Source organism: Salvia hispanica, chromosome 6, assembly GCF_023119035.1.
Source record: "Salvia hispanica cultivar TCC Black 2014 chromosome 6, UniMelb_Shisp_WGS_1.0, whole genome shotgun sequence".
In the NCBI taxonomy this organism is placed as follows: Eukaryota; Viridiplantae; Streptophyta; class Magnoliopsida; order Lamiales; family Lamiaceae; genus Salvia; species Salvia hispanica.
The window spans coordinates 3,307,199-3,435,723 of record NC_062970.1 but is presented as its reverse complement, the minus strand read 5'-3'; the positions used below and the strand labels follow the sequence as shown (position 1 = coordinate 3,435,723).

The following is a 128,525-nucleotide window of genomic DNA, read 5'->3' as shown; positions in this document are numbered from 1 at the left end:
ACACGTCAGTAAATGAGAAAATATTGCATTGCACCATCTATAAAAATTTTGGGGTTGTTTAGCTAAGCTAAGCATATTTAAAAGAATTTATAAATAAGCTTCTAAGATGTTACATTGGCTTTTAAATGTAATAAGACCTTATTAAATTGTGAAATTGTTTATAATCTTGGAATAAATTGGGATTTAAAGGTAGTTCAAAAGCTGTACTATATTGGTATAATTGAGCCGTATTTGCCGTCGACGGTCGACCAATTATATAAGGATCAAGATTTAGGATTATCGACGTGGGTAGGGGCTGGACCAATTAAATAATACACCTACTTTTCCTAGTAGCTACATATTTTATTCAAATAATCCAAGTTCTTTTTATGTTTGAAGGATTCGATTAATATCTCCTCTTTTAGAAGTCCAATTCTTTTTCTTGATAAATCCTTCTGTCAAGAGCCTAATTCATCTATAAATAGAGTAAAATGAGAGAAATTGAGTGAAGGAGATGAGAGATGAGAGATGAGAGATGAGAAATGAAGCACGATTTGCGGCTTTTGCAGAGAGAGAGAGTGTATGGAGGCGCCGAAATGAAGTCGACCGATTGGAGGAAATGAGAGTTTCTCTTCTCTGATTTTGGGCCTTTTATTAAACAGGGAATTATTATTGGGCCAACTAATTTATAAGTTAATAAAAAAGGGGAAAAATGTTTTGGGCTGTTATTATTCATGCTGGGCCAAGATAAAATAACGTGAGTGTTGGGCCGATGGAGATAGGAAGCTCGGGCGGCCATGAAAAAGAATCAATCGAAGGATGAAGACGACGTTTTAAAATCATGGAAAATTTCAAAATTTTCTAAGGAAAATTCACTTAGGATACATGCATTGCTTAATTTTTTTTTACTTAAAGCCTAATTTAGTGTTTTTTTCTTTCAAAAAGATGTTGATTTTTGCACGCTATCCGCAAACGGAGCGGAAGGAGAGATTGAGAATTGAAGCAAACGAGATGGACTTTCTTTTTAAATATACAAACTATGTCCTAAGTATGTTTTAACTTGAAATAAATGTAGAGTATATTTATCATGACATATTTTTGTTTCTATGGCTTATAACTGTAATGTTCTAAGAGCTTATTAAATTGTGAAAGTGTTTATATAGTTCAGCTTATAAGCTAGAGAATGAATTGTAGTACAAAATTATTGTTTACAGGGTAAGGGCTGTAAAAAAAATTGGGATTTAGAATTTGTTCAAATGAAAGATGGAGCCATATATATTGGCGTGGACCATCACTTTAATGAAATTAATTGATTGCTTGAATTTTAAGATTGCGGATTTTATATAAATTAGACCGAATAGTGGTTGTATACTTGTACACAATTCAACCACATCTATGGACTTTGAATACTTAGGTAGAAAATTGGACGGAACCACACTCTTATATTTCTTGCCTTTGAATTTTTTTACTACTAATTTTTCCCCCCTCTGTCCCACCGTAGGTGCCTGGAATCTGGATGTTACATTTTTTTTCCAACTTTTCATGTATTTTTGAAAAATGGTAGAAATAGTTAGAGTGAAAAGAATGTAAAACAAGTCGATATTCTTTTAGATTTCATATCAAATATTCAAATGTATTTTTGAAGGGGTTTATCTAAACTATTAACACTAATGTTTTTATAATAAAGTATCATAATAAAGTACGGACTATTACATACTAGGGTGAATAGACTATCAAGGAAGTATTTTCTAGGCATATAAAAGCAAAATTAATTATATTAATTGAAAAAGAATAAACAAAACTCTAACTATTACCGTTATCGAGTGAATATTAAGTTATATACGTAGAAAGGAAACCATCAATAGAACTTCCTCTAGTCTGAAATTACGATCTCATCTAATCCTCTATGTAGGGTACAAATAACAAGTTGGTAATGAGTTATAAGTGTATAATATATTGAAAGTTTACCTACACATAAAATATATAGGCACTTTTTTACTTATATTTAAAATCTGTGGTTGATAAAGTATTCCTAGTGTCCATTTGGATACATCAAATGATACGGCCTTCTATTTCTATCTACCACAAAATTCTCAACTCCAGTGCGCATCTTTTATTATATAATTTCTTTTTTTCCTATAACAAATCAGTCCCAATTATTGATTATTATTAGCCTTAGGTCTATTGAGTCTTCTCTTTCGATTGTAATGGTCAATTTAAGATACATTGTTAAGAGATGATATAGAATCATAAGTAATAAAGTTGAAAGTTTATCTTTGTAATTGTAACTTATTCGGCTCAATTTATGTAAATGGGCTTGCATCGTTATTGGGCTATTCTTATTTACCCAATTTAATAAAAAAGTGAATTTGTATGAAAAATCAGATTTTAGATCCGAAAGAATATACTACTAGTATGTTTTTACTTAAAAAAATTATTGATCACATTTCCAGTTATTATAAACTCTTTCTTTATCCATAAACCCTTGAATACATAATTAGCCTAAATTTATTAATATTTTCTAAATACACCTTGCATCTTTAAAACAATCATTACTACATATATCTATATAATTTTATGTAGTTATGTTTAAATCTGACTCCGTGTATTGTTATGCAATGTTGACTCTGATGAATTTTGGGAGGGTGAATAACTCCTGTTGCAATATTGAATTGCTCCATTTGGTTTGATGCCAAAAGGATCTGATAAAAAACTATTCCATTCATTTCAGATTAGAAGGATAATGTTGTTAAAAAAAATTAATCTCTCACGGCATGGCAGCACATGTAGTAGTACTAAACATGTGACAAGAAAACAAGATTTTTTTCCCTTCTAAACGAAACAACATCGAATCTAAAATATTATTCCACAATACTAATCCATATCGAACTTTAAATCACCAAACGAAAATGTCTAAAAGGAAAATGCAGGAAATATTAAATATGGTAGTACTACTACTATAAAAATAAGGATCATGGTGCAATAATTTAAAACTGAATGAGCACAATCAATAAATTAGGATAATCGATAAGGATTTGATGTCTCGATTTTATCCACTTGGTCTATACATTCGAGTGAGGTACAGAATATATATACATTTACATCTACAAACAAATCTTACCCATAAAACTATTACACGCAAACTCACCCACAGACAACCTCTCTCTCCTTTTCACTCCCGAGTCTCCCTCTTTGGATCAGCCCCTCTCTCTCTATATCTATATCTGCATCCACACACACCAGAGCTCGGTGTACTCACATAGCCAACAAATCCCATTTTCTATCGGATCTTAGAATTTTTTTTATTTTTAATTTAAATCAACGATCCGGTTTGTACCAAATCGAGCTCCTCCCGTTTGCATCGCTGCTTCGGCAATGACGAGGAGGTGCTCGCATTGCAGCCACAACGGCCACAATTCCCGCACGTGCCCGAATCGAGGGGTGAAGCTGTTCGGAGTCCGATTGATCGATGGCTCGATTCGGAAGAGCGCGAGTATGGGCAACTTGACCCATTACATGGGCGGCGGCGGGAGTGGAAGTGGAAGCGCCACGCCGCTAAGCGGCGCTGCTCTTGACTCTCCGGCGGACACGCCCGACCACCCCTCTGCTGGCTCCGCCGCCGCCGAGGGCTACGCGTCTGAAGACTTCGTCGCTGGGTCTTCCTCCAGCCGCGAGAGGAAGAAAGGTTTCATTTTTAATGTTTATTTTAGTTATTGAAGTTTGATTCTATTCGGTTTGGTGATTTTGCTGTTGTAATTTGTGTGTGGATCTGACTGATTTGGGGATTTACTATTGATTTTGGATAAAATTGAAAATCGAGGTTACTGCCAGAAATGGATGATGTGTTGTTGTAATCGATCGTTTTGGATGTTTTTGTAAGCGTATGGTTTTAGTGTAGGCTGTTGGAGAGTTTGGATAAGGGTTGGTTGGTGTAAGATTGAATTTCCTCTTTGTTGGTATATTTGAGGAAAACGGAAAAGGATGCTTGGGGTACCTAATTTGCATCTATCCATGTTAATTTGCTGATTTGTATATGCAATTTTGGGTGTTTCTGTTGCATGTGCTTTCATATAACATGTCTGTTGATCAATCCGATTGTGTGCTTCTGCTGTGCTATTATTAGGCTATTTAGGTTTCTGAATTCAACTGTTTGGTTGCGCCCCGGGGAGAATGGTTTGGGAATCTGAACTAAAGTGGCTGTTTTTGTCATCATCTAACGTGATTTTTGCTTACGTTTAGGAACTAATTGCGCTCTCGTGTATACGTATGGTATCTGTGTGGGTTTGGATTATGTGGAAACTTGCGAAGTGCTTGAAAAAGACTGAAATAGGCGGAGAAAATATAATAATGACTAGTTTTTTCATGTTCTTTTTTCTTACATTTCTATAGAGAATTGAATAAGATGATGTGTTGTGCGATTGTCGTACATATGACGTTGTTAGGCTTGGTAAGTGTGATTATTGGTGGGGAAAACACTCTGGTTTTTCTGGTAAGCACGGTACGACATATTCGTTATTCGTTAAATTTCACTGTCTTAACCGTTCCTGCAAATCCGTGGCTATTTTAACCTGCAAATCCGTGTCTATTTTGAGTGTCCATGATGGCTGCTTCAAATAAGGAAAAAAACATAGATGCTGAAAATGATTATATGCAGAACTAAGGTTGTCAAAATCTCTGTAAAAACAGCGGTCGAGTCACATGATTAGAAGTTGCAAGTTTGATGCTTATACTCTCAAAAGAGATGGCAACTGGGCAATGCAGGTGAGGTTTTTAGGGTTGGGGTTTCAAAGAGATGCTGAATTCGGGCTATGTCCATGATCAAATTTCAGTTTGGAAGTGTTTAACACTAGTTATTGCCATTCAAGAAGTTTGTTCTATTTAAAAATTCCACCATTATGCTTTGCTCATTGCTTTTCTAAATGGTCTTTTCCTTTTCCTTTGCCTTTTGTATTTCAGTTGACATTTATTGAGTGTGAATTTACTTCAATGTAATTGTATTTTTATTTTCCAGGAGTGCCATGGACAGAAGACGAACATAAGTTATTTCTGCTTGGCTTGCAAAAGCTCGGCAAAGGTGATTGGCGTGGCATTGCACGGAACTATGTTATGACTAGAACTCCTACTCAGGTTGCTAGCCATGCCCAAAAGTACTTCATCAGACAAAGTAATATGTCTAGGAGGAAAAGACGCTCAAGCCTATTTGATATTGTTGTCGATGAAGTAAGCCTCCTTCTTTCTTAGCTCTATGTGTATATTTACAAATTTAGTAAGTCCTCATTGACATTTAGCTATCTGCAAAACAAGATGTATGCCTATGGAACAGATGGCTCCACTTATCCGAAAAAATTATCGATCTGATTAGATAGACCATTTCGAGCTCTGCAAAAAGCCATCAATGATTGTGGATAAATATTTCTCAATGAAATGTGCTTGGACAAATACACACATAGTAGGGCTAGTTTTGTGGTTGAATTATGCTGTTAAGGTTTATAAAGTTTTGGGCAACTTATAAACTTGTTGCAACATATCTTTCAATTAGGAAGCAGCCGATAATACTCTGGTGTCAAGGGATTTTCTCCCCGTGAACCCTTCTCAAGCTGAGACACAAAGCAGCACTCCAGCAGCAGCACCTACTGCTATGGATGAAGAATGTGAGTCCCTGGAATCTGCAAACTCCAACGACGGGGACACTGCTCTGACAAACCTGGAGGGCTCCCAATATCCTTACCCCGTCATGTATCCTGCTTATGTTGCTCCACTCTTCCCGGCACCCATCCAGTTTTGGCCAGGATACACTACCGAGCCTATCAAAGCCGAAACCCATGAAGTGGTGAAGCCGACTGCTGTCCATTCGAAGAGCCCCATCAACGTCGACGAGCTCGTCGGCATGTCCAGTCTGAGCTTAGGAGAATCCATCGGCGATGGTGGCCCGTCAGCCCTCTCGCTTAAACTCGTCGAAGGCTCAACGAGGCCGTCTGCGTTTCAGGCAAATCCAGCTTCTGGCACTTCAGGCATGAACTCTAATAGTCACAATCCAATCCATGCCCTCTAGAATGGTGAAAAAAGAACATGTTGATTGTGAAGTGGGATCACTTTGAAGGTCTCTTTGTTAATAGAAGAAGATGATAGTGTTTAGAGTGGTTTGGTTAAGTTATAATTTTATTTGTTAGGTTGTCATAATAAGTGTGTTTTAGGAAGGATTAACTCAGCCTCAACTTTGTAGACACCAGAAGACTTGTTTTTCAAATTATTGAATCTTTCACAGCTTCTGATTGTCTTAGCTTGGAACATAAATGTGCATAATTATAATGTGTTAAATGTATTTGATATGTAAAGATTTGAGTTTTGTCTACAAATAAAAGAGAAAAATGTTGCTTTGTGCAGAAGGAGAATAGTCAAAAAAATGCTTTGGAAAGACATGTTTCAATATGAACAATACGTATGGTGTGGGTTTGATTATAAAAGTTGACTAATTCATTGCGTTTGGATGAGGTCAAATTGAATTTGAGGTAATCCAAATCCCACCTATTTGTAGTTTCATTTACTTATTTTTGGGTCCATGAAAATCCAAATCGCACCAAAGTTTGAGCTACTTAAATTTGACTTTCATATTGTGTAGTCGCGGTCATATAATCTGATAAGAGTAATGGAGTAAAGATGATTGATGATGGATCGAGCAAAAGAACATAGAAGAAACAAACTCTACTCTAAATAGGTAATGATATGTTTGCTTAAATGCAAATTATGAAATAAAACAATAGGCGCTTTAATAAGAATTTAATATACTCCACTGGCTATTTCATCGGTTTGCGATTACACACGTCCCATTTTAGAATTTTGGGTCGTCTTTTACTTGTATCATTTCACTTTTACAATAATATAGTATATGGTAAGAGCATACGCAACGTTGCTAAAATTTTACTGCCGCATGTGTAGTTGTTAAGCATAGAGCTGCGACGGGCAACCCATGTGCCAGCTCCGCGATGATGCAAGAAGAGTGAGCCAATTGTGGCTCGTCCAATTTTTTCGAATTTATTGATTTAAAAATTGGAGCGGGCGGACCACAAAAACTTAAAGTGATCCACTCAATCTCCTATCCAGTTAATCATCAGTCCGAACACGATTACTCTTCGGAGAATGTTTTGGAAAAATATCTTTGATTGCTGTAACGAGATATGGGTTGAAGGCGCTATCAAGCATACTAGTTGTATGCTTCGAGCCCACTTCGAGAGGGTCAGTCCATAAATCTCGAAGTTCTAGACTATCTACAATAATATTGAAGCCAAATGCATGATCAAGTCTAGCCAAACGAATATACTTCAAGATGCACAAAACATCTTCCGAGAATATATTACCCAAGGACATGAGGAAATCAGGTATTGCTGACTTAGATGAAGGTGTGACACTGCAAGAAATGAGGGAAGATATCGAAAGTGCTTCTCAAGATGCCCTCTTCAAGTACTACCAATGATGGTGGCTTGCTAACTTTGTTCATTGGTGGCTTGCTAACTCTGTTTTATCAATGCCATGACCTGAGACTTGTCTAGCCTCAACGAGGAGCATATCGAGGAACAGAAGATGTTTATTGCTACCCGAAGGTCCAATTATCCATTTTTTTAGTATATAATTTTTGTGTCTTAATATACATGTCATGATTAATCAGAATTGTAAATAACATAGAAAAAATAATAAATATGATACTGAAAATGGAGATAATCATTTGATTGCTAAATGTATGTCACTTTTAATTAATGCATTTCAATAAAACTTTGATTTATAATCAGCTAAAATCACGTATGATACACAAAAATATATATAAAAAATGCATTTCTATTACTCCATTTTGTAAAAGAACTTGCGGTAAGAGGATCGATCTTTGTCCAAGCGTGGAACAACTTTAAATTCTTGGGTCTGTTGTATACCATCATTCGAGGTGCCTACAAATGAACATGAGAATAGTCACCAAGCCTACCGATGGATACCCTTGACCTAATAAAAAAAATACTCCGTCCATTTCCTAAAAATAAGAAATTTGAAAACGACGCAAATTTTAATGCAAAATTGATAAAGTAAGAGAGAAAAAGTAGTGAAATTAGTGTTAGTTGCGATGTCCATTTTCTAAAATGAAGAGTTCTTATTTTTATGAAAAACACTAAAAAGGAAATAATTTCTATTTTTAAAAAATAGAAGGAATATGAAATTTGGTCAAATTATTACTTAAATTTCGTAAATTTCAAATATAATAACTTTTATATTTTTTAATTATCTTATTGATTTGAATTTTGGTAAAATTATGTGTATAATTGAAGAAAATTGGTAAATTGAATAAAATAATTGAGTTAAGACAAGTATGTACGTAATTAAACAAAAAAGAACAATTATAAAAAATTAGCATAAGGTTAGGGCGTAAAATTGAGCTCCTTATGATTTTAAACCCTGCCACTGGGTTTCTCCTCTCTCTCTTTCAGTTGCAGTAGTAGACTGTGGGAGAATTCCTATTACCTGTGCTAATTACCTCCTTCAATTTCTTGCTGCTTTCAAACCCTCTCAACTAATGGTTGGTCGGAAGTTCGACGAACCCACCGCATCTCGCACCCAGGTATCCGTATTTCCCGTATTCATTTCATTCTGCTTCTGAATTTGCTTGCGAATTATGTCGTTTTTTTGTTGTTGCTATTTTGCTCTTGTTGGAGGTTGCTTTGATACTATTTGCTTTGATTTTAGAAGGCGTTAGTTCGTTTGGCGTCGATTGATCCAATCGATTTGTGCAATGAGGCTAAAGTAGAGCGGTGTAGGGCAACTAGGGATTTGAGAAGCTGCGGCCGCAATGTACAAAGGATTCTTAACCCCTGCGGCCATGCTGCTTTGTGCGACGAATGCAGTCAAAGATGTGAGGTTTGCCCCATTTGTCGAATGTCCCTGCCAAAGGGGGGAAATGAGCTTCCCCTTCGCCTTTATTACGAATGTATTGAGGCAGGTCTTATTTCTAAGAGGTTTGATGATAGATTGAGAGATAAAGAGGATACTGCGAATCAACTTGTTGCTGATGTTCAACGCTTGTATTCGCTCTTCGATGTCACCTTGGAGAACAACCTAGTTTCCTTGATTTGCCATTGTATCCTTCAGTGTTATATATGTGTTTTTTTCCATTGTTGTATGTGTATCCTCTTTTGTGCAAGGGCTTCATTTCTGCCTCCTCCCATCAATATCACTGAAACTAACTTTTGCCGTAGATTTCCTTCAGGATGTGCTTTTACTCGCTTCTGTACACGCTGTAGCATAATTTTTCTGGAAGTATTATCTTTAAGGGCTTTGCAAACAAAAGTTTTCCATGTTCATTTTATCATGGATACAAACAATTTAGGATTTGTAAGTAGTTGAGGTGTTTTGAATTGTTATTTGTTACTCCATGTCTCCATTCTCTAAAGCCATAGCACTATATCACATTGGATGGACCCAAGGTTTAAGAACATTGTTGGTAGATGAAGTGTGATTTTTTTTGGTAAATACGGTGTTTAGAAGGTTGAAATATAAAGAAGAGTGTGGGGACATGTTCTGAAAAGGAAAGCTCTATACTTCTGGGAGACACCATATATTAATCGTGCTATAGTTTTTTGGGATGAATGGAGTATTTGACAGTTGAAGAAAAGTGGTTTGATGATTATCTTTTATCTGTGCCTTAGTTTTTTTTCGTTCCATGTTTCTCCTTAATAGAAGCATACAGATATTACAGATGTATGCATGGATGAAAGTGCTGTATCAAGTGATCCTGTCACTGCACTTTTGCTTGACGAGAAGGTTGTCAAAGACTGGTGCAGGCGGACTTTCGAAAGTATTTTGAAGGAACTCAATGCAATATGTATCCTAAAGTTTATCTATTTACAAATTATGACAGATGCTACAAGTACTAGTGAACCTTAACATTCATAATAGATAGTCAAACAGCATCAGAGATGAAAAATCATTTAAGTTCTCTCCTGAAAATTTCTTCAAAGCTAGCAGGCATGTCAAATGTTCTTGAAGTGTTGGAGTCTTCATTCAGAGGCTCTATTTCAGTCATGCTTCAGGACCTTAATCATCTTCAAGAGAGTATATTGAAGACAAAACAGGTAAAAGTTCAAAGTTTCCTGATTTGTCAGCTCTATATTTTCTAGTTATTGTTTTATGTATCCATAAGAATCTGTTTAGAAGATTATATGTATATTAGTGTCAATACAGTATAGAAAGTCACGGGCATAGATATTTCTGTTGCATCTTGTCTGGTTTCTTGGCCATTTTGTTAATTGTATACCTAAATTTTCACAATGGTTTGTAATACCAAGGCTGTTTATGTTTGCTTTAATACTTGTGCTACACAGCTAAATTTCTTTAACAAACTATTTTCTGAATAAACCTAACAAGATGCATGATTCTGTGTGATTTAAGATTTTTAATTTTGAATGCCGGTCTTGCTGAATCATGTCTTCCAGTCTTCCTAACTGAGATTTTAACAATAATTGCCTGTATCAATTTACAGCACTTGGAGATCATGGCTTGGTGCATTAGACATCAATTTTTGGAAAATGTGAGATTTAGATTTTCTGATTTTGCATCATGGAGTTCATCTGTTCGTGAAAGGAAATCTGCAGCAATTTACCGAGCATGGCCTGATTCAGTTGCTGGTATCTTGGGGTCTGGTGAACAAAGTACGTCTAGCCTCTTTATTGAAGATGCACTTTCAAACCTTGAGACGGATGAAGGATACGGTCAACAAGGTGAAGGGGAATTAGCAATTTCATCATTGCTGGCTAGTGTGGGAAATTTAGTTTTTCAATCCAAGTTACAGGGATTGGCAGGATGCTACCCTTTTGAAAGTCTCCGAGTTGCTGTCGACTTGCTCTTTCTACAAGGAAATTCTAGTTTGGTGGTTGCCAAGCAAGCTATTGTATCCTATTAAATTCAATCCAGCTTGTTTAAATCATTCCTCAGTTATAAATTACTTTTTGCACGAAGTGAAAAATTGAAGACAACTTCATTAGATTTCTCTTTATTTCACATAAGTACACTTGTGGCATTCCTTAACCTGTTTTGCAGTTCTTATATTTTCTCTTTGATCGGCACTGGACAATCCCTGAAGATAAGTGGAGAGACATTGTTGATGATTTTGCCGTCACATTTTGTATAACCAGGCACTCATTGCTGGAATCTTTTGTCTTCTATCTTTTGGATGACCACACTGATGAAGCTTTAGAGGTAGACAGTTATCTTAAAAGTCTCTTTAGGTTTTATTATTTTCTCTAGTCAGCTACTGAAATGGAGTATGTAGGAAGACCTGAATTACCTGATGATGTTTCACCATCAGAACAGTTGAGGCAATATTGTGGATGAATGTGCTATTTTTTGTGGTTTGTGCTGAATATGTTTGAATGTGTGTCTGCCATTTCTATCATGTTCTTTTCTGGTTCTGTCATTCGTTGTTTTTGACTATATGCTTGTTGTCCTTCAAGCAATTATCTGCTAGTTTGAATATTTTGCTTTGGTTCTCATGTTTAGAATGACCATTGTATAACAGTGACCCTATGGCTTTTACTTACCTGATTATCACTTTTTTAGCATGTACCACAGTACTAAATTTACTGAGCGCATCATAGAAATAATTTGTTTTTATATGTACCTTGTTTGAAAAGAAAGAACAGTGAAGAAAAGATATAAATATGGTAGACCTTTGATGTCAATCATTGTAGCTAGAAAGCATGTTATTTGTGAAATACAAGAAGCATTGGCTAGTATTACCATTAAACAGTTCTGTTGCCCCTCGAAAATCGAAATAATAAAAGCATTTCCTAGGCCAAACATTTAGTTACATAAAAATTTGCAAGCAAAACAATTTTTAGTTTAAGAGCTTTATCAATTCAAGGTCTAAAAGTAGCTAACCTAAATGATACTAAAAACTAGTATAAATTTAGAAACTGAACGTTTAAACCCATAAGTTACAGACTCAAAAGACCATATATTCTATATTAATTTGCAATGGGAATGCTTAATTATTTATCTATTTAATTTATTAAAGAACACATTATCATAGTATTTTTTTCAAAACTACATGGTAGTCTTAGACTGACAGTTTCAACAGCTGGGGGCTTAAACTCATAGTTTTCATCTTTCAAGTTCTAGATTGATTCCTAACCTATCCATTGGATCCTAAATGATGAAATGCCTAGTTGAAGTAGATTTCTGTGGCTGATATTTTCACAATCACTGTGCTTCATGTTTGTGTCTTTTGCTACTTTGATATATTCACGTTTTACTAATTGTTTTCACAACTTGTATTTCTAGGAAGCATGCCGTCTCCTTCCTGAAATTGCAGGCCCACATATCCATCCTAAGGTTGCACAGGCACTGTTAGAGAGACAGAATCCTGATGCAGCTCTAATGGTACTGAGGTGGTCAGGGCGAGATGGGGGAGCAACGTTAGTTTCAGTTGGCGAAGCTGTCACTGCTGTTCGGGTCCGGGTAGAGTGTGGACTTCTGACTGAGGCATTCATGTACCAGAGGATGATTTGTACGAAAGTCAAGGATAAGAAACTGAAAGATGCTTATGATGAAGCAAATGAACAGCTTAACAATTGGCTAATGTGGTTGGAGATTTTGGTCTCTGAGATTTGCTGCCTTTGCATTAAAAGGAACTTAGTGGATCGAATGATTGAGTTGCCTTGGAATGCCGACGAGGAGAGATATCTTCATAAATGCATGTTTGATGTAGCACAAAATGACCCTACATCAACCATGGGAAGCCTTCTTGTGGTTTTCCATCTACAGGTACTTGTGCTTGTTTATCGTTGACTTTGTAGTTGCAGTTTCTATTAGTCTCTGTTAGCTTATCTTGGTAATTATATCGGCAGCAGTCACCATTAAAAGACAACAGAGTAGTTTCTACAGAATCAAAACTTCCAGTGTTTTGATCTTTGCATTCTATCGTTCATTATTCCTATCCTTACTTGTGATTGATAATACCAGTAGTTCTTACTGAGTATCCATAAAACCTATGCTCAACTCATTATATAAGGAGTCCTCCTTGGTTTCAGTACTTGAAAATTTATTCTGAAAAAGCCTATGTTTACTAAGTCTGTATTTTAATTTCTTGTACATGAGGCACGACCTATCCATCAATTAGTTATTTATTTGTTTGACACTCTCCGCATTGAAAAGTTTGATATGAGAGTTTAAAACAGTTAAGTCATCAGGTATATGGCATGGTTTCTCCAGTCTCAGACCTGCACACATCTCTGTGGAGCTGTGGGGCAATCTAAAATCATTCAAAAATGATTGTCATAAGAGTCTTACCTTCTACCTAATATATTTTCACTTTCCTTTAGCTGACGTTCCTTTTGCTCATTAGTTAACTTTGTAATGTTCTCTAGAATAATTGGTGCATAAGATAATAAATTAAGGCTTAAAGCAATTTACATAGAAAATCCCGATGATGAAAGAAGAGTTTGATAGTATTATATATGCACCTAGATGACCCACCCTTAGAATCTGTCTTAGACCAATGTCTGGTACTGATGGTGAACAGGAAGAAAAGTGATTTAGTCGTTTCCTTCTAACCACCAGTCTTGTTTTGCATCTGAATAAAGGTGGTGTATTTTCTTTATTTGGCATGGCAAAATATTCAAAAGAAAGGGGTGGCACTCCTGATTTAAAATTTAAAATTCTCTTGCTACTCCCTGTTTGAAGGGATTGAAAATAATACTGCAATGGCTTTGCCCAACCTCCTGGAGAATGCTTCTACCTCTATTCCCTCTACTTTTCTGTTAAGTCCATACCTTAAATGCAGTGCTCCAGTTACCTTCCAATCAAACAGTTACTTCTTTATGCTCTTTTTTTCTTAAATATAATGTTAAATGTTTTACAACATAGTCATCTGGTATTCGGATTATTTTTAAAATAACACAATCTGTTTGGAGTTTTGGATTGGAATTCTGATTGCCATGATGCTTTGCCGCAAGCTGAGCTGAGAAAGTATGGTTTATTTGGCACTGAGAAGCTAGTTGAAACATTCCAAAATGGCGTAAGGCTGAAGCAAAATCAAACTAAATCATGTTGAATCGTGTTGATTTATAGATTTGAAGTTAGTAGTCAAATATAGTGCAATTGCATTTCCCTTGCCTGTTTTGAACAAGTAATGTATTGAGTTATGCTATAAGGGACAAGGCTTTTAGTTCTTTTTTTTATAAAAATAAGTTTCCTGTATCAATTAAGATAAGTTTGACTTACGCATTTCATGGGTTGAATGCTTATATCTTCAATAATCTATTCTCAAGCCATGTTGATGTTTTAACTATGATAGTCTTCATTTGGAGGTTAAAGATTAAAACATGGGATTGATGCTCAACATAAAGATAGTTTAGGAAAATGTTAAAAGATGAAGGCCAAAATAGAGTTTTTGCTAAGAAAATAAAGGAAGATTCAGGCGCTACTCCTGCGCTGTCTAGGTGGGTGCTTTGTCTGCCAGGAAGGGCAGCTAGGCCCCTCACTCCCCTAGCCTGCATTTAGAAACATTGATTGCATGGTTTATTTTCCAAAGAATTATGTTCATTGGTTTGTGTTCATTAGTTTATTCAGTCATTAGATCTTGAGTGTCGAAGACTCTTATTGGGTCTATTTCCGATCTTTTCCTGCCATTATGAAGTCTTTTCATGAAGTAATTAACAATCACTCATGAGTTTCATTATTACATGTTGCAGAGATATCGATATGTTGAAGCCTACCAAGTGCACTCTAAACTTCAGACTTTGGAGGAAGATTTCATCTCAAAGCATCAGAATGAAGAAATGGCTTACAAAATAAAATTATTGAATCATTGGAGGAAGACATTGGTTGTAAGTTCTCTTTATTATATAACTCCTTTAATAGTACAAAATGATATCTGTTGTAGCAGAAAAAAAACTGCAATTGGTTTACTTGAACAGAAATGCTCCATTGCTCCATCACATGTCATGGAATTTATTTGGAAACAGATAATCAGCTAGGACTGGTATCTGATTGATAACTGAAGGTTTCTAGAACTTTTTTTTATCTGTCTTTTGGTTATGATATGCCAAATAGTCAATTTGCTACTACTTCTGATTGATGTAGAGGTTAATAATCACCAAGAACCTTTCACAATTATTATAAATATTAAATTACTAAATATTGTAAAAGGTGGTACTGGTAGGTACTATGTAGTTAGATGGTAGACTTAGTGCCTGATAGGAGCCTAGTCAGGGTTAGATGCAGCATAAACATTGTTAAGCACGGCCTTGCCTTCTCAGGAGACACTGGGGGCATTCTATGGCATTGATTTTACTTTTATGGATCTATCTCAACCTTTAACATAGTCTGGTTAATAGCAGATTTAGAACAATAGAAGAAAAGATTCCTATAATTGGTTTGCATAATCCATCGATTTCTAGATGTGGTTTGACTATATCTGCTTATTTTGACCTGGATTATTACCTACTTAAACCTATGCTTCTGCTCGGACAAAATGATGAAAAGAGTCGCATTACCAAATATTAGAAGCACTGTTTTAGGTTAAAATGCTTACATGAAAATTAAAAAATGTGATCTCTAAAAACAGTTATTAGTGAACCATTTCCAAGAATTCATAATCTATACATACTTACCTAGATTCAACAAACTTTGAGATGTCCATCCATCTCATATTTGGATCTCAGAGAACATATCTTAGTTAGGCTAACAATATTTGCTGGGTAGGATAGGTGGCTTCAACTCTCAAGTCTGTTTCATTTTATTATTTTTATTAATTCTCACAATAGCTCGTCTATTCTGATGGAGCAGCATTTTTTCCTGTTTCATACTCGTTCACCTCTTATCATATGCTTCTCCCTTTGGTCTTGCGCGTGTCCAATAGCTTACACAGGTGGAACTGGAAAGTTGTCCCCATGGACTCGGTGGTTGTATTATTGTTTTCCAATTCTCAATGTAACCATTTTTTGCTTTCCCTTTGCAGGACCAAAGTGTTGATTTGTTGCCGGATGTCCTCCAGCAGCAACTAAAAGATGGAAAGTTGCCTGAAGCTGGGGTGTTTAACGGCGACCAGAATATTCCACCAAAACCGAAACCTCCAACAGTGCCGGAACCAATCTTAGGCAATTTGTTGTTTAAACTTCCCCAGCAATGGGAGACCAATGGCTTTGTACATCATCAGCCTTAATCAGAATTGCAAACTTTGTCTAATATCGGTATGCAAATTCCTCTTGTATTCTTTGCTCTTGTTACCGAGACTTTCGCGAAGAGACCATGTCGACACTCTGACTGCAGTTTTGTATGGGATTTAACATTTTGAAGATGTTAATCATGTCTGCAACACTTGACATTTCTGATGTTACTATATTTTCTCTCTTTTTTATTGGTGTCTGCAACTCTCAATACACTACCGTATTGTAGACATTTGGTTAAGTGGCCCAAATATTGAAAGACCCAAAAATCAAATTTCAAGAGTTAATGATAATAGTATTTGGCCCATTACTTCAATACCACTTCTTACACCACAAAGTAATCAGTCATAAAAATGTAATCGAGCATGTCACTTAACCCTTGTGCAATTTAAATTCCGACTTTAGAAATAAAATTCACATAGGGACATGGTTCCATCACACATCATACACAATACACAATTAACTTTCATGAAGCTATATAATGAACTCAAAATAATAAATCATTTCAAGATAGGCTATAGATTCTCTACAATTTTAAACAATAAAATCAGTAACTTCCATGAAACTATATAATAATTATTTCAGGAAAGAAAAATAACAGCACAAATTTCATTCCAAATCATCATAAAAAATAAGAAAGAATCAAGAAAAGTACAGAAAAAAATATTAAAGGTGGATAGCCTCTCATCATTTGGACAAGGAAATCATTAGGTAGTTCGAAGCAATCATAATATTCTCATAAAAACGATAATGACCCACTAATTAAATTAATATGCTCCTATATACTCATGTTAATCATTCCCACAATCATACCTATAATATAATACTACATATATTATATACTACTTTAAATTGCATATACAACATTACACATATTTTCATGGATCTGAAAGGAGAATCAGAATATTTTAAGTCAAGTATAATAATAATAATAATAATAATAATAATATAGACAAATAATACTAGTTGGATTATATAAGGGCAAAATAGTCAAGAAAAAGAGTTGGGAACATTGCACGTGGTAAGCAACCTAAAGTTGTGAAGAAATGATTAATGAAGTAATTAAAGGTGGGATTTGAAGTAAAGATTGTGTAGTTAGGTTGTCAATAATAAAATCACATGGGCCAGCTATGCACTGCACATGGCCCAAATATCTGTAGGCCCGGCCCGAATTTCACACGAATGTGGAACAAAAGCTGGCCCACTCAAAATCCGAATCCTTCTTTCCTGGTGATACCCTCCACATGCTACACCCACGTGTGCCTCGTTGACTGGTCTCATTTTCTTGTAATATATTTGAAGGAAAATGGTGAAAATATAATTATTTTTCATATCTTGTTTTGAAAAATAGATAATTGAGTTGGTGTGCGAATCAATATTATGAGACGTTTTGGTTTGATAAAGTTTATTTTATGTCCTAAAAATATGAGATAAAAGGATTTTAACACTGCATTTAAATTATACTACCACATTTTGTTAAGTACCAACTAGTTATATAATACTATGAATTACTTTTGAATGGCTTTGCTAAAGATGAGAAGATTCGAACTACTACGAAGTTATTTGTCCATAAGATTTCTAACTTGCAAAATGAGTTGAGTAATTATATAGTTTCTACAATTGAAAGGCTAATTGGCCGTTAACTCATATACTAGAATTAAATCTTGATTTTTCCATAAACTATAATATTGATGACAAAATATAGGAACTTTGATAATTTTGATATATTCTTTGAATTTAAACCCACCATGTCAAAACCGATCTAATACCAATACTTAGTTCAGTCGTATAATTAAAATTAAGTATACGATTGCTAGCAAGAGTTACAAAAAAATACTCCATACGATCGATCGAAGCCACAAAAGTAATTATATATATAATGCTCAAAAGTTAAAAAGTACATTTGCATCATACTTTTGAGCACCATTGTATGTCTTTGACTATAAATTCTCAACAAATTAGCCTTGATTTTTTTTTTATTCATTTAGTAAACTATAATTAAGATTTATTTGGTTCAGTTTTCATTCTCTTCGTTTCTGTTTTCATATTCAAACACATCTTAGAATCATTGAAACACAAGAACAATTTATTCTAATAATTACATCTCGTGCAATTAATTATATGAGGCAGCTGCAACATCATATTGTAATTTAGATCACCATTCATCTTAGACTCGAATTATAATTACGTTATCCATTTTAAAAGTTGCAAATTTATACCCAACTTAGTTGCAATTAATTAGGACGAACGTCCAACTTTTCCGATTATAGAGAATCGTAAATAATTCAGCAAAAATTAAAGTCTATTCAAATTATTTTCATCCCAACTCTATTGAGCCGTGAACATTATTTAGATTCAATGTGATTTTTTTAATGATTTGAATTACAACTACCTAGAAGGGCAAAATAGGAAAATGATAATGAGATTTGGAGCATTGACCGGCTCATGATATGAGGAATGTGGGTTTGACCAGATGTGCACGTGTGGGTACACGTATGCTACACGTGTGCCATGCTGTAGTTGGGCTGTTGCTGGTGGAGCCCACTTAGGATGCACATGACTCTTAATAATGTTGTTTCCAACTTGTTATTCTTAATTAAATTGAGATTAACTACCCCTAACTGCATATGATTAGCCATTATTGTCTCTCAATTTAATTAATCTCATTATTTAAATAATTATTGTATGAACGAACTGTACTTGAGGCTCGATTTATGGAATCTTCACACTTCTTCATAAATAATTACATTATTTACTAGAGTGAACTACACAAATGGTACCTGGACTATGGGTTTATCTCGCCCATAATCCCTGGACTTTAAAAATATCGCCAGTAGTCCCTGGACTAAGGGTTTATCTCGAAATTGGTCCTTTTGGCTTTTTTGGTACGAAAATACCCTTTGATATTATTTTGGGGGGTTTGGGCAATTTGGTCTTTTTACACTTTTAACATTTTAAATCTGATATTATTTTAGTAGTGTACTAACTTTGATATTATTTCAAAATTATCATTCTTATTCCATTTTGTTATCCTTCACTGAATTTGTTTTTTTAATTTCAATATTAGATTTAAGTTTACAAAATTTTAAATTTTATTTTTTAAATATCAATAAATTTTTTTAATTATAAAAATTATTAAATAGAAAAAATTAAAATTAATAGTTATAATCAATATTTGATAGTGTATAGTACTATGTAATCAATAAGGTATGACAACGCCTTAGTTTTAATCAATATTTAAATAGCTTTAATCATAAATAGATTATATAACACAATTTATTCTGAAATAAATATGCATCTATTACTTCTTCAATTCAATTGAATATTATATTAAATAACAAAAATTAATAGTTTTAATCAATATTTATAGTGTCCATGAATTAATAGTTTTCATTAAAAAATTTATTGATATTTAAAAATCTAAATATTAAATTTAATTTTATAAAATTAAATCTAATATTGAAATAAAAAAAAATTCAGTGAAGGATAATAAAATGAAAGAAGAATGATAATTTTGAAATAATATCAAAGTTAGTAAATAACTAAAATAATATCAGATTTAAAATGTTAAAAGTGTAAAAAGACCAAATTGCTCAAACCCCCCAAAATAATATCAAAGGGTATTTTCGTACCAAAAAAAGCCAAAATGACCAATTTCGAGATAAACCCTTAATCCAGGGACTACTGGCGATATTTTTAAAGTCCAGGGACTATGGGCGAGATAAACCCATAGTCCAGGAACCATTTGTGTAGTTCACTCTATTTACTAATGGTGATTAAATGTAACAACTACAACCTCAGGTGCATTATATATATATGTATTAGTTTATGCCAAAACCACTATAATTAACAGTACCCATCATTAGACACGCTTTCTCAATCAATTTTCAAAATGCACATATATTTTATAGTAATTTATTTGTATGGTTTAGATTTCTTTTTAGTTATTTATAATTGATCACATTTGAATTGAATTGATATAACTTAGTCAATATCTCTTGTTTGAATTGAATTGATATAGCTTGCAAGTTATTCTTAATTAATAGTAATTTACAAAGAGCAAATAATAATCGGACTTACTTTAGACATATATAGTAAGTTAATCACAACCCTAATTCATTTTAAAAGTAAAACATAAAATTACAATATAAAAAGATTTAATTCTTGACCGACTTCCTAAATCGTAAATAGTAAAAGAATCGAGATGTTAACAATAAATCTATGTGACCAAATTTTGTACAACCAAATTCTTATTTATTTGACAAAAAAATAGGTTTATTTATGAATTTAATTAAAATATTAGATACATATATAGTACATGCAAAGTGCATAATATTGTGGTTATATATTTATGATTTTTTTATAATTTTTTTATTTTTTTAGAATTATATATGTAATTAGTGCCTACTTTAATTCAAATTTTAAAAATAATAGAAAGAAAATTCAAATATAAATATAAAAAATGAGGTTAAACGCTAATAAGTCTTTTTAACTTATCCACTTACTATATTTATAATTTTAATATATAATTAATACATCAAATTATTAATATAACTTTATAACCTTAATACAAATTGCTCTTTTAAACACCTCAAAAATTGGATTACCAAACTAAATACAAAGCTTATCTTAATGATTTGACGTAATGAGGTAACCAGTCGTGGCAAAATGACGAAATTGACCTTAAACGCATGTGACTAGGTTTTCTGTCTAGTTCTTAAAATCAGTTAGATTACTGTTTTTAAGGAATTTAAGTTTTAAAAATGATGCATGTTGTGCCTTTGGGAAGCCTACATAGGTATTATAATGATGCATGCTCAATATATATAATTGAAACCTAAGCAACATGCAATAAAATAATAGGGTTGCAATGATTATTGACATGAAGCAATTGTTTAAAGTAAAATATTTGAAAGCTTGTAGTAGTTGTCAAATTCTATTAGTATTTCCATACTACATATATTCTGATATATTTATATATTCACCCACTAATATATAGTATCTCTTCTCCTCTTATTTTATTTTATTATTTGAGATATTTTACTAGCATGTGGGTTTCCCACCAATTTCTTTATAATAATATTAAATTTTACTATTATTCTTTATTAAAGAGGACTTGCAATTGCAAATAAGAATGAAAAGTTGATAGATACCCTTGAACAAAAAAGAATGAAACTGAAAGCCGATTTATAATTTACAAATGCAAAGAATGATTGGAATCCATTGAATATTAGTTACAATTCAATGCCATCTTTCTTTCTCTCAAGTTATTTTTAGTAAGCCATTTTATGATTTATAATTGAATAATAGTACTTCAAAGACGATATCCTTGTCTCTTACTTATTTAAGAGGGTTGAAATGCTGCGTTTAATTGGGTTATCACATGTTGTGGCTCTCATATAATTGTTGTTATTATTTTGATATGACTATTATCGGAAATAATTAAATAAGTCCTTTCTTATTTTGTTGTCCCAATCATGGGTATATATAAGTGGTGAACCATCATATAAATTTATTCTAGAACTAATTTTATCATCTTTATATACATAACAAAATAAAAATGAGTATGACCCCACTTCATGTATCAACTTTCCAAAGCCATAGTGATGTTGTTCTGATCACCAATAATAAAGTGTCGGAATGAATTGAAAAGAAATAAATTAAAATAAAAGAATAGTCACATATATATATAGTGAATTATTGTTGACAACGATCGATACTTTTGTTCTCTGCAATTAACTTCTTTATCTTCTTTTTTTCAGAAGGAATTCTTTATCTTCTTAGTTGTGTCAATTATTTAAGCTTTATCATTCAATCAACAGATAGAAAGTAATGAGTGGATGAATAACTTTCAAACAAGAAAAATAAATTATGAAAGAATTGATGAGTATTTTATTATTGACAATAATGTTGCGGCTAGCTAGAGGTCTCATCACTATTATTCCAAATAATATTTTGGGATGTTAGAAAGAATCTGATGATATTGATCTTTCCAGCTTAGGCAACATCGATACATATATTCTTTAGTTTATCTGAATAAATCTTAATTTAATATTATATAGGATCATATTATAATGCTCTACACCATAATGTGACGACCTAGCTACGTAAACTAGTTACTACTTAATTAATTAAAAATTATACTATTCAATACTATATCGATTTCAATACTAATGTAACCATTTAAATCTTGACAGATAGGTTTTTGCGAAAAATTGGAGAAGTCTTATGACATACTTATATATAACTAACTTGATTGGGTAAAAAACATTCACCCACAAATATAAATTTTCAACAATCATGACATATATATATGGTATCCATTCTATATAACTAAGTAACTATAATAATGAATAATTAAATAGCAACCCTAATAAATGTGAATAGATGGAAAGATGGTGGTGGGATTAAATAGAGTTGAACATGATGATAATGAAAACTCATCTTACATATCTATCACTTCATTTTATTTGAAGGAGGAATTAATTATAGAATAAGGACGAAAGAGAAGGGCATGTGAAGATGGTAGGGATGCACTTATTAAGATGTGGAATTTGATGAGCAATCAAATCAAAGGAATTAGGGGTGAGCACGTTATATATATAATAATAATAACAATAATATTGATTGAATTTTTCATAAATATTAGTAGTAGTAAAAAATGATCCAAATTTTTTTTACAAAAACTTCTTAAATATTTTAATACTTTTTTTTTTCTCTAGTTTACTCTCTATAAATGAACACATTAAAAAAATTTATAGAAAATGTTGTAGTGTAAATAGAGTGGGTTTAATTGAAAGGCAAAAATGAAGATATTGATGATAGATAGAGTGAGGATGAGGTGGGAGTGGGGCCAGGTTCACACGCAGATCACGTGGGGGGGAGCCTCGTACAGCATCCAAGCGGGTAGTTGTCGGATACGGAATGTGGATGCATAATTGGGGAACACGTGGGACAGCTAGCACGCGCCCACACTCAATCATCACCCAACATCTTGTCGGACCACTTGTGTTATTATTATTATTATTATTATGGGGACATATTATTGGGGCATCCATTCCACAATCATTTTCTTCATCACCAATCATCCTAACTTTCCGGAATTTACAATTTTTTGTTTCGACAAATATTCAAAATTTAAGAGTAACATAGTACTCTTCCATCCGTTCCACGATATGAATATGCATGTTTAGTTAGAAATCGATTTTAATACACAATTGATAAATGATTAAATATTATTAATAGAGAATGAGTCACATTTCAATAAAGTGAAAAAAATTTCTAATACTTCCTCCATTTCTTAAAATTTGGCACCATTTGACCTGACACGAGTTTTAAGAAATGTAATAAAAAGTGAGTTGAAAAAGTTAGTGACATGCGAATCCTATTTTTATATATTACTACTAGTTGTAAAATAAAATGTGAGTGAGAATGAGTTAGTGGAATGTGGGGTCTACTACAAAAAATAGTAAAAATGAAAAATGACAAATTTTTAGGAACGGACGAAAAAGAAAATAAATGACAAATTTTCAGGTACGGAGAGAGTATAAAAATATACATGCTTTTGTGAAATGGAGTAAAAAAGAAAGAATGTACATTCTTATAAAACAGAAAATAAGAAATAAAGTACTAAAAGATTTAAGTTAGTATTCCCCCATTTTATAAAACACCTCACACTCGTGGAACAGAGATTTACTAACTTATTCACGCATGTAGTACCTATATTCAAACTATTCAATGCATATGTATATATTAATGGCGAGTTAATATAAAAAGAAAATAAAAAATCGACATCTACATTAAAATTGGATTAAAATTGCAACAGTAGTGACAATAATGGAACAAGGAATAATGCCCCTATAATCACGAAATTAGTAGGGCCGAGTTGGCAAAATCATAATCCTTTGATATTGTTAACACGCCCCACCATATATATAGCCAATCAAAGAGTAAAAGGTTAAACCACAAAGATCTTTACATCTAAGTAAGAAAACAGAAACAGTTAAAAAAAATTAATCATATATTTCAAGTCTTGCAATTATAATGTTTTCTTTATTTGTGGTTCTTCAATTTCATTTACATATAATACCTTAATTTCATACTATTAGATTTTAGCATCATTACAAAGGGATAAATTGTTGAAAAATTTATAAATATTTTGATTTGGATCCGAAAACCCACCTGAAATATAATGATTCATGCTAATGTATATTCTGAAACTCATATGTTAGGAAGATTTTTGTTTGTCAGATTTCAGAATAAACCTACATGAAGATATCATGTTGGAAGAAAGCTTAAGATATCAAATATGGCTTGTTTTAGCTAACGAGGAACCTACTTGTGTATACGATAAAGGTCAAGATAATCTCGTGTTGCATATTAGGTTTGTTTCGTTTTCATATCACACGATAATTTGATGTGCAATTTGTGTTTGTATATTAAATTATTTATATATATATAGGTTTGTGTTAAAATGACAACCCTTCTTAAATTGACACCGTAACACCGCTTATACAGCAATATTATAAACGCTACACAGCAATATTACAAACACTACACAACAATGTATAGATTGTTGTATAGTGTGTCGGATATTGCTGTTCAAGAAAAATTGTTGTTTAAAGACTAGCACATTGCTGCCCGTCTTTTTCCAGATTTTTTTTGCCACGTGGCAGCTTATTATTCGTCCACGTGTACAACTGATTAGCTAGAAATGATGGTATGGTGTTATTTTAAGGAGTGGTGGCACCCTAACATGCCCCTATATATATATATTTATTACCATTATATATATAAATTTATTTCCTAATTAGGACTTGAATTTAAAGCGGAATGTTGACATGTCTCGTACCAGTACAACTGTAATCATACCATTTCTGTAAATCGTGGTTTTATTTTGTCTGAGTTGACACGATAATAACATGACATGTACTCCCTCCGTCCCAGAAAGATTGTCCCAGTTCATCATCTGTACTCATTTTGCAAAAATAATAATAAATAGGTAAAGTTGAAAGAGAGTAAAACAAAAGAAAGAATAATGTAGGTAAGACTATTCTCTATATTATTCTCTCTTTTACTTTACTTTCTCTCTATTTTAACTATTTATTATTATTTTTGCAAAACGAGTGTGAAAAAGGAAATGAGACAATCTTTTTGGGACGGAGGGAATACAAATTTTGAACAATAACGGGAAAGATCTCAGTCTCTCTGACGGTTAACATCTCATGGCCAAATAAAACTCTTTAATACACTTTCTATTAGTAACAAAATAACACAATGGCCATGCTAGTTCCATTCAAATAATTGCAGGTGGATTTTGTGAATGCCAATATGCATCTTCACATCACATTAGTAAGGAATTCAAATCAAATATGATATGATAAATCTGGAAGTTGGCATGCAAAAGTAAATCTGATTTTATAATTAAAAAGTGAAGATATTCTGTAGTAGAATAGTAGATTTTGTAGTAGAAATATGAAGATTTAAATCTTCTACAACACTTAACACCATCTTATTAACAACAATCACAAATCAACTCCACCAAGTTGTCTTAAAAGCAAAAGAAAAATGCCTCCATTATTAAAACATCAACATTGGGAATACTTTACCGATTGAGTAGCATTTGTAGTTGAAAATGTGTCTAAAATTTTTAGTATTATCATAACAACCCATCCATAAATATATTATTACCATTTCATACATCCAACAAAAAAATAATTTTTCAATAATGGATGAGAATAAAACCAAACATAGAAAATGACCATTTTATCATATGGAGTACTTCCCAAACCCAAAAAGAAATTTCATTATTTGAATGGTTCCAACTCCATTAATTAGTTACAAATCGAGTAGATGAATACTCTAATTTTGATAAGTAAAGTCGACCAAAATGCCATTATGCATTAATTTGTGTTTTCCCGTAGATGCCATCGACACCTACTAACAATTTCATTTCATGTAGGACATATGTTGCACAATAAAATGGAAATATACAATCACAATTATATATGCAAACAAAACATATGCTGTTATAAACAGAAATTATTGTTAGTTTGGGGGTCATAATCAATCTTTAATATAAAGATATGACGTGTATGTTTCTACTATTAATCTCTCTTTCAGTGTATCTTGAAGAGATTATTTTGATCTAAAAAATTATTTCTTGAAAATCCTCTAAGCAAGTACTCTGAAATTTTACCCATATAGTTTCTCGTACAATCATAAATAATTACTGCCAGAAAAAGAAGTCCATAGTCGATTTTTCTACCAAAATTAAAATATTTCTGAGGTTCATAGTCGATTTCATTTCAAATTTCCAATTTTTCAAACGAGTGAGACCAAAATACAAGAAATGCAATGTGCAGTTAATAATAATTGGCATCTAAAGCTATGCGTGAAGTCATTTTTGACTGATTCATTATTATCTTAGCCCCATAAAATCTACACCTAATGTATGGTCGCAATTTTGATAACTAATTAAAAAATCACGGTGTTTGAATTTATTCTCAAATACCCCGTGTTGAAAAAATACGATTGTTTGCATGTAATACATTATGAAGCTGTTTGGTTTGCAAGATTAAATCTCATGATTGATTAAATGTGTACCCTATTATGTTTGGTCTATGAAATTGAATCTCACACATTAATCCTAGATAAATAATTATGTGATAATTAAGTCATAGCCATCCTTTCCAACTAAAATAACCTCACAACTTAGGTGGCGTTCGGTTGTCATGACTAATAATCATGAGACTATCCATCTAGGATTAAGTTGTGGGATTATTTTAGTTGGAGGGGGGGCTATGATTAATTATCATGAGACTATCCATCTATGAATGAGTTGAGAGGGTTAATCTTATGAACCAAACATGATACATATTTAATCATGAGATTTAGTCTTGCCAACCGAACACCCTCTTAATCTAGAAGAATTATCATATGATAATTAGTTGTGATAACCGAACGACAACATATATTTATGTTTTTCATCCAAACAATAATATTTTCTTTATGAATAGATAACATTGTTTAATTAATTGCCGGTGACATTCACATATAATATTACCAACTTTTACCATAAAATTTCAGTATTAAATAATTAAGTACAATTCAAAATTTTATCGTACTAGTACACTAGTTTAATCAAAATTTATGATTATTTTCGGCAAAATTTGGGCAAAGAAAAAAAAAATCCCATGATTGATGAGATAACGAGGGCGTCCCACTTCAGTCCCCGGTCAATGTGGTCGGTCTCCACCAATCATAACTCTCTATCTCTCTATCTCTACTTTATATCTCTCTCACACACACAGACACACGCACACGCACGCACGCGCAAGCTCATACATAAATTATTGTATAATCCACACCTCTTTCTTTCTATATATAACACCACTTTCACCCTTGCATCTCAGCAAAGCCATTCTTTGTGAACAAAGCACTTGCTTTTTCCCTTTCCCAATTCATCCGATCAAGCGATTCAGAAAATGATGGTTCAGAAAGATCAAGAGCTGGGGTTGAGTTTGAGTCTCAGTTACCCTGCGCAAAAGAGGCCAGTTGTTTCTACTGCAACTCCACTCCACCTCAATCTCATGCCATCTTCATCTTCTCCCTCTCCTTTCACCATCAACACTAACAACAATTGCTGGACTCAAGCCTTCACTTCTTCAGGTTTGTTTCATCTCCAGCTTTTTGCTTTTTCAGCTTTATCCTGAAAAGGGCAAAATAGGAAAAAAGATGGAAAAAAAGAGAATACTGCTTTTTTTTTTTTTAATTCATTTTTTTGTTAAAAAAAAAAAAAAAAAAAAAAAAAAAAACTCAGATCCGATTACTGATACATGCAGATCGGAGAGGTGAGGAGACGAGATCGTTTTTGAAGGGAATCGACGTGAACTGCCTGCCGGAGACGGCGGAGGAGGCGGCGGCGGAGGAGGAGGAAGGCGGAGTCTCCTCCCCAAACAGCACCATCTCCAGCCTCAGCGGCAAGCGCAGCGAGCGCGAAGATCACGACGGTTTCTCCCGCGGAATCAGCGACGAAGAGGACGCCGAGAACGCCAGGAAGAAGCTCCGCCTCTCCAAGGATCAATCCGCCGTTCTCGAGGAAAGCTTCAAAGAGCACAGCACGCTCAATCCAGTAAGTTCAAATTTCCATCGATTTGCCCCCTTTTTTGACCTAATTGATGAATTAAGCTGACATATCGACGATTGCTTGCATTTACAGAAGCAAAAAATGGCTCTGGCGAAGAGATTAGGGCTCAGGCCGAGGCAGGTCGAGGTCTGGTTTCAAAACAGAAGAGCAAGGTCAGTTCCGATCAATTTTTCCCCCTTTTTCAGAATTGCAACGTTAAATTCAAAGGCATCGAGATCTGATGGTGATTTATGCAGGACGAAATTGAAGCAAACAGAGGTGGATTGCGAATTTCTAAAGAGATGCTGCGAGAATTTGACAGAGGAAAACAGGAGGCTGCAGAAGGAGGTGCAAGAGCTGCGAGCGCTGAAGCTATCTCCGCAGCTCTACATGCAGATGACGCCGCCAACAACTCTCACAATGTGCCCTTCCTGCGAGAGAGTGGCGCTGCCCTCCGCCGCCGATCCCGTCGCCGTCGCTCAGCCGCGGCCGATTCCGTTCAATCCGTGGCCGGCTGCCCCTCGCTGCAGGCCTTTCGATGCTATGCAATCTAGATCGTGATTTATTCATATATTTTTTTGGAGTTTAGTAGATTCATCTTTTTAGTACTGATTTTGCTTGTTCTTCTTTTTTTCTTGAGATTATTAATCTTTGGATGTAAATTGGCTTCAGATGATTAAATTTTAGTGGAATAGAGTTGAGAATTATGAAAGTTTTCAGTTTTGAACCAAAACAACAATTCAATGGGGAAAAATATATGATTCTTTTATATCAACTTTGGTATTTTTGTGACATGAAGATGCAGAGAAGAAAAAGAAGAGTTTTGAGAAGTTGTTGTTTATCAATTACTCGATTTATCCACTGATTTTTATATGGCATTTTGTATAAGAATATGAAATGGTGTGAAATGATGATGGAATTACTCTTGTTACATAATGAAAGTAATGGAAGTCACTCAATAGAGACTGCTGGTCAAACAGTTGGTGATAGAACATGCCTTAAATGATGATAATCGATTGCTTTTGTTATTTCATTGTCTAATCAATTGTCCTCATATGACTTATATCATTTCAAAGTTGATAACGTCGATTTTGTAAGTTATTCATATTTAATTTTATGTAACAACCTAAAATTATTATTTATTGATGCACCAATAATATCTTGTGTTCCAATCGTCTATCATCAATTCTCTTGAAAGTTAACTAGCAAATTTCTTTGTTTCTTTCTTTCACATGGGTGCCATAAACTACAATTACAAGTTGCAAATAATGAAGGATGACATGCATACTTTGTTCAAGAGCAAGAAAAAATACATGAACTTGCCATTACGAGCCGTCTCAGTTATGCCGTATGAGATTAAACTCCCTCAATAAATACAAACGTGAAGGGAGCATCTGATTGAACCCGTCGAAATCGCCATATCATCTCCTCTATTACGATGTTTCTTGTTTTTCAGAATAAAGTTTTATTCATTCTCAATGGCAAACAACGCAGTATCTTTTAAATTAATTGCATCGAACTTTAATAAAACCTTTATTCTTAAACGGTCGCTTGTTTTGCCCATCGTGTAGAAAAATATATCATGACATCCATGACTACTTTCTATTGGATCGTGAATATCTCGTATAAAATCGCCCTACGAGATTTGGTCCACGTCCTAATGACCGTTTTTATGTATCATTAACCCATCTATATACATAAAAAATTAAAAATAGTTTAATACGGAAAAAATTCAAATACGTGCATGCGACACGGAAAATGGGCACAATTATATTGGACATGGTCGTGCGCTTATGAACCTTAATGTGTCACGGACCCTAAAATTAATCGTGCCCTTATGCAAACTATGCCCTAAACCCTAAAATGAACTGTGTAACTATGATTTGATTGGACACAACACAAGTATATAAATCCAATACTATATGCTATGCTAAATGCATATACACTTTTCAGAAACTAATAATCACAAATATAACATGCTTGGATTAAATAATGAAATTGTACCATCAAGAAATAAGAACATTTGTAACTGTGTTACTTTAACATGCATTAATTTAAAAAATTTCATAATGTTATTTGGTATGTTTATCCCAAAATAGAAATGATAGTCATAAGATGGGAGTTAAAAAATTAAAGTTGTTGCCCATACAAGTTAAAGGGGGAGTTATGGTGGGCCCGCGTTCACAAACCAAGCCCACTTTTCTTAAGGAAAGCGGTCCAACCCAATAAGGAATTGCACAACACAAATGATGAAAAATGCAACTGAAAGTGAATTCAATTATTTCCCCTCATATTCATGGAAATGGAGAAGAGAGCATCCTTCTAACATCAGACCAGCTGACCAGGTCCACAGTTGAGCACACCCAACATGTTTAAAAGCAGACCACACATACTTTGGTTCGATTATTTTGACTTTCGAATCGGATTATTATCTCTTTTTTTTCCAAAATTCAGATTTTCAGTTAAGTTTGGATTGGATTTTAAAATTAGAATTATATTTAAATATATAATACATACTCCATAAAGTTTTATTTGAATACTAAAATTCTTACTCAAAAAAGATTTTTTTTTGGGTCGACCACGTGTGTATCGAACCCGCCTTTGGCGGAATCCGACTAATCCTGCTCGACCAGGTTTGCGGATGAAGACCGAAAGTCTCCCAGCAGGTGGCGGGTTTCTTACATGTACTACTCCCTATATATGGAGTTTATTTTTTATTATTTGGTGAAATTTTTTGGACTTTTCCGTTCGATCCTAAATCACTCAGTGAAACTTTTAGACGGGCACGAATTAGGCAAAAACCCGATACGAAATCCGGATGCTTGTTGCTCATCCTCCTCATAAGTCATAGCCACGCAATTCCAAGAGATTTGTATTGAAGATGATAAACTGCTTAATTAAGCACATGACATTTTACAAGGCAACTCAATAAAATTCAAGTGCACGAGCAGTATATATACCATCGTGTAAAAATATTTGGTTAATCAAACACTACTTAAATAGAACACAAATTAAGTATGAAGCCACCATTTTTACATAGCAGTAGTAGTATTCTTCCCGGCACGCTGCGCCGCCGATCTTCTGATCGTCTCTATCCTCTGCCGCCGTATCTGCTCCCGGAACTTCGCTATAAACTCGTCCGCCTTCTTATCGACATCGGGCCCACTCTCCTCTTCCCCATTGCTCGTCGAGATTCCTTCATCAGATCTCATCATCTCGGCTTCACTCAATTCCTCACTAGGAACGCTCCTCGCGCTCCGTTCCAACACCTTCTCGCCCGAGCCTAAGCCGGTTTTGGCGTTGCCGATGCTCGAATTCGACTTCATCAGCACCGACTTCCTAAGAAACGCCGGCGAAGGCGGAGGCGGGGGAGCCGGTGGGGGAGGTACGAAGCTCTTCTTCCTCACCGCCGCATCTTCGCCCCTCTTTGATTCAGATTCATGTAAGAGAGGTGACGACGACGACGATGATGACGACGATGAATTAGGGTTTCCCCTAAATGATCTTGACTGATCACTCCTCTTCAAATTCAATGAAGGAGAAGTGATCTCTTCATCACCACTCTCTTTCATCTTCATCCTCCCCGACCTCGACTGCCATGGAATAGGCGATCGGAGCACCACCTTCTCCTCCTCCTCCTCCTCCTCCGCCTCTCCAGCTCTTGAATTAGGGTTGGGAAGGGGGTGGTTCAAGCTTCTAACGGGAAGAAGGAGAGGCTTCTGGCTGATCTGTGAAACGGCGTCGTTTTGCTCCTCCACTACAACTACTGGCTCGCCTCTCTGATACTGAGAATTCAATGCTTGAAACTTGTTCTCCTCGATCACGGCTTGGGGTTCGGATTCGGACTCGGATTCATCGTCGAAAACGGATGAAACTTGCAGCAGCTTGGACAAATACAGCTGTGCATTATCAATCTTGTGGTTGTCTTTGTGAGGCTCGACATCGTTTTTCTTGCTGAACAGCCCGTAAGAAACGGCGATGCCCACGAAAATGAGCTGCAGAAGCTCCCAGCTTGTTGAGTGGAAGGTTTGGTTGAAGAAATCAGGAGCCAGAGAAGGGAAAAGTGGGACCAAAACTAGGAGAAGTGTGACAAGGGCAGCCTTGTATAGAAAAAACTTACTTTGTTTTTCATGATCAGATTGGTTAGAGGGTGTTTTGGTTTGGGTTTTGGGAGCTGCATCTGCCATGGATGATTTGGTGAACAAGTCTAGTTTTTGCAGATTGAAGATAGGAAAGAAGAAGAAGAAAAAGAAAGAAGGAGGAGAAGAAGGAGAAGGTGAAGGTGATAGACAGGAAGTCTTAGGCACTAAGGAAAAGTGTGGGAAAGTGGAAGGAGTGATGAGGAAAAGTTTTTGGGGTGTGAGATTGTTTCAAGCTATGCTTTACTCTTTTTTTGCCATTTTCATGATTTTACACTGATGCCCCCACACCCTCCTTGTTTCTGGAAGGCTGAGAATCTTTATAATTCCCTATTAATTAATGGATTGGTTTGAATTCAAAACCATTAATTGGACTCTCTATTGACTCAGTGTTCAATGTTCATCTTTATTTGATGATACAATTTGTGTTTTGTGTGATCTTAGGGTGGTGTTGTGGACCATTCTTACCATTTCTCAGTCCAAGTGTGAAGGAGATCAACTAAAAGCATTTTGTGTATAAAAAGTTGTTTTTAGATTAAGACAAGAGAATGAAGAAAGGGCATTAGTGGAAATGGGAGAAATGAATAAGGTAGGTTGCGTGGATTCTTCTTTTGGACTGCGTACGCTAGCTTCTGATTTTGGGATTAAAAATGCTGAATAGTCACCTTTGTCCCACTTGAGTTATCCTTTTCTTCTTCACCACATTCCTCTATTTTTCAGTTTCATACAAATTTAAGATGCCCTCAAAAGCCACATTCCTCAATTTTTGAGTTTGACACAAAGATGCCCTCAAAGCGTGTGTGTGTGTAAATTTGACAAGGACCAAAATTAAGTGATCCCATCAAGAAATTTTTGTCTATTAGACCATAATAGTATTGGATAATACTCCCTCCGTCCCAGATAATTCGGGGCACTTTGACCGGGCACGGGTTTTAAGAATTGTAATGAAAAGTTGGTTGAAAAAGTTAGTGGAATGTGAGTCCTACTTTTATATATTAGTTTTATAATAAAATGTGAGTAGAAATGAATTAGTGGAATATGGGGTCCACTACCAAAAATGGTAAAAATGAAGTGGGACAAATTATATGGGACGGACCGAAATGGAAAATTGGGACGAATTATCTGGGACGGAGGGAGTGGTAGTTTGTAATGAAATTGGTTAATAGAGTAGTATTTTGTCACAAATTCTCAACGGTTTTTAAAAACAGTCCTTAGATAAGAAATCTATTAGGACAACAATTTTCAATCTATATATTAACAAACTCATATCAGTACAACTGCAACGCTGAATTTTATTCCTTTTAATCTTAACAACATGCATTCAAAGAATGCAAGTTCACATACAAAACAAGCCAGCAGAATACTCAGGCATGCTAAGAATTGAGAAGTATGCAGTGTGCAACTTCTATACTTAATGGTTTCTTTCAACATCAATACACTGTGATTGATCAAATCTTTGCTCAAATGTCCTACGCTGCATCCTGTAAATAAGGGATGACGTGCTTCTTCATGTCGGCTGTGGAGATTCCAAGGTGATTTCCGGGCACCTTGATGAACTTAACCCTTCCGGCCTCATCTAGCGTTTTCAAACCAATCCAATCCTCCGAATAAAGCTTAGTCTGTGCAGTGAAATCCAAGAAAAAAGTTTAAGTTTAATGTGCATGATGTAGATTGAGACAAATATAACAAGATAAAGGGCTGAGATTGAAGATTCCAAGAATGGAGAATTGAGGATTTTTGCAAATGAATTCATAGAAGTTTGGCAATATTCTTACAAACTTTACCTTGGTGGTTTTGGACATTACTGGTTTTCCTACACAAGCCATCAACCTCTCAAACATAAATTACTAAAGAAGATTTTTTGAATCATCAAAATTTTACATTTACTTTGAAATCATATCTAGCACAAAATAAAGAATCCTTAAGAAACAAAGTTTCTCAAAAAGTTACCTTCTGTGGCGACAAAACCGGATTGAAAGTTCCATCTGGATAGTATCCGAACCAAGAGGTCTCCTTCGGTATTAAAACAGTTTCTTGTTCAAACTGCTCTCACAGGGGCAGAGCGAAGGGTATCAGTCTATCAGATATAGCGCGACAAGTCAAATAAACAAAACCGTCTAGATTCAAAAATGTGTAAATGTTTAAGATACCATGATCAGGACAAGGTTTTGCAGGCTCGTAAACCGTTGTTTGTAAGTGGCATTTCTCGCTTCAGGGATCTCATTGTTGAGCTTGGGCAGAAAACTACATTTATCTAAGTAGGCAGGAATATTCTGAGAAAATAAGAAGATAAGCAGTTAATAATGCATACTTAATTAAGTTTTTTTTCTCTGATTTCCTTGAAATATGAATGCAAAGAAACTCACATTTGGCAGCTTAAGATAGCCACTAGGAGCCAAGTGTGCCTACAAATTCACATATTATTACACACTATGTTTGGTACGAAAAGGAAGGAAAACCAAAGTTGGAAAGTATACTTGGACGTAGTCAGTGTAGATCCCCGATTTGATTATGTTGTCCGCGATAATGCAAAATGTGCCGTTCTGGGAAAACAAAGCAGTGTGAGACAGATATCAAACTGATATATATATAAGGCCATAGGCAAAGAACAGCCCTAAAAGAAAGACATGTACATAACTAGTTTCAAGATTTTAGGGATGATCATGAACGTATAACATTTGACAAATCTATCTCAAGAAGATTCACTCTGACTGAGCATCAATACAGTTAGCCCAAAGAAGCTTAAGACTTACACCGCAGAGAGGAACTGAAGCAGTGCCAGCATGAGGTCCTCCAAGGGAGATAAAATTCTTGACCTGTCACACAAAATCAGACTTATAGTTCCAAATATAATTGTAATAAAGCCAGAATACACATGTAGCTTGATTCCGTTCGGCCCTTACTGGTGGTCCTCCATCACAAAGCTGCACAATACCTCGCCCGATCAAGTTACCCTGTATGCACAACCAAGAAAGTTATCAGTCTATGTCGTTTATTTGGCCGGGACTTCAACTATGGCATGATAAATCATCCTACTTTAGGGTGTAGTGGAGTTGATGGACCATCTTAAGTATCTTAATCATCACATGTATCAGACATATTAGTATATTTCTTAGGAAGTCACCTGGGATAGACCAACGATGTTGTAACCGTCTTTCAGTTCATTCATTTGCTTGACCTGACGTTCAGTTCAGAGTCATCATCACTGAGCTCACCACTCACTACTAATTAGCAATTGAGAATGCAAAAGAGCTTTGTTACCAACCTTATTACATGCAATTTCTGTCTGCAAGTCAAATAGAAGAACAAATTTGAATCAAAATTAGACCATAAATAAGAAGCATGGACAAAACACAAGATTGCACTGTCTTCTCCTTTACCTGTTCACTAAGTGTCTTAAACCAAGAATCCCATGTTCCATCTCCAATTTCTCTACAGAAAAAAGGATATATAAGTCATTTTACAAACTTCAATATGATAACCAAGCTATACACATCTAAGGTGTACATGGTTGAGTTCATCAATCTAAATTTAGTGCTCAATTCTGCTCTCAATGGACGGATTAATTCTGAGCTTGTTTAACCATCTTATCCTTCAAATACTCGATCCTATCACTCAAAGTAAACGCCCCCTTAACGATGCTTACAAGAATTTCTCCAATCCTACTATTATGAGACATGAATCAAGCAAAAGGACAAAGGAAAAACATGTGAAATCCTTACAAGCAGAATCCTTTTGATTTCGACAGCTCGGTTAGCTGGTCTGTTATGTTCTTCACTCCTTTGTTGGCACACTGATCTGCAATACCTACCTCACCAACAACAACAACAAAAACCCATAAATACGAGTACACCATTAATGATGAAAAGAACAAAGGGAGACAAACAAAATATTTTACCATGGAGTAGGATGAAAGGAAGAGAGACAGAGACATGGATGAGAGTGGAGGCAAAGAAACAGAGGATCAAGCCAGAGGACCTCATTTTCTTGAATGGATTAAGATAAATTTTGCGGCCCCTCCTTTTCCAAGACCTTTTGCGGGAAATACAGTTGGGATATTGGATTCGTGAGCCAATTTATAGTTGAGTTTGTTGCCGCAAGCCAATCGGCGTTGTCCATAATTTATGACACATTTATTGTGCTTACTTGTTTATTCTCTTCAGAATCTGCTATTCCCATACTCTAATAATTACTTCTATAAATTCTTTAATTGTAAAATTCCCCATGTAGATTGTACTAGTATTCTACTACTCCAATATACTCCTACAATAAAAGTGTTTTAAAATTTAATAAATTTAAAAATGAAGTTGCTACTCAAAAAAATAACAAGTTTATACATCCTATCAGAGAGGGGTTGTGTAGGATCTGAGTTTATGAAATAACAATGATATTCTTTCCTTTCTTTTTCTAATTAAATTCTATTACATCTTATGTCATTCTTTCTTTTCTTACTAATCCATATTAGTATCTTATTACTTACTAAAATAAATCCTTAATACTTATAAGATCTAAACTTTTGTCTCTTTAGTTAAAAGTATATTTTATAGTATGTTTTACTTATCTTAAAATATTTAATTTTGGTGATCCATATTGCCTCTTATTTTATGACTATCAAATTGAATATTCAAAACAATTTATGATAACTAAACTTCTACTAGAATTTTATGCATGTTTTTTTTTTGTACTTTTATTTCGTATTTAAAATCAAGTTTTTTTATATTTTATACTCCAGTACGTATTATTTAATTAAAGTAGTTGATTATTTATATAAGTAAAATTTGGTCTGCACTAGGTAATGACAAATGTATGCTCTTGATAATCTTAATTTGCAGACTAGCAAGATAAGTACAATGTTTATAAGACAGTATTATTATTATCAATACACATAGTTATCCTAAATCAACAAAAGGATCTAATTTTTTTCTCAGGGTAGGATGAAAAATGCTACGACCACCACCCCGATTGGCAAAATTGTCAGGAGAAGAAGAAGACGGTAAACGACATCGTCTTGTGATTTTTTAAAACATGTTTTGCAAAATTGCAATTTTACCCCTCGTTAAACCGAAAACACCGTTGTTTACTTCTACTATTTCGCCTCCTCCAAAATTTACCTCGGATCTGGCACTTATCCTAACAAGTAACAACCCTTACTAGATTGAATTGGACACACACCAAACTGTCATTTCCAGTATAAAGAAACATACACTGATACACCCCACACCTATTTCAAAACTAGTGAAAAAAAAACAATGAAATAGAGAAAAAGTTGTATATTCACAAGGTTAACACATGATATTCTCCCAGTAAATTGACACTCTCCACTTGTCTCTCTTCATTTTCTTTGCTGCCATGTTTTGCATACAACACCTTCCCAGCCATCAACACCACAGCCATCATGCTTATTACTGCAATAATCACTGCAACACAAAAGGATTAATATTCTATTCAAAATAGCTCAAACACAAATATTTTGCTCATTTTTTCACTCTTTTCACATGTTTAGAGGGTGGAAAATTTATCCTACATATTAAGTGACAAAAAGTTCAGCATTCTAACTCATATTTACTTTTGTTTTAATTCCATTTCTGGACAATACAATCGTAGTGACATTTTCCCTTTTTTCTACCATAAAAAAAAATTAAATAGAGACCATTGAAATGTGATCAAAATATTCTACTTTTTTAAGTGTTTTCTTCTCACAATAAATTTGCAATCAAAGAGAAAATGCACCCTAAACCAATAACATACAAGAGATACTAGCACCCACCTAAATAAATGTCTTTTTTCTCAAAAAGTTATTCAACGATAAAGATTACCCAAATAAGAAACTTTATCTTAGAAATTGGAAATGAGTAAGACGCAAATCTGAAATACATCTTCGATTAAGTGAAGACGCAAATCTGAGACACATCTTTGTTTAAGTGAAGACGTAAATATGACTTGCATCTTATAGGGAAGAGTTGCAAGACGCTAGCTAATTCTACTAACGTCTTTTCTTCCAAAATTAATTTCTGCTTTGGAAAGTCTTTGTAGTTGTTTCTTTCTTAAGAGGCCAAGACCATAAGCTTAGTTTAGGGGGTTGGATGTATTGACCATTGACCCCGGAAAAGGACATCGGTAGGCCATGAATAGTCGGTCATCGTACTGTAAAAATTGGATAGGTTCGAGTTATAGTCATTTGATTAGGCTCTTTAAAAATGTTGAAACTAAGTTTTTCAGCTGACCTTAATCGTATGTGGTGGGCCGGAGCGGATCTCCAAATCCATTTTTCTTACACCATTTCTAATACATCTCTCACAACTTAATAAAATAATCTAATACATGTAAGTGATGGTTAAGTGATAGTGAGGTTATTTTATTAAGTTGTGAGTGTGGATTAGGAATGAAGTAGGAAAAGTGGATTAGGAACATGTTAGTTTTAATGAGTGGTCCGAGTTATTTTATGGTTCATTGAAACCTATTATATAAAATCCATGTTTTGGTCTGGAAATTAACTTACTATTGCTAGTTTAATGGGTTACATTTAACAGTTTTGAAAATTGGACTTAGATAGTGAGATGAAATTACTAGGTGGTCATGCCACGGTGGACTTAAAGCGGAGACCTATGATTTCAGCCATCTACTCTACAATTAGTGAACACATACACAATATCTTCATCTTTTTTATTCTCAGTCGTGAAAATATATTGTTGAGGTATTTTTTTAGGTAATATTACTGATATATTTTATTTCATAAAATTTGATAATTATATTATTTATACTAAACATGAATTAAACATAGAAATAAAGTTTTAACTAAACTACCAAACACATTAATTAGGTAATTAACCCAAACTATGATATATACCAGAGTTGTTAATAGTTAATACCATAGTTTACCAACCGTATTCATAATAGTGGTTTGGATGAGTGAATATCTAAGTATGTTGGATAATGTAAAGTATTTCTAACTCTATTGGTTTGAACCAAGTGTCAAGCTTAAAGATTTTTTTGTAATCAACAGATTAAATTATGTGTATCTGTCATCCGTCCAAGCTTTTTTGTTATATATATTATCTCAATATATTTCAAAACTTTATTCTCTCACTGTTTGAATATTTATCGTTTAATAAGCATGTGATGGTTAATACAAATAAAATATTTCTGATAATATTATCCCTTTCTTACTTTAGTTTAGTGTAACACTGGATGCAATAATTGGAGTTGGGTTACTTGTACTAGCCAAGTGCTTTGATGAAAGTTCTACTCAATTAAATAATGCAAAAATATAACAGTGGCTTATGCCATGTCCAACTAGCTACAAAATGAACCTAAAGTAAAGATAGAGGCTATTCCATTATTAGTGAGAAAGGAGTTGGTTTCTTCGAAGTAAAGAATATATTTAGAAAAGCATTGATTTATTGACATGAAAAGTTGAATTGTCATATAGTACTACTTAGATTGAGACATATTTGCAATGAGGTCCCTTTTCTGGAAGTTAGAGTTTACCAAAGATTCATTCCTTACATGATAAGATTAAGAGGCCGGCAGATTGGGGGTTGAACTAATTCACTAAAGAATATTTATTTATTAACCTTACTCTCTAAAGCCAACAACGAAAAAGACTTTAGTGTTGTAAATAAACATGGTACTCTGTCAAATTATTCAGATATGGACTCAGACAAATGAGTCAAGCTTAAATTTAGCAATTGACATCACTAAATTTTTACCTTGAATAGATGTCACACTTTAACTCGACGCGGGTTAAAAAAATGTAAAGCCTTGGAATATTAAGACTCAAAACTAATAAATCCTAAAATCATTCTTTCATAACACAAATATGCTCAATAAAAGCATTGTTTAACAGTATAATCAGATGATATTCAACTCCTACTTACAGTTAAGGCCTTACATCTACATATAAATTGTATGAGCCAAACTTTCACATCCACAGCTGGTCTCTTTGACCAAAACAGCCCTGATTAGTAGAAAATTATGACATATACTAGAACCAAGATACGACAGGAAAACCAATTTGCATACGGGCTTATGAAAGACGTATGTAAGATTTCTGCATACAGAAACTTGGAGCAAGTCCTGCAAACGAAACAGTCAGCAGCAGGAAAAAGAGAAAAAATTGAACAATCATAAGTTGTTCTATTACTAAAAAACTAATAGGCTGGAGTAACTCGGATATCACCTCAACGCTGAATCAAATAAACTCACTACGAACTCCAGCTGAGAATGAGATGCCATGAACAACTAAACTGATTCATAAACTTTAGAACAATGGCCTCTACAGAACCATGGCTGAGAATATACAAGAATGGTAACATTGTATTTGACTAACAAAAATGAGGGCACTAAACAATTTTCAGATGTACATACTATATATGCCTACAGGTTACATCAGAGATCTACATATTACTTGTGTACAAATAAAAAACAACCAACATGCATACAATTAAAGATGATTTTTTGTTTGCCAAAGTTGCGGTCGATCTGAAAGTCCCACATTACCCTGTGCTGAGATAAGCACATGATGATCAACATCCTCCGTCTCACTCTCATCTGTTGCATATGATGCATCCGAATCACTCCGATCTATTTTGGTGAAAGTTAAAAGTTTAATAAGCGAAGTTAGTCTGTGTATAGTATCTTACTGTTACTATGCAAAACACAAGTAAATATTACAGTTATGAATGACAACTTTAATATGATGCAAGGAAACATAAGTGTTTGCAAAAATATTAACTGTGATCAACTCATTTACGTCTTAACATTACCAGATCCATGTTGCATACCTTCGGACAAACTGTGTGACACTGAATAACATTGCTGGTTACATTAAAACACATTTTTCGGCTCTGTTGTTTATAGTCATCCAAGAAAAAATCAAGATGCTAAAAGGAACAAACCAATAAATAAAAGAAAAAACACCCTAAAAGGTTCTAGCTTATTAGTTAACACTAGCAAAATGGACATTAGCCAGAGCCAAACACGGTAAGAATTGTAAACTTTAGAATCACACATCAACATTGAAAAAAACTTAATTGATTACTTGCCTGAGTACGTTTGGCTTTGGCTTTCAGTTAATTGTCTCAACGGTGCGGTCTGGGCACTTTCAGGAAGCACGGACTCAATAACACTACCTGAATTTACAGATGAGAGAGGGAAATATTGGTCATAATTTATACCGTTACACAACTCAATGACATTGACAAATAAAGAAAGAGGATGGATCAGAAGTACAAAAATGTCTTGAATAAGCACATTGCTTTAAGAAAATGCAAAAATCATATGCTTACAAATAATAACTTATTCGGGACATGCTTATAAATGCAAGAATTAGATGCTTACAAATAATTAACATTTCCGGGACATGCATCATCCAAACATATATAACAAAAAAAAAAAAAAAAGATTTGCGTTACCTATTCGAGCCATTCTGTTGACCCAACCAGGTATACGATTTCCAGTTAGACAATGAGAAACTTCATCAGTGAAATGGTTGCAATTCTTATATATTAAATTGTATGTATTCCCTTGATATTGGTCTGCTATAAGTTCCATGAAGGAGCAAATTTCTGAACGGGACATATCAGTACTTCCCAGAAGAATTGAGCGCCTAAAGACATACTCAGGGAAATGTTTTGGTACAACATCGAACACTCCACTTGTTGGTTCCACAGTAGCTCCAAAGGCATACTCCAAGCCGTGTACTATTTTAAAAAATTTACAAGTTTAACAACCATATATATAAATATTAAACAAGTACATATAAACTAGTATCGAGAAATGTCTCCATGGAATCTGAGATGGATATACAAAATCAAATAGCATCTAGCAGAAGAGAAAGTCTTGATAAGGATATAACAAAAGAGGCTAGCCTATAAATTGACTGGCACTAAGGCAATTTATACTATTATTTATTTCTCATTAGAAGAGTTCAACAAGAGTTTTTTAAATAGCCTCATTGTACAGAATAATGATGGGACAACTTCGGACATAGTATCAACATAAAAAATCAGACAATCAAACAATTCTCATTGCCAAAAAGGCCAAATTATCATTAGTTTCAATATTATGTAATCTGTCCTTCTCATACAACAGTTTTTCAATATATATGCCCCTACAAGTACATTTAAGAGATGCTAAATGTGGAAGCATCATAAGCAAGTAGTTATATCAACATACAAAACAAAGAATACAAGTAACCATTCTATCATGTACAACATAACAACGCCTTGAATAATTGTCAAGAAGGGTATTGCCAAATGCCAACAACAATTTACATTTCACAGAACTGTTATATCAACCAGTATATCGTAGTTATACCTTAAATGCATTTTCAATCTCAGACACAGACAACATTTTAACTACAAATTTTCCAATACAGAAGAATGTTTTGGCCAAATTACACAAAACTAGAACCTACTAGTTGTCTAGTTCTAATAACGCTTCCATCAATCATCTTTTATAAGTATCAAATGCGCCAAATTAGCTTCCAAATGTATCTACACTATGGAGGCCAGCAATGATTATTGAGAGTCTTAGCTCAACAAAGAAGGTGCACTAAGTCAGCAAATTGTACCTTCTATACCCGAGTGGTAGAATCCAAGTCCAAACCAATAAAGATATTTGTTAGCAGGAGTGAGGTCATATACATTTAGGAATAGCATCACTTGATTTTTCTCTACATCAGTCTTTCCTGCACGTGATTCATCTAAGCAGGAAGAAAATGGAAACAATCGCATTTCCTGTATCTTCAGCTCATCCAAACAACCTGAAAACCCCCCAAAACTGAGGAAAAAGAAACTTCATAAATTCTTCTTAGACTTTCTCGAGATTGAGCTAAAAATAGAAAGAGAAACCCCCAGTTAGCCCATATACTACCCATTAGTATTGTATCCATCCAAGCATGATGTAGTAAGGAAAAAGTGATTACACACTGAGATTGATCAGAAAAAATGTAATCAAATAGGATAACGCCATCGTGAAAGACATGAAAACCAGGCGGGAATTCCAAACACATCTTTTCAAGATTTCTTTAGAGGAGGAAGCAAATGAATAAAGGACCTAAACATGAAGAATTACAGAATTATCCCCGTCTCTGCTCGATAAGTATGTCGTGAACCTCTATACGAATATTCTAGTCTTTCTCATAATTGAAGGAGATCCTCAAACCTTTCTATAGGATACAAAACCAGTGTAGTTGGAGATTAAATGCACTCCATTAACAGATAAACACGATGATGAAAAATACTAAGAAATAGAGAAAAAGAACATACTTTTAGCGCACCAGCATTGAAGTGATGAACCCTCTCGAACCTAGAAAATCTTTTTCTCTGTGTGCAATCGTCCGAACCTTTAATCAAATATATGAATCGCATTATTGGAAAACAGAGGACGTGGGAAACAGATGTGCTGAGACGATCACAGAGGCAATTGAATTAAACAAATAGAGAAGATTATTCATCAAATATAATGATCAATTCAGATTGATGAAACAACCAAACATCGCATTACATTATGTAGCATAGCATCATGTCAGAAGCCTTAAGAGATGGAATATGATGCTAACCGTGGAGAGAATAAAAGGCCGCAGCAACAGTCCTAGCGTAGCGGAAGATCACGGCGGCGACCGGGTGGAATCGGCGAGGTGAGTTGGGAGGGAAATGAGACGAAATTACATCGGGAACGATAAACGCATCACCATTTATAATTGGGAAATTTCATTAGCAACCTAAAAATTTTATTTTTATTTTTTAACCTATAAATAATTTATTTATTGGTATAATATATGCATGATTCTTATATTATATTGTCTTCAAACCGGAACACAACCGGTTAAGTAAACTCTGAATCCGACGTGCGACATTCACTCGAACACAACCTACATATGGCATGGGACCTACTACAAACACAACTATATTTGTGTTGATATGACACGATAACAACGTGAACTCGACACGATAACGATAATGACAATGAGACAAATCCGACACAACAACTAGATGATAATAATGCGAAACAATTGAATAACATTATGAATGAGATGTGACCCGAGGACAGCATGGTAGTAGTGGTCTTAGTGGCGAAGGCAACGAAAGAATGACTATAGAACTACCATGACAAAGATACAAAAGGCAAAAATTCAAACAATCCAACGACATAATGAAAATTTTGAGTTTGGAGTTTACAAATTTGAACTTAAAATTTTCCCAAAAGTTAAATATGCATATATAGGAGAACCATCAATAATATTCTTATGTACAAACATATGTATGTCACTATATTAGCAAGTCCATATAATTACATGATAGATATTGGAAAGACTATTTAGGTCCCATTAATAGGTCATGAGTTCGGATTGTCAGTATCACAAGATAGATGAGAAATCATTATTGATCTTGTGGTTCATTCAACTCTGCAGTCGCAGTCATCATCTTCAACCATGTTGAAATACAATGAGGACACTTTGCCATCAAACCTAGACCCCAATTGATGCACAGATAATCCGCAGTAACGCATCCCAAGTCGCGCAATGCAAATATTTATTATTTTCTTGAACATACTGTCGCTTTGTATCAATGGCTGTGTCACAAATTCCTCCAAAGGCATCCACTGTGTCCACATATATAGCAAATAAAGAAAAAAAATCAAAATTATACTTCTAATATCAGCTTCTAATTTTCATAATTCATATCAAATCTTGCTTACCTTGGCTGCTTGAATTTCAAGATCATCAACCACGATTTCTGTCGATGTCGGTTTTAACATGCACACGAAAAATAGGTCCGATTTCTCAAAAGAAACTTTTTGGGCATGCCTGCATGAAGTGCACAAGTAGTCTATATTAAAATTCAATGTAGATTAAGTCCTCTTTAATTAAGATGTTACACGGACGATATCCTCGTACCTGAAAGCTACAACTTCGACAAACTCAGTGTCGATCTGGAAAACGGAAAACAAGAATTTCATCATCAAGTATTCAATTAGTACAAATGTACTATACTAACAAAAATCTTAGAATTTGACAACATCCCTGTATCTTACCCCTGTTTCCTCCTTTACTTCTCTTACAGCTCCTGTGTAGATCTCTTCGGACTGATCAAAACATTAGTACATAAATTAGTAGGCATATTCAAACAATATATAGGCATTTAGTATGATCAAGATTATAGAATTTTTAAAAAAAATGTACCTCAAGAATAAAACCAGTGGGTATTTTCCATAGATTAAGAAGATCTAGAGTAGAATGTTTTTCTTGTACCACTAGCACCTGTTTGGTCAATTTTGCATCAAGATGAAAATAAGCACAAGTTAATAAAGAATATGGGACTGATCATTCTTGGAATGTTACAAATTTTATTCTAGTTATGTAGTGTGGAAAACATTAGGCCAATGTATTATTTACCTCATCTTTATCATTGATAACAAAGGAACCAACTCCAACATGATGAGTAGCATTAGAAGGAAGCAAGCAAGGCCCCTCAGGAATCCAGTATGTCATCATCAGATAGCCTTTCTCCGCGTGATGGTACTCGAATCCCTCCTGCACGGCTAGAGGCACGAGTTCAGACCTTTCGACCGGTAGTTTAAGCCAAACCCCCTTCTTCCCCTGAAGATAATCAACCAGAAAACAATCACATCTTTGCCAGAAAATGCATACAAACTTTTTCAAGACTGGTTGTTGTGAAAGCAAACTACCTTTAGTTTCCAATGGTGTAAAGACGAACGCAGCACAGAGGCAAATACATGAGGATTGGAAGGGAGTAGCTCTGGATTCACTACAACTCCCTCATACTCATCATCAAAAGCATCGAGAACTCTGTCTTTCTTGAGGAATAGGCTACTAATTGGCGCGCTTATTCCACTGATTCTGCGGGAATAAGAGTCCAGAACGCGGTGTGGGCTAGCCGAAGTGGTCTCATTAGGCGAAGTGCTTGAGTAGGAGCCCCTCACTGAAAAGCCTGCAAACACCACAAATTGTGAACCATCAAACATTTCCTTGTCCAAAATGAAATCCCACATGGCCTATTGGAACTAACTTCATCCAACAAAACCAGATTCATCACTCCCATCTCATATTTGAAGTTAATAACACTACAGATTTCCCCCAAATGCAAAAATTCAACCACATTAAGTACTGATATCATCAAAATTAAACCTTTGACTCATTTTTATTCAAATTTCAAGCTCAAAACCTCAAAAAAGAAGCTGTCAGAATCAAGAATAACTACCACAGACCAAAAGATCCCTAATTTTACCACAAAATGTTGAGAAATTACTACAGACAGGAACATCCTTTAAAACAGACAAAATCCCCAAAAAGAAAACAAATACAAAAAAACATAAATCACTCAGAAATCACCACCTCTGGTTTTCTTGAACAGACATTGCATACCTCTGCAAGAAGAGAGCTGTGGAACAAAACAAGGGCGTGAAAGCATCATCTCTGAAGTTGAGGAAAATGACTTGGAACCCAACATAGCCAACTCCATTGTTGATCACCACAAAAACCTTTTTCAAAAAAACAAATGTATGGAGACAGATGTGCAGAACAAATAATGGAAGGGTTTATGTTTATCCTATCCTATTTAGAAATATTCAGAGAATCCCTCGGGACTTGCTTGAAAACAAGAAATCTCCTTGGGATTCTTCACCTTTCGGGAATAACTAAGAAATGTGGTAGATAATGAAGATGATTTAGTGGATGGTCTACCAGAAATGAGAGCAGATATTAGTGCAATCAATCCAAGTAGTGTGAGGGAGATGTTGGGGCCAGGTGTGTGTATTTTGTGGTATATAAATCTGATTTCCAATAAAGAAGGTTAAAATATCTGAGTTAACATGTGGAAAATGAGGTGGATTGTGAAAGTTAGGGAAAGGGTACGGACAAAGAGGAGTTGCAGTGGAGTCCACATTGGATAAGGGAACAAGATTCTATTTTTAAATGTGTCTGAAATTGTGGATATGACTCAGCAAATTCTCCATGTTTGATTTGTTAAATTTTAATTTGATTCGATAAGTGGATAATTGCACCCAACCTAATAATGTTTTGATTGGTGTATGATTAATGGAAATGTTGTAATTGCCAAGTGATGTATTGTGGGGCAGATGCAAAGATTATAATAAGGGTTGATTATGTTCTAAATTTACACATAATAAACATGTTTAACCATGGTATTGTTGGATTTTATAAATCTAGATATGGTCTTATTTATTGAAACTTATTAATGTGTCTGTTATGTCAAAAGATCTCATTCACTGAAACATAGTAACAAACCAAATTCTAGTAATGTTATATTTCAAACCGAATTGTTAATAGAAATAGCTAATAAGGAGGATATAAGTTAATACCTTTTTTCACTTTACATTTTCTAGTATATGACAAATTGTACTATATAAAGAGGATATAAGTTAATACCTGTTTTACTTTACATTTTCTATACTTAGTATATGACAAATTGTACTATATAAATATCTCAACGGATATACTCCCTCCGTCTACGAAAAATAGGGTCATTGGTGTAAGACACGGGTTTTAATGTAGAATTGATAAAGTAAGAGAGAAGGAGAAAAAGTAAGTGAGAAGTAGTGTTAGTGGAATGATGTGAAGGGTTATTATTTGTTGAAAAATTTATATAAATGAATGTACTCTATTTTTTGTGGACGGCCAAAAATGGTAAATGTACCCTATTTTCTTTTATGGACGGAGGAGGGAGTATATTCTAATAAATAATTGGAAATTATACATAATGTTAATATCTACAGATATACTTATATACTAAGGAATTTAAAAAATTATACTTTGTCAATATATGAACAGATATTTATTCTAATAATGAATTGGCTAATTCGTGGAACATGTGGTGAAACGCGTAGTGCAAAGTATGCTATATATGTGTGAATAAGAACGTTCTGATAAATATACTAAAAAAGCATCAAAGCAACACAACGATTTAGTATAGTAACATATTTTGATAAAAGTATAACTAACACAATAAGAATAAGATTCTTATTCTGTTTATAAAAGTATTCAAAACTTCATGGATAATTAATTACTACTCCTACTAAATATATACATGCACCATACGGGTTGTGATAAAATACAAATTTATATATTGTACAAACTCAAAACTCCTTAACACGGCTTCAACATAGTTTCAATACAATATTAACACTGTGTAAAATTTCAAGATTTAAGTGTCAACACAGTATCAACACAATATCAACACAATATCAATCATTGACTTCCGTTGAAATTCTGTTGACATTTTCCTGTTGATGCTTTTTTGTGATCTGTTGACATTTTTCAATAGTCAAGATTATAATTTTGAATTTGTACAATATTTAAATTTTTCATTTGATCACATCCCTACAACCATACACATTTTATGATGTGAAGTTCAATAATATCTCACCGCATAACTCCTAAACAAAAACAGTACTCCTTCCGTCCCGGAGTATTAGACTCACTTGTTTTGGGCACATGATTTAAGGAATTGATATTTAAATAGTTAAAGTGGAGAGAGTAAAGTATGAGAGAGGGAAAAAGTAGGTGAGAGAAGAGAGAAAAAAGTAGGTGGAGAATAAAATAAGATAGATTTTTTTTGCTAAAAAAGGAAATAAGTCTAATATGTTGGAACATCCTAAAAAGGAAAGTTGGTCTAATACCTTGGGACGGAGGAAGTACTATATTATTAAATCTATAATTCTAAATTAATAATTGGGCTTATGCACCACACCTCAGACCAATTATGCTACACCGAAATCCCCCGTCCAAAGATATTGAAAGATATGCCTAACATATCCACTTGTATTATTTATGTTATCTTTATTTTGGACGAATGAAAAATGAAATACATCTGAAATACTTTTTTGCAAACTTTTTGTTAAAATTAACAATTTGAATCTAAAAACATGGAGTAATATTTTAATACACAATGCCAATCAAATCTGATTATTACATTATTTCCAACCACCAAATGAAAGGAAAAATAATGTAATACGAATAAAATGTGCAAGAACATGCTTTGTTGTAAGTACACACTGATTGAAGCTCAAGGTCGATTGATGAAAACTGAAAATGGAGGAGAGAGTAATACTATTCTCTCTTATTTTATTATTTTTGTATTTAACGCATTAAACAATACAAAATAAAATCTCATGATAAAAAAAGAAATATTTTGATTTGAATAATATAGACGCGGAATAACTTTTTTTTTTTGAATTGGTGTTTTGTGTCTCTACTTTTGATGTGTTGATATATGGTGATGTTTCTATTACTAGAAGAAGTTTTATTCTTTTTTCCCCCAAAAGTGCTCGTTATACTTACTACTATCTCAATGTCTTAATTGGCATTTTTTATTTGAAAATTTATCACATTTAGAGTCAATGTAGACCGGATGTTTGAATCTTCTAATAAGGAAATTGCTTAGATGTACAGTTTAGGTAACCTACCAATTAATGAGCTTTGAATTGAAGAAGTGAATTGAATTATAAAGAACCCATGTCCCCCCATATATGCATTAATGTCTAAACCCCTCAACTCTGCAAATGTTCCCATCCCTTTCAGTGTGTACTGTGTAGCTCAATACCCATCAATAAATATAATTGGGCCTAAAATATAAGCCCAAACTTTCTGTGGGCTCCATAAGAAAAGTAGCTGTGAATTATTTACAAATTTCCCGCTTTATATTGATAAGATTTGAATTACTCTTTGTTTGAATAATTATTGGAATGCAGACTATACAGTTCATATTTTGAGCAATTGTTGACTATTTAATATTCCTGCATTGTTTAATTTATTGAATTAACTAATCTTATTTGATTGGATTTTCACCTTTGTGTCCGAGCGTGGAGCTGGCGAAGGAGAGGTGACGGTGATAGTTAATGACAGCAGAAGAAAACTGAAAAGCTTCGTCATTTGATCGTTGCTATGCAACCGAAAATGAGGATCATTAGTTTAAAAAAGTAAAGGCTAGAAGCAAGTTGAAAATTTGTATCGCTATCTTTATATTTGAAGCTATAGACGAAAGTGGATTCTTGATTTAAAAAAAAAAAAAACTCAATTAACATTCAAACATTAACTAGAAAAGTGAGATCATATAGTAGAACATTTTCCGGTGGAAGTGCTCATTTCTCACACTTGACCGCCTTCCTCTCTATGAGCTCCACCTCCTCCCTCCGCCGCTTCCCGCCGCATTCCCGCTGAATCTCGAGCGGGAAGTTGAGGATCGCCTTCCTGCCCCTCATCCTGAAGGCCGCCCTATCATAAGCCCAAGCCGCCTCCGCCGCCGTCTCGAACGTCCCCAGCCACACCCTCGACCCCCGCCGCTTCGGGTCCCGTATCTCCGCCGCATACTTCCCCCACGGCCGCCGCCTCACCCCCCTGTAGTGCTGCTCCTCCTCCACCACCACCCGCTCATGATCATCACCACCCCCGAACACGATCCACTCCAGCTTCTTCGCCGCCGCCGGCCGCGATTCCGGCGACGAGAGGTCGATCACCGGCGCCCGATCAAAATCAAACAAGGACAGCTCCGAATCGCACGATGACGATTCCGAGGCGGAAACCGACGGTGTGCGATCGCTCTCGAATTCGCCTAAGAGATGCATTCGGATTCTTTCGATTGCGGAAAGTTCATCGGCAAACTCCATGGAAACGAAATTGAAATTATGTATCAAATCAAGATTAGTTAGTTTAATTTAAGTTTATTCAATGAGAGAGAGGGGAGATATATAGTATGATTGTTGAATTTTGAGTGTGGAGAGAGTGTGGAGTTGTGACCATTTATATAGTAAGCGAAAGGAATCTATTTCTGACTAGTCAATTCTTCGTGAAATATTTGAGCTAGTCTTGAAGAGATCTCAGCCGTTGATTCAGATTATTTTGTTGACCGGGAGACGGATAGACGGTTGATGTGAGTTGACAGGTCATGACATCATATATTAGTACTATATTTTATTAATTTTTAAATTTATATGTTGAAGGAATATTTCATTTCAATATATTCGAATACGTGATTTTACGATTTTTAAATTTGTGACGGGAATTATATTAATACGTTAAGACGAAGTTTGCAATTTAAATGTAATTTGATTGAAATTGTTAATATAAATCCACGTAGTGTGGAGTGCAATTTTTGCTTGTTTGATGCTTCCGTTTTAATTTTTTGTTTTTTATAAGTTTTTTCTTTCTTTTTTCTGAAGCATAAGTTGACATTGCATACTTTTATAAAGAAGATAAATTTGGAGTAACAGAACTTGGACAGTTACCTTAAAGAGGTCAAGGTCGATAGCCAATTAGATGTCATATATATCTTCTAGAACAAGAATTCATTCTCAACTAATGACCTAAACTAAAAAATATGTAGTTTTAATTTATTGGACATCTTATCATCCAAATGTAACATATTGATCTATCATTTAAAAAAAAGTAAACTCCCTTTGTTGATCACTATTGTGTATCAAGATGTATGATATATTTACTCTACCGTATTTAATTAAAATTAATAAACTATCATAGATATTAATGAACCCCAATATTCCATAATTAACTATTTAATAAAATTAAATTGTCCTTTAATTGTTAATCGTGGCCGTCCCAAAAGTTCCTTCAAAATATACTTATACCTTGTTTTTTAGTTCACATTTTTGGGGTCCATTGAACTTTATGTTGGTTGAAATTGACATAATCGAATGTTAACACGCTTTAATAGTAAAGATAAAACACTTACAAACATGAAATGTTGTATAGATTATTATAAAATTGACCTTTAGAGGCTGAATTTATCCGATTTCAAATAGATTTCAGAAATAAACAACAAAAGAGCTTCACGGGACAGTAAGAAAATAGGGACACGAACAAACATGTAACAATATAGCAATAAATAAGAAAGATTGAAGTCTTCCAACGTTGCTATAATATGTACCCATGGTTTTGACTATTTCCACGGTCTAAATGTGTGGAACATATCAACCTAATAAAGTTAGCGGTAGTTATTTAGTACAATATTTAATTTAATTACTAATATTAGTGTATGGGATTGTTCTTAATTCAAATGTACTTTTATGATAACATTTTGGTTCGAATTTACAATAATTACAAATATACCATGTTGTATTGTTCATTTATAGTCGGGGTGGGTGAAATTATCACAAAATTGAGGTTGATGCATGCCGCTTAAAAAAAGTTTATTTGACGTTTTGAATATAATAATGTTTTAATAATTCTTGAGTAAGAAACGACAAAACGTAGACATTTTATTTGTATAATTTTGTCAAAATTTTTAACTTGGACTATAAAATGAAGAGAAAGGTGCATACATGACACTACATGTTTGTAAATATAAATTGAAAAGTCACCAATGGGACAAAATTTGAAAAGTAACCCTTAATTATTTTATGGTTAAATAAAGCTATTATCCAAATTAGAGAGGTTTATCCTAATAAAAGAAAACAGTCCTAATTAATTTTTCAATTCTTTTTGAAGTACAGAAAAATACTTAGTATATTAATATCTTAAAAATATAAATTATTTTCATTTTGTTCTGTTTTTTAAAATAGAAATTATTCATTTTAGGAAACTTCTTTTTCTACGAGGTGAGAATGAGACTCCATCTATCCTTAAAAAATATGTGCATTTTGTATTTTTGTTTGTACCATAAAAATATGAGCATTACCATTTATAGAAAGTTATCCCCAACTCATTATCCAAATATATTAATTTATTTATAACTTATACTACTATGGTGCACTATTACAATTCATTAAACACTAATAATAATATGGGTCCACTAACACTACTACTAAGAGCATCCACAATGTTCGGCCCATAACCCGCCCTATACCAATTTATAGTCTTACACGTCAACATTTTATAGTCCTACCTCTTCACCTGTAGTGGGCGGACTAGCCCTATAACCCGCTCTATCTTTTAACAACCATTTTGTTTATATTTTTTTTATTTTGTTTTTTTGAATATAATAAAAAATGAAATATACATAAATTTAAGACGACAATATGAATATCTTCGTTTTATTAAAAAGCCGAAAAAGTACAACGCAAAATATTAAAAAAACTAAAATTTCAATGGTTACGTGACCAAATTTCTTCGATGGGAAGTGAGTTGAGGAAAAAGATTGGAAGACGTGAGAAATGAAGATAAAATGAGGTGTATTTATAAAGTGGAAAATATGATAAAAAACAAAAAAAAAAGTTAGAAAACCATAGTCCAGGCGCCCCGCAGCGGGCGGACTATAGTCCAGACTATATGTATATTGGGCGGGTGTATGGGGCGAGGCTTAGGGCGGCCATTTGCAATGGCGAACTATAGTCCGGACTATGCTATAGTCGGAGTTATAGTCCCCCTATTGCGGATGCTCTAACTATCCTTCTTTTCTCCTCTCTCTTATTGTACCAGTTGTGCATTAGTTATCGTGTTATTTCAAATTCATATATTTTTATGGAGTGAAATGAGTATTTTATAATAAATGGAGAGTATAATTTTTAGGATATATTAAAAATTTGGATCAAAGGGGAGGTAGCTTTATTTTGTGGAAGTTATCTAGAAATTGGTTGACCAAAGGGGGTTCACGGGGTTGGAGGTTAATTCATTACTACTCAAATAGTGGTGAAAATTCACAGATAAAGACCAACTTTTATGAGAAAAATTCATAAGCTTCAACCATAACATTAATTGCTTTGACGACATCCGAAAATGAATGAGAGGAATTCTTCACACTTCTCTAATTTTAGCAAAGAAAGTTCCGAAAGTTGCATAGAAAGAAATCCAAATAAAAGTGGATAATGGAACATGTACAAGGTTTTGGCTTGATAATTGAATTTTGGATAATAGCCTAATGAATCTCTTACCAAACTTTTCTTGATTTCTACACAACCAAGAAACCATAGAGGGGATAGGTGATTGAGAAAATAGTACTTGAGTTTAGAAGTTTTATGGAAGGAGACAACCTATAAGAAGAAGTTGGTTGAAACTTGAAAGTCTTACCATAGTAATAGATCATACCAGTCTAAGTAAAAGTTCCTAAGATGTGAGGATTTGGACTTTAACAAATCAAATTATACAATTCTAATTTAAGAGAATTTTAAACAACAAATTATCCCTACATTTTATTTTTTCACACCTTATACTATTAATAAATAATTTAATATTTTTTGAATCTCACTATTCACTAACACTACATAAATAAATAAATACTAGTACAGTATTATTAATAATGTGGATCCCACGATCCATTTACATTAATATCTCTATATTTTCTCCATCTCTTTATGTGAAAATAATAATTAAGCGGAGTCTTGGGCCTATTTATATAAAATGGAAAAAATGAATAGTTAATTAATTGTAGACATTCTAATATAGCAAAATGAATTATTGTATTATAGACCTAGAGAATATTTTTTTACATTTTTAAAAACTCGTTTTGAGACTTCTAGTCAGGATGGACGAGCTCTTCCACGTTTCATATATAAATATTGGTTTAGATTCTGCAACAAAAGTTTGATCTTTTACTTTTTATCACTACCTTAACATAAAATTTCATATTCTCTTAAAAAGGTCTTATTTTTACATTATAATAAACATATTAATATTCGGATCTCGGCGCCGAAGGATCAATTCACATTGGAGCGCCCATGAATGTAGAGGTGACTGATTCTTTATTTTATTAAATAAATCAATCTAAGAATTAATGGATAGATAATTTAATTAAGTATGAGCATAATTCATATACAAACTTTTAAACATGACAATATCGCGAGTAAAATATTGCGCAGTCAGTGCTACAATGAATAAATATGATAATCAACTTAAAACTACAATAATATTCTACTCCTTTTTACAAGAAATTTGATTTTCAAGAAATTTTAAAAATTGAATAAGTAAACATTTGCTAGCTAAGAATGCCGAACTAATTAAACACCATCGATTCCATATTAGTTAGTAAGTACCCATCTATGTATAGGATGGTCAAAATACTTAATGTTTTACAAATGTATTCATTGTGGACTTACCATACTTAAAAATATTGTAAATTTTTGCCCCTAACCGGTTCGAACCTAGATTTAAACCTGATAATCTTGATGAACCCAACATCTAACAATCACATTAATCATTAATTTTTGTCGTCTTCATGATTTTATTTATTTATCTATCCACTTGATTGACCCCTTACAAATATTTATTATTTTATTTTGTTCAATTACAAATGAAATTCAACCTATATGCAATAATAGAGGGGACAACTCAAAGAAATCTCATCAACACATGTATCAGGACATGAGTGGCTATACTAATTTATTTGAATTTCAATTGAATTCAACATAAAATAATTATGGGGCCAATAGAACTTAAAGAAAGCTAAAAATCAGGATATTTGTAACCCCATACTAGTACTTTTTTTGAATTTAAATTTTTTGATGACGAAATTGAAATAACTGGGGTCGATCAATCAAAATTATAGAAAGCTCAACGAAACATGTAAATCAGGACTTAAAATTGGAAATAAAACTACGAACCTCCACCACATAAAAATGAAGAGAAATGCTGGTTTTCTAGTCAACTGATTATAAAGTAACCAAATTATTAGTAGGTGACATTTTTCTTTTGACTTGAAAAAAGACAATAAGAAATTATATAAAAAAGTTCCAGCAGTCCCAATCATTTATATGAATTAAGCGATTCATCCTATGAAGATTTTTATGTGAAACTGTTGCTGGATAAATTTCTAATTAACGAGATTCACATGATATATTATAATTATAGAAAAATCAAAACCGACGAACACTGAATAAAGCGTTTCTTTCCATATATACATATATAGTTTTCATGACATGTGAACAAATTTCAAATTTGTTTTTTATTTTGTAAACAAGATGCATATAATTTTTTTTGTCTATACTGCAATTTTATCATTTTTGTGGTTTTCATTTAGAATTATTTATATAATACTACTAGATTACTCCATCCGTCACACAAAAGTATGCACTCTTTTCTATATAGTCCATCACACAAGAATATGCGCTTTCTAATTTTGGAAACTTCTCTCCCTCTAATAAGGTGAGATCTATTTTCCGTTAGCAATACTTTAATTATTTTTTATTTTTTTACCTCTTTTACTTTACTGATTGTACATTAAAATTCGTGTCTAACCAATAGTGCATAATCTTATGAGAAGAAGAGAATATAATTCAGATGTCATTATTTTTTGCTCGAGCATTTTCTAATCGAAAACCATGCACATACTATATATCTATGAGAACACTTGTTTATGACTGCATTTATTTAAAAGGGAAATTAAAAATAAATAACGAAAGATAGTTCAAACTTTAGTATGTTCCACATTTATCAAAAATTATAAATCATGGAACTTTGCAGTTTTTGCATTTGATCTCATCTATCTTCTTTTTCGGCGAATTACATGATGATCTAGTAGTTGATTTTGAACACACCACCACCATATAAACATGTTACATGTAAGATAGCCAGAGCATCTCCAAGGGGAAGGATAAATGAAAAAATAAATGGACATAACTACCAAATTTACTTTTTCCACATAAAAATTTATTCTCTAATGGAAGGGGTATTGGAGGAGGTATTATACCTTCTTTCAATTTGAGAAGGTATCTTTACCTCTTCTTGATAGAAAAGGTAAAAAATTAGTTATTTTTGTTTGCCTTTTCAATATACCTTCTTTCCTTGGAGCCCATTACTTTTTAAGAAGATATAATAATCTTTTTGAGAAGGTAAATGAGAAATATACCTTCTCAATATACTTTTCCCCTTGGAGATGCTCTTAACATTCTAAATATAGTCTTTAACTTTTTTCGCATGTTTAAAATCGATTGTCACAACTTCGTGTATTATGTGGGAAACAAGATTGGTGAGATATGCAAAATTACAAATTTAGGGATTTATAAAACATTTTTTCAAAAGGATAATGGCCCATAAATCATAAATTTTGGCCAAATTTTGGATTTTCCCACAAATTTTAAATTTAGTCTTAAATATCACAAAATTTACATTTTGTTTGTTATTTCCCAACCTAATCAAAATAAGATATCTTCCGCAAAAAATTTATTCTACGCGAACAACCACAAAATATTTATGAGATTTTAGACCACTTTTTAAATATGACAAGTAGAATAAAAAACCATGTAGAAAATTACTTTGATTTAGTAGAGCCAATTAGGATATAAAATGCAGATAAGTTAATCGGATACGATGATTGACTTGTTTTGGGAAATAAACAAAATGTAAACTTTGTGATATTTAAGACAAATTTTATAGTTCGTGGGAAATACTAAAATTCGGCTAAATTTTATGATTTTAGGAACTGATATCTCCTTTTTTAAAGTGTCGAGACAAACCAAAATTTAACTATCTTTCATAATTTATTTTGCAAATTGCCCTTATTTAAACGTTAAAAAAATTGCTTGACTTTATATATGCCGAACCCAAGCCCAAAACATAAATCTTGACCTAATTGTAGCATAGACCAAATATGGATGATAATTGCATAGCTTATACTACACGAATATTTAGAAAAATATATCAATTTTAACTTGTGGGCCAAATTAACTGAATGTACATTGAGAAATGAAGTATATTTCATTGGGCCTTCAGCTCAAGGCTAAGTTATAAATAGGAGCCCAAGTAATTACTATTGGGCGTCATTCCTTGGCGTTGCTATTTCATCTGATATTTTGGCATTTTAATACTCATTATTGTGTCAGCTGTGAAATACTTCCTCGATTTTTTCATAGTTGAGTCATTTTTCCATTTTGAGAAGTTTATTCATAGTTGAGTCATTTACATATTTGATAATTTTTTTCTCTTTCTTACTTCACTCTCTCTTACTTTGATCTCTCTACTTTATTCACTTTATACTTTATTCTCTCTACCTTTTCTCCTCTCTCACTTTTTAATCTATTTATTTAACACATCCAACATTCTTTTCTTAAACTCAGTGCTGAAAAGTTTCGGCTCAACTATGAAGAAATAGAGGGAGTGCTATTTTTTTTTGGCATAAAAATCTTTAGATGTGTCACTTTAGTTTAGCACCCTCTATGCCATTACTCAATATTTAAAATTATTCTTCTACTATATAGTATACGAGTTGCAAAATATTCATATTCAGGCAATTCAATTTATACTCCTCAAATTTATTCAGGTTTAATTTATAAAATAATCACTATGAATACCAATTAACATTATATTTGCCCATAGCCCCCAAATAAAGAGTGGTACAAAAATTGGCAATGCCCCAAGGCTAAAACTCAATTCTTACACGGGCTCGGCCATAGTTTTAGGTGGCCATACTCTGATTGCACCACCTAGCACTGTCTCAATTGCCTCGTGTCGCCTTCCCCAACCGCAGTGGCGTATCCACATTGTAACAAGGGGGTACAATTGTACCCCAAAAATCTCCACTATTTCATTGCTAGCCTAGTGGTTGGTTCTGTCCCATTTTATTGTATAGGTAAGTTCGATAACTGTAGCAGTCACTCTACTTTTATTTTCTCATCCTCTATTTCTGTTATACTATATTCTAATGCATTTTCAGTATCCTTCCTAACTACATATTTTTAACATAATAATATAAATCTAAGAATCTTCATTCCAAATAGTGAAATAGTGAAAGTCATTCAAATAATAACACCAAAGTTATCCACTGTCAATATATAACGAACTAATAGTGTCGTTAAAAAGTTATCCACTTTTTTATACAAAGAAGTTTTATGAAAATTGATTGGAAAGAGGATCAACCGGATTTGAAGCTCCAAGTCGATATCATATTTACGTATCCCAAAACGAAAAATTCTGGTTTCGCCACTATCCAACCGAGTTTCGTAGCATCCCACCTGTAGCTGCAACCCGCAAGGTCCGGCATGTACTTCACATCACCATAGTGTTCAACTTGTACCATCCATTGGGTAGGGCTTGTAATGTCAATTGCTTAAATTCTCTTTATTGTAGTCCCAATCACACGACACGATTGACCAACTGAAATATTCTTTGCCTTTCCTCTCTATTTCCTCATACAAATCCATTTCTTTATCTTCTCTCAATCTTATTTGCTTTAAATATTTGTTGCGTATCATTGCTTTAATGATAATTTGTATGAAAGCAATATGGATCTTATCCGCCGCTCAATTACAATTTTGCAGTAGAATGAAAATTGTACGTACTCCGGACAAATGAGTTCATAAATTTTGAAATGAGATATCTACGAGCCGCGGACACTAAGAGCATGTTTGATAAGTGATGCGGGATATACCTAGGTTAGTTAGTGACCAAGATTTAGGACCAAGTTAGGGGAATTGATTTTAATAACACACCTTCGATACCCTAGTTCATTTTTTTCTAATAAGCCTGCTTTGTTTGATAGGGAAGTTATGAAATCAGAAATAAGCGTGCAATGACAAATTTGACCTAATTAAATTAATCTGTTCCTAAATTGTCCTTTTGCATATTTTTTCTTTCTGTTTTTGATTTTTGTTGTTTTGCTTTTGATCGCTTGTTTCAAATCTCTGTTTGCCGCATGTCGATTCGATCCTTTTTTTTTCCCCCAAAAAATGAATATTTTTTGGTCTGAAATTTTTGTACAATCATAAATAGAAAAAGTAAAAATAGTGAATAATGAGTTTGTGAAAATAAAAAAATTAATGTATATTTATTCGTGTTATCTTTTTACTTTTTTTTTCTTCTTTCTCCGATATAGTATTATATTCCGCCCATATTAATGTACCCTCCACGAAACAAACCTTTGGCCTAGCCAACTGAATTCTGGTGTGGCTAAACACTTCCTTTTTAGTAAGGTGGGGTGGCTAAATATTTCTTTTATATAAAATGTTTATACTTTTGTAATACCACTTGACAGAAAAGGTTCATTTTGAAATGAATTAATTAGTACTCCATAAAATATAAGTTTAATTAGAGTGAATCAATTTCGCATACGACAACTTTTCGACGGCTCCCTGTCCCACATAATATTGTTTATCCAATCAGATAAACGAAATTGTAAATCACCAAAATCTATACTTTTCCCCTTGATGCAACTTCGTTGAAAGCACCCGTGTTTGAATATTTAAATAAAATATCCTCAGTTGATTTCAGATGCATGTACTAGAAAACCTATATATTAGCCCATATTCCAAATTTCAATCACCAAATCAAAACTTCAAAAAATCAGATAAATTAAACCCTAACAATTTTTCCTCCAAAATGTCATACTACAATTACATGGAAGACATGGCATTTCTTGATTCAATCAGCAGGCATTTGCTGGATGAATTTCAGAACCCTCTAATGTTCGCCGGCGACGACGACGGCGGCCTCCATGACTTGCTAATGTTCACCAGCGCCGTTCCAGCAGTGGTTGTGAAGACCGAGCCTATCCCGGAAGTAACGGAGCAGCAAACGGAGAGAGTGGCGGCGAGGGGGAGCCAATACAGAGGGGTGAGGCAGCGGCCGTGGGGAAAATTCGCGGCGGAGATAAGAGATCCATCCAAGAATGGGGCCCGCGTGTGGCTCGGGACGTACGAGACGGCCGAGGATGCTGCGTTGGCGTACGATCAAGCCGCGTTTTCGATGCGGGGATCGAGGGCGTTGCTCAACTTCCCTCTCAGGATTAATTCCGGGGAGCCGGCGCCGGTGAGGATTGTGTCCAAGAGGTCGGGGGCATCGCCCGATCGGTCCTCGACGTCGTCTTCCGACACTGGATCGTCGCGGAAGCGGAAGACGGCGGCGGGGGGTAATAGTGGTGTGAAAAAGAGGCGAGTTGAAGCCGGTTTACAATAACGGTGGGAATGGTCTACTATTTGTTTATTTTTGTCTACTACTTTTGTTGTCGTATTTTTTCAACTTGTGTTGATGAAAAGTAGTAATATAATACTATTACACTTTGTGATATGAAAACGCAATCAACTTGTATAGATGCTTCATGCTTACGAGATTGATGATTTATGATTTAAAATATAAGTGGAAATTGGGACCTGCGTAATGAACTTGTCGACATATTAAAACCAATACAATATGCAACAAATTATGAGTATGGTAACTGGTAAGCATGCTTGAGAAGTTCATTCCTCCTTGAGTTCCATGAGAACTGAAAGAGAAAATATGATGGTACAAATATTTAGTGCAGTCAAATCGTAAGGGCTACACTACAAAAAGCTTGTTTTGTAAGGACCACAAAAACTAAAATTTTAATAAAAACAACAATTTAGGATGAAAAAAAATGTTCCTAAATGAAGGATAAATTAACTTATTTGGTTTTTTTAGGACGCTGCGTCCTCTTATTTTAGATGGGACACCAATAATAAAAATGCTTTTTAAGTGTCAATATTGGTACATGTAGAAAAACGAATTAGCTTCCTTAATTGCATTAAAAGTGTCTTTAACTTTTGTTTTTTTTTTGTTGTTGTAGTGTTAGTTTGTTATTGACTCAACGTGGTAACGATTTAACCCATTAATGTCAAATTAGAACATGACATGTTAAAGTAAATTTTAACTAAGAGAAGGGCCGAGCATTTTGCCAATCAGAGTCGCCTGGTCAAGCGTTTTTGTCGAGAATCATATTTTTTGTCCAAAAAGTTTGCACGGGCGGACGTCAGGCCCCTAGAAGGATAATTTATTACTCCTATACTATTAATGTAATTTGTTTCTTGATTGCAATAGTTGGGTAGTCATAATTGGCATTTATTGGCGAGTAGTCACATTCTACAGTTTTCTAAAGTAGCCAAAACAAATGAAAAATATTAAAAAAAAAAAAACCTTAAACCCGTCAAAGAGTATGAACATTATTAAAATATAGGTACTGGCTACTAGTCAATTACCCTAACATACAAGGAAAAAAAGGCAGAAATGTAGAATAAATGCAATTGAACAATTAAAAATGACTAGTAAAATATTATTAACACGTGCGGGAGGTTGAATTCAAAGACAGAAGCAACAAATGATGACGTTGTAATCATGAAGATTGTTTGAAATTGACTCTATATTAAACGCCGTTGAACGGAGAGTATAACGGCGCGGCAGCGCCCGTGGGGAAGTTTGATAAGAGGCTCGTCGAAGAATGGCGCCCGCTGAGGATTACGTTGAAGAGATCGGCGGCTTCCTCTTATCGATCTTCGACGTCGTCTTCTCACACTAGATCTTCACGGAGTTGTGGTAGTGGAGTGTGTTGTGACATAATAGAGCAATTGTGTAATGAAGGGATTACGTCGAAGAGATCGGCCAACTTCTTTTTCCATTCAAAGCATACTAACGGAGTGAAAAAGGGAAGTACTGAAGCCGGCCGGTTTACAGTAACAATGGGAATTAATGTTCTACTACTACTACTACTCCCTCCGTCTCACTTTAGGAGTCCCAGTTTACTATTTTTGGATGTCCCACTTTAGGAGTCCCGGTTAAAATATTCCATAATAGTATTAGGCCCCACATTCCACTAACATTTTTCCACTCACATTTTATTATAAAACTAATATAAAATAGTAGGACCCACATTCCACTATCTTTTTTCACCAACTTTTCTTTACATTTCTTAATACCCATGTCGAACTCAACTAGAACTTTTAAAATGGAACGGAGGGAATATTTGTTTAGTATTTTTCTTATTAATCTCTTCTTATTTCTTTAACTTGCGTCAATATTAAAGAGTATACATGGTGAACATTAAAAACACTTGTGATAATGAAAACAGCTAAGCCATTACTCATTTAAAATATAGTAATACTTCTTTCCTTTCAACTAAATTGTGTTTGTATTTTTTTTGGATATCATAACTAAGTTGAGTCGTATTTCTTTTGATAAAAAATAATCATTTTTATTTTATTATATTATTTATTTACTCTATCTTTATTTTTCAAATTTTATTTTATTCTCATACTCTTTTACACAATTTCTTAATTTTCATGTCTAAAATTTTTGACTCAAACTTAATTGGGATGATGGACTATGTATTTATGTATTACCACTTGCTAAAAAATTTATTTTGTCATAAATTAGCTTAGGGATTCAATTTGGCTTACGACAACTTGTCCGACGGCGCCCTGGCCCACAAAATATATATTAAATCCAAACCGATTAACGAAATTGTAAATCACTAAATTCCACTATACTTTTCCCCGTGATGAAACTTCGATGAAACCACCTGAGTTTGAATACTCCGATTAAATATTCCCAGTTTCTTTCAGATGCATGAACATTTAGGCCTATATATTATCCCACATTCCAAATTTCAATCACCAATTCGAAACTTCAAAAAATAAGATAAACCCTAGCAATATCATTTTTTGCAACCACATTTCCTGCAAAATGTCGTACGGAAACTACTACAATTACATGGAAGACATGGCATTTCTTGATTCAATCAGCAGAAATTTGCTGGATGAATCTCAGAACCCTCTAATGTTCTCCGGCTCCGACGACGGCGGCCTCCATGACATGCTATTAATGTACGGCGCCTCCAACATGGGATGGCTGCCGCAGCCTTCCGCCGCCGCCGCCGCCGTTCCAGCAATTGTTGTGAAGACCGAGCCTATCCCGGAAGTAACGGAGCAGCAAACGGAGAGAGTGACGGCGAGGGGGAGCCACTACAGAGGTGTGAGGCAGCGGCCGTGGGGAAAATTCGCGGCGGAGATAAGAGATCCGTCCAAGAATGGGGCCCGCGTGTGGCTCGGGACGTACGAGACGGCCGAGGATGCTGCGTTGGCGTATGATCAAGCGGCGTTTTCGATGCGGGGATCGAGGGCGCTGCTCAACTTCCCTCTCAGGATTAACTCCGGGGAGCCGGCGCCGGTGAGGATTATGGCGAAGAGGTCGGGGGCATCGCCCGATCGGTCCTCGACGTCGTCTTCCGACACCGGATCGTCGCGGAAGCGGAAGACGGCGGCGGGTGGTAATGGTGGTGGTGTGAAAAAGGGGCGAGTTGAAGCCGGTTTACAAATAACGACGTGAATGTTCTACTTATTCTTTTCCTATTTTTCCAATTTGCATCAATAAAAATTATTATTTTAGTTGAAAATGGACAAACATGTGTGATAATGGGAACAGAGGCTACCAACTTGTATGCATGCTTTACGAGATCGATGCTTAATTATTTAAAATGAGAGTGGAAATTGGGTCCTGCGTAATAAACTTGTCCACATTTACGAGATTTTTCCTTATAATACAATTAAAGTTGAAGGAAAGAGTGTTGACAGTGAGTTGTTATAATTGATCCGATTCGATAATGATCACTGAGACCATCTCCAACCATACCCCAAAAATAGATTTTGGTGTAAAGATATTCTTCAACCATACACTAAATTCAAACTCATTTTTGGTGTTTTTTTGAAACAACACCAAATATGGTGTTACTGCAAAAATTTCATGAGACAAAAACTCAAAAATGGTGTAAATTTTAAATTTGGTGTAACTGGTTGGAGTAAAACTACTTTTAGTGTAACTTATACTAAAAAATGGGTTTGAGTTTGGTGTAAATGATTGGAGATAACTTGTTAAAGTTAAATCTGAACATGTTATAATTAAGTAAATTATTTGCTCGACCACGAAATCAACCTGTTTTATTTAAACTCGAACACAATCCGCACATGATACAAATATATTAGTAAAACGATCCTATTTATGCTCGCACAATATGTAATTAACAACACGAACTATACACAATGTGAAAACTACACAATAATGACGAGAAATGATTCAAACGTGTTAAGGGCGAAATATGATCTAACAACAGTATAGTGGTAGTGGCGGTGAAATGAAGGGAATGGAGGTGGTGCATACTAGCGATATTGGTAATGAAAGCAAGGAATGAAATGAACACAACGTATAAGAAGTGAAAAAATTAAAAATATCAAAATACTCTGTAATAAAAAATAAATAATTAAAACAATAATACTTCTTCATAGTAACAAGTTATACAATCCCGACCCAACTCAAAATAATTATACCAATATCTAATAAGTACATGAACCTAATTAAACATGACACTAATTCAATAATGTTATGAGTGTTTATGTCAAAGTAAAAAATTATCAGTCTTACAAATTTTATAAAATGAGTAACACTATATTAATTAATGTCCCTTCAAGGATACTATGCTATAGTAATAAGAGGTATAGGAACAAATCTCAAATCGCCCGCAAGTTCAAAAAATATGTACATCATCTGTTCAAGATTAATTATAAATTTCATTGTGGGTCACACATATAAATTACTCACCTTATATTTTAATAAGTTTCTACCTGAGATGAGCCTTATTTGACATTAATTGTACTTTAATAATTTTTTTCTACTTGACCAATATTGTAATTAAACTCATATTAATGCTATCTTATATTACCAAGACTATTTAGTAGTTGGTGGAGGGATTTTGTATTCCTATATTAATTAACTTAATTTTTTTCTTAATAGCAATAATTCGGTAGTTATAATTGGCTAGCAGTCACATCCTACTGTCTTTTTAAAAAGTAGCCTAAACAAATGAAACATATAAAATATCTTGAAAAAGCTTTAAACCGTCAATGAGTATGAAATCATTATTGACTCGATTTAGACAAATACATATGCTATTAGTTAAATTAATAGCGAGGAAGAATACATACTAGGAGTATAATACTATATTGCAAATCAACTGCTAGTACTCCTAATCAATATTTATATATGGAATCTTGAATCTACATTTGTATATTGGAGGAAGGGATAACCTTAATTATTCCTAAAAACAAGAAAAAAAAGAGAGAAAATTATGCAATTGGGTGTAACTGATTCAACAGTTCAAAGTAGCTTAAAAGTATTTAATAATTAGAGCACGTGCGTACGAGAAGGTTGAATTCAAACAGACAAGCAACAAATGCTGACTTTGAAAACATGAAGATTGTTTGAAATTGACTCTATATTTTTGACATTTCAACTTTGGATATGCCTAGTGTTAGAAAGATATACTCATAACTCATCTGTCCCGCCGCTTATATGCATTAAATAATATGTACTATATAAAATTTTATATCTAAAAAGAAAATATTTTTCTTTAAATGAGACAACAAAGTATATGTATAATATTTCTTTGCCTTTTTTTTTTCTGAATTAAACTAAAACATTTATTAATAATCTTGCAAATTAAGTTAGACGAAATTGAGATATGAATAGGCATCTTTGAAAATAGTAATTTTAGTATAGTAATTATAAAAATTAGCCATTATTGTAGTAATAAATTATAGAGAAATATATTTTACATTCTAGCGTTTGAAATTTTCACATTTGTATTTCCAAGTAACACAAAATGACAAATTAATACATATAGTATCACTATTAGTCTACAATATATCATTATATAAAGCCAACATTTTTTAACTAAGGCATCAATTTAGACCGATCGATTTGTTTAAAGCTTACAATTGAGATTAGGATCGAGATCCACTTGAGTACTTGAGCTACAAAATTCAAATCAGTTTATCATATTTTGACCCTAAAATTTCACTTAGAACAATCATTAGAATAGTTGTATGTTTGTAAAATTTCTTGGGTAAGCTTAAGAAAAAGCAGCACTCTCTTATAATGAGCTTGACAAAGAGCATGACAAAGAATAATAAAGTGTTATATTCTTGACAAAGAATTTAGCGTTTAGTTCAACAACAAAGCATGATCATCGGAAATACATGCGTCCGCCATCTCTTAGAGAAAAATACCTTACATGTAGTGAAGTGAAAATTCATGAAAATGAAAATCTAGCAAATATTCTATATGATTGAGTGTATTTCTTTCTGAACACTTTTTTGAAAATTATGTACTGTCTCCGTCCCACATTAAGTGTCACATTTTACTATTTCGGCCCGTTCCACAATAAGAGTCACATTTCACTTTTATCATAAATGGTAAATAGATCCCACATTCCACCAATCAATTCTACTCACATTTTATTATAAAACTAATATATATATAAGTGGGATCTATAGTCTAGTACTAACTTATTCAACCCATTTTTTTTTACATTTCTTAAAACTCGTGTGACACTTAATGTGGGAAGGAGGTAGTATCTGTTATTGCAATACTTACCTTGTAACAATCTTTAATTTCATAAATAATTTATACTCTCTCTGTTCTAAGATATATGACCCCTTTTTCTTGGACGACTGAGGAATTTATGCAACTTTATTTTATATATGAAATGAAAAGGGTAAAATAAGAAAGGAAATATAAAGTAGAGAAAAATATTTTCTATTTTCAATAATAGATCAATTTAATTGAAACATACCAAAAAAAAAGTGAGTAGTCATCGGGACTAAGAGAGTACTACTAAATTTAGAAATTCTTCAATTATCATAGAAAGTTATGTTCATATTAAGAAACTCTTAAAGTTTCAAGTGGAGAGCTTTTACTAGCGAGTTATGTGCATATTTCAAACTCAAATGCAGATACAATTTGGCGTTTCTTCCAAAAAACCTATTTCAAAGGAAATCACACTCCTAATTCCCATCCCTTTGCTAAATTGCCACATTTTCTTCACCAAAACTAAGTAGCAAATACGTGTCTTCTCCAAACACAATTCGTGTCACTCAAATCCTGCACATGTCTAGATTGCTCAACACGTGACACTCCCCATGCAATAACTCCTTTTTATTATAAACACTTCCTCTCTCTCTCACCCTCTTCTCTCTCTCAGCTATTCATTCATCTTCATCATCAACAATGGCTCAAATCCAGACCCGTTATGACCACCCGCAGAGGCAGCAGCTCTCCCACCAGGTGGCCAAGACCACCACCGCCGTCACCCTCGGCGGCTCCCTCATGGTCCTCTCCGGCCTCACCCTCACCGCCACCGTCATCGCCCTCGTCCTCGCCACCCCCGTCCTCGTCCTCTTCAGCCCCGTCCTCGTCCCCGCCGCCTTCACCGTCTTCTTGATCGTGGCCGGCCTCGTGGCGTCCGGCGGGTTCGGGGTCGTGGCAAGCTTCGTGTTCTACTGGATGTACAGATACGCCACGGGAGAGCACCCGATTGGGGCCGATCAGATCGACCGGGCCCGGGACAAGATCGCACACGCCGCGCACGACGTCAAGGAGAAGGCTGAGCAGTACGGACAGGGCGTCGGCGGAGGCGGACAGCAGAATGTGAAGGGCGGCCAGGGGATTTGAGAATCTTGAATAATTATGTGTAAAATGGATGAAAATTGTGCTTGTTATTAGTTTTTATGTGCTTTTCTTTTTAATTATGTGTTGTTGATGTTTGTGTGTGTTTTTGTGTATCCTCTGCCTCATAATTCACAATCTGTGTTGAGAATATACTCTTTTATGTCCTATGTTAATTATGAATAATAATGTTAGGACAGTTAATGTAGCTAAAACAATCTTAACAGGTTATTATTGTTGGAAGTATGTAATTTGTAGAAATGGGTTCTCTATCACAGCTTATTTGAATGGTACTCCCTCCGTTCCATATTAATAGAGTTATTTTTTATTTTGGTACGTTCCATAGTAATTGAGTCATTTTCCTTTTTAACAAAAATTAAATACACATTTTCACACCTACTTGATTCTCTTATTTTATTTTATTCTCTTTTTATCTTTCAATCTTTTTAATAAAAGTCAAATACATATTTTCTCTCTTATAAAACGAAGGTAGTATTATTTAATTGTAAAAATGGACATAATTTATAGTAATAATGTCCTGCATAATTATGCTAATTTTACCTAGTTGCTTATTTTATTTCATTTAAAATATACATGGACACAGACGGAATACATTGTAATTGGTCATATAGTTTCGTATGATAAGTTCATCTTATTTTATTACAATATACATTTCACCGCTGAGATCTTCCGAAAGAAACAAATATCAATATATGACCCGTGACTAATAACAAGAACAAGCCAAATTTGAATTTCAATTTTTATGTTGTTTGTAACTTGATAAATACTATAGAAAAGGTCATGAATTCCAATAAAATTACCTGGTGACACGAGGGATATTGTTTCATCTGAGTTGGATCAGTCGTATCAATCATTTTCTTTCTGTTTCGTCCCATTTATATTATTGGTTAGTTAAGTTTCAACATACGGTTAATGTCATAAAAGAAGTTGATGTGATGTGATCTTGAAATTAATTAATCGGCTCTATATATAAGAAATAATCCGTATAATAGAAGTTCATCTATGATTCATGGGCTATATCTTTAATCGCCTATCATGTGATACGATCTTGAAGTTAATCGGCTATAGAAGAATTAATCCGATATCATCATAGAAGTTTTATATGATTTGATCTTAAAATTAATTGGTAATAGAATTGGAAAATTGGCAATGATTAAATAGATTCGATCTTAATCGATGACAAAGAAAACAGTGTTATACAATTTTCTGATCATACTGATTTGAAAAATGATTCGATCAGTTTGAACATTATCAGCAAATCCAAAACACTCAATTTGTTTTCATTTGCTAGCAAATCCAAAATACTTCCACAATTTGTTTTCATTTGTTAGCATATCCAAAATACTCAATTAGTTTTTCGCAAAATGAAGCAAGAACTAAGTAACAACACCATCATTTCATCAAATACTATGCATCTTTTGTATAATAGCATTCGTTTGTATATATATCACATATGCTCATTTCAACCCTTCCTTCTCTCTATATATATACTCTTATAACAACTATTGAAAATCACATATACTACAAATTTAATCAACCAAACCCCATATCTCAAAACACATAGTACCTGAGACATGGCAACACATGACATTGTCGAATCTCTGTCTTCATCCGACCAGAAGCTGCAACTGAAAGACTTTGTGTGGTCGGCCAATGAATGGCCCGAACTGAAGCATGATGACTTCTGCGACGAAGAAGACATCCCTGTGATAAGCCTTAGCAGCGGGGGAGACGCCGAGAAAATGGTGGCGGCTTCTCGGAAATGGGGATTTTTCAAGTTGGTGGATCACGGCGTGCCTGATGAGGTTATTGATGATATCACGGTGTGGTTGAACAGATTTTACGATCTTCCAATGGAGCAGAAGCTCAAGGGAGCCCGGACCGGAAGCCTGCCTTTGGGCTATTCGGCATCTAACGTCGATTATGGGAGAAATTTGCCGTGGGCAGAGATCTTGCAGTTGCTTCAGTCGCCGCAGCAGGTGGTGGAGTTTGCGACTAGGGTGTACGGAGACCACTCGCATCATCATTTTAGGTATGTTTGTGTTAGAGCCAAAATTAACTGTATATACATATGGAATGATTGTGTTCATGTACAGCGATGCAATGATCAACTACATGAATGCACTGGAAGAATTGGGAATACGTGTATTGGCTATGCTAGCCAATGGTTTAGGTCTTGATAGTAACTTCTTCACTAGACACTTCTTGAGCGAGCGTGAGAGCACTATGATTAGAGTTAATCGATACCCTCCGTGCCCTCTCCCCAACCGATGCTTGGGCCTTGGCAGCCATTCCGACCCCCACACTCTAACCATATTGCTCCAAGATGAAGTTGGAGGCCTACAAGTTTGTGACGATCACAATCGCTGGTTTGGTATCCGGCCCCTACCTAAATCGTTTGTCGTTAATATAGGCGACACACTTGAGGTACGTCTCTAGTGTCTCACTTCATGTATCACTTTACTATGTTCAATAATGAACATGTATTTTCTTAAGTTTATATATTTGTTGACAGGCATGGAGTAATGGGAGGCTAAAGAGTGTGGTTCACAGAGCAGTCGTAAACGAGGAACGACATCGTCTCTCGGTTGCATATTTTATGAGCCCTGCAGCTAATACTACCATAGAGAGCCCTCCTCAGCTCATGGATGAAGATCCTAACAAACCAAGAAAGTATAAAACATTTACCTGGGGTGATTTCAGGAATCAGCTTCTCAAACAACGACGAGTTGTTGGAAAAACTGCTCTTCATCGATATACAATCAATTCTTAATCGACTATTTAATATTGATGTATACGGGATTGAGAATAATGTTTCTTTATGAGAAGACATCTCAAGTTAGTTATTGTAAAGACAACATCGTTTTGGGTTATATATTCATGAAATTCAGACTATATTTCGAAAAATATGTGAGTGGATTAATACACAACTACATTGCTTTTCACTAGATAGATCGTACCTTACTCATCTGCCATGGCCAATTCTAATGCATAGTCATCTCTTTCCTGCAGGATTTTAAATTTGGCATTACCATTACAAGCAGTTAAATTCTAATGCAGATTATGAAATTTGTTGATAAGACTTACAATAGGTCCACGAGCAAAATATCTGCCAAATTGTAGCCAATACACCTGCAGTCATATAGTTTATTAGTCATAGCTCCACATAATGATATAAAGTAGACAATTGGTTACAATGACATTGATTTGTGAATTATAGGAACAATTAAAAGTTCATGTAAGTGAATTCTAGTTTATATGCAAACAAAAATTGAGTGAAAGTTCGTCTATGTATGAGCAATTACCCCTTATAAATAGTCATTGATGCACGTCTTCAAAGTTATGCTTATCTTGTCTAATAAATGGAACTAATTGTGCTACTTATCTTGTCCAATAAAGGGAACTGGTTGTTCTAGTAACATGCGGAATCAGTGTTGAGATGTAGATAATATACTACCTCATCCTCGTCTTGCGTTTCAACCTCCAGGTCAGACGATGGGAAGCCAACACACAAAAGCGCATACCCCTACATCGATCACAAGGAAATAAAATATGAAATGAGATTCAGGAAAGATAAGCAAGGAAGAATTAGTAAGTAAAGATGTTGGAGTGACATCACAATGTTAATAGCAATTTCAGTATAAATTCTGATAGAAGTACAGACAATCAAATGAGATGGCGACCTGGGTATAGCAATCTACCCCTAGAGCTCTACATAATTCATTCTCCATCAAATGTTGATTTAGTTGGTATAAAATCATTTCTCAGTATACTCTCGAAGCTCATCTCAGCTCAAAATAGAGTCACATCACATAAATGATACTTAAAACAGATAGAAGAGATAGCAAGGAATTGATGAAAGCTACGCCAGTTTGTAATCATAACAACAGGTAGCACGTATCAGAAGGCCAAATGTAGCTCAGATGGTGGAATATCTTCTTCCACTCATTGAGAAATCCTTGAAAAAAAATCAAGCTAACTAATTTAAAACAGACATTTTTCAATCCCCTACTAAACATATTGGGTATCATAATCTTGCTATAAAACATAGATAGTTTAGAAGAATCAGTGAAAAAAACCAGTGAATTCAAGACCAGTGAAAAAAACTTACAAAACCCAGCACTACTAGTTCCACGAAACAAGATCAAGCGCTATAGTCATGCTCAAGGTGAGGATGGCTGTTTTCTGAACTTTCATAAACACAGACTGCTTGGGTTGTAGCACAATGAGTTTTAGATAAGTACGATACCAGACTGATTTTAGAATTCTATAACTTCGCATCCATTAACCCAGTATATCGCCAAGATGCAACTACAATCAAATTCTATCAGAACTATAAAGGTTCGTGTTGAACATAATAGCCAATGTTAACAGTAAATACATTTTGTTGGTTCAAGAATTAGAAATGTAATGGGAAAACTTAAGTGAAAACCTCAGTTCCAGGAATTAATTTTTTTCCCTTCAATTCAAACTTCAGAGAAGGTCAAAATTTCAGCTCTGATGACAAACTTTCTGGGAGTCATTTATTTGGATACTTCAACATCAAGTATTATCTAAAGCAGACACTAATGGATATTTTAAACCAATTGTTTAAACATCATCATTATTATGAAAAAGATAAATAACACCTCTTGATTGGAAATTGATAATCAATTTCTAGAAGCTGCAGAAAGCCATGGAAGTTCAAATTTCCTTTATTACTCAATGGGACATATAAGAAGCTTAAGTTTCTAATTAACATTCTTATTAAACAGTACACACTAATGAAAATTGAGATTTATTATGATAAATTGTACTCCAGTATTATGATTGTGCATCAGTCGAGGAAACTACCCCCTTAAGTAACATACTGATTAATTCAGCGGATTATAGTGTACAAATAACTGTATCAAAATATCAACAATTGCTACATAAAAGAAAGTTTTAAAAATTTATAGCATAAACATATTCTGGGGGAGCTAATCAGCTAACTCAGTGCTCTTTGAGAATGATTAGATCTCTAGCATCATGTCAGCCTATGCTAAAAAGTTTCCTTATATAGTTGAAAGGATAAAGAAGATATCCACAGAATTCATATTTCAATCACAATCATCTCAATGCAGGATTCTTTCCACCAATGACTTTTTCCTCAGACCTCTAACTTGGATAAATAGTTAACCGAAACAAGTAAATTAAGAAAATCTATCAACTAGATGGCCTTCTCTACTGCATATATTCATCCATTCTCTTCATAGGCATGAATCAACTCAGAGAATGACAAGTGGAACCAAATTAACATAGTCAGGGCCAAGGGCAACCAAATAACCTTTTCTGTGGGGGAGAAACTGAAATCTTATGGATGAAAGAAATGAAGTGGGTCAAGTGACCCCATCTTTCCATGATCACAAATTTCCCCATTAAACCTAAAGGTCTGGTCTGTCTACCACCGAATTATTCACTAATTTTCTTGACGAGACCCACCTCTATACCATAAGAGTCTTTGTCTTCTAATAAAACAAAAATATAACACATCCTTATAATAAGATGATTTAATCATAACAATTGATCAATCAACTGATTCAGGTAATCTTTTTTCCACACTTAAGGAATCCAAAACAAAAAAAAATTATACCTACTAGCTTCCATAAAATCACAAAGAATTGGTGAGTAACATTGGACTCAGAAAACTACTAATGCCATAAAAACCCTCAAAAACAACTTGTTATGCGTTGGTCGTCAAAACTGTACGAACAACGTGTACATAATTTAGCATTGATCTTCCAAAAATGGAGAACCCATTTAGCTAAAATTTACGAGTATTTGTTCAAAAAACATCTTGCTTCATTTATTACGAGTCAAAATCATAGGTAGCTCATATTGTTCAAATTTATCCTTGAGATTGGTAGAGTACTTCTATTCACACTATCTGAATGTATTGGCAGCAGAATCCCACCCAACCACCCTGACTAAACAGACCTAAACAATGAGGGGATGAGAAGCTATTTCACTTAGGCTAATATTCAGCCCCAAAGTCCCCAAGCTACTTCATAATTCCAAGTGATCAAAGAAATCTTGAGGTTTACTTAAACTGTAAACAGAGAGCTTGAGGTGCTCTATATGTCAATCTTCAATGAATTGCACATATTCAATTATTTTAATCAGGCTTGAATAAGTCCATCATTGTGATAATTGTTAAGTATTAACTCAAGAACTCTTAATTCAACAATGTCTTCCAAACACACAGTCAAGCACTATAACTCATGATTAATGTTAGCTCAAATTGTATCTGTCCTCCAAATACATTTCAACTCTTCAAGTCGCATCCTTTCTCTTTAATTATTCAGTTATTTTAAACACAGAATAGTAAGTTCTAAGTCTCAAAGCTACTAACGTAAGACATGGTCAAGATAGGTCATGTTTCCTAACTATTCACTAGTGCAGAAGCATTCTATACAGAGGAAGTTTTAATATGCAAATGCATTGATGTAAAATTTCTTGTGATATACTGTATACTTCCTAATGACCCCCTTAACCTTCAGCATGACAACGCAGCATCCAATGGTGATAAGAAGTTACGGTTTTTTTTCCCGGGGAGCATTGTGAAAAGATCAAGGCATCAAGCCGCATAATAAAGTGCTGCACTAGTGCTATGCAATGATTTGAAAAGCTGTACATTGACAGATGACATCTAATTTTAGAAAGCCTCTCTTACAGAAAAGTACAGGTATGCAGGAATAGTAAATAACATAAGATGATAAACACTTCATAACTCATAGTCATCCTACACGACAAGCAAGGTCTCACAAATTGAATGACCTCCCAATCTCATCTCCAATCAGAATAGATTCATTTGAGAATAATGGCTAACTCCCTTCCAATCTCATCTCCAATCAGGATAAATTCATTTGAAAATAATGGCTAACTCTAACCAATGGCACAGTGACTTCAGTTAAACAGATTCCTAAACATTAGATCAAAAATAGTACCATTTTTTATGTACTAGTATTTTCCACAGATTTATGTACAATAGAATCTATGAGAATGCATTCTTCAGAATAGAACAATACCATGTCTGCAAGCAAAAGGTAACTTTATATCCTGATCCTCTGCAGTGTGCAAGATATATTGGTCCTACAAATTATCTCTCCATTAGCTTGTAGAAGAGACAATCACTTAATTGACTACTAACACTAGCAATGCGCGTAAGATATTACCTCAGGGACATAAAATTCATGGACGACATCGCGCTGACGGTCATGTACCGTGATTTTGTGCGATGGAACCGGAGAGGGGCTGGCACCCCCGTTCACAGAGGCTGTTGATTGGAGCTCTGAAACCGTTTTACATCGGTATTTGCGCATGCTGACGTTGTTTCTGGAAAATGAGAGTTTAGGAGATGCTGGTTTTCGGTTAATCAATGTACAGGCGTTACATGGAGTTTGAAGGTCCATGACTTCTCTCTCTGCTGCAAGCACAGGAGTTCAAATTTTCAATTCAGTAATGTTGAAGGTGAACGAAACCACAAGGAAAAGAAATTCAAAAGCGACAATCATTATTATGAACAATTGATACTCAGAAAGTATTTTAGCACGAATTCACAAATCAATGTAGCACTAGCCATAGATAAGTGTGAGAAAATCCAGATGATAAAGTACAGTTGTGTGGCGTCAGATAAATCAATATACAAGAACTGCAATAGGCTCCATTAAAAAATCCAGATGAACGTGTGTGGGAGAGAGAGCGGGAGATACCTGGAAAAATAGTTAGAAATTTAGAAGCAGGTTCAGATTTTGATGGATAAAATGAAATCTCAAAGCTGGAGAAGCAAAGAGGGCACAATTCAATCCGATTATGTGTGTGTCCCACCAATACAGAACCTAACCGACCGCAGAACCGAACCGACCGCAGTTAGTATTATGAACTGAACCGAACCGGACCGATGAGATTAAGCAAACCGACTGCAAACCAAACTGGAAAAGTGGATCGGTAGCCAACGTGAGAGACATGTTATGTTGGGATTTTAGATAAGGCAAGTATAGTTAACAGTGTGAATTAAATTGTAGTAATAATAATTCTTTCTTTCAATTTTTTACATTTTTTAAAGTATTTATAGACTTATTTTAAGTTGATTTTATTGTGGTAGGTATTGGAGTGAGAGAAAAATAAGGAAAGGACAAAGTCAAAACAAAGGAGAACTGTGTTAAGATCTTTTCTCTTAACGATAACCGTCGACTTTCTTCAACGATCAATAATCTCTCTGGCGTCCAATCGTACGATCGGCGTAGGCAGGATTTGGTTGTGCGCGGAAGTCTTTTCCGTCGGGTAACTCAATATCTAGGGTTAGTAGAGTCTTCAATAATTAGTTGGGCAAAATAATATTTTCATTCATAATGAGTTCATGAACAAAAGCCCTATTTATAATCTAAGGACCCTAGGGTTGATTTGACCTCATCCTATTCATCTCGGGACAAAATCAACAAAGAAACCCCGGAACGAAGCTTATAATTACGCTCGACTCCAAAAAGAAAATAAAATATTAAAATACTACTCCCTCCGTCCCTGAAAATTTGTCACCTATTTCCTTTTTCGCCCGTCCCTAAAAATTTGTCACATTTCACTTTTACCATTTTTGGTAGTGGACCATACATTCCACCAACTCATTCTCACTCACATTTTATTTTAAAACTAATATATAAAAGTAGGACCCACATGCCACTAACTTTTTCTAACCTATTTTCTATTACATTTCTTAAAATCCGTGCCGAGTCAAATGATGACAAAATTTGGGGGACGAATGGAATATTATCCAAAAATAACTAAACATAAACATATTAAAATATGAAATAACAACTGATTGCTAACTATTTTGTGCCGTAGCTGCCGAGCTTGTTCGGCGGGAGAGCGTTCATCTTCGGCTTCGTGCTTGCGATGGTATCTTGTTTCTTCTTTCCACGATCTTCTGTCGCAGTCTTCCCCATGTTGGTTTTAGGACTTACAAGAAGGAATACAAGAGCTAACTAAACCGAAATTACAAAAGAGGATTCAAAACTAATAAATTGAAAAGGAAATTAGCCGAGTCGAGGAGGCCTCTTTCCGCAAGACGAGATACGCCCCGGTAGTGCTCTTCGGATTGGCGTTTCGTCCCCAAAGATAAAACGGCTACGTCTCTGATGAAGCAGCACCGCTATCGGCAGAGCTCCGGCGAACTGGATGGAGGAGAGGGCAGAGCTTCGACAGAAGAACAATGCATAGAGAGAGAGCTTATGATGCAGAATGCTTTCTAGTGTTTGATGATGTGTAGAATGCATGGAATGGCTAGCCTATTTATAGGCTCGGTCCACTGCAGGGGGTCAACGGCCATAATGGCCGTCATTAATGCTAGACCGTAACGGTCGTCGGTTACGAGCTGTAACGTTCGGGCGTTACAAGCCGTTACGCGCTCAGAGCTAGAGAGGCTGAGTCTAGAAGCTTCTAGATTCGTTCACGACGTGGACTATCACGTGTCAGCCACGTTGGCTTACCGCGTCATACTGACGAGGTGGCATCCCGCTTGGCTCGCTGACGTGGAAACGGTGGTGGTCTAAAAAGAACTAGTCCCACTAGACTTGGGCCAAGCCCGCAACTAGGCCCAAGCACCAAGCCCACGACCAGGCCCAAAGAACAGCCCAAAGACCAATTGCCAAGATCCAAGTCCAAGTCCAAGGACAAGGGCACGGGCGCGGGCACGGGCACGGGCACGAGCACGGCGCGCGCGTGGGCTCTTACAGCCCATCTTAGTCCGCTATAATTATTACATGTAATAATCCTTCTTATTAAATACTAGTTTAATAAGGTTGAAACTTTCAATGTGTGATAATTAACTCTCTTAATTATTCCCTAATCTCCTCTCATAGCTCATTAAGTTTGCAATTTTTGCACAACTTTAAACAATTATTTCTCACTCACCGGGAATCGGATTTGAGAAAATAAATATACCACGGTCATCTACTCCGAACGTAGATCGACGCTATATCATTTAATTTTACAAAATTAAATGTCTCGTTGAAATTATAATTGGTCAAAGTCCATTGACCGGGCATAGATTCCAACAATCCCCCACATGAGTGGAAATAGCCAAATGCAAATGCATGCAGACACAAGCTCAACCCTCGAGAGGTATATAAGCATAAGGATAGGTAGCTTTTAGCTTTGAACCTTCCATAGTCAACGCCATCGGATACACAGGCGGCCTAGTAGCGCGATGCTTTGAACTAGTCCCCCACGGCGTGCACCGAGACAATGGTGTTAACACTTAAACACCTCAACCTCATCCGTTCTCACGTTTTGTGTCCTTTGCGGCCTTGGACACCACTTTGGATTCATAAGTGTGTAATTTGAAGCGGCCACACTTCACACTTACATAGGTGATTTCTACTCGAGTATCTTGCCCTACTCGGTCTCTTTGAGAACTCAATCTCCTTGAGATCCTTAGAAATCATTAAAAGTCATAGACTTATCCTCACCACAAGGCAAGTTTTCAATTGCTCTCTAGGGAATAGAGGTCGATGAGTGTTTCTCACGAACTCTCATAGCTTAGTTTTCCCATTGAACCAAGTTCTTGGGATCTCCAATTATCATGGTTGGGTTACCACTATGACAATTCTTTAGTTTGTGGATTTCAAACCCATTCCTGCTAGCAACTTATTCATTTGATGACGATTTAACCCTTTGGTTAGCGGATCCGCTAGATTATCTATTGACTTCACATAGTCAATTGTAATCACGCCCGTTGTGATCAAATGTCTCACGGTATTATGTCGTCGTCGAATATGTCGAGACTTGCCGTTATAGAAGCCATTGTTCGCCCTCCCGATAGCGGCTTGGCTATCACAGTGAATCAACACTGGAGGCACCGGCTTACACCAACCTGGAATATCCTCAAGGAAGTTCTTAAGCCATTCAGCTTCTTCCCCAGCTTTATCTAAAGCTATGAATTCTGATTCCAAAGTTGAACGGGTTATACATGCCTTTTGGTGGTTTCCAGACGGCCTCCCCCCCAAATAGTAAAGACGCACCCACTTGTTGAAAGTGAGCCCTTATTGTCGGATACCCAAATTCGATCAGGGGGCCTTTCAAGTCCGGGGGTATCTCAAAAGTGTAGCCCTATTTTAAATGTTTTAGATATCTCAAAACCCAAAAGAGCTCTCCAATGCCTTTTGGGATTACTGGGTGTAGCACCCCAACATGTTCAGGGCCGGCAATGTCCGACCAGGGGTTATTAATCTTTGGCCCCTTAATGCCCCGTGTATTCTTCTTGTGCAACGGGTTCGCCCTTGTTTTTGCTCAAGTGAACATTGAGTTCAATTGGATATTAACTGCACCCCATCAAAAGGCATTAAATTTTCTTCAATATTTTCTCAACATAAGGGAGATTGGGTTAAGATTTTCCCATTAGATGTTTTTGGGAATTTTCATTCCAAGAATTACATCGGCTAGACCCATGTCTTTCATGTAAAAAGTTTCTCTTTAACATGGTTTTTGCCCTGGTTAATCACTTGGAGTGTCCCCTTTTTAAATGTCATCAACGTAGAGACACACTATAACGTACCCATTATTAGTGCTCTTAATATGGGAAAATTTGCCCCTTTCGTTGTTTTTTAAACCCATTTGATAACATCACATTATCAAACTTCAAGTGTCTTAACGGGGCTTGTTTTAATCCATAGGGGGATTTAAACCCAAATTTGGATACCTTCTTTTTTGCCCGGGGCCCCCCCCAAACCCTTTTGGTTTTTCCCATATAGATTTCTCCTCAGTTACAATTTAAAAACCTTAGTCTTAACATCCATTTGATGAATCTCAAGGTTGTGCAATGCGCATCGGAAGCACTCGGATAGATGTAACCCCTTGTTCTGGTGAATAGGTATCAAGAAGTCATTTTCCTTTTTTTAAAAAACCCCTTTACTACCAATCGGGCTTTATATTTTTACCCCTTGTTCCTTTGGGCCCCCAAAATTTCTTTTAAGCACCCATTTGCCCCCAAAAGGTTTTGGCCCCTTTGGGGCCAAATCAACCAACCCCCAAGTGTGGTTTAGCAAAATTGAGTCAATTTCGTTTTAAGGCCCTTCTTCCAATATAACCCGGGCCCCATCGAATTTTATTTTTTTATTGACGTTGGCTCCTAACAAAAAAGCAATGATCGGGGACCAAATGTTTTTAGTTTTTCCAATTTACTCCCACGTTTTAAATCCGCATCACTTGGATCATGCCTCATTTTCCGCTTGCGCGTTTTAAGGCTTTTCCCATCCGCGGTTTAAACTAGTGGCTTCACCCATGTTTTAGAATTCCTTTCTTAATTCTTGTCTCGGAATTGGGGGGACTTTCTTTGTCCCAAGGAAATGTATTTTAGAAATACGACTTTTAACTCGATTGTTTTTCCCTTTTTGTAATAGTCGATATTTGGGACTTGTGAACAACAAATCTATATGAAAGGGTTAAGTGCTACCCAATGAAGATCAATGTTGTTTTAGGGCCAATTGTCTTTTTTAGACGGGAACCATCACCTTGGCCAAACCCCCCCCCTTTGAGGTATTTGTAGGATGGTTTCCTCCTTTTCCCCAAATTTCCCTAAGGAGTGATGTCTTTTCCTTTGAGTGGAATTTTGTTTAGGATATATTTGGTTTGTCAAAAAGGCCCCCCGGGGGCATGTTGGGGGTAATCCCGAACTTAGTAGAAAGCATTCATCATCTCTTTTAGGTTCGTTTTTCGTTCACAATCATTAGATTGGGTGAGTATGGGGGGTTGTTTGATGAATTATACCACTTGGGGTTGCATAACCCCTAAAACGGGCTTTTTTCCCTCCCCTCACCCTTTTGAATTTTGGGATTTTACAACCAAGTTTATTCTCAACTTCGTTCTTATAATTTTTAAAGGGGCTTGATTGTTTCCCATCTTTACTTCTTAGAAGATAAATATAACAATATCTTGTGCAATCATCTATAAAAGTGAAAAAGTATTTTTTTAATCTAGTTTGCCCCCCTTCTTTAAATCCTACACCCGGTGTGAATTAATTGGGGGGTTTTGTTTTTTTTCAAGGGTAAACGGTAACTTAGTCATTTTTGCCTCAAGACATATTTCACATTTGTCTTGGGTATCTATTTAATTGCCTTTTTGTAAATCTAAATTTACTAATCTTTTTGGCTTTTGAATTTACATGTCCCAAACTACAATGCCACAAATTTGAAGGATTTGGGCAAATAAGAGGAAGTAGATGCTTTTATTATTATTGTTAGCCAAAGGCTTTGGAACAAAGGGGCGTGGACACTAAGTTTGGGAAAAGGGGCCGTCGGTTACATAACCTTTTTCCGAGGGGCTTCCCCAAAAATTTTACAAAACAAACCTATCGGAAACCAATACAAGTTTTTAAAACCCCCTTTTTAACTAGTATTGATCCCGACACTAGGTTCTTGCGGGTGTCCGGGACATGTAGCACATCCTTCAAAGTGATCGTGACTCCGGATGTTTATGAGTATCACATTGCCAATGCCGGGACCTCGGGCTGGCCCATTCCCCTGTTGATCTTCCCTTCAACGGCCGGGGTAGGGGAAAACTTGTTCCATCGGAGTAAACATGACGGAGCGCCCGGGGGTCGATGTACCAGCCGTTTGTTGTCAACAAAGTTGACTTCTTCGGGACCACGGCAACGAGGTCATCTTCTTCCCAAAACCCCCAAATCTTTTTCCGACGTGGGGGTGGGCCTTTTTTTTGGCCGGGTCCTTTTTTGGGAAAGTGGCCAACTTTGCCACACTTGTAACATTCGCCTTTTAAACTTCTTTGTAGGGTGCTTTCCCCTTTCCCTTTTTCTTTCCCATTTGGGCGGGACGTTTTTTTGGAGGGTCCGCTTCCCAAAGGGGCTTTGGCACAAGGGGCAAAACCCTTTTTCAACGACCTTTCGCACATCCGCTTTAAGCGGCTTCAAAATCAAGTCTTCAAGGCTCCCTCTTTTTTCGCTTTTGCTTTAGGTAGTGCTTGAAGTCCTTCCAACCGGGGGAACTTCAATGAGTATGCCGCAAAAAGTTGTCGGGCCAAAACTCCCTTCGCCGGAAATCCCGGGATGATCATTTGGAACTCTTTAACTTGTTCCATGACCGGGGCTAGAGTCGACCATTTTGTAGTCCATGAATTTGGATACTACAAAATGTTAAAACCAAGGGTTCCTCATTTTTTTTTCTTTTAGGCTTTCCCCCATCTCTTTTTATGTGGTTACAAAAAGGGGTATACATTGTACAAACCAAACTAATGCACTTAGAAAAAAATTTTTACAAAGATAATCTCCTTTATGTTTCAACTTATCCGCCATGACCTTTAAAACTTGTCTCTTGATCACGGGGTGGGCGGGTCGCTCCGTGAGGGAAAATTGGGATGCCCAAAGTTGTAAATAGAAAACATCTTTTGATACCACCTCTTAAATCAGCCCCCTCCAAATTTAGGTGGTTTTTCGGGGGGTGGATCATTCTAGGTGCCAACGGTGCCCGGTCCTTGGGAAAGAACCTTCATTTGCCCCGAAGCCCCAAAAACATGGTTAGGGATAGGGGCCCCCACCAATTTTATGTTAAGTGAGGGCCCCATGCGTACCAGACCAAGGAAGGGACCCGGGTTTAACCCGGGGCCCCCCAAAACTCGATCCATTGAAGGATCCAAAAGGGAAACCCCTAAAAAATGGAACCAAACCCCCCGGAGGATGATCCAACAAAACCAAAGGGGTTTAAACCCCCATGACAATGTAGACGAAGAGGTGAACCCAGGGGTAGGGGCCATTGTGGGGATTGGTCCGGTGTTCGCCATGGTGGGAAAAGATGATGGGCGGTGGTGGCCGGATTGGTGGCAGGGTGTTGGATTCAAATTGAATTTTGGGGAAAAAATGATTATAGTTTCCCCAAAATTTTGGGTTTAAGGAGGGCCGGAAACCCCTTAAAAAACAAGTTATATTCCCTTTTTTAAATTTTTGGTTTTAGGAAAACAAGAAGGAATACAAGAGCTAACGAACCAAAAATTTCAAAAAAGGATTCAAAACTAATAAATTGAAAAGGAAAATTTGGGAGTCGAGGAGGCCTCTTTCCGGCAAGAACGCCCGAAGGGCTCTTGGGTTGGGGTTTGGCCCCAAAAAAAAACAGTCTTTTCGATGGGGAAACCCCTTCGGGGAAACTTGGGAAAAGGAAAGGGGGAGAGGGCGAGTTTACGAAGAACAATGCATAAAAGAGAGCTTATGATGCAGAATGCTTTTAGTTTTCATGATGTGTAGAATGGAAAGGAAAGGTTGCCTTTTTTTTAGGCCGGCCCCCCGGGGGTCACAACCCCAAAAGGCCGTTATTAATGGCCGAAGGCTCTTTTGGTTTTGAGCTGAACGCCCCGGGGGCGCGGGTTGGGCCCCTGATTTTGAGAGGGAGCAGAAGCTTTGGGTTGCCCCGGGGTGGGCTATCACGTGTCGCCACGTTGGCTTTTCCTCCCATCTTAGTCCACTATAATTATTACATGTAATAATCCTTCTTATTAAATACTAGTTTAATAATGTTGAAACTTTCAATGTGGGATAATTAACTCTCTTGATTATTCCCTAATCTCCCCTCATAGCTCATTAAGTTTGCAATTTTTGCACAACTTTAAATAATTATTTCTCACTCACCGGGAATCGGATTTGAGAAAATAAATATACCACGGTCATCTACTCCGAACGTAGATCGAAGCTATATCATTTAATTTTACAAAATTAAATGTCTCGTTGAAATTATAATTGGTCAAATTCCATTGACCGGGCATAGATTCCAACACCCCAGTGCTTCAGTCGACGTTGCCACCTGTGTTGTTGACGTCTCTGGCTGCTGCGTAGCCTGCGGAGCCGCGGTGGTTTGAGGGATCGTATCAAACTGCACGGCCCATTCCAAAGGTCACGATCCAGAAGATAACACAAGACACGATCTATGTGGTAGGATGATGAACCACACAGCTCGTGTCTCGAGGCATACTAGTCCAGGGGGTCCCTATGAACTGTGTGGTCCGCATCACTAACCACACGGCTCGTGTATTAAGCCGATGTGCTGTCCAGAGAGTTCGACATGGAATTTGTTGGTCTGCTTGTGTATTACTCCCTCCGTCCGAAATAGGAGTCATATTTAGTTATGACATGAGTTTTAAGAAATGTAAAAAAAAGTGAGTATAATAAGTTAGTGAAATATGAATCCCACTTATTGATAAACACGGGATTTGCATGTTATTAAGGCCTAGATTTGGCACATTTTAAATGTCAATCTTGCAAATTATGTTCTTAAATTGTGTATATTATACATTTTGGTATTTTAACGTGTTTGTTGATAAATGATAGAAAAAATGTGCAAAAATGGTCAAGGTTCAGCAGCCTATGTTCGACCCCATCTGCCAACGAGTTTGAAGTTCAATCAGTTCTTAATACATACCATTCTCTTCGTCTTCTAAAGAGCTTCGCGTGGGTACCTTGAACATCTAAATCGGAGTTCTGTGGAGAAAGTTATGGTCATTTTACGAACGTTGCACAGTGCAGTCAAAATAAGGCGAAAATTAGGCGGAAATTAAGGAATGAAAGAAATTGTTGCCAAATCTCTCCTATTAATTGGAGAATTCGAATTTACCTTGCTTCCCATCACTTGGAGGATACTTTTTACCAATTATAAACCTTTTTCTTGCCTATATATACCCCATAACCTAATTGATAATATTCATCTCAGAGCCTCCAATCCTCCTCCCTCTCTACACCTTCTTCCATCTCAGAGCTTTCAACCCTCTCCATCTTTATACTTCTTCCATCTCATATTCCACATACTTTCATTCTTCCATCTTCCATTGGAGCGGAGCTCTGCAGATCCGGGTAAGAGAAGACTGAAGACTACATCATTCAACCTTGGGTTTTGTTTTGTTTTTCTTCATGTCTAGTACTTTTTGTTGTTTTGCTTGTCTATAAGTATTAAATATCTTTTGTAGAATTTTTGGTAAACATGCTATGATTTTGAGTTATTTATTCAATTGTTTTTCCTTGTTAGCTCTTGTAGTTATTTCAATTTCTCTTGTGCTTATACGTTTATTTGACTGGTCATCTTATGAATGCATGTGGATTTTACTACAATACCTGGGAAGTGCGTAGTCTAATTTGAAAGAGGAGAAATTGACGTCTTTGCCAATATAATCGAGAGATTTGAGCCTTTGAATGAAGCAAATTTATCTTAGGAGCTTTTAGGATTTGTTGCCTTAGTTTTAGGAAGGACACTTCGGTTCTAGGTAGCAATCTACAAATTGTATGCTTCCAGAGAAGATATAATTTTACATCTGTGATAGCTTAATAACTCTAGAAACTGTAATTCAAGGAAGTCTTTTGGATATTAGCTTTTGATTGTGGTTCCTAAAATTCTACATTCTTTAGCCTATTTTGTATATTATTTATTTTTATATTTTCTATTATTTGTTTATTTATTTCTTTATGTCTAGTTATCAAATCAAAGCAAAAATTCATTGTCTCTGGATAGTATATGAGGCTTAGTATATGATAGACAGTTGCAATCTTATTCCCTGAGTTTGATATCCCGGTACTGACCATTAGCTATACTAGATCTACCTTGTATACTTGCAAGTATTTTTAGTGCTAATAAATAGTGCATCACTTATATATATAGTAGATTTATAACAAAATGTGAATGAAATAAGTTGGTGGAATGTAGGACCTACTTACTATTTATGGTAAAAGTGAAATATGACTCTTATTGTAGGATGAACCGCAATGGCAAAATAAGATTCTTATTGTGGGAGGAGGGGGTATTTGGCATCAAGTCCAAAGAGTATCACGCGGACCGAGTCAGTTACAATGTCGTTAAACTATGCAGGGGTGTTGCTCGGTCCATGCATCTCGATGCCACAAGAGCATGGCCCATGTGCAACTCATTGGCATGCAAGATCCATATCATCTGGACCGTGTGCAGTGGCGGAGGTGGGGCCAGGGGGGCTCATGGTCCCCCCACTAAGTTTTTAAAAAAATCTAGGGGTATTTTAGTAATTTCATATTAATTACAATTTAATATAAATATATAATATTAAAGATAGATATCAGCAAAATTTATACTTCCTTCGCCCACGAATAGGAGTCCCGTTTTTTTATTTTAGTCCGTCCACGAATAGGAGTCCCGTTTTTCTATTTTAGTTCGTCCATGATTAGGAGTCCCGGTTTACTTTTACCATAAATGGTAATAGGGTCTCACCTTCCACTAACTCATTTCACTCACATTTTATTTAAAACTAATATATACAAGTGAGACTCTTATTCCTCTAACTTTTTTCCACCCATTTTTCTTAACATCTCCTAAAACCCGTGCCGCCCATAAATGGGACTCCTAATGGCGGACGGTTTTAGGTATATTTAAAACTCAAATATAATTCAATTGATTTTTCTACATAGGTTGTTCTTTTGTTTGGCTGCAATAGTTATGCAAATTGAGACCTAAATAATCATATTCAAGCTCTAAATTGGTAGACATAAAATTCAAATTGGGAGAAAGAGAATTAGCTTATGTAATTCAATGGCTACGGCGATTTTGTGTTGGAATTCTTTAACCCCTATTCTTAATTTGATGTGTATGTATTAATAGTTTCACACTGTTTGATTTGTGACAACAACATTTTAGATTTGAGCGTATTGTATATTTTGTTTACTTTTTATTTTTTTAGTTGTGAAGCATAAGATGAACTTTATCCTTTTTTGTGTATGATTTATATTTTGCAAACTTAATCATTGATTAATTTTGTAGGTATATGGAACATTATTTCAAGAAACTTTCTTCCGTTGATTCTTCATCAGTTGAATAATTGCTTAGTTCCTTATATGGAAAAGGATGTGTTTGTTAAAGTTACCAATGAAATTATTATGCAGCGATTTCAGAAGATGAAGAATACAAGACAAATGTTATGATGTGATTGCATTTAACTTTTACATTTTGAATCTTATAATTTAATTTATGTAATTTTTTTAAAGTTTAATTTTGGACCCCCATGATGAAATTTCTGGCTTCGCCACTGACCGTGTGGATGGTAATCAAATCACGTTGCTCGTGTCTAACCTTTGAGTCGGCAGGATTAGGGTCAGATATCATAGTTTAAATCTAAGCTCATTGTACCAACTCCGCACTATACATGGCCCTACAGCCAAATAAGTAATGGGGGCTTTTGGACACTTTGGATAGTAGAGATATAGCGAAATTTTAAGAAGGATAAATGGTCGATTTTATTCCATTGTTTGGAGCGTTTGCTTGAAAATGTTCAATCTTTTAAGTTGTGGAGTATTATTTAATGAGTACTTATTGATTCATTTTTGAGAATAAAATGTTCAAAAACATTTCCGAGAAAGGAAATATCGACATGGTTATCGAATTTATATGTCGATTATCGACATGGCGCTGATATATGAGGTGTAATTAATTTGCAAACACTATGGTGCAACTGTAGGACAAGAGGCTTATAAGTAATAAAATGAGATATTTAATGTTAGACATCTTAAAATAACAACCGGCGAGAATATGACGCTGATACCTTCTTTAATATCTTGGGCCAGCCTAGATCAAGTTGCAACCGCAACGGCCGAGCTGTGGCGACAGAGATACGCTACTCGTTATGATCCAATGATTTAATCCAGTCCCAATCAATCTTACTTTTCCCTTCCAAATCTGTGTCACACATGAGTGAGGTTGTTCCAACTGCACAGAAATAAAGAATGAATTTTCACAACTATGAAGCCTCGAGATTTTCAGGTGCACACATCAATGTCACAAACAATAATTAATGCTACACTAAATTAATTTCCCCAACAGTATTGAAAATGAAACGAATGGCATATATTACCCAACCTGTGACAAACCACAGATATTTCAATCATCCCCTTAAATTGTCTTGTCATAATCTATCTATATATAGAAATTCAGACAAGCACTAACTAACCATAAAGAGAAAGATGTTAGAAAACAAGCACACGATGCTGGCAAACAGAAACACTCGGCGGCTGTCACTCGACATGGTGCAGAGATCAGGAGAGAGAATCAAGGAGAGAGGGATATTCAAGTACATGGATTTAAGGTTTCCGGCAACGGCGGCGGCGGCGGTCAACGAAGTCAACTCCGTGGCGTGCGAGTGCTGCGGGCTGCTGGAGGAGTGCACGGCGGCCTACATCCGGGAGACGCGGGCCCGGTTCTATGGGAAGTGGGTGTGCGGGCTGTGTGCGGAGGCGGTGAAGGAGGAGTCGAAGAAGATGCACGGAGGGGTGCGCGGCGTGGTGAGGGAAGAAGCTCTGCGTGCGCACATGAAGGTGTGTAGAGCGTTCAACACCACCATTCGGGTCAACCCGGCTATGGCACTCGCGTATTCGATGACTCAGATTCTTAAGACGAAGACGATGAAGCACGGCTTAGTTGCATGAAATGTTCAAGTTCAATTAGTTACTGCGGCGAAGCAAAATAAATGAAAAATCATTACCTACTAATTTTGTTAAAAAGACTGTTAGGCTGACTGAGGTTACTGCTATTAACGCGTGTGTTATAAAGGCTTAATTATGTGAATTGAAGTCAAGTGTAATAAAATAGAATATGATTCCAATTTTATATGATTTGCTGTCTTGGTTAATTAAATAGACAGTCAAGTAAATACACTTGGTTCTCTTGGTTTTATATATTGCATTACCTATTTCTATTTAATTATACTATTTATCAAATAGTATATGATGTATATCAATTATCCTTAAAATTGAATGTGTAAGAGGGATATAATAGGCAATCTATATTTTCTAGCCAAGACACCTTTTTCATTAATATATAGAATTATACTCCCTCCGTCTCGCTTTAGCAGTCCCATTGACTTTTCTGCCATCTTTTTGTAAAAATAATAAAAAATAGTTAAAGTGGAGAAATGGTAAAGTAAGAGACACAATAATGTAGATAAGACTCTTCTCTATATTATTCTCTCTCTTAATTTACCATTTCACCTCTTTAACTATTTTTTTTTATCATTTTTACAAAAAGAAGGCAGAAAAGTCAATGGGACTGCTAAAGCGAGACGGAGGGAGTATATGATATACTATCTCCGTCCTCCAAATTTTGACACAGTTTACCATTTCGGTCCGTCCCTGAAAGTTTGACACACTTCACTTTTTACCATTTTTGGTAATACACCTTATATTTCACTAACCCATTCCTACTCACATTTTATTATAAAACTAATACTTTAAAAGTAAGACCCACATCCACCAACTTTTTCAACACACTTTCCATTACATTTCTTAAAACCCGTGTCGGGTCAAACCGTGTCAAAATTTAGGGGACGGAGATAGTAGTAATTAATATAATTAAATAGAAATATGTAATGCAATATTTAAAACCAAGAGATTGAAGAGGCAGTCAACTTTACTACTCATAAAGAACATGATTCAAAGATTTATTTATATTATGAATGCTTACTATTTAATCACTCAAGAAGAGATTGCTCAACAGTTTAATGGCTCTAGTCAAATTCGTACCACAACTCTTAGCAGCTAAGTATGATTGCTTACTATTAATCACTCAAGAGTTTGCTCAATAGTTTAATGTAGCAATTCAACAAACTTAATACTAATCCACAGATTAAGCCAAGGTCAAATTTAACTATAATATCCCCTTCTCTATCTTAAATTCCTATGAAGATAAAACTACTGTTTTAGTCTCACAATCAATACAATAACCAATTTTCTCATGATCTAGGATATTTTATTACAAATACTATTTGATTAAATACACATTACTATATAAGAACCTGTTTGTTGTAAGAATGTAGCAAAAACATAAACACACAACCCAAAAAGGCATATATTTGTTGAAATGGAGAAAAGCAAAGGCCATTGCTTGATCATGCCGGATCAGCTTCAAGGCCACATAAATCCCATGCTCCAATTCTCCAAACGCTTAGCACAAAAGGGAGTCAAAATCACACTCGCCGTCACACGCTACACCTTCAAAACCATGCAGGACTTCTCATGTGGTTCCATTTCTGTGGAGACTATCTCCGACGGATACGACAACGGGTGGCGAGGCGACCTCAATGACGACCTTCAGGAGTTCGTGGACCGCACGCGACAAGTCGGGACGAAGACAATGGAGGAGCTCCTGGAGCGGCTGAGGGGATCCGGCCAGCCAGTCGACTGCGTGGTCTACGGCCCCCTCATTCCGTGGTGCCTCGATGTTGCTAAGAAGTTTGGATTGGTTGGAGTGGCTTTCTTCACTCAATCGTGTGTGGTGACTAGCATCTACCACCATTTGTATGAGGGGCGTATTCGGCTGCCGTTTTTGGACGGTGGCGCTGTTCGTCTTGCTGGATTGCCTGCTATGGAACCGTCAGACATGCCGTCGTTCATGTATGACGGGTCGTATCCCTCTGGTTTGAAGCTGATGTTGGATCAGTTCGAGAACATCGCGGAGGCGGATTGCATACTGGTCAATAGCTTCTACGAGCTGGAAACAGAGGTACTGTTCACAAAACCAATTAGTGATAGGAGGAGTGATTCGTTATGTATTTTAAGAAATTTGGTGGTCATGGCAGGCGGAGGAGTGGATGGCCGGGATGGGGAAGGTTAGGACGATCGGGCCGAGCATACCTTCAGCGTACTTGGACAAGCGGATGGCAGACGACAGAGTATACGGTCTTAGCATGTTGAAGCCGAGCAGGGACACTTGCATAGAGTGGCTTGGGCGGCGTGCTCCGAGATCCGTCGTTTACGTGTCATTCGGTAGTATGGCGGAGTTGGGAGCAGAGCAGATGGGGGAATTGGCGGAGGGGTTGAGACTATCCGGCTATTACTTCATGTGGGTGGTTAGACCCACGGAGGAGTCCAAGCTTCCAGACGGTTTCTCTTCGGAGAAAGGGTTGGTGGTGGGGTGGTGCCCCCAGTTGGAGGTGTTGGCGGACGAGGCGGTGGGGTGCTTCGTCACGCACTGCGGGTGGAACTCGATGCTCGAGGCATTGAGCTTAGGAGTGCCGATGGTGGGGATGCCGCAGTGGAGCGATCAAACCACCAACTCTAAGTTGATGGCGGACGTGTGGGGGGTGGGGATCCGGGCTCACCCCGACCAGAGAGGTGTAGTCGGGGGAGCCGAGATAGTTCGTTGCGTGAAGCATGTGATGGAAGATGGGGGAGGGGAAGAGATGAGAAGAAGTGCAGAGAGATGGAAGAGATTAGCTACTGAGGCAGTTGATGCAGGAGGCACATCAGATCAAAATATTGAGGAATTTGTTGCTTCAATTGTGGCTTCTGCATAATGAAACTGTATTTAACTTTTTCTTTGTCTAATAAGATTGAAGATCAAAATATATTTCCTAGGAAGAATATCATCGTTTTACTCAGAAAAATGGCCACACAGTTTATACATTGTTTCTGTTTTTCTCAATAGGCATATTTACAAGTTGCTCACAACATCATATTATTGTCATAAATCATAAATTGTTACCTGTAAGAAGAAATGGATCAATCTCTGCTCTAACCTTGAAGCAGGAATTTGAGGTTTTGAAGCCCTTCTGCAGAAATGCACCTTCGAACTCTAGGCCTTTGATAGACAATTGGAGGAGGTGGTTCGGAGTGAAAACACACCATCACTACTGTCAGATTATCAGTAGCCCCTCGCTTCTTGGCTTCATTTACTATGTCTCTGCAGCACTGCTTGACATTGTTGTGCTCTTGGAGCCGCCTCCTCGCAAAGTCTACTGCATTCTGGCTCATGAATACGTCCCATATTCCATCGCTTCCAATTATCAAGAATTCGTCCTCCTTTGTAAGTGTAGTTAGCCTGAGTTCCGGTTCTGCGCTCAGAGGTCCGCCTTGTTCAACCTCTTTCAGGCCTTTGATGTGCCAGTTTCCCAAAGCTCGGGTCACTCCTAACTGTCCGTTTAGATAACCATCATCTACGTAGCCACCTACTGATTCAATCCTCATTCTTTCGCTTGCAGAGCAAGGCCTGTGATCTTCTGACATCTCGACAGCAACTCCACTTCGAGATAAAACAGCTCTACAATCTCCAGCATTTGCTACAAGCAATGACCTGTTCAGAAATATGCCAGATTTAGCAAACGAACAATCGATTCTAGAGGACTTCAAATCCAGTTAATAATCCTTTACCTGCCATGTATCATTGCAGTTAGTGCAGTCGTGCCAGATGACAGCGTGGACTCAACAGAACAAGACCTTGCAAATGCAGCATCAGCCTCTATATACGATCTCGTAACCACTTTCTCGAGTTCCAATGGGAAATCAGCATCTTCAACAATGATTCTTGGCAAGTGATCCCGAGCAAACTGAGCTGCACCCTTCCCACCATGTCCATCAAACACCTGCAACAAATCCAACTCACATGTAAGACAAAAAAAAGATAAGAACTTGTTTGATTCTGTGATACTGATAATCCGATTTATGTCCGTGTCGTGAACTTTGTTATAGACCATCTTGGGCTAGCATATTACCTACAAAAGTAAAAAGAATGCAACTCCTTTGCAGATAATAAATTTTATCGAATATAAAAGAATGCATTCATTTGAAAATTGCATGAGACGATAACTGTATAGACCAAATGCAAAATGATAGTACATCATAAAGAGATACTAATAATTAAGGAATCCATTTTGTTGTCTTAATAGAAGAATAAATTGCTTATGGTGGCTGCAAGAGGAAATAACGTATTGCGTGAAGGAAATCTGTGAACATGCTAAAGCACAATTGAACAACACGACTGGCCATTACCACGGCCATGAGTTAGATAATCTAAAATACTTCTTGATCAGTTTTGAATAAGTAATACTACTAGTATTACATATGTCTATATCAAGTTCACATGCAAATCTTCTCAAAGAAAATAGCGGCAAATTAAACAACTTACCCCATAGAAGGACATGGCTTCCTCACCACGTGCAGCGTAACCGAAGTTCATAGCTAAGTCAGGAATACAAACATGAGTATCCTCCATATGTGACCTGCCTCCAATGTCTGACCACTCCCCAGACCGAAGGGTGGGCAGAAAATTGTTCAACATCTGAGCTTTGTCCGAGATAACTGATTCTTCAGAAATGGTTTCCAGCTGTGAAGGAAAAAAGGAAAATATGAGGAACTGAGACAAGAACCATCATAGTCCAATAGTCCAAGAAAAACTTTAACACTGAACTTCCACACTTCAGCTTCTAACTATATCTATAGGAGTACTATTAAAAAAGTTTCTTTTTTCACAAATTTTGGCATATGCCTGTAATATCCTTAGTTATTCTAACTTCTAGGGATAGACAAGTAATTTGATACAAGATTCAATAATCATATGAGATAATCCTAAAATCTGTCAAATCAAACCCCAGCCCACCACCATTTATATCTCTCATAAGGCAAGTATTTTCGCCTGAGTGCAAATACAAATGTCCGTTCCCCCATATTGGAACAAGAAGCTGGAAAGCATGCCTTAGTGTTGTATGTGGACCATAGACACCAGATGACCAGATAGATGAAAAACATGTTCAAGCTCAGGCCTCAAAACAATATTAATGCTAACCAAATGAGACAACAGTAAGCCTTACAAAAAAAATTGCTTAAAGAGAAAACATTCATTTACATGAATAATTTAGACAAACAATCCTCAACATATGTGTCGGCAATCGGCATCGAGAGATATAACAACTTCCAAGTAAATCTCCAATGAAGAAAGGAACACAGAAGCTTAAATCTCATTCTTAGTTAGTTAGTTAGTTAGTTACTGGGATTTTTTGGTTGCTTGAAAGTTGAAACTTATCACAATGTTGCATATGGCATGAATGAAGCTAAAGTTTCACCCTTTCAAGTTTCTGCTGCAAGACATGAATAACTCCCTTTCACATAAAGGCCATAAAAGGAAAAATACTTATAATCTTCATCACTATGACAGAAGAAGGCTACAATAACTCCAAGTGTGAAGATGAGATTGGCCAATAGAGGCAAATTTTCAAACAAGCAAGATCATTTAAAGTTAACTTTTTTAGCAAATTTTGTGGTATCTAGAATAGCAATAATTATGAAAAGCAAAAGGTCACAATGAGTTCAAATCTTAGATGTGATATGATATCTAGGTCGTTGATTCAACGCCCCTATCCCCATCCCCAAAATAAACCGACCTAATTAATTGCAGAAAACGAAACAGCAATTCGCCCAATTCGAATAAATTCACAGTTGCAACCAAATGATTTCTCTCCTCTTTTTCCCATCCAAACATGAAACTAAGATAAACACCCCCAAATTGCAGAAAGAGCACACTACTACCTTGTATACACGACCAAATCAAACCCAATTAGACGAATTTTACCTACCGGGAAGGAGATTATGGAAGCTGCAACAGGATCAGCGGCCTTGCTATCTCGATTTTCAGCAGCAGAATGCGACGGCTGCATAGACTTGACGCTTCCCTCACTCACATCATCATCATCATCATCACCATGATCATCATGATTTGGGAGGCTCATATCTTCCATTCCCTCACTGACCTTGTCGGCGTCTTGAACACACATTTTGTATGATAATTTATGGTCAACTAGGACAACAAAGTCTCTGTTTTTTCAATTCTTTTTCCTCTGCACCTTCCTGGGGAGGTTGAGAATATTGAGGGGAAATTATGGGTAGCAGTAGGGATGGGGCATGGATTGGGTGAGAGAAGATTCGCAGAATATGTGTTTATGCTGTGAAGAGAGCTCTAGAGAGAGAGAGAGAGGTATGCTCCATTGTAAGTTGGGAGTTGTGTTGTAAATATATGTGGAAGGAGAGAGGCTGTTTGTGTTTTGGGGGGGCTGGGTGGGGGCCCAGGGGCTCAAGATTTTTGTATTTGTGCTTGTGGAAAATATGGTTGTGAAAAGTTTGGGATTTCTTCATTTCTAAGGCATTATTACTTCTCAAATTTCCACACTCTTTCTTTAACCTTTATCTGTTATAAAATTATATTTGAGTTTACAATAGGTTCCTAGATTTAGCAAATCTCGCCAAAGATCATCCTCAATTCCTTTCTTGATTTTAGCATATCTCTTATTTATTTATGTTTCTTGATTATGTTTTATTTATGTTTATTGATTAGCAAGACACATGTTAGGGTTCAGAATTCTATATAATAGAATTCTTTCGTATTTTCATTCATTATGAATTAAGAAATAAAATACTTCTTTTCTCATTCTTGTTCCAAAACCCTAGAACTTCAACTAGGAAATTATCGCTTTCTTTTCGTTCAATTTTCGCGTGCTCTACAAATCTCTAGGGAACTTAAACCCTATCAGTTTATCACTGATATCTGAGGTTGGATCGATCTTCCTTTTTCTTTACTTTTTCTATCAAACAGAGGGGTATTTTGTCCCATAGCATAGAGATTTAGGGATCAAGTCCACCATTTTCTTCTCATCCAAATGAAAAAAATAATGGAACCAACTCTGAAAGTAAAAGGCAGTTGTGTGTTTAGTAGGTCCAATTTTTCTATCAAACTAATTAAAAGCATAAGTTTGAAAGATTTAACTTTTTGGGGCTTGGGGGTATTATTTGTGCTTTACATAATTTTCTTTCATTTTTTTCTTTTTTTGCTTTCTGTTTTTTTATTGGTGAATATTCAAGTAGATAATTACCAAAGGTTGGAATAGTATGATGCAATTTCCAATTCCATAAATTGTGTAATTACCAAGGGTATGAATATGACTTTATACTCTATACAAATTTGAGTAGTTTTTATTTGTTATCTCCAAGGTCCAAATTAGGAGTCAATAAAGAAGGCGGATTTTTGATCTCGAATCTTTATAAATTGTCAAGTGGTTAGTCATGCTATTTATTACTCCCTCCGTCCCATAAAAAATATCACAGCTGTAGGACGATACGAGATTTTAAGAGATTTTGTTTTGTGTCTTAAATGAAAAGAGAAAATATAATTTTTATATTCATGTGAGAGGAAACTTTTTTCAAAAATGTAAATGTGACATCTTTTGTGGGACAAACTAAAAAGGAAAGTGTGACTTAGTCTAAGTATTAATTCCTTCTTATGTCGGCGAATATGAGTCTTATTTTATATAATTTTTATATTCATGTGAGAGATAATTTTTTAAAAAATGTAAATGTGACATCTTTTGTGGGACAAAATAAAAAGAAAAGTGTGACTTGACCTAAGTATTAATTCCTTCTTATGTCGGCGAATATGAGTCTTATTTTTTCCAATACAGACTTTAAGAAATATTAAGAAAAGTGGAGGGAAAAAAATTAGTGTTATATGAGTATCACTTGTATATACTATTGATTTTAAATGAAATATCAGTGGAATGAGTCAGTTGAATGTGTAGTATAATTATAACAAAAATGAACTGAAATTTTTTTTGTGGATGGACCAAAATGAAAAATGAAACTCCTATAAGTGGATGGATGGAACGGTACTATACTAAATGGAGTATGTAATTTGCAACTGTACATTAATTCTTAAGTAACTTTATCGACAACTAGAAATCTTTAAAACTTAACTAGTGGCTAGTGATGAGAGCTATCGAAAAATTGGTTGTGCGATGGGTGTTGTATATCAGCTGTCAACATTGCTTTATAGGAGTATATTTTAGGTGTCCGAATTTATAAAAAATATTTTTGTACAATATTTTCTGATCCTAAGCTGCAATTTTTAAAATTGTTAAGTATATATTATTTCATACTTTTTATATTTATTTTAATTATTTGATGACAAAAATTATAGATGGAGTCCACGTGTCTATATATTCCAGCCACGTGTCTATATTTATTTACATAGTGTCTATATGAGTAAAAATTATAGACGTGCCTAACTAAATATATTAACAACATTGTTTATGTAGCTGAAAATTCTATTATTATAGGACAATTGAAAAAAGGGATATTGGCATCTAATATCACGTAACTTTTAAAAAGTTGGGTTTTTCTCACGAACTTTAAAATTGGCAAATAATATCGCGAACTTTACCTTGTTTTTTTCCACGGATGAAAAAATTCTTCAAATAAATGGATTTTTTTTCGTAAGTTCTCAACAACAATTTTGAGAGCTTCAAGTTTTTCAATCTTTGAAGATAGTTTTTCTTGAAGTACACCCTCCAAAATTGTTCTTCAATCTATTAAAATAACATGAATTTTTTTATTCGTGGGAAAAAACAAACAAGAGGTCAAGTTCGTGATATTATTTGCCAATTTTAAAGTTTGTGGGAAAAACCCAACTTTTTGAAAGTTTCGTGATATTAGATGCCAATATCCCTTGAAAAAATAGCAAACTTATGATATAATTGGCTATTTTTTCAAAGCAAATGGATTAACTAGAACTAGAGACACTTTAATTCTATATAACGTCATTTCTTTAATACAAGAAAAATTAACGGCTAAGGACTTTTTAATTAAATTAGGGACGTTATTTTTTTATTGCTAAATAATTCACGAATACTTCATAAAGTGTCCTTATAGTCGGTGTGTCAAACAAAAATAAGGAAACAAAAGAGAAGCGTCTGTGAATTATTTAATTTTGGGGCACTTTTCAAAAGCACCCCTAATTTTGTTTAATTATTGTTAAAAAGGGTCCGATATAAAAATAATGTTGTTTTAGTCATACAAATTTTCACATACTAAATAATGTGCTCATACATGTTTTAGATTTGTGAAAAGGCGAAATTATTATGTACTGTACTTATTTCGGCAAATAATTAAAATTAAAGTTAAATTCAAATATATAGAATCATGTCGAATTTTTTATCATTAAATTTTATAGTACTCTAAGCTTACGATCATTCATATTTTCTACTTTTGAATTACTAATACTCAATATATATAAATGTTTCGAATATTGAAATCTGAGACACTGTATAAAGCAAAGATTCCAACTAATTATAATACTGATGCTAAGCAAACAAAAGAAAATCATAATTTATGTATGATAATGATATCGTTTGTATTTGGTGTGAAAGAATAAATTGTTTTTTTGGTAATAATCATGCCACGACTCTTAATTAAAATCATAAAGCGTCGTCGTGAAGGAGAAGACATCCACGTATATATATATATGTCTAATGAATATGATGCAAAGAAAATGACATCAGATTTCTCTTTTGGGGCTTTTGCCAAAATAGACGAAAATCAAACACAAACTATCTATCTTTATTTTTCTTTTTGAATAATATATATTCAATAGATGAAAGCCAAATGAAAACTATCTAATAATATATTTATAGTCTCTCTCTAGATTTCTCTCTCGTGTTGCAAGATCGAGTCACGTTTCAGTTTCACATAAAAGCCAATTTTTTTTTAATACTATAGTATTGTCTTTTTATCTTACGTGGATGTCACGCTATAGCCTATAGTTACTTATAAATTGTTTTATATTTAAAAATGCTCATATTGATGAGTCTTGATTAGTGAATTCTATTCTCTTCTAGATTCAAATATTTCTGTGATTTCACTTTAGTATTATTAATGTGAAAAATTAATAAAATATAAAAGTGATTGAAATAAAATTTAATTAAAGTATTATTAGTAGAGAATATAGTAATGTGATTGATTTTTATTGACGGGCTAAAATGAAAAAACAAAATTATTAATTATAGACCGGTAAGTATATTACAGTTATATTAATAAAATATAAACAAATTAAATTAATATAATACATGATCTATTTATTATATAGTAATATATAATAAAAGTCAAATGAGATATTATAGCAATCGAGAGAGTATTATAAAATTTGTATTATATTTAATTTATATTAAAAGACGGCCACAAGTTGTAGTTCTACATTAAAATAATACTCCTAGTAATACTAATCAAGAAAATGTGTATTATTACAGCAAAGAATATTGATGCAATCAAGTTGCACATTTTTATATTCGAAAAGAAATTTAAACAAATTTAAAGTAAAACATAGATACGACAATGTGCCAGTATGGGCACCGCCATATTATTTTGTGCGGTCCGAAATTTACACCATTTAATAGGAGGAAAAAAATAAATTTGCCGCCGAAATAATGAAATGACTTTTACATAATTTTATTTAATTTTATAAAGTGGATTGGCATATTGTCCACATTTCCAAATATATACAAATAAGTCTGTGTCAATTGGATTGATAAATGAACTCTTTTGTTCATCGATGATTGGTTATAACAACCTTGGGCGTGGCTTCATATTATCCAATTAATTGGGATCAAAATTTAAATCACTCATAGCTGTAGCCGTAAACATTAATTAATCTTATAAATACATATTTATGATGTGTTTTATGGCCCGAACTCAGTTTTGTGGAATATATTTGAATTCGAACTGACCCATTTAAATTATAAATTGGTGTGGCTACAACTATTGAGTTTTCTAAATAATGCGAAACATTCAAAAAAGTTAATTTTAAGTATCTAACATGCGATTCTCGGTGAATAATATATAAGAAAATTTTGTGGGTCAATATCTTAATTCTTAAGTCTACATCAGGTAGAAATATATCCTCACATAGTCCAATATAAGTATATAACTAGATAAAATCGGATCGAAACTTGATTAAGAAATTATTCCATTAATCTAATTTCTTTTACGTACTACTCCCTCCGTCCCTCCTACCGTTCATTTAATCTATGAGAAGAAACATGATAACTTTAATATTCCTTTTTCTGTTTGATATCAGTAGGGTCAATTTTTTGCATTTTGAATGTTAGGTCAAAAAGTATGACATTTTTTAACTGAGTAATGAGAGATTTAAAAAATGGAATTTATGGGGTCAGATATAGTGAAAAAAGTTTTTGTCGGTGTTAAATGATAGACGCGATGTTGTAGAACAATTGTCGCTAGAAATAGTGACGGAGAAGAACGGATGTAAGCTCTAACTCTAAATATCGAGGAGGAGTTGTCGCACTATAGAATCGTCACCACCTCTAAAGTCTGATTTAATAAGAATTTTTCTATTCTCGTGAGCTTGCTAAGGTAGGCCGAACTCCGACCCCACCTGACGCAAAATCAAACTATCATGATCATTTTGATTTTTGTATTTGTCAGACTCATAAACAGCCTCAATTATGATATCTCAACATACATCAATCTCAATTGTCATAATACAAATGAAAAACATTTAATTTATTTCTCAATGAATGAAAATACAATAGAATTCTATTATATAGAATTCAAATCCCTAACATATGTCTTGCTAATCCAGAAACATAATTAAAATAAAAGATTACAAAAGATACGGAGAATAAATAAAGATAACTAACTAAAATAAAAGATATGCGAAAATATTGGAGATGATCTTCGGCGGGATTTGCTAGGAGGACCCTATCATTGTGGCAAAAAATAAAAAGAAATTTTTGTCAATTAATCTTGGACGGAGGAGTACTTTGTGTAGCTATACTAGTTTTGATGGTCATGACTCGTGAGTCATGAGCGGTTAATTGGCGATGAAGGGAATAGTTAATGGTTTGATGCTTCTGAATTCTTATTCGGTAAAAGTTAGTAATACACTAATACTCAAATCAATTCTATTCTAATACATGGGCCAAGGCTAGTACCCATTTTTAGGGTTAATAAATGGCAAATTACAGCCCATTTATACGAATATCAACGAGATCAAGCTGGGCTCTCCTATCATTATACAGACCCAATATGTAAATAAAAATAATAATTTGAAAAACTAGTTAGAAGGGGAAAATTGCTCCAAATATATAAAGAAGAGTTGTAGTTTGGAAATTTGAAATAAAATAAATCAAATTTTAATTTTCTTCTTTTATCTGATATGAAATTCCCTAAACTGAACCAGATGTGGGCGATGCATTTGTTCACATGACAAAATTATCCAGCACAACGTTTTGTTAAAAGCAAACGACATCGTTCTTAGTCGAACCATATGGAGTAATTTACTACCTCAACTCAATATTGTCCCTCAAAATTCTGAAAAGGCCCCATGGTAATTTCTTGGCTGTAGATATCATATATTAAGTCAGTGGCAATTAGCAAACACATGAAATAAAATCCTAACATTATTCCTAGTGAAATCTTTTGTACACATCCTCATCCTCATTATTCCTAGTGAAATCTTTTGTAGAGAAACTGGTTTTAACACATGCTACACCGATCGAGTTGCACTTTCTCTTATCGTAGCCATCAAAATCAGTGAGGTGAATGTTACATATATGACTAAAAACAAGGAAGCAAATGTTACAAAATAGAAACTCTGGTTCAGTGCTCTTGAGGAAGTGAAGCCCAAGAGTACTCTTCAATTCTTCAAACACCCAAACACTCTAATTACCTGCCACTAGAACTTCAAAGTTGGCATTTGCTAAGCTCTTCAACCTTAGTCCTTCTTCTTCAATCCAAATAGCAGCTACAACATGAAGGTCTAGTTGGTCTCCATATAATTCCTCTTGTTCGTCTACTATCTTTTTAGCCGACATCACTGCTGATACAGTGCAATGTACGATAACAATCGATTTGAGCGTTGTTATTTCTCCAACTTCTAATGGAATCTCCTCCAGACAATGTAAAAAGTGTAGATGAAGCTTCTCGAGAAGTGGAAAGTGGGAATTGTCAGACACAATCCATTCTTTTAGATTACTACCCTCCAACTGTAGAAATTTGAGGCATGGGAATTGGCCTTCAATTGTTTCCCACTTGCCAGTCTTGAAAAAACCACCTTTCAATACAAGCTTCTGAAGAAGGGCAACGGACCGATTTCAGACATGATATTGTCAACCTCCTGATGAGAAGAGACCTCAACTGACAACTTCTTGAGGGAGTGTGTGAACCTAATCCACTGCCAACATTCCCCACCTGCATAGCTGGTGTAGCAATGTAAATTTTCCAATTTACGCAAACACTGAATATGACTGATGCGCTTTTCTTCCTCCATTTGTTCATGATAGCGTAGAGACAATTTCTTGACATTGGGAATTCTTTTAACCACCTCCTCATTCAAACACAAAGCATGCACTTTTTTGAGTGTTTGCAAATTCTCCAGGATAACAGTGTCATTGTCATCACTAGGAGGATCTGGGAGAGTCCCATTAAACACCAGATGCCGAAGTTGATGCAATTTCCAAATCTCAACTGGTACAATAATATCCCGCGAAAAACTAATAATCAATGTGTGTAGATTCCAGAGCAATTCAAGCGAGGAAGGGAATTTGGACCGACGAGTAACTCTAACAACAATGTACCGCGAGTTAACTGACTCAAACACATTATCTAGGAAAAAACAGTCAGTCCAAGTTTCTTCTTCATCATATTTTTCACCATATGCTTTGAATGTCCTCAACAGTCTAAGATTATGAGGTAGTCGAATTTCTTCATAATCACTCTCCTCTTCATCGTCGTCATAATCACTCCTCTCGTCATCGTCGTTGTCATCGTCGTTATAAACACATATTATGGAACGAGCGTGTGACAAAGATCCCAATATTTTACTTTTTAACGACCTTGGGGTTTTAAGAACAACCCGCCGCTCGTTATTCATGCATGGAGCATCATCTCTTATGATTTGATAAAACCTTTCCTTTTCAGCTTCTTTCAAACACAAATCTCGCAATAAATCATGAATCTTACAATACTTAACATTCCCCAGAGACCCCAACTCATCAACTAAAATGAGATTTCGATCAACCAACTCCATTAAGTACTCGTGTGCGACTGTTTCCAAACATTTCCCACCCCTTGGTTTCAAAAATCCTTCAGAAACCCATAGTTTCTCAAGCGTTGACACACGTATCCTACAATCTTCCTCAAAAATACCCAAATATAAAAAACATGGCTTCAAATAGTTTGGAAGGTAGATATAGCTCATCTTCAATGTTTTCAAGCAAAATTCATCATTACTGTTAATAACAACTGAATTTAAATTTTGCTCTATACGCTCCCAATAATCTCTCGTGCACTCAGATTTTGCCAAAAGACCTCCTATCGTAGCAATTGATAAAGGAAGCCCTTTACAACTTGCTACAATATTCTTTCCAATATTCTCCAACTCAAGAGGACAACTTTCTTTTGCAAACACTGTTTTACAAAACAATCCCCAACTACTAGTATCATCAAGAAATTTCATACCAACTCCATAAGACTCATTCAACTGTAAACTCAAGTTTGACAACCTAGTTGTTACGATTATCCGACTCCCATTTTTGTTATCAGGAAAGAAAACCTTTATCTTATCCCACACCTCGACACTCCACATATCATCCATTATTACAAAATACCTCCTACCATATAAAAACTTATATAATTGTTCTCCCAATTCACTTTCACTCAATTTTTCATTCTCATTCCGATCACAAGACTGCCTACTTGACTGAATATAAACTTCTCTAAGTGTTTCTCTAACATTATAAGTTTGAGAAATCGTAGTCCAAGCACGGATATCAAAATGCTCCTTAACAAGTGCATTTTCAAATAGATTTTTGGCGAGAGTGGTCTTACCAATGCCACCCATCCCCATGATGGGGATGATTTGGCGATTGAGTTGATCTCCGGTTAGCTTGTCCAAGACTTCAAGAAACACTTCTCCGAAGCCCACCATCATGTTTTCCTTCACAATGGAAGAAGTCGTCGAGTCAGCAACGCGTTTTTGCTGCGGCTGAGCTTGGATTGCAATCTTCGACACATCTTTCTTGATCAGATCCATTTCTTCTATCACTTTCTGCAGATCTTGGTAGAAGTCAGGATCTTCAACGATTGTGGATCGCTTGTCAATTTGAAGCACAATTTGAGACTCGATAACATCCTCAGCTGCATAAACTGCATCAGCAATGCGAAGCTCCAATGGATCGGCTTCATAGCCATCAGCAATAACAGGGGAAATATAACCATCAAGAAATTCTTGCAAGAAGGTAACAGTTTGAGTGAGAGATTGAACTTGTTTTTGATCTATAGAAATGGGAGGGGAAGGATGTTTCTCAAGAGTATCTATGATATGCATAAGAGAAACTAGAGCTCCATAGGCTGCCATGCTTATGCTTAGCTCGATTTTGAATGAAAATGAGATAGTATTTGGAAGTCAACCAATCTGGAAATATGAAAACACAATTGAGGACTGAAACATGTTAGAGCAGATAATTAAAGAAGCAGCATTAATGAAATTAATAAAATATGATGAGATAAAGATGCAGCATAAATGTAATCAATAAAATATGATGCAGTGGTTGAATACAGACGTTTTTAGTCAATGTAATTTGTAAAATATGCTGCAGATATTGTTAGCTTTTCTCTCCCTTCCACATTATTACTAGACAGCTAAGATTGTAAGGCTTAAACAACTATCTTAATAATTAATAATTAATTTGTAAAATATGCTGAAGATATTGATTAAAACTATTAATTTGTCATTTAATAGTAATTTTAATAATTAAAAAAATTATAGATATTTAAAAATAGAATTTTAAAATTTAATTTTATAAAATTAAACCTAATATTGAAATAAAGAAACAAAGTGAAGGATACCAAAAGAGAAGAAGAATGATAATTTTGAAATGATATCAGATTTAGTACATAACTAAAATAATATCAGATTTAAAACGTAAAAAAACCAAATTGCCCAACCCCCCAAAACCCCCCAAAAGGGTATTTTCGTCAAGAAACAGTGAAAAAGGACCATTTTCGAGATAAACGCTTAGTCCAAGGTTGTCTGAGGATATTTTTAAAGTCCAGGGTTCATTGGCGAGATAAACGCATAGTGCAGGGACTATTTTTGTAGTTCACTCTAGAAAATAAGAAGAAAAGGGAAAAAAAATCACATATTTGGTACTTTTAATTGAAATATCCAAATATATCATCTATGACTTAAAAATCACATGCTTGGTATCAAGGTTATTTTTGTCACGAGGCACCAAAACGATATAAAACAAAGATTAGGAGTCATTTTCGTGTGAAAGTGAAAAATCAGACGCTGTTTACATAGTCCACTCATAAATTAATGATACTATATACTGATATATCTCATCTTCGAAATCTCTGAAATCAGTAAATTGACATGCACACTTTATGCATAGTAATATGTAGATCTACGACCTAGGAAAATTTAACTACTACTACCTCCGTTCCCCAAAATTTGCTACACTTTGACCCACCACGGGTTTTAAGAAATGTAATGGAAAGTGGGTTGAAAAAGTTGGTGGGATGTGGGTCCTACTTTTAAAGTATTAATTTTATAATAAAATGTGAGTAGGAATGAGTTAGTGGAATATGAGGTCCACTATCAAAAATGGTAAAAATGAAGTGTATCAAATTTTTAGGGACGGACCGAAATAGTAAACTGTATCAAATTTTCAGGGACGGAGGTAGTACTATCTAACGGCATTAAAAATTCGAACAGTATGTACGTCAAAATAATTTCAAATAGGGTTCCAATAAATTGTTGAAAATATTTAAAAATAAAACCCTATTACATGAGGTGAATGTTACATCATACATGGCACTATGTAGATGAAAAAGAAGATGGTCATGGAAAACATGCTTGCTCTTACAGTAGAAAGAAAGCTAAGTACAATAGTATTCAAGCAACACAACCTCAAACTTTATTACATGCAAGGTCATAAATAGAAACTCTAGTTCACTCTTCCAATGAGCAAGCTCGGTCACCGTGATTTTCGGCATCTTCAACATGAGTTGGAATGAGAAGAGCAAGTGAAGCCCAAGAGTTCTCTTCAGTGCTACACAGGTCCAAGACTTTAAATTAACGAGCATCTACTTCAACTTCAAAGTTGGCATTTGCCAAGCTCTTAAGTTTTGCTTCATAAGTTACAACTTTAACTAGAACATGAAGGTCTAGTTGGTCTCCATATAAACACTCTTGTTCCTCTACTATCTTTTTAGCCGACACTGCCGCCGATTCACTGCAACATGAAACAACAATTGATTTGAGTGTCGCTATTTCTCCAACTTCTGATGGAATCTCCTCCAGAAAAAGCATTGAACTTAGACAAAGCTTCTCGAGACGTGGAAAGTGGGAGTGGTCCGACACAATCCAATACCTTAGACTCGTCTCAAATTTTAGAAACTTGAGGCTTGGGAAGTGGCCTTCAATTGTTTCCCACTTTTCTGTTTTGAAGTAACCACCTCCTAAAACAAACTTCTCAAGATGGGGCAATGAACCAAATTCAGACATGATATCTTCCAACTCCAGAATATTAGAGACACGAACTGACAACTTCTTGAGAGTGTGTGGGAAACTAATCCACCCCCAGCACTCCTCATGTCCGAATGTGGTGCGGAAGCATAAATTTTCCAATTTACGCAAACAATGAATACGGAAATTTTCTTCCTCCAGGTCATCATAGTAGGATAGACGCAATTTCTTCACATTGGGAATTCTTTTAACCACCTCTTCATTCAAACATAAATCCCGCACATTTTTTAGTGTTTGCAGATTCTTCAGGATAACAATGTCATTGTCGCTGCTGGGAGGATTTGGGAGAATCCCGGGAAACACAAGATGTCGAAGATGGTACAATTTCCAAATTTCAATCGGTACAACAGGATAAAGAGCCCACTTAATAATCAATGTATGTAGATTCCAAAGTAGACCAATCGAAGAAGGGAATTCGGTCCGATGAGGAACTCTAATGGTAATGAACCGTAAATTCACTGGTTCAAACAAATTATCTTGGAGAATCCAGTTATCTGTTTTTTCGTAATTACTCACCAATACATTACTCTTTAACAACCTTGTGGTTTTAAAAACAGCGCTACGTTCGCTATTCATGCGCGGAGGACCATCTCTTCTTATGACCTGATAAAACCTTTCTTTCTCAACTTCTTTTAAACATAAATCTCTCAACAAATCATGAATCTTGCAAGACTTAATATTTCCGGTAGACCCCAACTCATCAACTAAAATGAGATTTCTATCAACCAACTCCTTAAAGTACTCTTGCGCAATTGTTTCCAAACATTTCCCACTCTTTGGTTTCAAAAATCCTTCAGAAACCCATAGCTTCTTGAGCATTGACACATGGATCCTACGATCTTCCTCAAAAAGCCCCATATACAAAAAGCATGGCTTCAAATAGTTTGGAAGGTAGATATAGCTCATCCTCAATATTTTCAAACAAAATTCATCATTACTGTTAATAACAACTGCATTTAAATTTTGCTGTAAACGCTCCCAATATTCTCTTTCACCCTCAGATTTTGCCAAAAGACCTCCTATTGTAGCAATTGATAAAGGAAGCCCTTTACAATTTGCTACAATATTCTTTCCAATATTCTCCAACTCAAGAGGACAATTTTCTTTCCCAAACACAATCTTACAAAACAATCCCCAACTATTAGTCTCATCTAGAAATGGCATACCAACTCTATTAGACTCATTCAATTGCAAGCTCAAGTTTGACAATCTAGTTGTCACAATTATCCGACTCCCATTTCCGTTATCAGGAAAGAAAACTTTTATCCTCTCCCACACCTCAACACTCCACATATCATCCATTATTACAAGATACCTCCTACCATATAAAAACTTGTATAGCTTTTCTCCTAATTTGTTCTCACTCTTGTCACTACTCGAATCCCCACTTGCTTGGAAAAGAACTTCTCTAAGTGTTTCTCTAACATTATAAGTCTGAGAAATCGTGGTCCAAGTACGGATATCAAAATATTCCTTAACAAGTGGATTTTGGAAGAGATTTCTGGCGAGAGTGGTCTTACCAATGCCACCCATCCCCACGATGGGGATAATTTGGCGATTCGGTTGATCTCCAGTTAGCTTGTCCAAAACTTCAAGAAACACTTGTTCAAATCCCACCATCGCGTTTTCCTTCACAGTGGAAGAAGTCGTCAAGGCAGCAACGGGCTTTTGATCTTCGGCTGCAATCTGTTCCACCTCTTTCTTGATCAGATCCATTTCTTCTATCACTTTCTGCAGATCTTGATAGAAGCCAGGATCTTCGACGATTGTGGATCGCTTGTCAATTTGAACCACAATCTGAGACTCGATAACATCCTCAGCTGCATAAACTGCATCAGCAATGCGACGCTCCAATGGATCGGCTTCGTGGCCATCAGCCACAACAGGGGATGTATAACCATCAAGAAATTCTTGCAAGAAGTTAATATTTTGAGTGAGGGATTGAGCTTGTGTTTTGTGGATAGAAATGGGAGGGGAAGGATGTTTCTCGAGGTTTTCTACGATATGCATAAGAGAAACCAGCGCTCCATAGGCTGCCATGCTTAGCTCAATTTGAATGAAAATGAGATGATATTTGGAAGACAAAAATATGAATCCATAGTTGAGGAGTGAAACATGTTATAGCAGAAAGGATGAAATTAATAAAATATGATGCAGTGGTTGTTTACATGTACTATTTTATTCTTCTCAATTAGTAAAATATGCTGCAGATAACGTTATGTGGGAAGCTTTCTCAGCTTTTAACATTATTGCTGGACAGCTAATTAGCCATATGCTTTAGTGCCATTTTTTAGTTTAGTGCCTTTTGCATGGTGGAAGAAATTGGCTTGGCCGAGTAATGTGAATCCTCTAAATTGAAGACTCATGAATTTGCCCCGGACTTGTTCTAGTAAATAAACCCGACAAATAAACAAGATAAACCATGAAATGGAACAAGAAAAATGGATAAATGGATAGAGGATGGATTAGTGTTATGATTTAGGTGAAGAATAGGAAAGAAATCCCAAAGGTACTTTCACATACAAACACCTAATGGCTCCACAAACTAGCAACACAAGAACTAGCAAGCATACCTTTACAATCAACCTTAGCCCGGCAAAAGATCGAATGCAACCCGAAGGAATTTGATAAGTCTTCAAAAGATGAAGAAGGTGAGCTCTCAAATATGGAGAAATTGTCTCTTACAAATATTCAAAAGCTGAGAATGAAAACCCTAAAAAGAGTATTTATACTAAAACAAAAGTAATAGGGAAAATAGTCTTCTAAAGCTTCAAAAAACGACATTTTCGGGCAAAACGCCTGGCCCGGGCGTTTTGGGGCCTTGCCCGGGCGTTTTCTCTGTGGCCGGGCATTTTTGGCAGCTCTGCGCAACTTTCGTCAAACGACCATAACTTCCTCATCCGGGCTCCGATTGAGGCGTGTAAGGTACTCACTCGAAGCTCTTTTGATGACGAAGACAATGATTGTCTTAGAAGAGAATTTGGACACCATCTTGATAGGTATATTGATGTTTGAAACGGACCCCAGCTCCAGTGTGGTTCATTGGATGCCTTTGTTTGTTCTATTGGTTTGGCACTTCCTGGATTCACATCATCCTCTCCTTCTTTTTGAAAGGATTTGTCCTCAAATCCGGTTCTTAGATTCATCTTTCGGACACCCGGATTCACATCATTCCCTCCTTCTTTTGAAGGATTTGTCCTCAAATCCGTATTAAGCATACCTACAAGACCAAGTAAGTCCAAATCAAGTATCATAGGTCTAGAAGATGTACTTGGCTTACCAAGGGTGTAGAGAGCTATATAGCCAAGATTGAAAATCTCCATGTGGAGTATATCTAATGCATATATGGTCTCATCAATCATACCATCATTGTGATCATAAAGTAATAACAATATTGGAAAAATTCGGCCACTAGGGATTAGGAGGCTATGATCAAACAATGAAACTTGCATCAAGTAAGGAGCATAAGATCTACACCCTAACCATAATGCACATGTAAACTCTATATCACAAGTAATGGTACTATCAACAAGTTTTCTCCTAACACATTTGTGCGTGTCATCAAGATATTTTCCATACTCTAACAAGTCCAAAGTATAAGCACATGGTATGGAGACACACAACTCTAACAATCCTTTTATAAGGTAATCCAAAACAAACTCATTTGTTGTAAGACCTTTGATAAATGATCCATAAAACATGCCAACTCCATGGAAAAGTTTGATTTTTAAGCAATAAAAGAACTTATCATGCAAAGACACACATGCGTCAAACACTTTGTATCTCTTGGTCCCAAATCCATCCACTCTACCAATCCACATACCTAACATTGTCTTCATAAAAGAATTGACATTTTTAGAAGGGCTAGGGATACACAAGAAAGGATCCCCATAGCTTGTAAGACTAAACTTAGCAAGTAATGATTCTAGATTTTCATGCCACATATCAAACAAACCACAAGTGATAAGAGTATCAATACAAATGGGCATTTGAAAACAAATCACATTCACTTGTTTCATTAAATCATTATCACAAGTTAAGGTGAGAATACTTGAACCTTGGGAAAGAGGTGATTCAACTTGACCTTGCGTCCATGAGTTCATCACCGGTAAGAAGTTACTCGGTGCATCCACGACTCGAGGTTCACATTCCAAACCTTTCAATTTCTGCATCACAAAGTCATTAAAGATGAAAGACAAATCGAAAAAGTTAGTGAAATAAGTGTCGCTCTTCTCACCAAGGGCAAAAATGATAGGGTGATTTAGAGCCCTCCCATGGGTGATCTTAGAATCTAACAAGCAACCTTTTTTTCTCACATGCTTGTGGTTTTTCTCTCTTAAAAGCTTTGATTCACACTCACCCCCACCACTCTCTCTTGGCTTTTGCATCTCACTTTTTAGCCTTTTCTCACACTCTATATTTTCTTCTCTCTCTTGCTCATTCCTCAAGTACTCATTTACTTTAGCAATCTCATTTGGCTTCGCTTCAATGCTCAATACTTGAAGGGCTTTTAATGGCTCACACTCATCCTCGGCTTCCACCATGCTAGACACACCATCATTGAAAGTTGGGCGTGCATCTTCCTCATGTAAGGCCATGGACTCTTTTTCATCCTCACATTTCTCTTCATCATCATTGGCAACAAAATCCATCATGTGCTTTATACGCTCTTTAACAATGTAGTTAACATTGTCACACTCACGTTGAATCAAGCTTTTTGAATGAGGGAAATTGGATGACAACCACGACGAAGCTTTCGTGTGATAGCTAGGATGAGATCGGTCCACCTTCTTTGGTGGGATGCTTCTTCGGCTTATGTCATCACCATAATTTCGAGGGCTTGAGCTCTCCCTTGATTTACTTGAGACTTCATCCTCCATTAACCACTCATGCACTTTATAATGACCATGATCCCTCATCCTTCGAGAGTGAGACTCTCCATGGAACTTTGGTACTCGCTCCCTTCTACTCCCTCTATCAAGTCCATCATCGTGATACCTTGACTTGTAGTCACTCCTATCATGTCTCTCTCGGTCACTAGGTGCTATGGAATGGTTATGCCTAACTCGATCTCTTATGAGGGATATATTCTCATGGTATGCCGTAAATCCCTCTTGCATAGAATTCATGATTCCCCGCGCATCGCGCATCTCCTTCATGATTGAGGAAAACATCTCTTTGAGGGTGTCGTCGGATGTGGACGCGATGTTGTCCCCATCCTCCCTTCTAGGCGAATTGTGCTTAGAGATCCTCGTACGTGGTGGCATTTTCGGTACCTACAAAGAAGATAAAGAGGACTAGGGACACATCCCTTTTGTTAATAACACAAACAACGCACACACCCAAGAATGAAGACTTTAGTGAGGAGCTCACTTCCCAACCCAAAAAGTATGTCCCCAATTCCCCAAACTCACACCCAATGTCTCTCGGAAGGTTTAGAGATTTAGTGGCTAGATACTCTCCCTCACTTGCTCTCGATGATGTAATCCCAAGGGTTGCACAAATAGCACAAACAAGATACACAACTAGGCAAGTGAAAACTAGTCCAAGAAGCCACAAGATTAGTGAAAGTAGGGAGCTAAGCCAATGGGACAAATTAACAAACACTTTGTGTGCACAATTTCACCCAACAACAATATACCCAACAATTGATGTAATTTCGGCCTACAACTTTTCGAAAATCAAATTGACATACCCAAGAATACATATATCAATTTATAGCTAAAGCCCATGAATAGATTTGGAGATATCTCTTTTTTTTTTTTGGCAATTTTCTAACAATTTCACTCTTTTTTTTATTCATTCTTTTTTTTTTTTTTTTTTTTTTTTTTTTTTTTTTTTTTTTTTTTTTTTTTTTTCATACAAGAACAAGAACCAATGGCTCTTTATACCAAATAATGTGAATCCTCTAAATTGAAGACTCATGAATTTGCCCCGGACTTGTTCTTGTAAATAAACCCAACAAATAAACAAGATAAACCATGAAATGGAACAAGAAAAATGGATAAATGGATAGAGGATGGATTAGTGTTATGATTTAGGTGAAGAATAGGAAAGAAATCCCAAAGGTACTTTCACATACAAACACCTAATGGCTCCACAAACTAGCAACACAAGAACTAGCAAGCATACCTTTACAATCAACCTTAGCCCGGCAAAAGATCGAATGCAACCCGAAGGAATTTGATAAGTCTTCAAAAGATGAAGAAGGTGAGCTCTCAAATATGGAGAAATTGTCTCTTACAAATATTCAAAAGCTGAGAATGAAAACCCTAAAAAGAGTATTTATACTAAAACAAAAGTAATAGGGAAAATTGTCTTCTAAAGCTTCAAAAAACGACATTTTCGGGCAAAACGCCTGGCCCGGGCGTTTTGGGGCCTTGCCCGGGCGTTTTCTCTGTGGCCGGGCATTTTTGGCAGCTCTGCGCAACTTTCGTCAAACGACCATAACTTCCTCATCCGGGCTCCGATTGAGGCGTGTAAGGTACTCACTCGAAGCTCTTTTGATGACGAAGACAATGATCGTCTTAGAAGAGAATTTGGACACCATCTTGATAGGTATATTGATGTTTGAAACGGACCCCAGCTCCAGTGTGGTTCATTGGATGCCTTTGTTTGTTCTATTGGTTTGGCACTTCCCGGATTCACATCACCGAGAGTAGCCGATAATTGGTGGGATTGAATTCAAGTCTCAAGATGCGGAAGAAGAGACTATAAAGGTCAATATTTTTGCATGGTAGTAATAAACACAAAATATTAAAGCGAATAGTACTGCTAGTATATAGTGTTTTTGAAATTGTTGAGTTTAACGAATAATGAACTAATATATACAAATGACAAATGACCTCTTTTGTTAATCGATGACTGGTTATAACAACCTTGGCCGTGGCTTTCATATTATCCAATTAATTGGGATCTAAATTGAAATCACTCATAGCTATAGCCGTAACATTAATTAATCTTATAAATACATATTTATGATCAGTTTATGGTTTGAACTCAGTTTTGTGGAACATATTTTAATTCGAACAGACCCATTTAAATTATAAATTGGTGTGGCTACAACTATTGAGTTTTCTAAATAATGCGAAACATTCAAAAAAGTTGATTAAAGTATCTCACATGCGATTCTCGGTGAATAATATATAAGCAAATTTTGTGGGTCAATATCTTAATTCTTAAGTCTAGATCAGGTAGAAATATATCCTCTCATAGTGCAATATAACTAGATAAAATCGAATCGAAACTTGATAAAGAAATTATTCCACTAATCTAATTTCTTTTACATGCTACTCCCTCCGTCCTTATATAATAGAAGCGTTTCATTTCGACACCAAATTTAAGTGAATGGAGAATAAAGTATGAAAAGAAGAAGGTAGAGAGAATAAAATAAGAGTAAGAAAAGTACTACGAGACAAGAAATGTTGGTGCTTTCTGCCAAAATAGGAAATGACTCAGCTATAGTGGGACGATAAAAGAAAATACTTCCTCCGTCCCAATATAAACGAAGCACTTCTTTTGGGCATGAGATTTAATGAATTGATATTTAAATAATTTAAAGTGGAGAGAATAAATTATGAGAGAGAAAAGTAGAGGAGTGAAGAGAGAATAAAGTAGGTCGAGAATGAAGTAAAAAAGAAGATTTTTGCTAAAACATGAAATGACTCACTTATTTTGAGACAGAGGGAATACAACTCAACTACAAAAGAACGGGAAGAGTACTGTAATATATATTCCATGATACACGAATTGTAAATTCCATTAAAATTGACCATCAAAACCATAATTACCACAAAGAATGAGGCAAGTGAATGGATGCCACACCATTACTTAGATGGGTATGGCGATAAAAGTGTAGGTAGTGATATATCAAATGATTCATGTTTGGGATAATTTTGGAAAGTTTCTTACAATATGCTAATAGAATGCTTTGGTCTTTTCGAGATTACTAAAAATTGATTATATTCACTCGATGGAAACCGCTACACAACTTGAGCCCCAAATCTAGTAGCAATATATTTTCTACCGTTCATTTAATCTATGAGAAGAAACACGATGACTTTAATATTCCTTTTTATGTATGATATCAATAGGGTCAATTTTTTGCATTTTGAATGTTAGAACAAAAAGTATGACATTTTTTAATTGAGTAAAGAGAGATTTAGAAAATGGAATTTATGGGGTCAGATATAGTAAAAAAAGTTTTTGTCCGTGTTACATGATAGACGCGATGTTGTAGAACAATTGTCGCTAGAAATAGTGACGGAGAAGAACGGATGTAAACTCCAACTCTAAAGATTGAGGAGGAGTTGTCGCACTATAGAATCGTCACCAGCTCTTAGGTCTGATTTAATAGAATTTTCCTATTCTCATGATCCCGCTAAGGTAGGCCGAACTCCGACCCCAAAATCAAACTATTATAGATCATTTTGATTTTCGTATTTGTCAGATTCATAAACAACCTCAATTATGAAATCTCAACATACATCAATCTCAAATGTCATAATACAAATGAAATTTTTTGTAGTTGTCTTGCTACTTGTACCTAATGCAATTATTGAAAGCCCATGGGAAGACTTTGTCCAATCAGTTTGAATAATAATCATACTAAATTACTAATATTTTGTGATGAATTTGTTATTGAATAGATATTTCTCTTTAGGTATCCATGAGAAAATGATATCAAACTTCTCATCCTACCATTGTTTTAATTATATTTTCGTAGAATAATTAAAGGTAAAAGAAATGACTAATCAATACTCCCTTTGTCCATGATCAATAAAAAAAAATGAGTTTGACTCACTTTGGATATATTGAAAAAATTAATGGATTATGAATCATATTTTTATATATTAGTTTTATAGTAATAAAATTTGAATGCGATAAGTTAATGAAATGTGGAGTTTGTTATAAAAAATAGTACTCCCTCCATTCTATAGTAATAGAAGAATTTCATTTTTTCTGTACTCGTTTTGAAAAAATAATACTCCATTAAATAGTGAAAGTGGAGAGAGTGTAGAGAGAGAATAATGTAGAGAAGAGTCTTATCTACAATATTATCTCTCATACTTTAGTTTCTCTACTTTAACTATTTATAATTATTTTTTCAAAATAAGTGCGCAAAATGAATTGCCTCTATTACTATGGAACGGAGGGAGTAGTACTAAAAAATAATGGTGCCAATCAATTCAATTCTAATACATGGGCCGAGGCTAGTACCCATTTTAGGGTTTATAAATGGCAAATTACAGCCCATTTATACGAATATCAGCGAGATCAAGCTGGGCTCTCCTATCATTATAGAGGCCCAATATATAAGTAAAAATAATAATTTTGAAAAACTAGTTAGAAGGGGAAAATTGATCCAAATATATAAAGAAGAGTTGTAGTTTTGAAATTTGAATATAATAAATCAAATTTTAATTTTCTACTTTTATCTGATATGAAATTCCCTAAGTGAACCAGATGTGGGTAATTTCTTGGCTGTAGATATAGTAAGTCAGTGGCAATTGGCAAACACATGAAATAACATCCTAACATTATTCCTAGTGAAATCTTTTGTAGGCATCCTCATCGTCTTCTTACAGATTTTGTTAGCAGAGAGAAACTGGTTTTAACACATGACTACACTTTTTCTTATCTTAGCCATCAAAATCAATGAGGTAAATGTTACTACCTCCGTCCCCCAAAAGTTGCTACACTTTGACCCGACATAGGTTTTACCAAATGCAATGGAAAGTGAGTTGAAAAAGTTGGTGGGATGTGGGTCCTACTTTTAAAGTATTAGTTTTATAATAAAATGTGAGTAGGAATGAGTTAGTGGAATATGAGGTCCACTACCAAAAATGGTAAAAATGAATTGTATCAAATTTTCAGGGACGGACCGAAATGGTAATATGTATCAAATTTTCAGGGACAGAGATAGTACATCATATATGACTAAAAACAAGGAAGCAGTAGTATAAAAGTAACAATAGTATTCAAGCAATGTTACAAATAGAAACTACAGCTTGTACATGATGAGTTGGAATGAGAAGAGGAAGTGAACGCCAAGAGCACTCTTCAATTCTACAAATACCCAAGACTTTGCATACCTGCAACTTGAACTTCAAAGTTGGCATTTGCAAAGCTCTTCAACCTTAGTCCTTCTTCTTCAATCCAAATAGCAGCTACAACATGAAGGTCTAGTTGGTCTCCATATAACTCCTCTTGTTCGTCTATTATCTTTTTAGCCGACACCACTGCTGATTCACTGCAATGTACCATAAAAATCGATTTGAGCGTTGTTATTTCTCCAACTTCTAATGGAACCTCCTCCAGGTCACGTAAAAAATATAGATGAAGCTTCTGGAGAAGTGGAAAGTGGGAATTGTCAGACACAATCCATTCTTTTAGATTACTACCCTCCAATTGTAGAAACTTGAGACTTGGGAATTGGCCTTCAATAGTTTCCCACTTGCCTGTCTTGAAAAAACCACCTTTCAATACAAGCTTCTGAAGAAGGGGCAACAGACCGATTTCAGACATGATACTGTCAACCTCCTGATGAGAAGAGATCTCAACTGACAACTTCTTGAGGGAGTGTGTGAACCTAATCCACTGCCAACATTCCCTGACCTTCATGGTTGGTGTAGCAATATAAATTCTCCAATTTACGCAAACAATGAATATGACTGATACGCTTTTCTTCCTCCATTTGTTCATGATAGCGTAGAGACAATTTCTTCACATTGGGAATTCTTTTAACTACCTCCTCATTCAAACACAGAGCCCGCACATCTTTGAGTGTTTGTAGATTCTCCAAGATAACAATGTCATTGTCGCCGCTAGGAGGATCTGGGAGAATCCCGAGAAACACAAGATGCCGAAGTTGATGCAATGTCCAAATCTCAACTGGTACTTTAATATCCCGCGAACAATTAATAATCAATGTATGTAGATTCCAAAGCAAATCAATCGAGGAAGGGAACTTGGACCGACGAGTAACATTAACAGAAATGTACCGTGAATTAACTGATTCAAACACATTATCTAGGAAAAAACAACTACTCCCAGCTTCTTCACCAAACGCTTTGAATGTCCTCAACAATCTAAGATTGTGAGGTAGTCGAACTTCTTCACTATCACTCTCCTCTTCATCTTCATAGTCACTCTCCTCTTCATCATCGTCATAATCTTTCCCCTCTTTATCATCATCATCGCCACTCTCATCTCCATAGACACTTTCCCTTTCATCATCGTCATAATCCCTCCCCCCTTCATCGCCGGCATTATCACTCTCATATTCATGATTATAGTCGTCATAATCACATATTATGGAACGAGTACGTGACAAAGATCCCAATACTTTTAACGACCTTATAGTTTTAAGTACGACACGGCGTTCTCCATTCATGCATAGAGGATCATATCTTCCTATGACCTGATAAAACCTTTCCTTTTCCCCTTCTTTCAAACACAAATCTCTCAATAAATCATGAATCTTACAATACTTAACATTCCCAAGAGACCCCAACTCATTGACTAAAATGAGATTTCGATCAACCAACTCCTTTAAGCAATCGTGGGCAATTGTTTCCAAACATTTCCCACCCCTTGGTTTTAAAAATCCTTCAGAAATCCATAATTTCTCAAGCGTTGACACGCGTATACTACAATCTTCCTCAAAAACACCCATATATAAAAAACATGGCTTCAAATAGTTTGGAAGGTAGATATAGCTCATCCTCAATATTTTCAAGCAAAATTCTTCATTACTATTGATAACAACTGAATTTAAATTTTGCTCTATACGCTCCCAATATTCACTTTCACCCTCAGATTTTGTCAAAAGACCTCCTATAGTAGCTATTGACAAAGGAAGCCCTTTACAATTTGCTACAATATTCTTTCCAATATTCTCTAACTCAAGAGGACAATTTTCTTTCCCAAACACAATCTTACAAAACAATCCCCAACTACTAGTCTCATCTAGAAATGGCATACCAACTCTGTAAGACTCATTCAATTGTGAACTCAAGTTTGACAACCTAGTTGTTACGATTATGCGACTCCCGTTTTTGTTATCCGGAAAGAAAACTTTTATCTTGTCCCACACCTCGACACTCCACATATCATCCATTATTATAAGATATCTCCTGCCATATAAGAACTTGTATAATTTTTCTCCCAATTCATTCTCACTCAGATCATTACGCGAATCCCCACTTGCTTGGAAAAGAACTTCTCTAAGAGTTTCTCTAACATTATAAGTTTGAGAAATCGTAGTCCAAGCACGAATATCAAAATATTCCTTAACAAGTGCATTATTAAACAGATTTCTAGCGAGAGTGGTCTTACCAATGCCACCCATCCCTACGATGGGGATGATTAGGCGATTGAGTTGATCTCCAGTTAGCTTGTCCAAAACTTCAAGACACACTTTTTCAAAGCCCACCATCACGTTTTCCTTCACAATGGTAGAAGAAGATGTCGGCTTTTGGTGCGGCTGAGCTCCAATTGCTATCTTCGACACATCTTCCTTGATCAGATCCAATTCTTCTATCACTTTCTGCAGATCTTGATAGAAGTCAGGATCTTCAACTATTGTGGATCGCTTGTCAATTTGAACCATAATTTGAGACTCGATAACATCCTCAGCTGCAAACTGCATCAGCAATGCGGCGCTCCAATGGATCGGCTTCCCGGCCATCAGCAACAATAGGGGAAGTATAACCATCAAGAAATTCTTGCAAGAAGATGACACTTTGAGTGAGAGATTGAACTTGTTTTTTGTCGATAGAAATGGGAGGGGAAGGATGTTTCTCAAGGGTATCTATGATATACATGAGAGAAACCAGAGCTCCATAGGCCGCCATGCTTATGCTTAGCTCGATTTTGGATGAAAAGAATGAGATACTATTTGGAAGTCAACCAATCTGGAAATATGAAAACACAGATGAGGATTGAAACATGTTATAGCAGATAATTAAAGAAGCTGCATTAATGATATTAATAAAATATGATGAGATAAAGATGCAGCAGAAGTGAAATCAATAAAATACGATGCAGTGGTTGTATACCTCTTTCAGATACTATGTTTCAATTTGAAGTTCTACGTTCATTTAATTTATGAGAAGAAACATAATTACTTTAATATTTTTTTTTATGTATGATATCAGTAGGGTCACTTTTTTGTATTTTGAAAAAAAGTTGGGCCCAAAAAGTAGACTTTTTTTTAATTATAGGACGGATTAAAAATTTAAAGGGCGAATATAATTTTTTTTTTTGAGTGTTAAAAAATAACGTGGGAACAACCCCCAAAAAAGAGATAAAGAACAAAAGAACCAAGGGTTTGAGAGGATGGGCCCCCCAATTTAAAAGAAAGCATTTTTAAGAAAATTTTTTTTATTTATAAACCAAAACTCCCAAACCCCCCTTAACCAAAATCAAACTATTATCGATTATTTTGATTTTCGTATTTTTTAAATCACAAACAACCCCAATTATGAAATCTCAACACATCACTCCAATTGTCATAATACAAATGAAATTTTTTGTGATGTCTTTGTACTTTCCTAATTCAATTATTGAAAGCCCATGGGAAGACTTTGTCCAATCAGTTTGAAAATAATCATAGTACTATTTTGTGCATGAATTTTGTTATTGAATTAGATATTCCTTTTTAGGTATCCAGAAAAATAGTTCAAAATTTCATCCTACCATTGTTTTAATTATTTGTTCATACATTAGTTAAAGGTAAAAAAAAATGAGTAATATACTCCCCCCATAATTAGTGAAAAAAGAGTTTGACTCATGGATTAAAAGGCGATGAAGGGAATAATTAATAGTTCGATGCTTAATTGCTCAATCAATTCTATTGTAAGACATGGGCCGAGACTAGTGCCCATTTTAGGTTCAAAACAATATAAATGGTAAATTACAGCCCATTTACACGAAAATCAACGAGATCAAGCTGGGCTCTCCAATCATTATAGAGGCCCAATATGTAAGTAAAAATAATAAATTTGAAAAACTAGTTAAAAGGGGAAAATTGCTCCAAATATATAAAGAAGAGTTGTAGTTCTAAAATTTTAAATAAAACGCATCAAATTTTAGTTTTCAACTTTTATCTGAAAATTCCTTAAACTGAACTAGATGTGGGGATGCATTTGTTCACATGACAAAATTATCCAGAACAACTGCGCAACGTTTTGTCAAAAGGAACGAGATCATTTTTAGTCGAACCATATAATTTACTACCTCAATATTGCCCCTCAAAATTCTGAAAAGGCCCCCCATCCCCATGGTAATTTCTTGGCTGTAGATAAAGTAACTTAGTTGCAATTCCTTGTGGAATCTTTGGTAGACATCCTCATCATCTTCTTACAGAGATTTGCAGCAGAGAGAAACTGGTTATAACACATGACTACACGATCGAGTTGCACTTTTTCTTATCTTCGCCATCAAAAAATCAATGAGGTGAATGTTACATGTATATGACTAAAAACAAGGAAGCAAATGAAAGAGAAAGATGGTCATGGAAAACACTTGCAGCTTGTCTTATAGTATAATAATTTTATAATAAAGTGTTAGTATAAATGAGTTAGTGGAATATGGGGTTATCAAAAATGGTAAAAAGTGAAATGAGACAAATTATATGGACAATTGAAATGGAAAACGAGATGAATTATTTAGGACGGATGGAGTAAAAGTAAAAGATACTACCAATAGTAAATCAAATATAATAATATTCTAACCAAAAGATACGGTGAATCAATAAACTAGGAAAAGATGTGATAATTCAATACTAAATAAATAATACTTCCTCCGTCTCGCTTTAAGATGACACGCTTTTCCTTTTTAGTTTGTCCCAACTAAGATGACACATTTCCTTTTTTGGTAACTTTCTCTCTAATTAATACACTCAACCACTTTTTCTCACTCTATTAAAATATTCATGTATCTTTATCTCTCTACTTTAATACTACATTCACCTTCTCTCTCTCCATTAAATAATTTCACCAATAACTCCTAAAATCCCGTGCTAAGCAATGTGTCATCTTAGCCGGATGGAGGAGTAAGATATTTGAGGATATTTCTGTAGATATGCTCGTATCAAGCAATGTTACAAAATAGAAACTCTAGTACAGTACTCTTGTACATGAGTTGAAATGAGAAGAGGGCCTACTATTCAATTATGCGAACACCAACCACTTGAACTTCAAAGTTGGCATTTGCTAAGCTCTTCTACTTTAGTGCTTGTGCTTCTTCTGCAGTCCAAATAACAGCTAGAACACGAAGGTCTAGTTGGTCTCCATAAAATTCCACTTGTTCACCTACTGTCATTTTAGCTGACGCCACTGCTGATTCACTGCAATGTTCCATAACAATCGCTTTGAGCGTTGCTATTTCTCCAACTTCTGATGGATTCTCCTAGTTGAAGTAAAGAAAATAGATGAAGCTTCTGGAGAAGTGGAAAGTGGGAACTATCAGACACAATCCAATCTTTTAGATTATTATCCTCCAATTTTAGAAACTTGAGGTTTAGGAATTGGCCTTCAATTGTTTCCCACTTGTCTGTCTTGAAAAAACCACCTTTCAATACAAGCTTCTCAAGAAGAGGCAACGAACTGATTTCAAACATGATATTTTCAAGGGGTCAGGGGAAGTTCAAGGCTGCCTAAGGCCGGATTGCACCTGATCTCAAGGGGAGGGATGGTTGAAAATTTATCCTGTTCTATGTGTTTAACTTATTTATTTGTGTTATGTATTTGTGTCGTTGTTTGTTTTTTTTTTGCGTCGAGTCTTAAGTCTAGTTAGGTAGAGTCGGTGGGGGAGTAACAGGTAAATCGACTTATTTCTTTATGTTTGTCTTCACACTTGAGGACAAGCATGTGGTAAGTGTGAGCGTTTGATAAGTGTATTCTAAGCCTTGGTTACTGATCAGATATCGTGAAATGCATGTATTATCTCCAAGCAGTTGCTTAAGTGTGCAGATTAAAGGACCCAACCCAAATAGGAGACGATTCGAGGTACGAAGTGAAAAAGCGCTAGAAGGGTGCAATCACTGACGGGATGCATGCCAGAGAAAGCTCGAGATGGAGAAGAAGGATAGTTGGGATGATCATTAACAAGGCAAAAAGTCAAATCGTGAAGGAAGTCTTCCCTAAAAACAAGGACAAGCCTCCTTATAAAAAGAGCCACTTGGAGAAAGAAAAAGGGTTCGGTTCTCATCGCAAGCTCTTGGTTCTCATACACACTTAGTAGAATTGTCTCTAGAAGATCATCATTCAACATTATCCAATCTCTCGTTCTCGCCAGTTATGGTCACTTGACGTCCAAGAGTCTGCGAAGAAATCATCGTTCTACCTGTTCCCGTTTGTCGCAGTAGTATAGCAAGATATCACGCCCGGAGTGGCAAAACAATTGTTATTTGCTTTTAGTTTAATCTTTACCTGCTTTCTTCTTGGATCGTGCAAAACATTCATCTTTGTTGCCTTTGAAGTACTTGGTGAAGATCCCAACGTTTAAGTTATGAAATATTTGTTCGAATGTCTCTTTGGTTTGAATTTGCTTCATTCGCCTAGGAAGTTAGATTTAGTTATCACTTTTCATTTTTGAGTGCGGCATGTATTTCCTTTGAGTAAGTTAGATCTGTGGTTGTTGATCGAATTTTATACTCCCCCCGTTCCATAGTAGTGAGTCATTTTGCCATTTTGGTACGTTCCATAGTAGTAGAGTCATTTCCTTTTTGGTAAAAGGCAACACATTTCTTCTCACATACTTTACTCTCTTACTTTATTCTCTCTACCTTTTTCATTTTTCGTTATTCTTTATTTACTTAACTCACTAACACACTTTTCTTAATCTCCGTGCGAAAGAAATGCCTCCACTACTATGAACGGAGGGAGTAGTATGTTTCGATCTGAGTTTTCGTGCATGAAATTTTTGCTATGCTTATGTGATCATCACCTTGCATGTTATCAAGAGACAATTTATAATTTTAGTGTTCATCTTAAGTTAAACATTTTAATTGATGGATCTTGAGTTTGAAGTTATGAATCGAGTTTAGTCATGGAGTTTGTGTTCATATGATATCTGAATACTTGATGAAGAAGAAAACGCAAAATCAACTTTAGCCTTGAACCACTTTTTACTTTTAGTTACTTTGATTTTGTCTTCCACTTTTCGGCTGTACCTTCCAGGCACTGTCGAGCTTCAACAACACTCAGATATGTCTTGTTGCTAAATTTCTCTTTTAATCGTCTACTTTTCACATGCCTCGAGATACCATGTCCCCTATTTTCACGAACACAACCACGTGCTCGTTATTTTCACGCCTACTAGTCGTAGAGTACCATCTTTATTTCTGCCTAGGTAAAATCACAACCCCAAAAGCGTGGTAGCTAACCAAAAACACGAACGTGTCCATCCTTGTGGATTGACCTACATCCATTATACTAACCAAGAAGTGGGTTAAGGAGATTTGTTTGATACTGTGTTCCGGTTATTGTACCAACTGACTCTAGTTGGGAATCTCATCCTAATCGTTGGATACACCCTGCATTTACACACTATCAACGGTGCCATTTTGAAAGTGCAGGTTTATATAAAAATTATATTTTCTCTCTCATCTAACATACAAAACAAAACCTCCAAAATCTCGTGACATCCTACAAGTTGACATCTTTTTGTTAGACAGAGGAGTATTTTCTTTTCATAGTATGATTTACTATTTGCATGTTTATATGCGCTAACTTAATACCCTTGGAAATAATAGAAAAATATGAATGCCATTTAAATTTTGGAAAGAATGGTATAACATGCATTTCTCACGACCCTTTCTTAAATCAGCGACGATGCACAGAGGAATTTTTGTAGGCTATTGCTAGTCCTATGCTATTGGATGAAAGTAATGTCATCTTAGTTGGGACGGTGCAAGTAATATATAAAAGTAGAACCTACACTACTTAATCTGCATATTTCCTCGTAAAGTCAAACAGTTCTTACAATTGGAACTAATTAACTATGAGACATTTAATCATGGATCGTAGAGGAGTATTTAATATTTCTCAATATTAAACTGCTAGTTTCCATCGGTTCGCAATGGTTCTCACCATAGTTTCCATAGTATGTATATGATGTTAAGAAGCAAAAGCATATAGAAAGTTATAACAGCCTTTGATAAGAACATATTTTTATATTGCAAGTGAAATCTCAAAACAGATGAGTCATAACCATGCATGATAAGAAACATCATATAAGTGAAATTAGATACACAACATGAAAATGAGACTATACTATATCCAGTGCCATGGATGCCCTCCACGTCAATCTTAGCAGCTTTATCCACATCCAAACTCGGAAGCTCACGCTGCTGCAGAATTTCAAAATCTCCTTGCTTTCACCAAGAAGAATTGCTGCTCGCCTCACACTTTCTTCCCTTTCTCTTATGCCGTTTCTGTGACACTTCAATGTTATGACTTGCACTAGATTGGTGAGGCATGCTGCTAGTATATCCGAGATAGTGATGGATATACTCTCAAAAAGCTCATCATCATCTTGGTCCTCGTCATCATCTTGGTCCTCGCATCATCTTTGTCCTCGCCATCTCCCATTCCTAGAAGATCGTCTGAGTAATCCTGTACATTGAGTTAGCAGCTATAACTCTAACAGGCCAGTTTAGAGGGTTCTGCATTAGAATATCTATCGATTGAGCCATACACTCTGTCACAATCTTTTCTGCAATATTAGAAAGGTTTTGAAGCGTTTTTGTGTGTTGCGCCCTCACTCTTGCTCTTCAAATCAGTGCCATCCCATTTTCTGTCTAGTTCAACTTCATCCCAAACCGCATCTGCTGCTTTTCTGATGCTTTCTAACTCTCCATTTCTGTCCAGAGTTTCCTCAATAAGCTTCACAATGGGTAAGCCCTCACGAATACAAACCAATAATTGGAGAGCCTTCTCATATGCAATGTTCGTAAGAGCAATTGAAATGGCTGTCAAAGTCACCACGGGCAGAGACCAACAATTGGGAGGTTCTTGAGCATGCAAGCTTGGAATTTGGTTGCTGTCGAATTGTCCCACACCATTGAAGTTTGAAGATTTGTTAAGAAGTTGGATCATATTCTTGGGCTGCTTTTTTGCCCTACTTTTATCAGCTTATCTGCGTCATTGCAGATGTTCTCGAGGATTTTATTAGGCAGCTGTGGCTCACCTTCAAGTAGAAGAACATATTGCCTAAAATCCACTTGCTCCTTCTCTTGAGTCGGATCCTTGCACTAAAATAGGTCTATTCTTTTTGCAGAAACACAAGAAAACTGCAAAAAAAAATCGCAGAGAGGAATAGAACCAGTTTCAGCTAAAAAAAGAGGCTCTGAACTTTAATGCAAAAGTTCAGAATGAATCTTACTACATCAAGCACCCTTTTTGCATCGCGGTTTTGAAGTTGAAAAGGAAGTGTTTTTCTCCCACTCTACAGCCTCCAAGTCCAGTCTTTTCAAACCCTTTACTTCATCTCAAAATCTTTCCCTTCTATCTCAGAAATCTTGAACCTAACAGCGAACCATCTCATCAGAGGAGCAATACTTCCCCTTACCACTCCAAGATACTGAATGACTGAAATCAAGGGATGGAAATCATATTTTTAATTATCTTCCCTTAAATTCCCGTAGAGATTGAGATCAAACTGAATTAATATAAAATGACTATGTGCCAAAATTAGAAGTGTGAAAAAACACAAAGGGGCCAGAAGTAGAAAAAATGGCAGCCTTGCTAGAACAAACTGGGGGCTGCTTGTTGCAACCATCACCCAATAACCTTTTACCATATTTTCAAGCTCATCACTACTAAACCTTCCCAACTCTACTTGTCTATTTGAGATCTTTTTGGGCATTTCATTATACTTCAAACCTATGTATCTCTTAGCTCCGGAATCATCAACGACATACAACATAACATCACAAGAAAGAGGAGCATGTTGAAAGCTGATGCAACTTGTTGGAACACGAACTGAATAAGCACATCTTCAAAGTTACGCAACTGAACAAGATGAATGCATACATTTCCAGCAATATGACGACTAGAATGCCTAAAGCTGCCATGTTTAGTCAATTATTATTCTCCATGGCTCCCAATGATGTCATGAAATTATTCATAGCAGTTGACATCAGAAGAAGGCTGCACGCTTGGAGTTTATCAAAGGGGTGAGTCCCAAGGTTGTTAGATCTACGGGCAGTTTCATGGCTACTGCTAAAAGTGTGAGGAGAAAGCGTTGAGAGTGAAGTACTTACACGGAGCCAATACTTTTTCCTTCTGAAGCCACTGATTACATCAGCCACCATTGCAAGTGCGCAGATGGCAGAAGCTGCCAATATACGTTCCTATCCACGGCATAGTTGAATCAAGTGCATCTTGCACTTTTTCCAGATATTCTGTTGTTCGGGTGATGGGGCTGAGCGTTCGTATATCATGAAGTCGATTTCTGTTTCTCTTTGGTTTTGGTAGTACAACACATTCTTTTTTACCAACTTGTCTATTTCAAGCAAAGAGTATCAAGTCTTTGCCGCGTTAACAAAATTTGTCTTTGAAAAATCAATTTTTCATTTAAAGCTCCATGTTCACATAACTTCCTTTCCTCTCGATTCGTGACAGCAAGAACAAAATTATGGCTGAAATTTCAGCAGAATTAGTGGTTGACAATTTGCACCTCATAAATGTAGTAATCCCCCCGACAAGTGCCACTATAGTCGACAGAGATTGTTGAACAAAGCTTGTGAAGATTATGTTAGAAGTGATCCAGTGACGAACCAGAAATTTAAGTAAGCCATGAAATTTTGTAAATAATACTCCCCATCCCTTAAAAATAGATAACATTTTAAAGAAAACCATTTTTAATGCACAATTAGTAAAATAAGAGATAGATAAAAAAAAAAAGGTGATCTCATCTCATTAGAGAGAAAAAAATTCCTTAAATAGAATTGATCTATTTTTAAGGGCATCCAAAACGATAAATGTAAACTATTTTTAAGGGAGGAGCAAGTGAAATTTAATCTTTTATATAATATTTTTACAAGTTTATATCCCAATTCTCTATATCACAAAACTAAACCCATTCCCAACTACCACATTCAAAATCAATATATTAAATTGTCTTCCGTCCTAATTTACGGATTTATTTTGGGCGTCCTAATTTTACACACTTCACTTTTACATTTTTGGTAGTGGGTCTCTATTCCACTAACTCATTCCTACTCCATTTTATTATAAAACTAATACTTTAAAAGTAGGACCAATCCCAAACTTTTTTCCTTTCCATTAAATTTATTAAAACACGTGTGGGTAAAGTGGGGAAAAATATAAGGGGGGAGGGAGTAATCTAAAATTTTAATTCACTCATAACTTTTAAATGTGCAATTTTAATTGAACATATATAAATAGGGCACACTATGGTGACACCTTAATTAAAGTGACAATGTAACACATTTATCCCTTAGATTTCTATATAGATATGAGATTGAATTGTGAAATAGAGTCGAGCTTGGGTGTTCACAATTTGTTGCTTACAAGGATAATTATGTCTTTTCCCAAATTAAAACCGATCTGGGAAAGGAAAATCCCAGTGAATTAGGGCACTGATTCATGTTCTCTTCCCAAACCCTCAATAACTCCCTCCCACTACTCAAACTGAATTCATTCTCTCTCCCCATTGACCCATCTCTCTCCAAACCTCCCCATCATCGATTTTTCTTTCTCATCGTTCTGCCTGTGATTGCTCCTAAGCGAT

At 35.4% G+C, this 128,525-nt stretch overlaps 18 protein-coding genes and 1 pseudogene across 20 annotated transcripts; 9 read left to right on the top strand and 10 right to left on the bottom strand.

Moving 5' to 3' along the window:
• Positions 1 to 3,096: 3,096 nt before the first annotated feature.
• On the top strand, positions 3,097 to 6,246 carry LOC125196558 (transcription factor MYBS3-like). The gene is made up of 3 exons (XM_048095121.1): positions 3,097 to 3,664; positions 4,991 to 5,199; positions 5,519 to 6,246. The coding sequence occupies exons 1-3, from the start codon at positions 3,355 to 3,357 to the stop codon at positions 6,029 to 6,031; spliced, it is 1,032 nt and encodes a 343-aa protein (XP_047951078.1). The 5' UTR covers positions 3,097 to 3,354; the 3' UTR covers positions 6,032 to 6,246.
• Positions 6,247 to 8,412: 2,166 nt separating this feature from the next.
• On the top strand, positions 8,413 to 16,372 carry LOC125196554 (E3 ubiquitin-protein ligase HOS1). 2 transcript variants are annotated; one of them, XM_048095117.1, is made up of 9 exons: positions 8,413 to 8,578; positions 8,707 to 9,094; positions 9,704 to 9,838; positions 9,913 to 10,088; positions 10,496 to 10,903; positions 11,053 to 11,211; positions 12,295 to 12,777; positions 14,706 to 14,840; positions 15,974 to 16,372. In XM_048095117.1, the coding sequence occupies exons 1-9, from the start codon at positions 8,534 to 8,536 to the stop codon at positions 16,175 to 16,177; spliced, it is 2,133 nt and encodes a 710-aa protein (XP_047951074.1). In that variant the 5' UTR covers positions 8,413 to 8,533; the 3' UTR covers positions 16,178 to 16,372. The 2 variants fall into 2 exon arrangements, with proteins under 2 accessions (XP_047951074.1, XP_047951073.1); XM_048095116.1 differs by having other exon boundaries at positions 8,704 to 9,094.
• An 11,212-nt stretch (positions 16,373 to 27,584) lies between these two features.
• Positions 27,585 to 29,020, top strand: LOC125196560 (homeobox-leucine zipper protein HAT4). Its single transcript, XM_048095122.1, has 4 exons — positions 27,585 to 27,851; positions 28,025 to 28,314; positions 28,402 to 28,481; positions 28,566 to 29,020. Exons 1-4 carry the CDS (start codon positions 27,668 to 27,670, stop codon positions 28,867 to 28,869), a joined length of 858 nt encoding a protein of 285 aa, XP_047951079.1. The 5' UTR covers positions 27,585 to 27,667; the 3' UTR covers positions 28,870 to 29,020.
• Positions 29,021 to 31,156: 2,136 nt separating this feature from the next.
• On the bottom strand, positions 31,157 to 32,665 carry LOC125196557 (serine/threonine-protein kinase CST20). The gene has a single exon (XM_048095119.1). The coding sequence runs from the start codon at positions 32,493 to 32,495 to the stop codon at positions 31,341 to 31,343; it is 1,155 nt and encodes a 384-aa protein (XP_047951076.1). The 5' UTR covers positions 32,496 to 32,665; the 3' UTR covers positions 31,157 to 31,340.
• A 1,050-nt stretch (positions 32,666 to 33,715) lies between these two features.
• On the bottom strand, positions 33,716 to 36,576 carry LOC125193927 (palmitoyl-protein thioesterase 1-like). The gene is made up of 12 exons (XM_048091869.1): positions 36,346 to 36,576; positions 36,170 to 36,254; positions 35,828 to 35,879; positions 35,713 to 35,733; positions 35,572 to 35,625; positions 35,351 to 35,401; positions 35,201 to 35,263; positions 34,925 to 34,990; positions 34,814 to 34,852; positions 34,598 to 34,720; positions 34,398 to 34,490; positions 33,716 to 34,066 (listed from the first exon to the last, which is right to left on the bottom strand). Exons 1-12 carry the CDS (start codon positions 36,428 to 36,430, stop codon positions 33,917 to 33,919), a joined length of 882 nt encoding a protein of 293 aa, XP_047947826.1. The 5' UTR covers positions 36,431 to 36,576; the 3' UTR covers positions 33,716 to 33,916.
• A 4,130-nt stretch (positions 36,577 to 40,706) lies between these two features.
• Positions 40,707 to 44,159, bottom strand: LOC125193928 (deSI-like protein At4g17486). 2 transcript variants are annotated; one of them, XM_048091871.1, is made up of 7 exons: positions 44,011 to 44,159; positions 43,718 to 43,794; positions 43,021 to 43,229; positions 42,067 to 42,148; positions 41,861 to 41,874; positions 41,492 to 41,578; positions 40,707 to 41,030 (listed from the first exon to the last, which is right to left on the bottom strand). In XM_048091871.1, exons 3-7 carry the CDS (start codon positions 43,181 to 43,183, stop codon positions 40,891 to 40,893), a joined length of 486 nt encoding a protein of 161 aa, XP_047947828.1. In that variant the 5' UTR covers positions 43,184 to 43,229; positions 43,718 to 43,794; positions 44,011 to 44,159; the 3' UTR covers positions 40,707 to 40,890. The 2 variants fall into 2 exon arrangements, with proteins under 2 accessions (XP_047947828.1, XP_047947827.1); XM_048091870.1 differs by having other exon boundaries at positions 41,861 to 42,148.
• Positions 44,160 to 44,632: 473 nt separating this feature from the next.
• On the bottom strand, positions 44,633 to 47,199 carry LOC125193926 (nudix hydrolase 8-like). Its single transcript, XM_048091867.1, has 8 exons — positions 46,837 to 47,199; positions 46,140 to 46,402; positions 45,847 to 46,050; positions 45,634 to 45,711; positions 45,486 to 45,536; positions 45,349 to 45,383; positions 45,150 to 45,258; positions 44,633 to 45,053 (listed from the first exon to the last, which is right to left on the bottom strand). Exons 1-8 carry the CDS (start codon positions 46,931 to 46,933, stop codon positions 44,847 to 44,849), a joined length of 1,044 nt encoding a protein of 347 aa, XP_047947824.1. The 5' UTR covers positions 46,934 to 47,199; the 3' UTR covers positions 44,633 to 44,846.
• Positions 47,200 to 50,426: 3,227 nt separating this feature from the next.
• On the bottom strand, positions 50,427 to 51,175 carry LOC125193929 (ethylene-responsive transcription factor 5-like). Its single transcript, XM_048091872.1, has one exon. It carries the CDS (start codon positions 51,093 to 51,095, stop codon positions 50,571 to 50,573), a length of 525 nt encoding a protein of 174 aa, XP_047947829.1. The 5' UTR covers positions 51,096 to 51,175; the 3' UTR covers positions 50,427 to 50,570.
• Positions 51,176 to 60,647: 9,472 nt separating this feature from the next.
• Positions 60,648 to 61,471, top strand: LOC125197139 (ethylene-responsive transcription factor 1A-like). The gene has a single exon (XM_048095849.1). It carries the CDS (start codon positions 60,685 to 60,687, stop codon positions 61,258 to 61,260), a length of 576 nt encoding a protein of 191 aa, XP_047951806.1. The 5' UTR covers positions 60,648 to 60,684; the 3' UTR covers positions 61,261 to 61,471.
• A 2,256-nt stretch (positions 61,472 to 63,727) lies between these two features.
• Positions 63,728 to 64,611, top strand: LOC125197313 (ethylene-responsive transcription factor 1A-like). The gene has a single exon (XM_048096048.1). The coding sequence runs from the start codon at positions 63,778 to 63,780 to the stop codon at positions 64,417 to 64,419; it is 642 nt and encodes a 213-aa protein (XP_047952005.1). The 5' UTR covers positions 63,728 to 63,777; the 3' UTR covers positions 64,420 to 64,611.
• A 3,496-nt stretch (positions 64,612 to 68,107) lies between these two features.
• LOC125197314 (oleosin L-like) lies at positions 68,108 to 68,742 on the top strand. Its single transcript, XM_048096049.1, has one exon. It carries the CDS (start codon positions 68,152 to 68,154, stop codon positions 68,593 to 68,595), a length of 444 nt encoding a protein of 147 aa, XP_047952006.1. The 5' UTR covers positions 68,108 to 68,151; the 3' UTR covers positions 68,596 to 68,742.
• A 1,356-nt stretch (positions 68,743 to 70,098) lies between these two features.
• LOC125192681 (gibberellin 20 oxidase 1-like) lies at positions 70,099 to 71,383 on the top strand. Its single transcript, XM_048090309.1, has 3 exons — positions 70,099 to 70,642; positions 70,707 to 71,037; positions 71,126 to 71,383. The coding sequence occupies exons 1-3, from the start codon at positions 70,185 to 70,187 to the stop codon at positions 71,381 to 71,383; spliced, it is 1,047 nt and encodes a 348-aa protein (XP_047946266.1). The 5' UTR covers positions 70,099 to 70,184.
• Positions 71,384 to 71,412: 29 nt separating this feature from the next.
• Positions 71,413 to 76,441, bottom strand: LOC125193707 (ferredoxin C 2, chloroplastic). The gene is made up of 6 exons (XM_048091574.1): positions 76,245 to 76,441; positions 75,804 to 76,054; positions 75,652 to 75,720; positions 72,068 to 72,136; positions 71,698 to 71,742; positions 71,413 to 71,616 (listed from the first exon to the last, which is right to left on the bottom strand). The coding sequence occupies exons 2-6, from the start codon at positions 76,038 to 76,040 to the stop codon at positions 71,572 to 71,574; spliced, it is 465 nt and encodes a 154-aa protein (XP_047947531.1). The 5' UTR covers positions 76,041 to 76,054; positions 76,245 to 76,441; the 3' UTR covers positions 71,413 to 71,571.
• Positions 76,442 to 88,585: 12,144 nt separating this feature from the next.
• Positions 88,586 to 89,047, top strand: LOC125193705. The gene has a single exon (XM_048091572.1). The coding sequence runs from the start codon at positions 88,586 to 88,588 to the stop codon at positions 89,045 to 89,047; it is 462 nt and encodes a 153-aa protein (XP_047947529.1).
• A 1,404-nt stretch (positions 89,048 to 90,451) lies between these two features.
• On the top strand, positions 90,452 to 92,005 carry LOC125196038 (mogroside IE synthase-like). Its single transcript, XM_048094389.1, has 2 exons — positions 90,452 to 91,118; positions 91,195 to 92,005. Exons 1-2 carry the CDS (start codon positions 90,477 to 90,479, stop codon positions 91,909 to 91,911), a joined length of 1,359 nt encoding a protein of 452 aa, XP_047950346.1. The 5' UTR covers positions 90,452 to 90,476; the 3' UTR covers positions 91,912 to 92,005.
• On the bottom strand, positions 91,948 to 95,376 carry LOC125196039 (probable protein phosphatase 2C 54). Its single transcript, XM_048094390.1, has 4 exons — positions 94,963 to 95,376; positions 93,519 to 93,716; positions 92,765 to 92,976; positions 91,948 to 92,687 (listed from the first exon to the last, which is right to left on the bottom strand). The coding sequence occupies exons 1-4, from the start codon at positions 95,158 to 95,160 to the stop codon at positions 92,129 to 92,131; spliced, it is 1,167 nt and encodes a 388-aa protein (XP_047950347.1). The 5' UTR covers positions 95,161 to 95,376; the 3' UTR covers positions 91,948 to 92,128.
• Positions 95,377 to 101,540: 6,164 nt separating this feature from the next.
• LOC125193468 lies at positions 101,541 to 104,641 on the bottom strand. The gene is made up of 2 exons (XM_048091258.1): positions 104,057 to 104,641; positions 101,541 to 102,694 (listed from the first exon to the last, which is right to left on the bottom strand). The coding sequence occupies exons 1-2, from the start codon at positions 104,583 to 104,585 to the stop codon at positions 102,285 to 102,287; spliced, it is 939 nt and encodes a 312-aa protein (XP_047947215.1). The 5' UTR covers positions 104,586 to 104,641; the 3' UTR covers positions 101,541 to 102,284.
• A 1,666-nt stretch (positions 104,642 to 106,307) lies between these two features.
• LOC125193703 (putative late blight resistance protein homolog R1B-16) lies at positions 106,308 to 108,800 on the bottom strand. The gene has a single exon (XM_048091570.1). The coding sequence runs from the start codon at positions 108,798 to 108,800 to the stop codon at positions 106,308 to 106,310; it is 2,493 nt and encodes an 830-aa protein (XP_047947527.1).
• A 7,888-nt stretch (positions 108,801 to 116,688) lies between these two features.
• LOC125193826 lies at positions 116,689 to 119,648 on the bottom strand (annotated as a pseudogene).
• Positions 119,649 to 128,525: the final 8,877 nt, after the last annotated feature.

Bases quoted from the DNA above. Each gene is read 5' to 3' on its own strand.
- LOC125197313 (XM_048096048.1), top strand. From the start codon at position 63,778: ATGTCGTACGGAAACTACTACAATTACATGGAAGACATGGCATTTCTT.
- LOC125193929 (XM_048091872.1), bottom strand. From the start codon at position 51,095: ATGGAGTTTGCCGATGAACTTTCCGCAATCGAAAGAATCCGAATGCAT.
- LOC125196558 (XM_048095121.1), top strand. From the start codon at position 3,355: ATGACGAGGAGGTGCTCGCATTGCAGCCACAACGGCCACAATTCCCGC. The intron at 3,665-4,990 runs GTTTCATTTTTA...TTTATTTTCCAG, and splicing joins CAGCCGCGAGAGGAAGAAAG to GAGTGCCATGGACAGAAGAC. The intron at 5,200-5,518 runs GTAAGCCTCCTT...TCTTTCAATTAG, and splicing joins TTGATATTGTTGTCGATGAA to GAAGCAGCCGATAATACTCT.
- LOC125192681 (XM_048090309.1), top strand. From the start codon at position 70,185: ATGGCAACACATGACATTGTCGAATCTCTGTCTTCATCCGACCAGAAG. The intron at 70,643-70,706 runs GTATGTTTGTGT...GTTCATGTACAG, and splicing joins CACTCGCATCATCATTTTAG to CGATGCAATGATCAACTACA. The intron at 71,038-71,125 runs GTACGTCTCTAG...ATTTGTTGACAG, and splicing joins ATATAGGCGACACACTTGAG to GCATGGAGTAATGGGAGGCT.
- LOC125196557 (XM_048095119.1), bottom strand. From the start codon at position 32,495: ATGGCAGATGCAGCTCCCAAAACCCAAACCAAAACACCCTCTAACCAA.
- LOC125196560 (XM_048095122.1), top strand. From the start codon at position 27,668: ATGATGGTTCAGAAAGATCAAGAGCTGGGGTTGAGTTTGAGTCTCAGT. The intron at 27,852-28,024 runs GTTTGTTTCATC...TGATACATGCAG, and splicing joins TCAAGCCTTCACTTCTTCAG to ATCGGAGAGGTGAGGAGACG. The intron at 28,482-28,565 runs GTCAGTTCCGAT...TGATTTATGCAG, and splicing joins TTTCAAAACAGAAGAGCAAG to GACGAAATTGAAGCAAACAG.
- LOC125197314 (XM_048096049.1), top strand. From the start codon at position 68,152: ATGGCTCAAATCCAGACCCGTTATGACCACCCGCAGAGGCAGCAGCTC.
- LOC125193705 (XM_048091572.1), top strand. From the start codon at position 88,586: ATGTTAGAAAACAAGCACACGATGCTGGCAAACAGAAACACTCGGCGG.
- LOC125196039 (XM_048094390.1), bottom strand. From the start codon at position 95,160: ATGTGTGTTCAAGACGCCGACAAGGTCAGTGAGGGAATGGAAGATATG. The intron at 92,977-93,518 runs GTAAGTTGTTTA...GATTTGTTGCAG, and splicing joins AAGCCATGTCCTTCTATGGG to GTGTTTGATGGACATGGTGG. The intron at 92,688-92,764 runs GTAAAGGATTAT...ATTTCTGAACAG, and splicing joins ACTGCAATGATACATGGCAG to GTCATTGCTTGTAGCAAATG.
- LOC125193926 (XM_048091867.1), bottom strand. From the start codon at position 46,933: ATGGAGTTGGCTATGTTGGGTTCCAAGTCATTTTCCTCAACTTCAGAG. The intron at 45,259-45,348 runs GTACGAGGATAT...CACTTCATGCAG, and splicing joins GTCGAAGTTGTAGCTTTCAG to GCATGCCCAAAAAGTTTCTT. The intron at 45,054-45,149 runs GTAAGCAAGATT...ATGTGGACACAG, and splicing joins TTGAAATTCAAGCAGCCAAG to TGGATGCCTTTGGAGGAATT.
- LOC125196038 (XM_048094389.1), top strand. From the start codon at position 90,477: ATGGAGAAAAGCAAAGGCCATTGCTTGATCATGCCGGATCAGCTTCAA. The intron at 91,119-91,194 runs GTACTGTTCACA...TGGTCATGGCAG, and splicing joins TCTACGAGCTGGAAACAGAG to GCGGAGGAGTGGATGGCCGG.
- LOC125197139 (XM_048095849.1), top strand. From the start codon at position 60,685: ATGTCATACTACAATTACATGGAAGACATGGCATTTCTTGATTCAATC.
- LOC125193928 (XM_048091870.1), bottom strand. From the start codon at position 43,183: ATGCGATTGTTTCCATTTTCTTCCTGCTTAGATGAATCACGTGCAGGA. The intron at 42,149-43,020 runs GTACAATTTGCT...TTTTTAAAATAG, and splicing joins CTACCACTCGGGTATAGAAG to TACACGGCTTGGAGTATGCC. The intron at 41,579-41,860 runs GTAACGCAAATC...CTGTAAATTCAG, and splicing joins CAACAGAATGGCTCGAATAG to GTAGTGTTATTGAGTCCGTG.
- LOC125193927 (XM_048091869.1), bottom strand. From the start codon at position 36,430: ATGAGGTCCTCTGGCTTGATCCTCTGTTTCTTTGCCTCCACTCTCATC. The intron at 35,626-35,712 runs GTTGGTAACAAA...ACTGAACGTCAG, and splicing joins CAGAAATTGCATGTAATAAG to GTCAAGCAAATGAATGAACT. The intron at 35,402-35,571 runs GTGACTTCCTAA...TTGTGCATACAG, and splicing joins ACATCGTTGGTCTATCCCAG to GGTAACTTGATCGGGCGAGG.
- LOC125193468 (XM_048091258.1), bottom strand. From the start codon at position 104,585: ATGGCAGCCTATGGAGCTCTAGTTTCTCTTATGCATATCATAGATACT. The intron at 102,695-104,056 runs GTAAGACCACTC...TTATTGTACCAG, and splicing joins CATGGGGATGGGTGGCATTG to TTGAGATTTGGAAATTGCAT.
- LOC125196554 (XM_048095116.1), top strand. From the start codon at position 8,534: ATGGTTGGTCGGAAGTTCGACGAACCCACCGCATCTCGCACCCAG. The intron at 10,089-10,495 runs GTAAAAGTTCAA...ATCAATTTACAG, and splicing joins GTATATTGAAGACAAAACAG to CACTTGGAGATCATGGCTTG. The intron at 11,212-12,294 runs GTAGACAGTTAT...TTGTATTTCTAG, and splicing joins ACACTGATGAAGCTTTAGAG to GAAGCATGCCGTCTCCTTCC.
- LOC125193703 (XM_048091570.1), bottom strand. From the start codon at position 108,800: ATGGCAGCCTATGGAGCGCTGGTTTCTCTTATGCATATCGTAGAAAAC.
- LOC125193707 (XM_048091574.1), bottom strand. From the start codon at position 76,040: ATGGACCTTCAAACTCCATGTAACGCCTGTACATTGATTAACCGAAAA. The intron at 75,721-75,803 runs GTAATATCTTAC...GATAATTTGTAG, and splicing joins ATGAATTTTATGTCCCTGAG to GACCAATATATCTTGCACAC. The intron at 72,137-75,651 runs GTTCTATTCTGA...TGATCGATGTAG, and splicing joins TTGCTTGCAGACATGGTATT to GGGTATGCGCTTTTGTGTGT.